The following is a 144,179-nucleotide window of genomic DNA, read 5'->3' as shown; positions in this document are numbered from 1 at the left end:
TCTTTGTACCCAGCACCTCGGCGGTCCTCCCCGACGTCCTGCAGCTCGCCCACACCGCTGGCCACGAGGGCGTCTAGAAAACGCTCCAACGTCTCCGTGCCGACTTCGCCATCGACCACGACCGCCGCATCGTCAGTGACTTCATCCGCTCCTGTGCCACATGTCAGCAGAACAAAACATCATCACTGCACCCAGCCGGCCTTCTCCAGCCATTGCCGGTGCCATCCCGCGTCTGGGCGGACATTGCGATGGACTTCATGGTGGCACTACCCAAGGTACACGGCAAGAGTGTCATTCTCACCATGGTTAACAAGTTCTCGAAGTATGCCCATTTCATCCCGCTCGGCCACCCTTACATGGCGTCGTCAGTTGCACACACATTCTTCCATGACATTGTGCGCCTGCACGGTTTCCCCGAGTCCATTGTCAGCGACCATGATCCGGTGTTCACCGGTCACGTTTGGCGCGATCTCTTCCGGAGGGTCGGTGTCCAGTTGCGGATGAGCACCGCCTTCCACCCGCAGACCGACGGCCAGTCCGAGGGCGTGAACAAAACAATCGCCATGTACCTTCGTTGCATCACCGGGGACCGACCGCGGGACTGGCTCGACTGGCTTCCATGGGCGGAGTACTGTTACAACACGGCTTTCCACTCGGTGCTCTGCACAACTCCGTTCACGGTGGTTTATGGCTGGTCTCCACCAGCGCTATTGCCCTATGAGCCAGGCTCTGCGCGCACGAACACCGTCGACGTCCTACTGTCCAGCCGCGACGAGTTTCTCCAAGAGGTACGTGCTCGCTTGCTCCAGGCACAAGAATACGCCCGTCGGCACTACGACGTTCATCATCGCGCACTGGAGTTCTCCGTCGTGACTGGGTGTGGCTTCGGATGCTGCATCGCCCTACCCAGTCACTTGTTCCTGGCAGCTACAGCAAGCTTGGACCCAAGTATGCTGGGCCCTATCAAGTGGTGGAGCGCATTGGCCCGGTGGCCTATCGGCTCCAGCTACCAGCGGGTGCACGTGTCCATGACGTGTTCCATGTGGGAGTTTTGAAGCCGTTCCGTGGGGATCCTCCGGCGTCGACCCCACCTCTGCCACCTCTTTAGCACAGTCGTCTTTTGCAGCAGCCAGAATGTGTCTTGCGCCCCAGCCTCCGCCGCGGAGCTTGGCACATTCTGGTCCAGTGGACGATCATGCCGGCCTCCGAAGTTACTTGGGAACCAGTGGACGCCTTCCGCGCCGCGCACCCCTCCTTCCAGCTCAAGGACGAGCTGTTTCCCGAGGGGGGGAGAGATGTTATGGAGGGCAACGTCTACACAAGGAAGAAGAAGGCCAGTGGCTGAGAAGTGGACCGGGCCAAGGCGCCAAGCAAGGCTAGGGCACGGTCACCATCGCCACGGCTCACCTAGAGCGCCGGTTGGGCATCAGTTGCTAGATCCTAGAGTTTAGGAGAGTATTCAGAGGATATGAGTCAGTTAGTTGTTATCCCTTTGCATTAGCTGAAAGTTGTTAGGATTGGAGTATAAGTATTGAACATGTGTGATTAATAATGTTAGCCAGAGGATCAAGATTACCTCTCTTGCACTCAGGCGATGCCCTGTGCGAGTTACTGTTCACGATCCGACAATCCAGGCGCCGAGCACGGCGCCACCAATCCGCCGCCGGGAACTCAAACCTCGGCCTTCCTCCTCACACCCCTATGCCCTGAGACCCCGAGGCCGTAACATATAGTTTCATGCTTATCATAAAGGCTCATCACTCTGATGACCCTAACAGAATGTGGAAAAACTGAGATGTCAGCTGATGCAATAGCTTTATTTATGGATAGATACCGAACATTTTGTGGAATTTCAGTCGAGGTATCTCCTTCAATTCTGTGGAACTCTTCCCCAGCAAAAAAGCAAGCAAGATCGTGGATAAGGTCATGCAAGAGGTATGAATCATCACACGAATCTAGCTGAAGTATTGACCGTTGAGCTAACTCCTTCAAATAAAATTTGGCAATTTCACACTCGTCATCACTTCCATCAGAATCAAGCAAGTCAAGTAATTTCCACAAACGAGACACTTCTGAAGCATAAATCTTATAATCTTTGGGAAATAGAGAAAGACAAAGGAAGCACCGTCTTAATTGTACAGGCATGTGCTTGTAGCTCAACTCTAGTGCTGCCAAAATCTCGTCCCTCGGTTCTTTTAAGTCCCACAGTTCACTCTCCAAGACATTCATCCATCTCCTTTGGTCATTTTCATAGCGCAACATGCTTCCTAGTGTCTTAATCGCTAGTGGCAAGCCCTTGCACTTTGTAACAATACTCTTTCCAATCTTTATTAGGTTTGTTGGGATGTCATCAGACTCTTGTTCAGCAGTCAAGACAGCTTTGCAGAACAACGACCAGCTCTCATCAAAGCTTAGACAATTTAGGGGATAAAAAGGCATAGTCTGTATCAGCCTTGCCACTGCCTCGCTCCGAGTGGTAGCTATGATCTGGCAAACCTTTGCAGCTGTCATAGGAGCACAAAACAACTCCCAGCAGTCTCTTCGCTCATTCCATACATCATCCAACACAAGGAAAACTCTCCCCATTCATTACTGTTGCTAATTTCATCTGAAGATCAGCAAGTTCTGAATGCATACACTGCTGACCCGGTTCTGTTATGGAAGTAATGATGTTCCTTGTCATTGTTTTGATATCAAAATTCTCGGACACAAACACCCAGGCACGGTTCTCAAAGGACTGTCTCACCCTTTGGCTGTTATACACAAGTTGTGCTAGTGTTGTCTTGCCTAGTCCTCCCATACCAACAATGGGCATCGCAGAAACAGGATTTACTGCATTTTCCCCTTTCCTAGACAGTAACTTGTCAATTATCTTGTCTCTGTCTTGCTCTCGCCCAATAATGCTCTTGTCGAATACGACAGAGCTTGTATGCCGCAAAGTACTAAGATCTGGAGCAAATCGTCTCTCTCCATCATTCTCAGATAAACTGAAATGTTCAGAGTAGTGTATGATCTCATTGAACCTCTCGGTTATTTTCCTTGCTCGAAGAAGCAGGTCAGTAGGAACAACCACTACACCAGCATCCACCGGATAGGCCTCCATTTCCTTTTTGAAGAAAGAATAAGAGGATATATAGGTCATTTTCCATATATGATTCCTTTTTTCACGGAGAAATATTGGAACAAGATAAGACATGATAAATACACAACATACTCCGCCCATCCGTGAATAAATCAATTTCTAAAGTTATTTTAAATCAAATTTTTTAAGTTTGACTGAATTTATATAGTGCCAAAATTTATGACACCAAATTAGTATATTAGATATACCATAAACTTTATTTTAATAATTTGTCCATTTGGTGTCAAAAGAATTTGTGCTTTTTTCTATTAATTCGAACAAACATAAAAAAATTAAATTATGACAATTCTAGAATTTAATTTATTCACGGGGAGAGTATATAAAAGAAACTTATCTAATATGGCCTATTTGGTAGAGTTCCACGAAAAACAGCTCCACGGTGGACATGATCTATGATGAATCTGGATCCATCTATGATGAATCTGGGATCCAGATTCACATTTTCAGTGGTATAGCTTGATCATGTCCATAGTTGTATGCACAAAAATGATGATGAGAGCTAATTAATTACCTCATGCTTGCGCTTGCCGGTTTTGTGGACGCCGGCTGATCGGTCAAGAGCCGCCAACCTGCAGCGGTCAACCTCGTAGTCATACTCGTCCACCACGTCCTCCATGTCGTACGCCACTTCCTTGAGTTCCTTGAGCCGTAGCTTGGTAGACTCCTCGCGGATGTTCCAGTGCTCCTCGGCGTCATGCAGGGTTGCCCGGTTCCGGCGCATGGTCCTCTCCAGCTTCCTCAGCTCCTCCAGATCTTCCTCCTGGCTCACTGAAGACGAGGAGGACGGCGCCATGGAGAAAACGCGTAGGAAGGAGGATAGCTTCTCCCATGCCCTCCCTACCGACAGAGACGCAAACAGTCCGGACATCGTCGTCAATGGTGACTCTGCTCAGCTTACTCTTGCAGTAGGGTGGAGAGTAGTGGAAGAAGAGGACACTACGCCAGATTCGCACAGCAGAAACGGAGGCATTTTTACTGTAGGGGCGGCTGGGGTTGGGAGCGCTCCTACAGTGGGCGTCCTCGGAGCCCAGCAGCCAAGCCGTCCCCTACAGATGGCACTGTAGGGGCGACTGATAACATGAGCCACCCCTACAGTTGGGACTGATTTGTAGGGGCGGCTCAATCACCAGCCGCCCCTGCAGTGCCTATTTGTATAGGCAGCTGAATCACCAGCCGCCCCTACTGATGACGCACGAATAAATAGCAACCACCCTTTCTTCCATCTCGGGACACACTCTTTAAAAAAAGGTTGGGAGGCCTTTAGCTCCTCCTAAAAATTGCTCTACTAAGGAGGAGTTTTTGATCTCAAATCCTTTGATGGAGAGGTTCTAAAAGGTAAGAAAATGCTTCTCTAACTCTTTATTTCAAGTTTAATTCGTTGGTTAGTGAGTAATTTAATTTTTGATTTTCTCTCTCTTCCATGGAGCTTGAGCTAGTTATGAGTGAAATTGGACCCTAATTTTCACTATACTAGGGTAAATTAGGTAGAGAAGTAAGATTGCACCCTTTGTTAGTACATCTTTGTTGATTTTAGTGTAGTATTAGTGAAGTTTGATGCATGTGTCATGAAACCCTATATCTAGATCTAGATTTAGGATTTTGTTTTTTTCTTTTTCAATTTTTTCTTTATGTAACTAGGGTTTACATGTAGGTGAATGTGTAAGATTTTAATTGTTTCTAATGTGTAAAATATCCTCTACCATGACTACTAATTATCATTTAATATTTATTTTGATTCCTTTCTATAATGTGTGTTTTTAATTAGTTATGGATAAATAGGCCATTAATTAATTATCCTCTACCATAAAATTGGAATGGAGTTTGCATGAAAGGTAGGGGATGAAATATTAAATTTTGCTAAATGTTTTCTTTGAAATTATTTATTTGAACCAATTAATTTATATTTTAAAATATTTATGCATTAATAGTCAATTAATTAACTATCCTCTACTACCATGGTGCGTGTCTCAGGTATATACAATTATTCTCGAGTAATATTCTTTCTTTGGTTGTTTTGTTTCTATAAGATGGACTACAGAAACTCCTGGATGTATGGTTCATTAAGACACGACGCTCTTTTCCGTGATGAGGTGGACAAATTCATCGAAGTCACAGAGAAGCATGCAACGACGTTGAAAGAGAATAGTGACACGATTATTTGTCCCTGCAAAGATTGCAAGAACCTTATTGCATTTCGAGATGTGAGTACCATCAAAGAACATCTGATTAGGAGAGGATTTGTTCTGGACTACACAGTGTGGATTCATCATGGTGAAACAGTGGTTGTTGATGACAGCGACGATGATCTAGCTAATGAAGCTGAAACCCAAGCATACTTGTCCCGATTCATAGATGATCTTGAGCAATAAATGGATCGTGACTATGGCAATCAACAAGGTGGTGGCTTTGGCAATGAACAAGGTGGTGATGATGCTGGTGGTGCCAGCAATGATGGCGAAGCACGTGAGGGGGATGCAGATGACGGTGACAACTTGGACGAAATGCTTGGGGCCTTTGGACCAGAAATATTAGAAAAGAGTAAAAGAGGTCTAGAAAATCTTGAGAGGGTGATAAAAGCATTGAAGAAGACTGTGTATGATGCTGAGAAGGGTTGTCTGACATACTTCACACTGCTACATTTTGTGCTTGAGCTACTCATCCTGAAGGCTAAGTACGGCTGGTCGGACTGCAGTTTCGATGATCTGTTGTGCCTCATATCACGGTTGCTCCCACGGCCGGACACAGTTCCCGCCAACACATACCAAGCGAAGAAGGTTATAAGTCGACTCACATTGGGGGTTGAAAAAATCAATGCATGTCCCAACCACTGTATCCTTTTTCAGCGTGGCACATCGTTCGAGACTTTAGATACATGTCCTAGGTGTGGGGCTAGTCGGTACAAGAACAATGACCTTCAATGTGGGGTGGAAGCCTCCACAGGAAAGAGGAAGAAGGGTGGGAAGAAGGTAGTGCAAGAATCTCAGCCCTCAGAGGAAACTCCATTAGGCAATGATGCAAATAAGAGAAGAATTCCTGCCCTGGTTATGTGGTACTTGCCAGTGACCGACCGCTTGAGGCGTATGTTCCTAAACCCTAAGGAAGCCGTACTAATGACATGGTGGGATGATGAGCGCAAGGTGGATGATGATACGATCGCACACCCAGCCGATTGTAGCCAGTGGCAAGCATTCGATGCCAAGTACAAAGTAGAATTCAGTGATGACCAATGGAATGTATGGTTTGGCTTGAGCACCGATGGAATGAATCTCTTCAATGAGAGGATGACCGACCACAGCATATGGCCAGTCATCTTGACCATGTACAACCTCCCAACGTATTTGTGTTAGAAGAGGAAGTACCTTCTCCTCACCATTCTTATCTCCGCCCCCAAACAACCAGGCATCGATATAGACGTGTTCTTGGAGCCTCTGATGCAAGAAATGGAGAGGCTATGAAGGTATAGGGAGCCGATGTATGATGCATTCTGGCGGGAGGACTTCATATGCAAAGCAATAATATTTGTTACTACCAATGATTACCCCACGCTGTTTGCCCTATCTGGACAGTTCAAAGGCAAGACTGGATGCTTAGTCTGTTTGGATGGTACTAAATGGGTGTTTCTAAATGGATCCAGGAAGATAGTTTACATAAGGAATCGACACTTCTTAAAGACAGGTCACAAGTACCACGGTAAATTATACCTAAGATACTATGGCAACATCCCGAAGGATGAACCCCCTCTAGAGAGACGTCGTAATGGAGAATATGTGTTCAGAATGGTCCAAAACATACACGTCGTCTATGGAAAGAAGAATTCGGATGGAACGATCAGAGATAGAAGCACACCTCCCATCAAAGGCGTACCATTCAAGAAGCAATCGATCTTCTTTCAGCACCTGCCTTATTAGCCAGACTTGGAGGTCCCCCATGCCATTGATGCGATGCACGTGTAGAAGAATGTCTTTGAGAGTCTCATGGCTACCTTGATGGACACGGGCAAGTCAAAGGATGGTCTTAGATCACGAAAAGACATGGTGTAGCTGAATGTGATGCGGGAGATTTGGCCGGTACAACAGGATAATGGCAAGTACAGTCTTCCCACGGCTAGCTTCAACCTAACCCTAGAGGAGAGGAGAGCTATTTGCAATTTCCTTAGGGGGATCAGAGTGCCGACTGTGTTTTCAGCAAACCCGAAGAAGCTAGTGTCGATGAAGGACCTATCGTTAACATACTACAAGGCTCACGATTGTCATATGATGCTGACAGTGTTCCTACCAATTGCAATCAGGGCTATAAAGCCAGAGTTCCTAAAGATGGCCATCACCTGCATGTGCTACTTCTTTTCGAAGATCTCACAGAAGACGATTCGTAGGCAAGAGCTGAGTGACCTACATGAATTCATGGTAGAGACCCAGAACCAGCTAGAGATGTGTTTACCTCTCGCTTTTTTTGATATAATGGTACATCTCATGATTCACTTGGTTCATCAGATCAAGGCGCTGGGCCCTAGCTTCTTGCATGAAATGTGGTTCTATGAGCGGTTCATGTCGGTTCTAAGCCGATACGTGCATAACCGAACACACCTAGAGGGCTCCATGATAGAGGGTTACAATTCCAAAGAAGTCGTCGAGTGCTGCCAAGAGTGGCTAAAAGTATAGAGAGGGATTGGTAATCCCGATTCTCATCACAAGGGAAGGCTAGCTGGGAAGGGCACAAGTGATAGGAAAGTGTTCCTCGACAATGATTACAGAGAGGTGAGTCGGGCGCATTACAGTGTCTTGCAAAGTATGGCAGTGATGCAACCATACATTGATGAACACATGGCTATCATTATGGCTGTGAGGAATAGCCGTTTAGATAATTGGGTCATGAAATAGCATAAGCAACGCCTGACATCATGGTTGAAGGACCATAACATACAACCTGGAGAAACCATAGATTTTATTACCATCAGTCGGTTGGCGGCCAGGCCATCGAAACAGGTGACGTCTTGGAATGCTTATGACATCAATGGGTACACAAACTATACCGACACAAAGGACAGGAAATCTATGAATCAGAACAGCGGCGTCCGAATAGAGGCTCTCGATGGAGTGGGGCGAAAGGTCCTGTACTTTGGCATAATTGAAGATATATGGGAACTTGACTATGGAAGGGATATAAAGGTGGCCCTGTTTCGATGCCGCTGGATCAAGCAACATCAATTCAATGAGATCAGACAGAGAGTCGTCGATCTCCAGAATGTAGGCTACCAGGATGACCCTTGGGTGCTCGCTAAACGTGTCGCGCAAGTCTTCTATATGCCCGACTCGCAAAGTAACCTCCCTCCAAAGAAGAAGACAAAGCACGTGGTGGCCTCCGGGAAACAACATATCATCGGAGTTGATGGCATGGACAATGTTGAAGCTTACAATAAGTGCGATGAGATGCCGCTATTCATAGACTTTTGTAAGAAGATCGAGGCTGTGGAAAAGAACCTGCCCAAAAATGTATTACCATGGGAACGAAAAGGTGTCAAGGGGAAAGTTGTTACGGTGGGCTAGCTAGTTTATGTAAGTGTGTTAGTGTTCATAAGACTACATTCATGTATGTGTATATGACTACATTTATGTATGTGTATGTGAGACTACATTCATATATGTGTGTGTGAGACTACATTTATGTATGTGTGTGTGAGATTACATTTATGTATGTGTGTGTGAGACTATATTCATGTATGTGTGTGTAAGACTACATTCATGTATGTGAGACTACATTTATGTATGTGTGTTTGAAACTACATTTATGTGTGTGTGTTTGATAGGGATGAAAACGGATCGGATATCGCTAATATTACATTTGTTTTCATATTTCTGTCCGAATACGGATAGTGTCAACTATGTCGTATATGATACGATTGGATATCGACATCATAAATATGCAATTTGAGTATTCGGATACGGATATGGTATCGAATGTTGGATATTCGGACTCGGATACGGACAGATCTTAACCCCTCTAAACGGATTCGGTTTTGAATACGGTCGGAAAATATTCGTACCGTTTTCATCCCTAGTGTTTGAGACTACATTCACGTATGTTTGTGTGAACAATGTGTACTAAGAATTTATCAAATTATAAAATTATCAAAATAAAAGTTGTAGATCTCCATGAGTTATTCAACTTTGGTATTCATTACTTTTTCAGTTGAAATGATTTGGGGGTCCAAATTATGGTTTCAACTTGTCTTTTTTCAAATTTCAAAATTTGAAAGGTGTAAAATATTGTCACATCCAAGTTTGATCAAACTTAAATGCTGAAGCATGATTTTAGAAATTTCCAGAAAAAATCATCACATTTGGAGTTAGTATGAGGGAGAACAACTAATTACAAAGTTTACCCACGGATTAAAAAGAGAAATCACACTGTTCTAGATGATCCTTACATGATCATAGTGAACCGTGTGATTTCTTTTTTTAATCTGTGGGTCAACTTTGTAACTAGTTTTTCTTCCTCATACTAACTCCAAATCTGATGATTTTTTTCCTAAAATTTTCTAAAATCATTCTCTATCAATTTATTTTGTTGGTTTTATCAATATATACATATGAAAAGTTTGAGCTATTTAAATTTTGAATTTCAAAAAAATGTAACTTCAGACAAGATTTTGGTATCCCAAATGATTTCAGCTAAAAAGTGATAAATACCAAAGTTGAATAACTCATCAAGATCAACAACTTTTGTATTGGTCATTTCTTCATATGACAAAGTGGTAATGACATTGTTCACAAATGTAACACATCTCTCATAAGGTTTTATAAACTATACACATGTGTAAGATTAGTGAACAATGTGTGCTAAGAATTTATCAAATGAAGAAATGACCAAAATAAAAGTTGTTCATATTCATGAATTAAACAACTTTGGTATTCATCACTTTTTATGTTGAAATCAATTTGGGTCTCAAATTTTGGTTCGAACTTGTTGTTTTTCAAAATTTCAAATTTGAAAGGTTCAAATTTTGTCAAATGACAAGATGACTAAAATAAAAGTTGTAGATATTAATGAGTTGAACAACTTTGGTATTCATCACTTTTTATGTTGAAATCATTTTGGGTCTCAAATTTTGGTTCGAACTTGTTATTTTTTTAAATTTCAAATTTGAAAGGTTCAAATTTTGTGAAATGACAAGATGACCAAAATAAAAGTTGTAGATCTTCATGACCTCTACAACTTTGATGTTTATCAAATTTTCATTTGAGATCATTTGGTGTCTCAAAATTATTTTAGTAGTTTTGATTTTAATTTTTTAAAATTTATTTTTTCCCATTTTTAAAGGTTCAATTTTGCAATTTTAAACTGTTGTAGTTGTTTTAGTTATTGTATATGTAAATATATCTATAAAAAAATAATTATCAAATTTTGTACTGTATTATTTATTATTTACATGTGAATAATTAATTTTGATTTAGAATTTTGAAAAAAATTCAACTATAGGGGCGGCTTATAACCTCAGCCGCCCCTACAGCGGCTCTGAGGTATTTTGAAAAAAAATCAACTGTAGGGGTGGCTTATAACCTCAGCCGCCCCTACAGCGGATCTAAGGTATTTATGAGACCGTCACTTTGGGCGAAATCATACACTTGGACCGTCAGGCTGCCCAATTTTGCCGCCGGCGCCGCCTGCACCACCGTCGCCTGCCCCTCCCTGACCCGTCCACCGTCTCCTCCACCGTCTCCCTGACCCCAACCGCCGCCCCCGCCCCATCCACCGCTGTTCCCCAGGCCGCGACGTCGCCTAGGGTTTGGGAGCGCTCCTCTCCCGTCGGACGGCACGGCAGTGGCCCGTCGCCCACCCTTCCCCATTCATTGCGTTCCTCGTCCCCGACCTCGAGCGGCCGCTGGAGGAGGCCGGAGGCCGGACGCGGAAAGGAGCCACTCGAATACTCGATCTAGCGGGGAGAGGCAGCCCCAGTGGTACGGCAGGCAGGACGGAGCGTCTCCTCAGATTCCCCGTCGGCAGCCGAGCGTTTGCGGTGGAGTCTCGGTTCGGCAGCCAGAGGTAGCCCTGTGAGTCCCTCTCTCGCTCTTGGCGGAGGAAATTATCTGCTATATTGGTTTTTAAGCCTACATTTTCCAAGGATTGGAATCGGAGGGAAAGGACAATTTCCTATCCGTGTGTAATTTCTAAGAGTCGGTGATGGTAAATCTAGCTTACGGAGTAAAGGCCGCAGCCCAATTCTCGCGTTTTCCCCTCCCTTTCCCGTTGGATTTGGTTCGGGATGCGACTCCGTTTAGCCGCAGATTATATGAGCTCGGCTGTGATTATCGACGAACAGTTTTATTTAGGATTCAGACGCGGGCTGTCGTGATCTGACTTAGGTGCTTTCATTTGATTGTGGTGCTTTCATTTGACTTAGGTGCTTTCATTTAGGGGGTGGGCCATGGGCGAGTTTGTTGGATTTGTGTTGCTGTTAAGATGGAACCGAGTGCTTACCTGGTTGTTGATTTCCTGCGGTGGTGCTGCAACTGTTACCTGTTTGAGATTTTGTGCTCCTACTCGTGATCTTGGAGCGTTTGTTTAGTAGCGGGTTTAATTGGATGATGTGATCTTGATATGAGAGGTCATGGTGAAACAGAGCTGAGAAAGACTAAAATTGATTGTCCCTCTTATTTTCTTCACCGGGATTAGAACTAAGATAGTGAAATGTGGATTGTGTATAATTGCATGCTGTCAGTGACATTGATTGCTTTCTAAAAAGCAGAATTAATCTCCTTTAGAAAAACATTGATATTGTAACCTTTTTTGTTTCGTGATCTTTTACTCGGACCATTTAGTTTTTGCAATAAATCACAGTAGGGGCTTTCACCCCCCCCCCCTCGTGTTTCCAGTCATGGTAGAGTAACGTTTGCATGAACTATCTATTCAGTTAATCAGTTGTGCAGCTGGTGTTGTGCTTATCAATATCACAACAATGTACACAAGTATACAACATGATGAGTATGGTTTATGATCAAAATTTTTGGGGTTTAACATATATGAAACACATATAATAAAAATACACTCAGCCTGCACTATATAGCACATTTCTTTTTACTCTTATTATTATTCTCGCATATTGTTTAAAGTGGTCAGCACAAAGGTGCTATATATGAATTATTTGGGTTTGTATATGCTCTCCCTACCCTTGCTTTGTCACTTCTGCAAGGTGTCTAGATACCTGTTCTCTTGCTTAGGCTTAAATAAATTTTTAATTCACTTTAAAGTGGCCGCCTGAATTGCTAGCCATAAGGACTCACAAGATTAAAAAATATCGTCCGATCCTCCAACTCCAACCCACAAGATTAAAGTGGCAGCCGACTGGAAGTTGAAGGATTCCAGGATCTAGTAGTAGCACTGTGATGACAATTGAGCTGGCCAGCCCAGGATATACATATACTTTGTGATGCGCATGGATTACCAGCCTAGTATACAATTCTTGTAGTCACTAACCTATACTTGTTCCTTGTTTCTATATATATGAACCACATTTTTTTTAAATGTGGATGTACCTTGATAGAAAAGACCAGGATATGGTTGGGTTCAGAGTGGGTATTGTGATATTGTTCTCTGTCTTCTTTTGGTTATAAGAAATAGCAGATTGCCTCTGTCAAAATGGCGATGGGCAGTACAATACTTTCTATGGTTTTGCATGGATTATCTATCATAAATAGGGTATTAGAACCACCACATGTTTTTTTATGTTAGTTTTAAATAGTTTGTTGTGGTGAATTGAGAGATAATAAACAACATTGAACAATCAAGGGATTCCATCAATATCTGACTATCTGTACTTGCTGGGGCTTATAGATTCAGCATTTGTGGGTTGTTCATTTCGTCATATTTCATCTTGCTAGATATGCTTCCTGCTAAAATTCTAATAGCCTTTTCCTAGGCATCCCAGCTGCTACCTACGAGCCATGATATGCTTGAATCATGTTGCCAGCAAAGGAAATCAGGACACTACATTTTGCACGCTAAAAGAAATAGCTGGGGCCTCTATGCAGGGATCCTGATTCAAGGTCTCATGTTACCGCACAACAGTTATGCATGCATTAACACCTCCAAATTTTCTCTAATCATGACTAAAGATGAGATTCCTAGCAATTCCAATTTTGTCGAATCCATAGCTAGAGTTTTATTTTCAACTAGATGCTTTCTACCTTTTTAGACCTCCTAAGTCATTTGTGGCTGGTTGAGTTTAAGGATATCCAGGCATGCTTCTACCTCGGACGAATGGAAATGAATCTAATTCGCATATGGTGCCTGTAAGTCTTTGCCCTCTCGATATGATATGAATGCAATCTTTTAATTTTGTTGCAACTAACCCGCGTCGTGATTTGTAGAATGCAAGCAGACTTTGTAAAAAATAGGTCAGCTCTAAAACATTGGTATATAGACCCTTCACCTATAGCATCAACAAATTTTAATTACCCTAAACAGTGGAAACTAGATTGCAAAGAACTAGGAGCTAGAAAGACACTTAAGAAAAAAGAGGACATCAGGAACAAGAAAATATTGGAAGAGTCCCTCAAGGTTGCAGCATACATTGCCCTATGTTTTAACAACACGATAATATATGGATACCATACCACTTCAAGTAAGTTCGACTGTATACTTAGCTTTGTTCAATATACTTTGTTCGATGCAAAAGAGCTTATGTGTTCCTTCTATGACTAAATTCATGCAGCGATCACTGGATTTGCATAGGCGTCTAGCTCTCACATAACATGGCATGGGTCTTTGATTCAGCGGATTTCCCAGTCGAGACATACAAAGACTTCATAGCGATTGTCAAGACGTATACATATTGACAATCCTTATTTTAGCTACTATATTTATATACATACTTGTAAGGTTCAATGTGGGATACTAACAAGTTGCATTTGCTAAAACCCTTGGAACATGGCATTCAGGCACTATGTCCAGGACCATAAGGGGAGGCATCATCCAAATAAAACGGAAAAGTTGTATGTCAAAACTCTATGTGCGGTAAGTGTCATTTACTTTGGTACTCCATATATTACGTGTCTGTCAATAGCATTACTTAACATCTCCATATGCAAAACACACAGTGCCCCAAGCAGAAGTCTGGGAGTCTACATTGTGGATACTACACATGTATTATGATGAGTACCATCGGTGCCTACAACTGAAACCCCAATCTGGTAAGTTTGAACATCTTCGCTCGTAGTATAAAAACTTCGCATATGTTGTGATATAGTAAACCTAAACTTGTTCTCTTGTAGTTGGAGAAAGATAAAGACACGAGAAGGAACCCATACAAGGATGACGAGCTCTTAGAGATGGTCGGCGATCTTTGCAACTTCATAATGGACCAGATTGTGTATCATAAAGGCACTTACCATCATCTTCTTTCCGACTTAGGTAGTAATCCTCTATACCAACACCTTCGGGAGACTGATAGGCTAACCCTAGGCCATTGATGACAATACTTGTGGTATGATTTGGATCAGACTTTGAAACGGTTTGGACTTTGTTTTGCATGTGGACTTGTGGATTTCTTAATGGACTATGTTATAATGATGGACTTCATAATGGACTATGTTGTAATGATGGACTTTTATGAATTATGATTTGTGATGATGTTCTAAATAATGGTCTTATGTTTGTGGATGTATATATGCATATTTGTGGCGGTCAGATTCGAATTTGAATTATATATATATAGTATATATATAGTCAGATTTGAATTTGAATTATTTTTTTTGCTGGAAAATCCACTGTAGGGACGGTTCTTGATTGAACCGCCCTTACAAATACATACAGCAGGCCGGGGCGGCTAGCGATACAGCCACCCTTACAGAAGTCCACTACAGAGGCGGCTGATATTACCAGCCGCCTTTACAGAGGGAACTGTAAGCGCGGCTGAAAACACCAGCCGCCCTTACAGAGGGCACTGTAGGGGCGGTCAAGAAACCGCCCCTATAGAGACACTCTCTGTATAAACACTCTGGGAAGGGCGGCTGGAGCAGCCGCCCCTACAGTTAACTTCTGTAGTAGTGGGAGGGATATAGGCACACGCTTCTCGCTAACAACTGATAGTGCTGCTGGGTCTGCTTCTAAAGGATTTGCACACTGCACTCGTCTATCTCTTTCCTTATTGTACAGAGTATTTTTTTTATTGTTATAGTCAAAGTTGGCTCAGATTGCGGATTTGATTTGCAGTACAGGGAATCTCGGACGGTTTTGACGCAAGAGGACGAAGGTAGAGGTTGGACTGTGAATGTGAGGTAATGGGTGCCAAAGTTCTAGAGTCAAGATAGTCAATACAAAACCTTTGTATACGTGCTAATATTTGCCATTTGTCTTTCAGTTCTTTACACCTCAGAGCCAGCAGTGGTGTTGTGTTGCTGCTTTAAAAGTTCCCACTTGCATCCTTCCTATGCTTTCCAAGGCTAGCCTAACGTCGGTCTAGAGTTTAAGAAGTCACATATAATGGTTAATGCTACACACGTCACAGTTGTGATGTCTCTTGAGCTATAAAGTTAAGTCACATGATATATGTTGTTACTGTGCAATCATACCTTGAAAGTTTTATCAGTTCCCTTTTCAGCAGTTGGAGGCTCACCCAGCATTCACTACGGGAGACGCGCTCTTTGCCGAGTGCTCGGCGCTTTGCCGAGTGCCGCACTCGGCAAAGGCCGTCTTTGCCGAGTGCCAAACACTCGGCAAAGAGGGACACTCGGCAAACGTCCTCGTTGCCGAGTGTCAGGCACTCGGCAAAGAATAACCCTCGGCAAAATACCTCAGGTGACGTCGGTGGCCCCTCCGTCATCCTTTGCCGAGTGCTGGCCGTTAGCACTCGGCAAACGTGATGTCTTTGCCGAGTGCTGCAAGCCTGGCACTCGGCAAAGAGGTTCCTTTGCCGAGTGTCAATTCCGACACTCGGCAAAGTATTATTATTTTTTATTATTTTTGTTTTTAAATTTTTTCTGTGGTATTTATACAGTACCTTGAAGCACATGTTCCAATTTGGAACTTTTCTATGACTTTTTGGTATATTTTTTAAATTTTTTATGTTTACTTGAATTTTTCTCAAAAAAGTAAATTTGAACTGCAGGTGCATGAAATATTGAAATTTAGCGATTAAAAAAATAGTATTCATGTTTTTTAGTGTATTTTGAGGCCGTGTGGAGGGACATTCGTGAAATTTCGAACATTTGTTTCACGAAACATGACCACCAACTTGTTAAAAAAGTGTTTTTTAATTATATAAAATGCAAACAAAGTTCGAAAATCACGAAACTTGTTGAGGTGTCGTGTCATCGCATGTAGAGGCTGTGGTCAAAAATTTAGAAGTTTCCGAGCAAGTTGTGACATACGATGCCTAAAACACAGACACCATGTGGAGATGTCTGGGTTTTAGGCATCGTACGTCATAACTTGCTCGGAAACTTCTAAATTTTTTACCACAACCTCTACATGTGATGACACGACACCTCGACAAGTTAAGTCACATGATATATGTTGTTACTGTGCAATCATACCTTGAAAGTTTTATCAGTTCGCTTTTCAGCAGTTGGAGGCTCACCCAGCATTTAGCTGGTTATGGCGTTCTATGTGCACACCGAGAGTTAATTTTTTTGGCTGCCTGATCATGGTGGGCAGATTAAATAAGAAAACCATGCTAAGACGCAGGAATCTGAACGTTGGGGACAATGACACCTTCTGTATATATACTTTGCACAGACAATTGTGAGGAGGATATTGATCATCTGTTCTTTGGCTGCGAATTTGCCAAGAGGTGTTGACCGGTGGTTGGCATACGGTGGGATGAATCCATTGGCTTGTTCTAGAGGCTTGCTCTCGCCAAGACGCAGTGCAATCTACCCTTCTTCAGAGAGCTTGTTCTCATCGCGAGTTGGGAACTTCGGATGATTAGGAATGACAAGGTCTTCAATAGGAGCAATGTTAGCTTTAGTCTTTGGTTCTATAACTTCAAAAATCAATGCTATTCAAGGAAGACATGAGGTCATCCTTTTGCTACTGGTTGGATGCAATCAGTTAGCTATCTTGTAATCAGCTCTTTTTGTCCCCTTAATTTAAAATAAAAAAGTGTTGTGGGGACCTTCCTCATATTTTTTTGCCCTAAAAAAATAGTTGAGGAAGGTCAGAGGACTTTTTCAAAAAAGAAAAGATAATTGTAACATGGGCCAAGACAACCTCGCCGACCACATCTTCCTCAATGGGCTTGCTAGCGCCGGGACGTCCGATCCGGGATCTAGCGTCCGGATGCTGCCAACACAGGGAGCGAACGAGCGTCTAGCGCATTGGGCTTGCGAGGGAGCGCACCAGTAGTGGTCCCACGCCGCCCTGGACGTCATCCGCGCCATCGGGCGTATCCCATGTGCAACACCGATCTACTTTTGAAACATCCTGATGCAACAGTTGCAACATACAAAAAAGACAGATGAAATACTTGAAACAAGTGTCTGAAACACTTACAAAAACACCTGAAAAACATTTAAAAATCATTGCAAATATATGCAACATCCAGATGAAACACTTGTAAACATACATATGAAACACAGGAAAACACTTGAAACATATGCTTGCAACATGTATGTATATGCAACATCTAGATCTATTTTTGCAACATCCCGACAAAACACTTGCAATATTTGTCTGGAACAGATGAAACATTTAGATCCTACACTTGAAACATACATGTATAGCCCTTACAACTAGGGATGAAAACGGTACGGAAATATCCCATACCGAACCGCATCGTTTTCTGCATTTAATGTGATCGATTTCGTATTTTCGGACAAATTCAAATTCAGTTCGAAATTCGGAACACCAAATTCGAAATCAGGACGAAAACAGTTTAGACATTTTTTGACCGTTTTCTACTTTTCTACTTTTAATTCGCAATATCCCGAATTCAAAATTCGGTTTAAACCAAATTTGGCTCACTAGAGTTCCATCCTTAGAAAATTTGTCTCTTTTTCATACCATCTTGGATGAAGATTATTTTTACATGAAAATTATAGCTATCGACGAGATCTACAATTTTCTAGTGTTTAGCTTTTTTCATTGAAGGTCTTTAAGATGTTCAAAAAAAAAAAAACAAAATTTCAGCGGTATATTAAATCGCGTACAAGCGCTTATTGTGTTAGAAAAATCGTATCTTCCTTACATGATGTTAAATGAAGATACATTTTAAGAAAGTTATTGGACTTGTTAATTATTTTTCACTTGTTAATTATTATGCACTTGGTCCTACGGGTCAATATATCATATACCGATCGTGTTCAACATAATTTCGCTCGAATTAGTTCGTATTCGAAATTCTCGATATTCCGTAAGTTCGTGTTCGTTTTCGTGTCCGGCTTTACCGCTTTTCCTTTCATTTTTGTATTCAAATGTAAAAGTAGAAAACGGTTGAGAGGTTTTCCGACCGTTTTCATCCCTAATTACAACATATGCAGCATCCTAATCTACCTTTGTAACATCGATATATAACACTTGCAACATGCCTCAGAAACATATGAAACACTTAAAATGTACCATTGCAACGTACACTTTCAGCGTAGCATCTGCTTGCTGCTTGGACGAATAGAGCCTCGTCGATGTGGAGCTCGCACCGGCACAGAGCTCGAAGCCGCGGAGTGACGTGGAGGTCACCGGTGTGGAGCTCGACGGTGGCACGGATGTTAGCAAGGACAAGGGTAGGCGTATGAAGCATGACCGCGATGAAAGGCGCGAGTCTAGGAGTGAGCGCCAAGCATGTCAGGCTCGCCGTGCGCGGTTCTGGTGGGTAGCGGGGGCGCGAGCGTGTGTGACACGGGCAAGGTTGGGTCCGTCCCTCGAGCTAAGCGAGCGGACGACGCAAGCGGAAGCGGCATGGGTGAGCGCGGGGTCTGTCCATCCGGACGGACGGACTTCCTTCCGGAGAGGCTAATTTCCCAAAAACCTAGTAATGTGGACAAGATATTGGGGCTACACATAATTGATTAACACACCTAATACAAGATTAATTAGCACTGACCTTATCATGAAGATGTCCCTTTAGAGCAGCTGAAATCCTCGTGCCTGCTCAGTGCATGCATGCAGCACGGGAGTTGATGGTCTTCAGGCCCTGCTTGACCCAAAACCTTGATCGTTAGGTAGTGATGTTTAGAAGGTAATTATCTAAGTGAATAAGTTAGTTAACACCCTACATTTTTGTGGCGATGGAAGACCTAGGCCAAGGAATCGGTCTTCGGCCACGCTTTCGATCATGTGCGTGTAGGTGGGGTTGTGACCCCTGTTTTCTTGGTCAAGGCTGTTAAGCTAAAATCAACTCTTAACATGCTAATCATGGATTGTGGTATACAGATACCGTCAGATTGTGCTAGAGAAGGTTTTTTAATATTGTTACACTCGTAACTTTTTCGATTATATTGCTATTGCAAGTATTTTAACAAGGACAGCCCATATGCAACTTCATATGTAGATCCACCTGGGACGTTCATCATCTAAAAAATTGGAGAGAGATGAAATCCTCAATAATGCATCTTGTGGTTTAATCACAACAGTTAGCCAAAGGATGCAAGAAAGCAGTAGCTATAATTCAGAAGGGCGAACATAAACACCAATTGCGTCAAGACTTATCCCAGACCGCCAAAAGAAGCCAACAATGTTGGCACTTTTGTCCTGGAAACCTCCTTCACATACTCTGAAGGAGCAAGATCAATCTGCAAATGAAGAGAAAAGAGAACAATCAAACTGCATATTCACTAGTACAGAGACGGGCTTTACTCCCGGTGGGGAACCCCCTCTAGTCCCGGTTCCCCACCCGGGAGCAAGCATCCGGGACTAAAGGACACGGTTCCCCACCCGGGAGCAAGCATCCGGGACTAAAGGGGGGTCCTTTAGTCCCGGGTCAGGAACCGGGACTAAAGGAGGACCTTTAGTCCCGGTGGGTAACACCAACCGGGACTAAAGGTGCCTCCTGACATGCCACGATGGCCGGCACCTTTAGTCCCGGTTGGTAATACGAACCGGGACTAAAGGTTTTTTTCTTTTTTCTTTTCTTTTCATTTTTTTGTTTTCTTTTCAAAATAGGTTTTCGAAGTCGTATTGTACGCTGCTAATTATACATTTATACGCGCATATAGTATGTTTCGGTTCAAGCACAATGAACGTATTAAATCACACAATTCAAGCATAGAAATATATATATATATATATATATGCATGCATGCATCATATATATATTTACATGCATGCATGCATATGTGTATTTTACATTATATTATTTCATGTGCATATATTATAAAAGATTGCATTATAGTTGTTGTGACATAACAAGTTTCTTCTCATCCTCTAGCTTGGCTTCAATGGCAGTGTTGGGTCGAAGTAGAACTCGCCCTTGGAATCGATGACCTGCTCATTAAAAAATCCGGCTATAGACTCTTAAATTGCTTTGATTTGGTCTTGCCGTATGACCTTTTCCTCCAACCATCGAGTCTACAGGTTTGAATTAAAGGAAAATAAATTAATATATGTACATATATATATATAAAGACATAGTAACACAATCAATAATAATAATTAAATGAATATATAGTGTATTTTTAACGTACTTTGAGTCTCTCTGTAGGAGTTCTTTGGGAGACCACCTTGATAAACTTGCAAACATAGTAACCACAGTAGTTGTTCCCCTGTTCCTGCCTCAGACACCACTTTACGAGAAAAAGATTTGTCATCCAATCTGGTGATCCGGTGAAAGCTATATGTTTAATTAATAAAGATGATGCGATTCTGGGGACTTACTTTCAATGGGATTACATTCAGTGGCGCTTTGCATTTTTCCATGTGTTGCTTCTCAATAAAGGTTTTCCAAACACTGCCCAATAAAAAATTTGCCACGTCATCAGATATAGTTAATCATTATGTTTGTGTGTATATATAGTTGCTAGAGATCCCGAAATTACCTCTGGATAATATCTATCATATCTTGGTAGTCTTGTTGTGGTTTTCTCATCGAGTCATAGATTATCAAGTGACTTTTCACCAGATCGATGTCCATCAATATCCAGTGATTGCTGCATGTGTTTATAGGATATAACGCATAACACTCATTAATTAACTAGAATCAACATATGAGCCATTAAGGCTATGATCGACATGATTAACACTCACTTGAAGTTATAGGGAAAGAGTATATCCTTCTTGTGGCGTTGGTTCACTAAGAAGTTCATGAGGTTACTCTCTGACTCAGACTTCCAATTAGTCATTGGAGTAATTGGGTCTTTGAATACTATATGGGGATCAACAAAACCAATTTCATTGCATCCTTCCTTTCTGAGCTCTGTCATTGTAAATCTGCATATATATAGTACTTGTTAGGATAATTTATATGCATATACACACATATGATGAGTTTAATAATAGATCGAAAGAATTATTACTTACAGGCAATAGCAGCTAATGATAACTTTGTCCAGAGAGGTCAGGTGGCATAGTTGATGAAATTCTGCAAAGTCAACATACATAACATCATCGCCACGGAACCAATGTTCGTCTCTAATTCTGACACCAACGCAGAAGTCTCCACTGGTAGACGCCTGCATGTACCACTTGTTTAGCAGGTACATTTGCGTCCCCAGATCAGATAAGGCTTGAGGGTTGTATAGACTCTGGCCTAGTACAAATTTTTTCTTCCAAATATCAACCTCCGCCGCACTCTCAATGTTTCCATCACCAAACATCTGGTAAAGGTCGAGACCAGTCTCATCAAGAAATTCACCAAGGTGATCCAAATCGACATCCGGAGGTATGTTTGCCTGATGCATTAATCCTAAATTCGAACCATATTCATTACCAACAACTAGCGGGGGGATTGATTGGTGCGCTTGTTGTCCGAGTTGGGCAACTCCTTTCCCTGCCCGCTTCTTTTTCTGTGCCGCCTCAATTGACTTGGTGAGAGTGCGGTCATAGTCTGATAACGTTGATTTGGACGGCTTACGAGATTCCCGCTGTTGATGCTGGTAAGAAGTCACTTTTTTTCTTAAAATATCCGGAGCTACGAAGAAGTACGGTTTCTCTGGGTTTCTCCTTGCTTCTTGATTCATTTTAAGTTTGTCATAGAATCTAGACATGTCTTTTTTATATGCATCAGTTCCTTCTTCCTTCTCTTCAGATATTATTTTGGGAATAGCCCTTGGTTTCACGGTGGCTTTCTTTGCAGGCGGGGACTGGTTCTTCGTTTGAGGGGCTGGCCTCTTGCTAGGCTTCTTGGTAGGCGGGGGCGGGGGAGGCGTTGGAGACCTCCTTGGAGGTGTTGGCAGCGGCGTTGGAGACCTCCTTGGAGGTGGCGGCTGCGGCGTTGGAGACCTCCTTGGAGAGGGTGTGGATGCAGCCTCGTCTTCCAACACAATGTCATCGTACAGAGCACTATGATGATCTGGCGATTGAACAATTGGATTTAGGTTGGGGGAGGATCTGCTACAAAAAAAGGAATGACATATTATTATGAGCAGATTGTTAATTATTTAAGCCAATACAAATTAATGATGTAGTGTTTTTATCCGCACGTACCTATGGTGAGGTAGTTCAGGAGGAGGTGGAGCCGACATCCCTGGAATGATGATGTAGCGCTTGCGCCATAGAATGAATGTCTTCTCCGCTTCTCCTAGAGTCTTCTCACCATCACCTCCAGGAATGTCAAGAGGCAAATCACTAAAACCTTTTTCAGCTTTATCTACCGAGATGGTGGCATATCCTTCTTGGATTATATTCCCATGAATCCTTGGTGTCTTGGTTCGGTCGATAGGATTAACAAGACCGATAGCCACCTTGATTGTGGAATTCTCCTTCGGAATGTATAGCTCACACGTTGTACAAGGTTCAGTGACGTCATCCACAGGGAAGCGCAGTCCTGTGTCCCCTTGATTTGGTATCTCCGTGGAAGCGCAGCTGCTTTTCAACTGAACAGATTGGCTAATGTTGATTCCTGGCTCTGATGCCTGCTTGCTTGCACTCACTGCTATTTGCACTTGCCTTTTGATTTCCTCCTGCATTCTCGCTTCAAGGTTTTTTTCCCGCTCCTGTGCTTCACGCACCGCTTCCTCCAACCTCTGGAGCCGTTGTGCCTCTTCTTCCTTCTTTCTCTGGCGACTTCTGTAGGAAGGTCTGTCCTGAGGGAATCCATGCTCCCACGAGACACTTCCTTTGCCTCTAGTTCGGCCACCATGTTCAATAGTCCCGATGGCGTATGTCAGCTCATCCTTATCTCTGTTGGGCCTGAACGCACCACTAGCAGTAGCTCTCTGAGCATAAAACAATCTTTCTGCTGCTTCTTGCAGTCTTGCGCCATAAACGCACTTCCCTGTCTCCTGGTCTAGTGTTCCCCCATGAGCGAAAAACCAATTCTTTGCACGTTCTCCCCACTCGAGTGATTCTGGTCTGATACCCTTAGCAAGAAGGTCTGCTTCCATTTTGTTCCACTTCTTAATGGCAGTCGGGTAGCCACCTGATCCCAAGGTATGGTGGTATGTCTTCTGTTGGGCATTACGTTGGTTCTTTATCACCCGACTCACACCCTCTTCCGAAGTCTTGTACTGTACAAACTCATCCCAATAGGGCCTCTACTTTGAGATCGGGCCTGGGACAGTAAAATCTGGTGCTATGTTCTTCTTGACATACGTCGTGTATAGGTGTTTCTTCCAAGTCTGAAACTGGGTGGCCATCTTCTTCATTGCCCAATCCCTAACTCGCTCCTTAAATTCATCACCATCTATTATATCATCATAATCATCTGTTTGGAGCGTGAAATGTACCAAGACATCATTCCAAATTAACGCCTTGTCACGATCGGAGACAAAACTGATATGAGGAGCATTGGTCTTCTTCTTCCATTCACGGGTACTAATCGGGAGCCGGTCCCGTACAAGGTAACCACAGTGGTGCATAAATTTCATTTTATTCGGCCCCCCTGGTTCTCCTGTATCCACATTGAACTCCGAGATGATGAAGCGACCCTCCAATGGCTTTTTGGGACCTCGAACATTTTTACTCTTCGTTGTAGTTGTTGATGTCGATCCAGAGGGCTACAAAACATAAACATTATTTTTAATGTCATGAGCACACATAAGACATATGATAATATATATATATAGCTAATAATAAAAAATATATACTTGGCCAATATGTTGTTGCTCATTTTGTTCAAGAGCTAAGTACTGACTCCCGTCATCTACATCCTCTTGCACGTTATTTTTAGCACCATCATCGCCGGCAACTTGAGTGCCAGTGTTGATCAAATTCATCATCAACTCCTCCTCATCCATATTTCTCAGGTCGGCCATCTAGCTTCAAAAAACAAAACCAATATATAGTACGTCAAATCTTTGCTTATTACATGCGTAAAATCTACAAACAATATGCATTATTAAATCTTGCCCCTCGATCACGGACGCAATTCGCCACACTAGGACGAACTACGTCGGTACTAGGGCGAATTAGGGCACGAGAAAGGGCGGTGTGACAAGAGTGGCGGTGCTCCACTCCGCCGTATATATGTCTGTACACATGGGTGAACGAGGGCGGCGGTGCTCCGCCGTATACATAGAAACGCATGGACGAAATGCATATGAATACAAATGACGTATATATACGTGTCGACGCGGTGGCCGGTGTGCTGACGACGATGACGTGAGGCGGGCCGGCGTGCTGACGACGACGACGACGTGAGGCGGGCCGGGGCGGTGTCGGTGCGTGATGTTGTGATCCTATGTACCATGTGATCAACCATGTAGTCATTCATCATATGAGAAAATTCTATGTTAATAATATAAGTATAAGTCATTATGAAATGTAAGTATATGTGTCTTATTGCTCATATAACCATTACTATTTCCGAAATGATAAGAATTTATTTTCTTCTTCTACAGGCGATCTCTGATGCTATGATATAAAGTTTGAAGATAGTCTTCCCGGAAAAAAATATGTAATGCTCATATTACTTTAGCAACATTAATATATTATATCTGTATATTCAAAGTTCACAAATGAAGAAACATGTGATATTTTTGATAAACTAAAAAACGCTTAGTTTACAAACTGGGTATCAAAATTGAGTTCCTATTTGACCATTATATATCCTACAACAAATCCTTCAAAAAAAAAGACCCTACATGAATATATTTGGATAAAATTTCGTTAACAAACATTGATCTATGAAGATAGAAAAAATTCTTCTATTGAAACTGCATCTTGAAATAATGGCATATCATATAGTGATGAATATATGGCGGTTGATGGGCTGGATCATTAGCGGATGGTTCGTAGCGTTGTTTCCAAATAATATATAGCGTGTTTATTATACAAGCCATGGATTTACATCGATCTAATTAATTTCTAAAGTAATTTCATTGGTGATCCTAAATTATACTTGTCATTTAGAGTTCCAAATATTCAAAACTTGCCTTAAGATATGTTTTTATTTGAAATCATTTAGAGTTCCAAATATTCATTTTTAGTTTCTAGATTTTGTGATTCAAAATTTGGAATTTTCAATCGACCTCGACCGTTGACATGGCTTACACCAAAGTTGTAGTTTTCGACGTGATCTATAACTCGGCAGTGGAGGGCTCGGACGAATGTACAAAGAGATCGACGAATATATCACCTCGAAGCTCGGCAGTGTACGTACTGGAGGGCCTCGGGCCGGCGCGGTGGGGCAACGCGCGGTGGAGGGCCTCGGGCGCGGTGGAGAGCCACGGGCAAGCGCGGAGGAGGGGCACGGGCGCGCGCGGTGGAGGCCGCACGAGGAAGAAGACGGCGGCGCCGGTGTCACGGAAGGCGAACGGACGCGGCGCGAGGAAGAAGAGGGCGGCGGTGTTCGACGAGGAAGAAGACGAGCGGATCGATCTGCCAGGCGCTGGAGGTTATATAGCAGAGGAGAATTACTCCCGGTGCCAGCCACCAACCGGGAGTAAAAACCCTTTACTCCCGGTGCGTATTACCAACCGGGAGTAAAGGTACCTTTACTCCCGGTGCGTGTTACCAACCGGGAGTAAAGGTATACCTTTACTCCCGGTTGGTAACACGCACCGGGAGTAAAGGCTTTTTTTTGGCGGGCCACGAAACTGCAGCCCACCTTTACTCCCGGGTGGGCTTCCCACCCGGGAGTAAAGGTGGCCTGCAGTTTCGTTTCCCGCCTGTTTTAAGCAATAGGCTTGTTAAATACAATAGAAATGCAATAGTTTTTATTAAATACATAGTAAATTAAATAAAAGGCATAAAATTATTTTGTTAAAAATATGAATTTTATTTTTGTTTATTGCACATAGGAAAAATCGATAACCTAACTTTTTTTATTTTTTGTTAGAATTATAAAACATAATGTAACTAATATTTATTATTTCGTTAATGCAAAAATGTAGTGTTTAATTAAAATTATTAAAATTATTGGTTTTGGACAGGAAATTTGTTTTCACATCATTTTAACGTTAATATTTTAAAATTTCATCACTCAGTATCCTAATTTACCTTTTTGAGAGAGAAATCCCACCAAATCAAACATTGATTTAATTTGAAACATGACATAATAAACATCTGAATTCATAATTATTACATAATATCTCAAACACACACTATATTAAATCACTATATCATCAAGTGGGCATAGCAGTGAACTTCTTCTTTACGTATGTCCCTTGGTTATGATCGCTTCGTAACCATGGAGTGTCCTCATCATTTACCAAGATGCTAGGGTCTTTGTTCACTTTGAAGGGCGGAATTCGGTCATCCTTTTCATATTCTTCTGACATGTCCGACTTGTTCTCAATTCCCACGATGACTCTTTTCCCTGAAAGAACTATGTGGCGCTTTGGCTCTTTGGTTGAGTCATTATCGTTTTTCCCTCTTTTTGGTTTGGTAGACATATCATTGACATAGAACACCTGATTCACATCCTTGGCAAGGACGAATGGTTCGTCTTTGTACCCAATATTACTAAGGTCTACTGCTGTCATTCCATACTCGTTGTCTACTGTTACCCCCGCCTCCGGTCACCTTGACCCATTGGCACTTGAACAATGGGATCTTCAAAGTAGGTGCATATTCTAGTTCCCATATTTCATCTATGCGTCCATAATATGTCTGCTTATTCCCATTCGGGTCTGTGGCATCTATGCGGACACCACTGTTTTGGTTGGTACTCCTTTTATCTTGGGCTACTGTGTAGAATATGTTCCCATTTATCTCGTACCCTTTGTATGTGACGATATGCCATGATGGTTGCATAGCCAATAAATACAGTTGCTCATGGATGCTCTCATCACCTTGACATTTTTTTCGCAACCAACCGCCGAAAGTTTCCATGTGCTTATGCGTAATCCAAGCTTCAGTCTTCCCTGGAAACTCGGATCGTAAGAGATCCTTGTGTGTCTCAATATACGGATCTACCAAAGAGGAGTTCTGTAGAACTGTGTAGTGCGCTTTATTGAAATAATCATCATCCGTACCAATATATGTTTTCCTCCCTAGTGTCCCCTTTCCGCTTAGTCTCCCCTCATGTCTCGATTCAGGAACACCAATCGAGTCAAGGTCAGGAATAAAGTCAACACAGAACTCAATGACCTCTTCTGTTCCATAGCCCTTGGCGATGCTTCCTTCTGGGCGAGCACGGTTGTGAACATATTTCTTCAGGACTCCCATGAATCTCTCTAAGGGGAACATGTTGTGTAGGAACACAGGACCGAGAGTGAAAATCTCCTTGACTAGGTGAACTAGGAGGTGTGTCATAATATCAAAGAAGGAAGGAGGGAACACTAACTCAAAGCTGACGAGACATTGAACCACATCATTCTGTAGTTTAGCTAGATCAGTTGGATCAATTGCCTTCTGAGAAATTGCATTGAGGAATGCACATAGCTTTACGGTGGCTAGACGTACATTTGGAGGTAGAATTCCTCTTAATGCAACTGGAAGTAATTGCGTCATGAGAACGTGACAGTCATGGGACTTTAAGTTACAGAATTTCTTCTCTGGCACATTTATAATACCCTTTATATTCGAGGAGAATCCAGATGGTACCTTGATGTTGTTTAAGCATTCAAACATGATTTCCTTCTCCTCTTTGCTTAGAGTGTAGCTAGCAGGACGTAAGTAATGGCGTCCATCATCTGTCTTCTCTGGATGCAGGTTGTCTCTTTCTCTCAAACAACGCAGGTCCTGTCGTGCTTCAAATGTGTCCTTAGGCTTTCCATACACACCCATAAAGCCTAGCAGGTTCACACAAAGATTCTTCGTCAGGTGCATCACGTCGATCGAGCTACGGACCTCCAGGACTTGCCAATAGGGTAGGTCCCAAAATATGGACTTTTTCTTCCACATGGGTGCATGACCGTTAGCGTCTTTCGGAATAGGTTGGCTTCCATGTCCTTTTCCAAAGACGACTTTCACATCATTGACCATATCGAGTACATCCTCACCGGTTCGGTTGCGAGGCTTGGTCAGGTGGTCTGCTTTCCCTTTAAAATGCTTACCTTTCTTTCTTACGGGGTGATTTGCAGGAAGAAATCGACGATGGCCAAGGTACACGACCTTTCGACATTTTTTCAAGAATACACCTCTAATATCACCGAAGCAGTGTGTGCATGCATTATATCCCTTGTTTGACTGTCCTGAAAGATTACTTAGAGCAGGCCAATCATTGATTGTTACGAACAACAATGCTCGCAGATCAAAGTGTTCCTGTTTGTACTCATCCCACACACGTACACCTTCTTTATTCCACAAAATGAGAAGTTCATCAATAAGTGGTCTCAGGTACACATCGATGTCATTGCCAGGTTGCTTCGGGCCTTGGATGAGCACAGGCATCATAATGAACTTCCGCTTCATGCATAACCAAGGAGGAATGTTGTAGATACTTAGAGTAACAGGCCAAGTGCTATGACTACTGTTCTGCTCTCCAAAAGGATTGATACCATCTGTACTTAAAGCAAACCTTAAGTTTCTTGCGTCATTTGCAAACTCCGGGAATTCTCTGTCGATTGCTCTCCACTGGGACCCATCAGCAGGGTGTCTCAACATATTGTCTACCTTACGGTCTTCTTTGTGCCATCGTAACAATTTTGCATGTTCTTTGTTTCTGAACAGACGTTTCAAGTGTGGTATTATAGGAGCATACCACATAACCTTGGCAGGGATTTTCTTACGTGGACGTTCGCCCTCAACATCACCAGGGTCATCTCGCCTGATCTTATACCGCGACGCATGGCATACCGGGCATGCATCCAATTTCTCGTACTCTTTGCCACGGTATAGGATGCAGTCATTAGGACATGCATGTATCTTCTCTATTTCTAGCCCCATAGGACAGACAACTTGTTTTGCTTCGTAGGTAGTGGCGGGCAATTCATTGTACTTCGGAAGCATCTTCTTTTGGATTTTTAGTAACTCTCCAAATCCCTTGTCAGATACACCATTCTTTGCCTTCCATTGCAGCAATTCTAGTGTGGTTCCCAACTTTTTCTGCCCTGCATCACAAGTTGGGTACAACAATTTCTTGTGATCTTCTAGCATCCGCTCGAACTTGATCTTCTCCTTTTCACTTTCACATTCTCTTTGTGCATCACGAATGACCTGACAAAGATCATCAGCCGGCTCATCTTCTGCGGCTACCTCTTCTTCAGCTTCTCCCATTGCAGTATCATTGAAGCACGCACCATCAGGAATAATATCATTGTCGTCCCATTGTTCTTCTTCATCTTCTTCCATTACAACACCGGTTTCTCCGTGCTTTGTCCAACAAATATAGTTTGGCATGAAACCCGACTTGAACAAGTGTGAATGAAGAGTCCTTGAGCAAGGATATTCCACCGTATTCTTACATATGGCACATGGGCAGCACATGAAACCGTCGCGTTTGTTTGTCTCGGCCGCACGTAATAAAGAATGCACGCCGTCAATGAACTCTTGTGAGCGGCGATCAGCATTATACATCCAATGACGGCTCATCTGCATTACATGACATAAATATCATATTAAAACCTAGATCATAATTAATTATTTATACAACATGCGTGCCACCACAAAAGATACAAATTTATGAAAGCATCGCTACAATGTAGACAATCCCAACTACCACTAAAAGAACTAAAGCTAAAATACATTTCAGGAGCACAAGGATTTCGCGACCAATCTCAACTAAAACAGACAGATCCCCCGATTGTGCAACATCTTTGGGCTTCTTCGGCTGGATCACTGCCTCATTAGCCGCCGTATCTGCCTGTTGTGCAAGATATTTTTGCACGAGTTCAACATACTCTTCCTCCCAGTAGAAGCCTGAACATCGTCCACTGCCATCCCACTGAAATTAAAACAAAAAATTAGAACTTTAATCACAACCATCATGAAAATAGGTATAAACTAACCATAATCATTAAATACGATAAAATAACTCACATTGCGATCCGGACACTTGTAGAAGATACGATCCTTGTTGGGACCCTCCTTCTTCACTCGGTACTCCATCACAATCTTCGTCTCATCACGACACTTGCCGCATGGAATGAGAGGAAGGCCCGGCCTAAGTCGCTTTGGAAACCCATGAGAGGCCGATGACCCGGAAGCAGTTGCCATCTACTCTCTATACTCATTTTTTAATACACTATAAATTTCTTCTTTTATAAACAAATAAAATTAACAAACTATAAAATTATCTAGATCTCTAAACAATGATATTTTTAATGGTCATTGTGTTCTCGTCTTTTACTGCGGCAGGTAAGTAATTCATATGATATTTCCGCAAATTAACAGAAGAATGGGAATGTACACACATAACAGACTACTACGACGATATCGGGACGTGTGAATAAATAACCATCCGTACTAGTTGACCTTGCTTACGTGATCATCTCGGCGAGCATTTCTCCACCAGACAGCACCGTACTTGGTCAAGGAAGAGCTCCGATTCTATGAGGAAGGGAACACGGTCTCCCACGACCGTTGTCGCTCTCCCTCGTAGAATCAAAGCTCCTCCTTGATGTCCGTTACCGCTCGACAGAGAACATGCTTGCCGAGCTGAACACGGTCCGCAAGTTCAACTAGTACGGATTTTCTATAATTTTCTAACTATTTTCTAAGTTTTTATTTATATATACTACGTTTAGGTACGGTGATTGACAGACTACTACGACGATATCGGGACATGTGAATAAATAACCATCCGTACTAGTTGACCTTGCTTACGTGATCAGCTCGGCGAGGATTTCTCCACCGGATGGCACCGTACTTGGTCAAGGAAGAGCTCCGATTCTACGAGGAAGGGAACACGGTCTTCCACGACCGTTATCGCTCTCCCTCGTAGAATCAAAGCTCCTCCTTGACGTCCGTTACCGCTCGGCAGAGAACATCCTCGCCGACCTGAACACGGTCCGCAAGTTCAACTAGTAAGGATTTGCTATAATTTTCTAACTATTTTCTAACTTTATATTTATATATACTTTAACCTTCTTTCATGTAAATATGCAAGCTTAAAGTGATTTTGAGCTCAAATTGCTTACAAATGAAAAAAAACCACAATAAAGAACCATAAATATATATAGTGAATAAAATGGCATAAGAAAATGGTAAAAAATGAGAGTATGAGATTGGTAACCTTTACAACTGAAGAATCGACGGAGGAATCGAAGAATGGATGGAGGAACAATGGAGGGAGGGAGGAAGCAAGAACACTACTGCAGTGAGCTTCAAAATGTGCTGAGCTCGGGCTCGGGGAGGAAGGAGGAGACGGCCGATTTATAAAGGAAGAACATTTAGTCCCGGTTGATAGATCCAACCGGGACTAAAGGTAACTTTCCAACCCCGGGCGCAGCCACGGCCCGGGAGTAGACCTTTACTCCCGGTTGGAGCCACCAACCAGGAGTAAAAGTATACCTTTAGTCCCGGTTGGTGGCTCCAACCGGGACTAAAGGTCCCTGCCACCTCTGTCTGGCGCAGTAGCCGTTGGGCAGGGACCTTCAGTCCCGGTTGGAGCCACCAACCGGGACTAAAGGTATTTCTAGTCCCGGGGGCAAAAAATTCCGGGACTAGAGCCCATTTTGGCCGAGGATCAAAGGTCTGTTCTCTACTAGTCCTCTCAAAGCACTATACAAATGGCTTTATGCTCCTAAGTTTGCCCCAGATGCCTGTTATTTGGCCAAAAGTCACACATGCATCAATCACATCATCCATCATCTTCGATCCTAGCCACACAAATTTGTTAGGGTTCATGGGAACTATTGTGTTCTAAACTGTAGGTTGTGTCGTGCCATCGAACTGTTAAGCTATTATAAGTATGATATATATGATTAAATCAATAAAGATGTTATCCAGTGCCAAAAAAAATCCTTTAAACGAAAGAAAAAACTCCGCCTAAGGTGGGGCGCCTATGGTGCCCCAGCATAGCAGGTCCCAATCCCTGGTAAAAGAGGAAGGTTGTGTTAGGCTTGGCGAGCTAATATAAAAACTTAGCTACTCTTATGGAGATGAAACCCAAAAGAATCCTGTTGGGGCGTAACCCTCTTAGCGACGTGCCATGTCGGAACCCAGGTATGGTGTTAAATAAGCAAGGGTCAGGTCATCACCCCCGTGACGCGCCGTGTCGTGATCTGGCCATGGTGTCAACTGAGCAAGGATCGGGTCGTCGCATCTTCAGTGGCGGGCCACATCGGTGCCCGGGTGTGGTGCAAAATGAGCAAGGGTCTTCACACCAGTCTCGACGGGTGCGAAGGGTAAGAAAGCTAGTCAAGCCAACTATGATTCGTTTAGGTAGCTAAAACGTAGGGTCCCTTACGAGTAAGTTAAGAGAGTTAGTTGATACAGCGGTTAGGAGGCGAGTAAATATCTTGTGCATCCAAGAGACCAAATGGAAGGGACAGAAGGCGATGGAGGTGGGCAACACCGGCTTCAAGCTCTGGTACACAGGGACAACTTCAAATATAAATGGAGTAGGAGTTTTGATTGATAATAGCCTCAAGGATGCAGTGGTGGAGGTGAGAAGGCAAGGGAATAAGATCATATTAGTCAAACTTGTCGTTAGTGATATGGTATTAAACGTAATTAGTGCGTATGCCCCCCAAGTAGGCCATGATGAGAGTGCTAAGAGGCAATTCTAGGAAGACTTGGATGGTTTGGTTAGAGCGGTACCTAGTAGCGAGAAGCTCTTCATAGGAGGTGACCTTAATGGCCATGTAGGTTCAACTAGTGCAGGTTTTGAGGTGGCTCATGGAGGTTTCGGTTATGGTAGTAGGAACTAGGAGGGAGAGGATGTCCGAGACTTTACTATGGCTTTTGATCTGATGATAGCCAACACTTTCTTTAGGAAGAGAGTGTCTCATTTGGTGACCTATAGGAGTAGACATTCCTCTAGTCAGATTGACTTTGTTCTTACAAGAAGGGGGGATAAACGTGCTTGTGTGGATTGTAAGGTGATACCTGGTGAATGCGTGGTTTCTGAACACAAGCTAGTGGTGGCTGACTTCCTCTTTCTTGTACGAGCTCATAGGGTTAAACAAACCAAGATTGCAAGAACAAAGTGGTGGAAATTAGAAGGGGAGGCATCAAAGGTCTTCAAGGAAAGAGTTATTGAAGAGGGCCCTTGGAAGGACGAAGACGATGCAAACAACATGGGGGAGAAGATGGCAACATGCATTCGGAAGGTTGCGGCAGAGGTACTTGGAGTGACCAAAGGAAGTGGATGCGACTTGAAAGATGCTTGGTGGTGGAATGAAGATGTGCAAAAGGTTATCAAGGAAAAGAAGGAATGCTACAAGCGCTTGTACCAGGACCGGTGTGCAGACAACATAGAGAAGTACAAGGTGGCAAAGAAGACTACAAAACGAGCGGTGGGAGAGGCGAAGGGGCGGGCTTACGAGGGTCTTTACCAATGTCTGAATATGAAGGAAGGAGAGAAGGACATCTATAGGATGGCTAGGGCTCGTGATAGGAAGACAAGGGACTTCAACCAAGTCAAGTGCATTAAGGATGAGAGGGAGCAACTCTTGGTGAAGGAGGATGAGATCTGACATAGATGACAAGAGTACTTTGATAAGTTGTCCAATGGGGAGAATGAGAACTCCATAGTTCGGTTGGACAACTCGTTTGATGACACCAGTAGACGCTTTATGCGTAAGATCCAAGTGCAAGAGGTTACAGAAGCTCTGAAGAGGTTGAAAGCGGGTAAAGCGATGGGCCCTGATGGTATTCCGATCAAGGTGTGGAGGTGTCTCGGTGATTTAGCTATAGTATGGCTAACAAAGATGTTCAACAATATCTATTGATCGCACAAGATGCCTAAGGAGTGGAGAAGAAGCATATTGGTACCAATTTACAAGAACAAGGGAGACGTCTAATGTTGCACTAATTATAGGGGAATTAAGCTGATGAGCCACACGATAAAGCTGTTTGAGAGAGTTATCGAGCATCGACTATGAGGAACGACATGGGTATCTACGAACCAATTCAGTTTCATGTCCTGAAGGTCAACCATAGAAGCAATTTTTTTAATAAGACAAGTTATGGAGAGGTTCAGGGAGCAGAAGAAGGACCTATACATGGTTTTTATTGACTTGGCGAAGGCTTATGACAAGATACCAATGAATTTTATGTGGCGGGCGTTGGACAAACATAAAGTCCCAACAAAGTATGTTACCCTCATCAAGGACATGTACAACAATGCCGTGACTAGTGTCCGAACTAATGATGGTAACATAGATTATTTCCCGATTAAAATAGGACTTCATCAAGGGTCAGCCTTGAGCCCGTATCTCTTTGCCTTGGTAATGGATGAAGTGACTAGGGACATTCAAGGGGATATCCCTTGGTGTATGTTGTTTGCAGACGATGTAGTGCTAGTTGATGAAAGCCAGGCAGGAGTAAATAGGAAACTGGAGTTGTGGCGGCAGACCCTCGAGTCCAAAGGTTTTAGAGTAAGTCAAACTAAAACAAAATACATGAGACGTGACTTTGGCAATGCTACACATGAGGAGGGAGAGGTGAGTTTGGAAGGTCAAGTGGTGCCTAAGAAAGATATCTTCCGTTATCTAGGATTGATGCTGCAGAAGGATGGAGATATTGATGCAGCCCTTTGTCATAGGATTAAAGCAGGGTGGACGAAGTGGTGCCAAGCATCTGGCATTCTCTATGACAAGAGGGTACCACAAAAGCTTAAAGGCAAGTTTTATAGAACGGCGATTAGACCTGCTATGTTGTATGGAGCTGAATATTGGCCTACAAAAAGATGGCATGTCCAACAACTAAGTGTCATGGAAATGCGGATGTTGCGTTGGATTTGTGATCATACAAGGATGGATCGAGTTTGGAATGATGATATACGTGACCGTCTAGGGGTAGCACTAATTGAAGAAAAAGCTTGTCCAACATCGGTTGAGGTGGTTTGACCATGTCTAAAGGAGACCTTTAGAGGCACTAGTGCATCGTGGAGTTCTAAGTCGAGATATCAATGTGAGGAGAGGTAGAGGAAGACCGAAGCTGACATGGAGGGAGGCAATAAAAAGAGATTTAAAGGGTTGGGATATACCTAGAGATCTTTGTTTGGATAGGAACGCTTGGAAAACAGCTATTGACGTTTCTAAACCATGACGAGGGGCTCATATTGGGTTTTAACTCTAGCCTACCCCAACTTGCTTGGGACTAAAAGGCTTTGTTGTTATTGTTGTTCAAGCGAAAGAAAAAAATTATTCAAGCCTACTCACCGTTTGGATCATCCCACCAACACCACCCCAAAATGGCATGCTGTGTTCCCTCCCATATCTGTCAAGGTAAGAAAAACCGAGTGCATCCACAACTACCACACTACAGATTTTCATACTTTTTAGACTTTGGGGTGCCACCATGATGTCGCGAGTGCTACCGCTCCACCCCATGGCCCTCTCCTTTAAAGGATGGCCTGGATTAAAGACAATGAGCAAACTTTAGTGGAACTAAAACAGAATTTTATTTCCCCATGTGTGGTTGTTAAACAAAAAGAAGAAAAGACTCTTTTGTGGGGCTCATCCACCTTGGCAATCCAGTGTTATAGAATCTTTTGTGGGACACCACTATAGGCGCTGTCCACGCAAGCCGTCGGACCCAAGCCGTGGCTAGGCCGGTTGGGTTAAGAATAGGAAGTCAATGAGGATTTTTAGGAGATTTGGTTTAGTTTGTTAGGAAAGTGCACCTGTACTATAAAGGTACCATAGGAGATTGTAATCTTTGTCGAAGAAGGAATAAACTCTCCCTGTATCAGGGTGGGAGTTTCCCTTCAACGGTCACGTCGAGCGCTTGAGCCGCGACCACCGATGAAGAGCCCACTGTCGTTCTTCCTCGCTATCCACTTCGCTCTAATTCCCAATCTCAGCTACTGCTTCGCTCATCTCTCCGATCCCCTAGACGTCCACATCGTATCAATTTGGTATCGGATTCCTTCCCGGGCGCATCGACCATCATGTCCGGCACTCCTCCCGATCCTGCGGCCTTGGATGCCTAGCTCGATCGTATCCTGGGTCAACTCACCGCCATCAACAACTGGTTGAATTCCCATGACACCCACCTGGCGCACATGGAGACAGGCAAGCCTGACGCCGGCAAGGGCGGCGAGGAGGATGCCCACCATGGCGGCGCGAAAGACGATCGCGATGACATAGGGGCCGCGACCAGGGCTTCGCACGGGATTGAGCCTAGGAGGAGGTCCACCGCCGCACCCTACGTGATCGCGACAGCTATTCGACTCGCGTGACCGCGTGGGCCATCGCGACTCGGGCCACTACGAGTGTGACTATTACAGTCACAGGGGTCACGACTACGACGGCCATGGACGCCGTGACTTCGAAGGCCGTGGTTGCCACGCCTACAATGACCGTAGGGACCGTGCCTACGGCCGGAGCGAGCGCGCCTTCAACCACGGCGACCGCGTCTTTGACGACCGTGGGACCGTGCCTACGGCAGGGCGAGCATGCCTTCGACCGTGGTGGCCGCTACGGTAGTGACATCGATGGCCACAGAGAGCCCCATTGGCCGCCCAAGATTCCGTTCCCTAGCTTCAACAGGGAGTCAGATCCGCTCACCTGGCTCAACAAGTGTGATAATTATTTCCACGGTCATTGGGTTCCGGAAGATGAGAAGGTGTGGATGGCATCCTTGCATCTGGATGGTAGTACTGCGGAGTGGTACTATCAGATGGAGCACGACTTCGGTATGGTCCCTTGGCCGCTCTTCGTCGACTTCGTCAACCTCCGCTTCGGGCCGCCCATTCGCTCCAATTCTATCGGCGAGATCAAGGCCCTGTTTCATATAGGAACTGTGGAGGAGTACTCGCGGTGCTATCTTGCGTTGCTCTCGCGTTGTGACAACCTCGACACGTGGACGAAGATTGATCTCTACACTAGTGGCTTGGGACAGCTGCTGGCTTTTGACGTGGAGTTGCAGCACCCCGTCGATTTGCGGCACGCCATGAGTTTGGCGCGGGCATACGAGCAGCGTCAGGTGGAGGCCTCCACTCTCAACAGCTCGGCGCCGCCCAAATCTTCCACTCGTCGTGGTTCTGCTACGGGTCTGCAGGACGGCAAGACGGAAGGGCCGCGCTCTAGCTTTCGTCGCCTTACCTAGGCCGAGATGCAGGAGAAGAGGCAGAACGGGCAGTGCTACTTCTGCCCGGAACCATACTCCAAGGATCACAAGTGCGCCGCGAAGGGCGTCTTCCACATGGAACTTGAGGCAGGTGAGGAGGACCCGCTCGGCACCGACATAACCAACTTGGAGATCTCCCTGTATGTACTGATTGGCCTCGGCCATGCTAATTCCATGATGTTATAGGTGACGATCGCGGGTGTTCCACTCAAAGCGCTAGTCGATACCGGCTCCATGCACACCTTCATCCATACTGAGGTGGTTGACTGCTTGGGCTTGCCGGTCTCGTCACGCGACAGGCTGTCAGTGCGGCTCGCTAATGGTGATTGTGTCCGCAGCCCCAGTGTGTGCCTGGCCGCGGATGTCCTCATCCACGGGGAACCCTTCTCCATCGACTGTGTAGCCCCTTCTGGGTACAAGAACAGCAGCAGCACCAGCATTGGTGTGGAGAAGTTGCAAGATCAGATGAACGAGATAACGATTAGAGATGATAAGGTGAAGATGCAATGACATCTTGTTTCGGGCTTACTGTAATTTCTTGAAGATTATGTGAGAAATGGACCGTGCTATAACATTTGACGTGAATGCCAATTGCAGGAAGTTGAAGCAACCATAATTAATGGGAAAGGGACTGAAACTGGGCACATAATTGTTACTACTATTGGTGGCAAGAATGGTGTTTGCGTATCTCAGAGTAATTAGTGCTTGACTTTGATGGATGTGATGTACAAGACAAATTGGATGTTATATGTATTGAGCTGCATGTGATATGTGTTTGTGTATCTTCATGTGACATGTGGACACCATATGAGCATTGCATATCGTTTTGATATGTGCTAAAATTGTATTTTTTTCTATATTAAATTATTCCGTTGAACAGTCTGTCGCTGTAAGTGTATGGAGTGTTGGATGATCTGACGGTGAATGTGTGGTAACAGATTATCTGTCGCTAAAGAGTGGCAGCAGGCTATCTGTCGCTGTAAATATTCACTGCAATGGACCATCTGACGCTAAAAGTATCATCTGACGCTAAAGATTTTTAGCGACAAGACTTACAGCATCTGCGCAAGTCTATCGCTGTAACTTTTTAGCGTCAATTCGTCTGTCGCTGTAGCCGCTTTTAGCGTCAGATTGTCCATCGCTGATCTTGGTGTTGTGGTGTCGTGGGGAGAGAGTTGAGTGGGGAGGGTTATGGATGACTTGTGTGTTCCGCTCGTAAGTGAGAGAGGCTGATGGCGTTTTTCAGAAGCCACAGCTGTTCAAACAAACGACTTTCAGTTTTCTCATAGCTCACAACTCAAAACTGCTTTTCCACACCCCACCGCTCACAACAACTTTTCTAGAAGCCACAACACAACCAAACATGCTCTGAGTCGTCGATATAGACTAATTATTATAGATATGATATCATCTACTCCGTCTGTCCCCGAAAGAATGCAATTCTAGAGAAGTAACATATTTTAATATATCAAGTTTGATAAATTATAGATAAAAAAGTATATATATTTATAATATAAAACAAATATCATTAGATTAATTACGAAATGTATTTTTATAATAAATTAATTTAGAGCCATAAATGTGAATACTATTTACTAGAAACTTAGTCAAACGTGAAGTACTTTAACTGGCACGCAACTCGTAGTTGCATCCTTTTAGGGACAGAGGTAGTACTTGAAAATAATAAGAAAAATGAGTCTATAGAAGACTCAAATAATTCAAATTTAGTAATCATAAGGCAGGGCATGATTTTAGAAAAACTTGAAACTAGTTCCATAATTTTCTGAGCTAAAATGAAATTGCTATGACTTTTTTTTAAATTATACTGATTTTAGGATTTTTAGTTGCATAATTTTCAGAGAGAAATATTTGAAAAAATAGTTGTTGTCCGGTTTACTTCCCTGAACTATCATAGAAATCCAATTTACTCCTTCATGTTTGATGTGGCGCCACGTGAGACAAAACTGCCTTCCAAATTTGCCCGGTGTGCAAAAACAAATAGTTTTGAAAGTTGAAGGGGTTAAAAATATAGTTTTGTCAATGAAGGGGAAAATTCGGACTATCGGATAAGTTGAAAGGGGTCAAAAAGGACTCACCCTTTTAAGTTTGAGTCAAGAAAATATGAATTACCTGGCGGTTTCGAGTATAGAACCCATGGAGATGAGAAAAATACTTTGACGGTTTGTAATAACACACTCAAGGGAACATGAGACTACCTTAGCGATTCGGACTAGCACTCAAGAAAATATGGAATTACTTTAACGGTTTGAGTTAGCACTCAATAATATGCATTTCTTGGAGGTTCCATGAAACCCCTATGATAATGAAATATATCCTTGGGGCTTCAATTTCGAGAAAATTGGATTTTTGTCATCTGATATAGTGGGTTTCGCAACTTTACCATCCCAATCGCTGGCTTCGCAAAAATACCAACCCAAACATGTGTTTCTTGTTTTAGTTGTCATTTTCTCTATTTCTCTCCTTTTTCCTTTTTTCTCCTATATTCAAAAAAAGAAAAAGAAAGAAAGGACAAAAGTGCCCCTAGGCCATTTTTCACGTACGGGGCCGGGGACTCCCTGTGTACTCTGTACTATGCCTTTTTCTCCTGATAACAGAACGACTAATTAGTGTATATAAGCTATTATTTGTTTGTTACCTCATGAATCAAAGAGCAAATTTCACCGCCGGTCTCTAAACTTGGTCGGCGATGTCATCCAGGTTTCTAAACTTTTTAAGTGACATCTGTGGGTCCCTAAACTTGGCAAAGGGTGTCATCCAGGTCCCTGAACTTTTCAGGTGATCACCACTGGTCTTAAACTTGGTCAACAGTCATCCTAGTTTCTGAACTTTCAAAATGATCGATGCAGGTCTCTAAACTTGGCAAGCGGTTTCATCCCTGTCCAAATATGATCTAACATACTTTATAAGTTGGTGTGGCACGCTGACTGTTTGTTAGACGTGGATCCAACATGTGTCAATTAATTAATCATTATTTATATAATATTTATCACGAAAACATAAATTATATAAAATAATTTACATCAGCAAAAAATAAATTAAAGTATTAAAATAATTTACAACAACAAATATATTAGGTTTAAACTAAAATAGAAAAATACTAAAATTAATTTAGTATTTATGTATCATTAATAGTATGAAGATAATATTAAAATTCCTATAGTATTAAAAGTTTTCTCTATTAACAGTTACTTCTAATTTTAATATTATTTTAAAAATTTTAATAGTAGTATTATAGAAGTAACTTTTCTCTTTTATTAATACTATAATACAATAATACTATTACTTTTAATAGTAGTATGATAGTATTTGAACTTTTGATAGTAGTATTATAGTATTACAAGTTTTAATAATAATGTTACCGTTTTAATAAAAAAGGAAATTACTTCTATAATACTACTATTAAAACTTTCAAAATAATACTAAAATTAGAAGTAACTTTTAATAGAGAAAACTTTTAATTCTAAAGGTAACTTTTAATATTATTATATTTTGATAGGGACAACACCGTTTGCTAAGTTTAGGGACCTGCGGTGATCACCTTGAAAGTTCCGACCGAGATGACACCGTCAGCCAAATTTAGGGACCTGCGCTTGAAAGTTTAGGGATCCGGATATAGTTTTTCAAATGGGCCAGGCCCGATGGGCCGACACGGGCACGGCCCTAAAAAGCATGGCACTAGCCCGGCCTGGCCCACTAGTGTCGCAGAACCGACCAATTTATAATAGTACAAGTACAATAGCAGCCCGCAAGCGGTCGCACTGTCATACTTGAACCCCTATAAACCCAGTAGTCCGTTGAGTACCACGACGGGTCTCGATAAACGATTTACAACAACCAAGATCGTACAGGATTCAACATACATGTCACATATTACACAAAGTTCACAGATACATTTCGTCATCAGAGTACGAATAAAAGTTATTACAAACCGAGTTTGATAAATAAAGCGAAAGCAATTAAGTTCGAAGATAAAGTTTCCAACATAGTTTGATACAGCGCCAAGTAAGATCACGGTCCACAAAAGCAAGGATAGGAATTAATAAAGAAGCCTGCCCAAGGCTTACTCCTCATCCACAGCGGGATAGAAGCAACTCTTGCAATAACCATGATACACAGTGCCATCTGCAACAATGGGAAATAAAACCCTGAGTACGAGAAGGTACTCAGCTAGACTTACCCGTCATGAACCAGAAATAAAATAACTCCAAGGATTATGCAAGGCTGTATAAGTGGACGTAACTTGACAACATTTTGCGTAAAAGGCAATGGACCCATTGTACAATTATGATTCCTTTATCAAGTTAATTATAACTATCCATTTCTAGATTCGCAAACTATCCTGTGCCAAACATGTGGTATATCATTTAGAAGCATACAATAGTAACCATAGTAGGTATTGTAATTCCATATTCATCCGAACCATCATGTTTCATAACACAGTTACTACGATGTTGGAGCCAGTCAAGTTTCTCACTATCCGGGAGAGACGGTGATTCGAATCTATTTCAACCAGCTGGGAATTTATTCCTAACACAATCCTAGGTCTACCAGCCACGATAGCCTTAGGTCACCTTTGATACAACTCAGGTACACATTTCGTGGGTCTGTACCGTGCCGCACAATCTGGAACACCAGATGCCAGGATGCTCAGGCCAAGCCTGCCCTTGGGCTCAGTCTGATCGTTCCCCGGAAGGAGCGCACAACAGAACGGGTCCCGGCCTAAGTTGAACTACTCAGCTTCACGGTCGGAACGAGTTATCCGGCCAGCTAAGTGAGAGGCATACGTTCAATATTGTCAGAAGTTCCAACAACGGTACGGTCCTTGATCGACACAGACGGGGATAGATCCACACCCAAGACCTCCGTGCCTTGTTGCTTCTCTATCGACCTCCCGTCCGGTCTTGATTTACTTTTACCTCATGGTTCTATTCCACGATGGCAAATATAGCCAACCATGCTCCGGTATCCACCTATATCTCGCAGGTGACAAGACATCACCCAACTTCTACTGGTCTAAGCATGGCTAAGCATATATTCGATCCTGGACCTATACTGGTTAAAGGTGTAATATCTGGACAAGGAATTTACATGCATCAAGTGGTTCCATTCAACTCTTATAACCTAATGCATCAATCATAAGAACGTAAGTAAACATTTGTAAATTACTGGGAGACTTATAATGCTCTGGGGCTTGCCTCGCAGAAAGGAAGTAGGGTGGTGCTCAGGACACTCTGGAAGCTCTTTAGGGTTCTGCTCCACGCCTTCAGGAGCGGCGGCTTGCGGATCCTCCTGCTGGTTCCCTTCCTCTGCTTCTTCAAATTCCAGCAACGTGATCTCTTCCTCCGATCCTAGATGCATGAATATGGCATAAGTATTACGAATGCATATATGTAAACAAGTGCATCATGTTTATGGAGTAGGTGCATATCTCTTCTCGATTATTAATTAACTACTTCTACAATGCATCGACGATGCCTCAAAACAGTAGCTACTTGTTCCACTCATAACTGGAGTTCTACGAATCCAAATACAGTGATCCTAGACTTTCTAGAAATCTTATTAAATTCTCTACAACTTTGTCATTAACCATTTTTACAGTACACATCATTTTCAACATGCAATTCATCAAACTCCAGAATCTGTCCGGAAACTATTCCATCATGCAATACAAAGTAACAACACTTCTACTTCTTGTAATCATTCAAAATTTGACAACATAGAATCTACCAACAGTTTAAGCATACCAAATACATTTAAGATGATATAATGGTGAAGCCCAAACTATTTATTTAATTGCCCTTATTATTTTATTTAGATATCTAGGTTAAATAATAAACATATATCAACTCTGCATCAAAAATTCTTAAAAATTTACAGTGCCTTACTAATGCTTCCAATAGAATACTATAAAAATTCCATGCCATTTTGCCAAGTAGAACATTCTATACAAAAATGGCAAGGTAGCAAGGCTTGAAATAGCATAAATAGAAAACCCTATTGAAAAGTGTCAAGCAACAGATTTCCTATTTTTCTCAGCATCCATATACTACTAGGATTACCTCCAACAAATTTCATGAATTTTGGACTCATAAATAATTTATAAAAATTCATGCAAGGATTAACTATTCATAAAAGAACAATCTATAACTATAAATCCACACGTGCACTGGTCCTCAAATTTTTACCAGAGTTCACATATGCCAATACTAGCCTACCACAAAAATTTAATAAATTTTGGAGCACAGGAACTCGAGATATAAAATAAACAAATTTGAATGCATTCAAAAGCACATTTCAAATCCCTATTTAAATCTCCAAAAATTTCTACTGTAGATGTTAAAAACATATTTTTTCTAAATACTACACTTCCTAAGGAACACCGACAAATTTATTTCACAATTTTTGGAGCTCCTAAACTGAAGATACAAAAATTACAAAACATATGAAATCTGCATTCAAAATGAACTGGATTTAAAATAGGAAGTCGCTGACCGGTGGGACCTATGCGTCAGTTGGACCCACATGTCATTGAGACGAAACAGGGCCGGCGGCGCCACTCTACGGACGTGGCTAGAGCTCACCGATGGCAAGGTTGCCGGCGGTGAGATCTTCACGACGTGATCTACGTGACCTAGCGCATCTATTGAGCCACTTGGCCAGCCCTATTGTCGACGGTAATGACGACGGCGGCGGCAATGGCGGAACGGCGAGGCGGGATGATGGCGATACGCCGGTGACGACCTCGGCGGCTCAACCTAATGTGCAGACAAGCATCAATGAACGCTGGAGGACCTAGCGCGCTAGCTAACGGAGCGGGAGGAGGACTGTGGCGGCGGCGCCACGATGACGGGGTTGGCGGCGGAGCTCCGGCGAGCACTTGCATGGCGTTGGAGCTTACCGAGCTCGGTTAGCAGACACTGGTGGACACGGTGGGTTGCTGGGGTGGTAGTGGAGCTACTGTGGTGATGGAGAAGCGGTGAAGGTGAGCTATTGTCGGCAAGGGCGACGACAGACTCTCTGCGCTGGGACGACTGCTGCTATGGGCGAGAAGGAAACCAAGGCGAAGCAAATGGGGTGCGCGGCTGAGTGCGGGCGGGTGCTGGCGTGTTGAAGGCGCGCGTCTGCTTGCCTTGGCCATGCTGGGCAGAGCGCCGGCGACGCGCGGCCACGCTCCACGCCACACGGCGACCACGGCCTGAACCGGTCAGCCACTGAAGGTTTGATTCAGTCGGTTCAGTCAAGAATTGCCAAGCCTGACAGCGTGTTTTCGAGTCGATTATACTCCTAATCCGTGGACTTCTAGCCAAAACTTCCTAAACCGAATTTGTAGACCTATGTACCAGCTACAATTCTTGTTCAAAGCACTTGTTCTAATTCACAACAGAAACGGAATAAAATCATGCCCAAGGTCGGCTTGTCAGGCTGTCAGTGATCCAGGACTTAGAAAATTTCGTTAAGTGTTGAAATCTGGATTTTGCTGATTTTTGTGGGACCTATTCAAGCATATTAGAAGCTAAATCAGTCCATGACCCAAAAGTAAAAGTTGTTCCTTATACCAAATACTACAACTTTGCTTTAGTGATCTCCTCCATGCAAGGTCCCTAACACCTAGTTCCAAATTGGTCAAACATGTCACATTTAAAAGATGAAACACATCAAAGCATGGCTTAATGACCTTTTTACCCCTAACCATGAATATCAAAGTTGTTCATACTGATACTCTAAACATGTTTAAGCAATTTGCAAGGTCATTTAATCATTTCATGTAGTAGTCACTCATAGAGCTATTTAAAGTAATCACATGAAATATGCCTTAAAGGCTTGATTATGAAAAGTGACTTTCATGAACAATGCTCTAACTGCTAACCCAAGTGTGGTTACATGTTTTTGTGACTCACATCTACCAAGTACATGTTTTCATTCATGATCATTTGCATAAGTACAAAGAAACATGCAAAAACAAGCAAACGTTGCATATGTTGCAAGAAACACGAGATAACAAGAAATGTTTCATATGTTTCCATCAAATGTTTTAATTGTAAATGATGATTTATGAATGCTTGATGCTCATGCTCATGTTATGCAAGGCTAACACCCGAGGTGTTACAGCCCCTCCCCCTTATAAAAATCTCGTCCCGAGATTTGCAGGACCTACCATTCTTGGAAAAAGGCGGGATAAACTTCTCGTTAATAATCTTCTCTCTCCCACGTAGCATCTTGTTCACTATGATTGTTCCACACCACCTTATAGAACTTGATAATCTTACTCCTTGTCACTCTCTCCATCTCCTCTAATACTTGAATTGGCTTTTCTTCATAGGTCAAATCCGATTGAAGCTGCACGTTGGTAGGTGCAATAGCTTCTTCCGGTACTCGAAGACATTTCTTTAGCTGAGAAACATGGAACACATCAAAGATTGCACTCATCTCTGGTGGAAGTTGTAACTTATACGCAACCTTCCCTTTTCGTTCCAAAATTTTGTATGGCCCTACATATCTTGGTGAAAGCTTCTTTTTCATCCCAAATCTTTTCACACCTTTCATGGGTGATACTCTCAAGTATACATAGTCACCCACTTCAAAAGTCAGTGGTCTTCTTCTTTTGTCGGCATAACTCTTTTGTCTTGATTGAGCTACCTTCATATGTTGTTGGATGATACGTACTTGCTCTTCGGCTTCATTGACAAAATCAATACCAAAGTATCTCCTTTTACTGGGCTCAATCCAATTCAATGGAGTTCTACACTTTCTGCCATACAAGGCTTCAAATGGAGCCATCTTGATACTCGCTTGATAACTGTTGTTATAGGAGAATTCACATAAAGGTAACCATTTCTCCCATGAACCTTTCGAAGATATAACACAAGCTCTAAGTAAATCTTCTAGGATTTGGTTCACTCGCTCTGTCTATCCTAAAGTTTGCGGATGGTAAGCTGAACTTCTGATTAGCTTGGTTCCCAAAGCCTGATGTAAGTGCTCCCAGAAACGAGCTATGAACTGTGGTCCTCGATCTAAGATTATAGTCCGGGGTACTCCATGCAGTCTCACGATCTGGGAAACATATAACTCAGAGTATTTTCCCACGTGATATGTTGTGTGAACTGGTACAAAATGTGCCGACTTGGTGAGACGATCAACAATTACCCATATTGAATCGTGACCTTGTGGCATCATTGGAAGGCCTATGATAAAGTCCATGCTGATTTCCTCCCATTTCCATCCTAGAATAGGCAATGGCTGAAGTAATCCAGCAGTTTTCATATGGACGGCTTTCACTCTACTGCAGTTATCACACCTAGCAACATAGGCTGCGATCTCTTTCTTTATCTTAGTCCACCAAAAATGGGTTTTCAAATCTTGATACATCTTACTACTACCCGGATGGATAGACAATTTGGATGAGTGGGCTTCATCTAAAATTTGATTCCTTAGCTCACGGTCTTTTGGTATCACTAACCGGTCCTCAAACCATAATACACCTCTTTCGTCCAATCTAAAATGTTTGGTTGCTTGCTCTTGCATTTTCCTCTTGATGTGACCTATTCCCACATCTGTCTGCTGCAACTCTATGATTTTACCCTCAAGTGAATAACTGATTGTGATATTGTGTAGTACAGCAGGATGTAATAAGTTGAATCCATCTTTCAATAATACTTCCATAGTGTTGCAATGGGACTTCCGACTAAGTGCATCGGCTACTACATTAGCTTTACCCGGATGGTAATGCACTTCTAAATTATAGTCCTTAATCAATTCTAACCATCTTCGTTGTCTCATGTTTAGCTCTGGCTGGGTAAAGATATACTTAAGACTTTTGTGGTCAGTATAGATATGACATACATTGCCCAACAAGTAATGTCTCCATATCTTTAATGCATGGACAACAGCTGCAAGTTCCAAATCATGTGTAGGGTAGTTGACTTCATGTTTCCTCAATTGCCGCGAAGCATATGCAATTACTCTTCCTTCTTGCATAAGCACACATCCTAAACCTATTCCTGATGCATCACAAAATACATCAAAAGGCTTTTCAATGTCTGGTTGTGCTAGCACAGGTGCTATAGTCAACAAAGTTCTAAGGGTGTGGAAAGTTGTTTCACATTCTGGTGTCCATTTGTACTTCTCATATTTCTGAAGTAGTCTAGTCATAGGCTTAGCTATCTTTGAGAAATCTAGAATGAAACGACGATAATATCCTGCTAACCCTAGAAATTTCTGAACTTCATGAACCGAAGTTGGGCTTTCCAATCCATGACCTCTTGTACTTTTGATGGGTCTACAGAGATTCCCTCTTTTGATAAAATGTGACCTAAGAAAGGTACTTTGCCCAACCAAAATTCACATCTGCTAAACTTGGCATATAGCTTATGCTCCCTCAATCTGGATAGGACAATCCTCAGATGCTCTTCATGAGCTGACTCATTTTCTGAATAAATCAATATGTCATCGATAAACATGACCACGAACTTGTCAAGTTCGGGCATGAATACCGAGTTCATCAGGTACATGAAGTAGGCTGGAGCATTTGTTAGTCCGAAAGACATAACCAAATACTCGTATAAGCCGTACCTAGTAGAGAAAGCAGTTTTAGGTATATCCTCTGGTCTGATCTTTATCTGATGGTAGCCTGATCTCAAGTCAATTTTGGAGAATACCTTTGCCTTCGCTAGCTGATCGAACAAGATGTCGATGCGGGGTAATGGATATTTGTTCTTGATGGTCACAGCATTGAGCGGTCTATAATCTACACACATTCTCAGTGACTTATCCTTCTTTTTCACAAACAATGCTGGACATCCCCACGGAGATGAGCTGGGTTGGATAAGACCCTTGTCCAATAGATCTTGCAATTGAACCTTAAGTTCCGCTAACTCATTGGGTGGCATTCTATAGGGCCTTCTGGATATGGGTGCGGTACTTGGCACTAACTCAATCTTAAATTCCACGTCCCTATCTGGGGGTAGACCTGGTAATTCTTCTGGGAATACATCCGGAAACTCACAAACCACGGGGATATCACATATTGTGGTGGTTTGGATAGCACAGGCTAAATGTTGGGGTTTGAAATCACGGGAGAGTGGGACTAGAAAAGCATTCCCTCCTGTGGGTTCTCTCAACATAATGGTGCGGGTGCTAGTGTCAATAAGAACACCATGATCCTTCATCCAATTCATGCCTAAGATTACACTTATTGACAACCCGGGCAATATTATCAAATCAGTGGTGTACTCCCTCCCTTGTATCAAGATGAGTATATTTTTGACTATCTTTTTGGTAGTAACAGTACCCCCTGCTGAACTTATGTTATAACCCCCTTTACTTACTTCAATTATTTCTTGATCATGTCTAGATGCTAATGCTTGACTCATAAATGAATGAGAAGCTCTCGAATCAAATAAAACAACAGCGGGATGATTGTTGACAAGAAACATACCAGCCGTGACAACTTCTCCGGCAGGCACTTCCTCCACAGCGGTATAATGCACTTGTCCCTGACGTGCCCTGGCATTCACCTGCCTCTGATTGTTCTGATTTGGGTTGCCATTCCTCTTGGGGTGGGGGCACTCCTTGGACCAATGACCTAGTTGGTTGCAGTTGAAACATGGTTGATTACTTCTAAATCCGGTGGAACTGTCCTGACTGCCATTTCCTTTTCGTAAGGCAATAGTAAACGCCTTACGGAATGGTTTCTGTGGCCTACTATTCTGAGCTTTAGGTGGTGGAGGCCTAAACTTGGGTGCGAGTGGATGGAATTATGGCCTAGCGGTGATAGGCGCTTTCGACTGGAAAGATCCAGATGCACCGGCCTCATATGCCCTTTTACGACCCTTGGCAACTGCATGCATGTTGTTGTGCTTTTCTTTGGTTAAGGCATCACTAATAAACTCATTGTACGTGGCACATCTAGAATTTGCCATAGTCTTCATCAGTTTAGTACCCAGACCCCGTTTGAAGCTCTCTATCTTTTTCTCCTCAGTATCCACGAAACTTGGAGCATATCTTGACAAGTTGTTGAATGCGTGCATATATTCTGTGAGTGACTTGGTTCCTTGAGTGAGCCTCATAAATTCGACTGCTTTCATGCGCATCAGGCCCAGGGGAATATGGTGTCCCCTAAAAGCCAGCTTGAACTATTCCTAGGTAACTCGCGCATTAGCAGGTAAAGACGACAGGAAATGCATCCACCAGATCCCTGCTGGTTCTTACAATTGATGAGAAGCATACTCCGCTTTCAGATGCTCCGTGACCCTCAGCAGATGAAATTTCTGCTCAATGGTATTTAGCCACTCGTCAGCCTATAGTGGTTCCTCAGCCACCTTGAAGATTGGAGGCTTCGTATCCAGAAACTCCTTGAATGTACTGTGCTGATTTGGTTCGGCCCCTGGTTGATGTGGGTGGCCCCGAGCAGTGTTTTGCGCGATGAGGCGCAAAGCTTCCTCCATTGTCCTTTGGCTCCCCAGGAACTGGGTAAAGAACTCCTGAGCAGACAGCGGCGGTGGCGGTGGTAAGTCCTTACCATTGCCATCCTGGCTGCTACTAGCTCCTGCACGGGTGCGTGTCATCTGCGAAGTTGCAACAATAAGCGATTATTGGTTGAGGTCAAGAGATTGCAGAGGAATTATGTACTCATGCCAAACTGAAATTACTGGAGAAAATTCTCAAAATCACAATAAAAACAGAGGCATAATAATTCATTCTCGCAACATGACATCCCCAATTTGACCACTTATCGTGCTCATAACGCATGCAAATTTAAATCGTGATCACCAACAAAGGACTGGAATAACATTGATGTTCAACCAAAAGTGCAATAGTCGTATGATTAACAACATTACATGATAGTCGGATTACTATTACCAAATTCGAACTACAGGTCCATTACATGAATAAAGGTGATACATTAGTCCTTCCATTAAGTGTTAAGCGATCTAATCCTCATCATGACAACTATCGAGGTCAGAGATAGGATCATCTCCTTCCCCAGGCTCCACTTCTTCTTCAGACTCTACTTCTTCTTCTTCCTCGTACCCTTCTAGATCCATCTCTGTGGCTCCAGGTGGGACATAAGGGTGGAGCTGATTGTTCAGCAGATGAACCTCTTCATATAGATTATCATTGTATTCTTCTGCATTGGCCAGCTACTGTCCTAGCTCAAACTGTCAAGCTCTCAGGACATCTTCCCTGGACTAGGCTGCATTCCGCTGGTGAGTTAACCGAGTCATTTCTTCAGTGAGCCTCCCAATCTCAGCGTCGTGCTCCCTCTGAAGCTGACGTTGGTCTTCATGGGCATGACCAAGAGCACCAGACACACGTCTGAGGCTACCTTCTACTCCATCTAACACTCTCATCACTGCGAACATGGCGCTCATGGGAGGGTTATCGTTGTTCTGCCCTTCTGCTGCACCAATCTCCAAAGATCTTCCTCCTGCCTACTGCCATGAGTCAGTGGAGGGGTTACCTCTTGGAAAGACTCCAGCCAAAGCGGCTGCCAGCTCCTGAGGAAAACGATCCATGATATCCCTCAGGATCACAAAGGCTGCCCTACCCACTGCTTCTTCAGTAGTCCTGCCAGTTGACTCATAACACCAGCCTGTCCACTCAGAATCATCACCTCGGGGACGAACAATGGCCTCCACAGTAACTAAGAGACCTTCTCCCAACTGCTCATTTGCCCAGAAGTAGCGGGGTTCCATTTCATCAGGATAGCCTACATAGCTGAGCACTCTCCACAAGAGTGTAGGCATCCCAAACTCTCTAAGGAACGTGTGACGTTGATGGGTACGTGGAGCAAGCTAACGGCTAGGAGCTCTACCTCCGGTGGACTTGCGAGCAGTCTGCTTGGTGCGTGCCACCTGCACCATTAACAGGTATCCTTTGGTGAGACAATGCCATAATGGATAAGAGTTACATAACCGAGTAAGAATTTTATAAGGGGAGGAACAATGTAGCTATGTGAATGGTAATTATCATGATGCATGCTTGTTCCGTACGTCCTCACAAACTTAGGAAAATTGGTTTCTAACGGTAGACACGGTGGCATACATACGTTCTCTCATAAATAGCGTAACTAGTCGAGCTACACGTTTCGTTGTTAGTGTACCTACATAAAATTTCATCTCAGCCCTAAACCCATAATGAAATATGCAGAATGTAATTGTAAATACTTCCATATATGTATACCCATCCATATACTTCCGTATCAATCTACCCGACAATAATTAAAACCCACAATTAAATATGTACCATATGCACATGCAAGCATGCATACATAGCCGTACCAAAGCTAACTTTTCCCGACCGCACTCTCACATCTTGCGGTCATACACTCATCATCTTACCTTGGTGTAGAGGCATTGGATCCATACATTACCACTCAAGTGAATGGTATCCATACAATAGCACGCCGTATGGACGACGAAGTAAAAACCCCCATGTTAGTACTTAAATAGCCACCTAATAGTCCTTAATTTGGGCATAAGGAAAGTGATCATTGGCACCCTTTAGATTTCAAATACCTATTATATAACTATTAGTTGCTAGAGAAGGGTTTTTGGAAAACAAAACTTTTTGTTTTAAATACACTTGTGACAATTAACATTGAATCTTGCTCTGATACCAGCTGTCGCAGAATCGACCAATTTATAAGAGTACAAGTACAATGGTAGCCCGCAAGCGGTCGCACTGTCATACTTGAACCCCTATCAACCCGGTAGTCCGTCGAGTACCACGACAGGTCTCGATAAATGATTTACAATAACCAAGATCATACAGGATTCAACATACATGTCACATATTACACAAAGTTCACAGATACATTTCGTCATCAGAGTACGAATAAAAGTTATTGCAAACCGAGTTTGATAAATAAAGCGAAAGCAATTAAGTTTGAAGATAAAGTTTCCAACATAGTTTGATACAGTGCCAAGTAAGATCACGGTCCACAAAAGCAAGGATAGGAATTAATAAAGAAGTCTGCCCAAGGCTTACTCCTCATCCATAGTGGGATAGAAGCAACTCTTGCAATAACCATGATACACAGTGCCATCTGCAACAATGGGAAATAAAACCCTGAGTACGAGAAGGCACTCAACTAGACTTAACCATCATGAACTAGAAATAAAATTACTCCAAGGATTATGCAAGGATGTATAAGTGGACGTAACTTGACAACATTTTGCGTAAAAGGCAATGGACCCATTGTACAATTATGATTCATTTATCAAGTTAATTATAACTATCCATTTCTAGATTCGCAAACTATCCTGTGCCAAACATGTGGTATATCATTTAGAAGCATACAATAGTAACCATAGCAGGTATTGTAATTCCATATTCATCCAAACCATCATGTTTCATAACACAGTTACTACGATGTTGGAGCTAGTCAAGTTTCTCACTATCCGGGAGAGACGGCGATTCGAATCGATTTCAACCAGCTGGGAATTTATTCCTAACACAAACCCAGGTCTACCAGCCACGATAGCCTTAGGTCACCTTTGATACAACTCAAGTACACATTTCATGGGTCCGTACCACGCCACACAATCTGGAACACGAGATGCCAGGATGCTCAGGCCAAGCCTACCCTTGGGCTCAGTCTGATCATTCCTCGGAAGGAGCGCACAACAGAACGGGTCCTGGCCTAAGTTGAATTACTTGGCTTCACGGTCGGAATGAGTTATCCGGCCAGCTAAGTGAGAGGCATGCGTTCAATCTTGTCAGAAGTTCCAACAACGGTACGGTCCTTGATCGACACAAATGGAGATAGATCCACACCCAAGACCTCCATGCCTTGTTGCTTCTCTATCGACCTCCCGTCCGGTCTTGATTTACTTTTACCTCATGGTTCTGTTCCACGATGGCAAATATAGCCAACCGTACTCTGGTATCCACCTATATCTCGCAGGTGACAGGACATCACCTGACTTCTACCGGTCTAAGCATGGCTAAGCATATATTCGATCCTGGACCTATACCGGTTAAAGGTGTAATATCTGGACAAGGAATTTACATGCATCAAGTGGTTCCATTCAACTCTTATAACCCAATGCATCAATCATAAGTATGTAAGTAAACATTTGTAAATTATTAGGAGACTTATAATGCTCCGGGGCTTGCCTCGTAGAAAGGAAGTAGGGCGGTGGTCAGGACACTCCGGAAGCTCTTCAGGGTTCTGCTCCACGCCTTCGGGAGCGGCGGCTTGCGGATCCTCCTGCTGGTTCCCTTCCTCTGCTTCTTCGAATTCCAGCAACATGATCTCTTCCTCCGATCCTAGATGCATGAATATGGCATAAGTATTACGAATGCATATATGTGAACAAGTGCATCATGTTTATGGAGTAGGTGCATATCTCTTCTCGATTATTAATTAACTACTTCTACAATGCATCGACGATGCCTCAAAACAGTAGCTACTTGTTCCACTCATAACTGGAGTTCTACTAATTCAAATACAGTGATCCTAGACTTTCTGGAAAGCTTATTAAATTCTCTACAACTTTGTTATTAACCATTTTTATAGTACACATCATTTTCAACATGCAATTCATCAATCTCTAGAATCTGTCCGGAAACTATTCCATCATGCAATACAAAGTAACAACACTTGTACTTCATGTAATCATTCAAAATTTGACAACATAGAATCTACCAACAGTTTAAGCATACCAAATACATTTAATATGATATAATGGTGAAGCCCAAACTATTTATTTAATTGCCCTTATTATTTTATTTAGATATCTAGGTTAAATAATAAACATATATCAAATGTGCATCAAAAATTCTTAAAAATTTACAGTGCCTTACTAATGTTACCAATAGACTACTATAAAAATTCCATGCCATTTTGCCAAGTAGAACATTCTATACAAAAATGGCAAGGCAGTAAGGCTTGAAATAGCATAAATAGAAAACCCTATTGAAAAGTGTCAAGCAACAGATTTCCTATTTTTCTTAGCATCCATATGCTACTAGGATTACCTCCAACAAATTTCATGAATTTTGGACTCATAAATAATTTATAAAAATTCATGTAAGGATTAACTATTCATAAAAGAACAATCTATAACTATAAATCCACACATGCACTAGTCCTCAAATTTTTACCAGAGTTCACATATGCTAATACTAGCCTACCACAAAAATTTCATAAATTTTGGAGCACAGGAACTCTAGATATAAAATAAACAAATTTTAATGCATTCAAAAGCACATTTCAAATCCCTATTTAAATCTCCAAAAATTTCTACTGTAGATGTTAAAAACATATTTTTCCTAAATACTACACTTCCTAAGGAACACCCACAAATTTATTTAACAATTTTTGGAGCTCCTAAACTAAAGATACAAAAATTACAAAATATATGAAATCTGCATTCAAAATGAACTGGATTTAAAACAGGGAGTCGCTGACCGATGGGACCTACGCGTCAGTTGGACCCACATGTCATCGAGACGAAACAGGGCCGGCGGCGCCACTCTATAGACGCGGCCAGAGCTCGCCGACGGCGAGGTTGCCGGCGGTGAGGTCTTCACGACGTGATCTACGTGACCTAGCGCATCTATTGAGCCACTTGGCCGGACCTATTGTTGACGGTAATGACGACGACGGCGGCAATGGCGGAGCGGTGAGGCAGGATGACGGCGATACGCCGGTGATGACCTCGGTGGCTCAACCTAACGTGCGGACAAGCATCAATGAATGCTGGAGGACCCAGCGCGCTAGCTAACAGAGCGGGAGGAGGACTGTGGCGGCGGGGCCACGACGACGGGGTTAGCGGCGGAGCTCCGGCGAGCACTTGCATGGCGTTGGAGCTTACCGAGCTCGGTTAGCGGACACTGGTGGACGTAGTGGGTTGCTGGGGTGGTGGTGGAGCTACTGTGGTGATGAAGAAGCGGCGAAGGCGAGCTATCGTCGGCAAGGGCGACGGTGGACTCTCTGCGCTGGGACGGCTGCTGCTACGGGCGAGAAGGAAACCGAGGCGAAGCAAATGGGGTGCACGGCTGAGTGCGGGTGGGTGCTGGCGTGTTGAAGGCGCGCGTCTGCCTGCCTTGGCCGTGCTGGGCAGAGCGCCGGCGACGCGCGGCCACGCTCCGCGCCACGCGGTGACCATGGCCTGAACCGGTCGGCCACTGAAGGTTTGATTCAATCGGTTCAGTCAAGAATTGCCGAGCCTGACAGCGTGTTTTCGAGTCGATTATACTCCTAATCCGTGGGCTTCTAGCCAAAACTTCCTAAACTGAATTTGTAGACCTATGTACCAGCTACAATTCTTGTTCAAAGCACTTGTTCTAATTTGCAACAAAAACGGAGTAAAATCATGCCCAAGGTCGGCTTGTCAGGCTGTCAGTGATCCAGGACTTAGAAAATTTCGTTAAGTGTTGAAATCTGGATTTTGCTGATTTTTGTGGGACCTATTCAAGCATATTAGAAGCTAAATCAGTCTATGACCCAAAAATAAAAGTTGTTCCTTATACCAAATACTACAACTTTGCTTTAGTGATCTCCTCCATGCAAGGTCCCTAACACCTAGTTCTAAATTAGTCAAACATGTCACATTTAAAAGATGAAACACATCAAAGCATGGCTTAATGACCTTTTTACCCCTAACCATGAATATCAAAGTTGTTCATACTGATACTCTAAACATGTTTAAGCAATTTGCAAGGTCATTTAATCATTTCATGTAGTAGTCACTCATAGAGCTATTTAAAGTAATCACATGAAATATGCCTTAAAGGCTTGATTATGAAAAGTGACTTTCATGAACAATGTTCTAACTGCTAACCCAAGTGTGGTTACATGTTTTTGTGACTCACATCTACCAAGTACATGTTTTCATTCATGATCATTTGCATAAGTACAAAGAAACATGCAAAAACAAGCAAACGTTGGATATATTGCAAGAAACACGAGATAACAAGAAATGTTTCATATGTTTCCATCAAATGTTTTAATTGTAAATGATGATTTATGAATGCTTGATGCTCATGCTCATGTTATGCAGGTCAAGTTATGCAAGGCTAACACACGAGGTGTTATAGCTAGGCATCATGCCCGTGCCTGGCATGGCCCGCAGCTGTGCCCGTGCCTGGGCCGCACATTCGGCCCATGGGCCAGCACGAGGCACGGCACGAAAAAAGGCCTGGCCCGGCATCGGCACGGCTTCGAGCCATCATGGCCATTGGATTCCCCGACCCTTGCGATTCTAGCCGTTGGATTCTGCCGTTGGGGTGGGGGTATATATAAGCAGCGTCGTCGGCCGGCTCCCCCTCGCACGACAAACCCTAAATCATTCTCGCCCTCCCTCGCCGTGCTCTCCTCTCGCTCTCTCTGGCTCTCCTCTCCAATTCCGACAGCGTAGGACGACTCCGACGGGCGACGGCGACCCGCCGCCGTCCCCACCTCTTCTTCTTGCCCTACGGCAGCTCCGGGGCTCTGAAGATGCAGGTAAGAGCACTCTTCTTCTTCTTCTTCTTGCCCTCTGGCAGCTCCAGCACGGAAGATGCTTTCTCTTCCTGATCTTTTTCTTCTTCTTTCCTTAGATCCGTTGATTCGCAGCTGCTCCGAGCTCCGTCTACGTCTCCGACATCGTTGAGGTAAGAATCCGTAGTAAACCCTAACCCTAACCGTTCTTGTTCTTTCTTTAGTTCTTGATCTTGACCATCTTCTTCTTCTTGTTCTTGAATCTTGATCTAATGATCTATTTCTTCTTGCTCATGTGCACTTGTGCAGCCGTTTGAGGCCAGTGGTGATGCCTCCCTAGCCCATCTCTGAAGAGACAGTCGAGGCTAATCTTTTCCAAATGGGCCACCCGGCACGGGCACGGCATCGGCACGGCACGGTGAGGCATGGCACTATGCGGCATGGCGGCCCGCTGTGCCGTGCCTGTTAGTGCCACCGTGCCTAAGTGGCAGCCCAGGCACGGCACTATGGAGGGGAAATCATGCCGTGCCAGCAGGCATGGTGGCATGCTAGTGCCCGTGCTGGCCCCGGCACTAACACATTTTTAACCCAAGTTCATCAGCACAAGTGCACAACTCAACTAGTCAGGAAAACACAACAAACACACAGAGTTAAGAAAATAGGAATATATTTGGAGCATGTGCAATGGCTGCCTCATTAAAAACCTTCTAGGTAAAACTCACCCTTGTGAGAAACCCTAGTCAGAAAAAGAGTACAGCCTAGCTCCATTAAAGTTCAATGTTCTTACATCATTGTCCAAGTCTAAGTTCTCATATTATAGAGCCAAGTTCAAGCTAAATGTAAAGACTAAACTAATAAAGATATGCTTCAAGCTTCAAGTTCAAGCTCCCAGCTGGCTAGCTATAAAAGAAGAACAGAGTTAGCATTAGGAGCACTGATCAGTTAGCGAAAGAAGAGGAAGTTAGAGTTGTGATTTACCTTGGCGGCTAGGGCACTAATCAAGATAAAGCTCTTCAAATGTTTCCTCCAGCTCTGGGTCCTCCACATTGTGCTATAGCCTTGCCTCTGCCAACTCCCAGTCCTTGACGCAGGTGATCCACTCCACCGTCTCCAGCTTCGGCCTCCTCCGCCGCTCCTCGATGATCCTACCAGTCATACTAAACGTAGATTCTGAAGATATGGTAGACACATGAACAGTTAAAACATCTTTAGCCATGATGGACAGCACTAGATATGTAAGTTTGTGCTCATGCCACCTTTTCAAGATGTCAAATGAATCATCCAACTGGCTAACAGTGCCACAATCCAAGTATGAGACAAGTTCAGAAGCATTAGAAGCTGTAGAAGTAGCAGCAAGCAGCAAAGCAGTAGCAGATGTATCTCTAGATAGATTAAGAGAGGAATGCAGCAGTGAAGTACCCCCACCAGAAGGACTAGGTGTATCATCATCATAAATTTCATCCCAAGCAGACCTTTTCTTACTAGACAGGTTTTGAGGGACAGTCCTCCTCAACCTAACAGCTCCATATTTCTCCTCATATATATTGAAAACATCAGTAAGCCTAGCTCTAGTGCCAACCTGGTAAGCACTATAATCTGTACTGGTAAGGTTCATCAACTTCCTCAGCACTTTTGCAAAACCCTTCATTTTAGCTCTAGGGTCCAAGATGAATGTAAAAGAATAGAGCAAATGTATGTCCCTCCAATATTTATTATATTTGTCTATCATAGGTTGAATCACATTTCTTAGGTGAATGTCATTACTATAAAAGTTCAGGTGTATAGCAATCTTAACCAGATAATGAAGCATAAGTGGAGATGTAGGATAGTAAACACCAGACAATGCAACAGTAGCATCATAGAATAGTTCAAGAAACACAAATACTTTTTCAGCAATAGCCCAATGTTCTTTAGTTAGAAGTAACTCACTATTCCCACCTCTAGGATAATTGACATGTATGAAAGTAGTGAAAGGATCTTTGTGAGGAAGCAAAGTCTTAAGCATTAGATATGTAGAGTTCCACCTTACATTCATGTCCAACTGAAACTTTCTAGGCCTAACACCCGCTGTAATGCAAAGTCTTTTGTATGCTGCAATCCTCTGATTAGATGAGTTTAAAAATGATATTGCAGTTCTAAAAACTTCAATCAAAGGTTTAAGATAATTAAGTGCCTCCTTGACAATCAGGTTGATTATATGGCATGCACAACGCTGATGCAAGAACATAGTACTAACAACAGATTCAGGTGCAGGATGTCTTGGATCCTCTACAGGTACCTCAAGACCAAGATATTTAGACAAAACAGGTCTAAGTTTTTGCATGGTAGAAACATTAGATGAAGCATTGTCCAAAGTAATAGCAAACACTTTTTCAGCAACACCATAATCACCAAGAACAGATGCAACTCTATCAGCAATGTTCTGTCCATTATGGGAACAATCAATAAGCACAAGACCAAGCACCCTCTTCTCTAGTTGCCAATCAGGGTTTATGTAATGAGCAACAACACTAAGGTAGTCCTCTTTGGCTTTGCCAGACCATATATCAGAGGTTAGGCACACACAATTAACAGAATTAGAAGCAAGTAGCTCAACAAGCTTAGCCTTTCTATCAGAAAACATTTTGGCTAAGTCTCTAGTGGTGGTTTGTGTAGAGACAGCCTGAAACTTAGGATTATGAGCATTACAGATGTATTCCTCAAATGCAGCAGATTCACCAAAGCTTATAGGAACATCTACCCTAGCAAGCAATCGACAAAGTTCAGTACGAGCACGCATAGGACAGTAATCCCAATTATGCATAGAACCATCAGGATTAAAAGAGATCTGAGACTGACTAAAGCTCCTAGTTTTCTCTCGCCTAACAGCACATTTATCCCTATGACTATGGAGGTGGCCAGTGCCAATTGCAGATCTACCAGAATACTGCTTTTTGCAATGGATGCAGACAGTGCCATACCTGACCTTCTTACCTTTGGGACCCATCTTGAACAACTTCTTGAAGTCAAGCCACACATCAAAGGTACAGGGACGTGATACCTAGTCATCGGCGTTCTCATCTTGTTCGCCGCCTTGGTCCTCTGCTCTATCCCCACCTTCAACATCGATCGGATCACCGGCTCCACCTCCAGATCCATGGCCGAAGAGCTCTTCTACCTCCTCGTCGCCCATGTCATCGTCTTCATCTTCTCCAAGGAGCTCGCGCAACCTCTCAGACTCCTCATGGTACGCAGACAAGGTAGCCTCGACCAATCTTTTCCAAATGGGCCGCCCACCACGGCACGGCACGGGCTTGGCACGGCACTATGCGGCACGGTGGCCCACCGTGCCGTGCCTGTTAGTGCCACCGTGCCTAAGTGGCAGCCCAGGCACGACACTATGGAGGGGAAACCGTGCCATGCCGTGCCAGCAGGCACGGTGGCACGCCAGTGCCCGTGCCGGCCCAGGCACTAACACATTTTTAACCCAAGTTCATCAGCACAAGTGCACAACTCAACTAGTCAGGAAAACACAACAAACACACAGAGTTAAGAAAATAGGAATATATTTGGAGCATGTGCAATGGCTACTTCATTAAAAAACCTTCTAGGTAAAACTCACCCTTGTGAGAAACCCTAGTCAGGAAAAGAGTATAGCCTAGCTCCATTAAAGTTCAATGTTCTTACATCATTGTCCAAGTCCAAGTTCTCATATTACAGAGCCAAGTTCAAGCTAAATGTAAACACTAAACTAATAAAGATATGCTTCAAGCTTCAAGTTCAAGCTCTCAGCTGGCCAGCTGCAAAACAAGAACAGAGTTAGCATTAGGAGCACTGATCAGTTAGCAAAAGAAGAAGAGGAAGTTAGGGTTGTGATTTACCTTGGCGGCCGGGGCACTAATCAAGATAAAGCTCTTCAAATGTTTCCTCCAGCTCCAGGTCCTCCACATTGTGCTGCAGCCTTGCCTCCGCCAACTCCCAGTCCTTGACGCAGGTGAGCCACTCCACCGTCTCCGGCTTCAGCCTCCTCCACCACTCCTCGATGATCCTACCAGTCATACTAAATGTAGATTCTGAAGATATGGTAGACACAGGAATAGTTAAAACATCTTTAGCCATGATGGACAACACTGGATATATCAGTTTGTGCCCATGCCACCATTTCAAGATGTCAAATGAATCATCTAACTGCAGTGTCATAATCCAAGTATGAGCAAGTTCAGAAGCATTAGAAGCTGTAGAAGTAGCAGCATGCAGCAAAGTAGTAGTAGATGGATCTCTAGACAGATTAAGAGAGGAATGCAGCAGTGAAGTACCCCCACCAGAAGGACTAGGTGTATCATCATCATAAATTTCATCCCAAGCAGACCTTTTTTTACCAGACAGGTTTTGAGGGATAGTCCTCCTCAACCTAACAGCACCATATTTCTCCTCATACTTATTGAAAACATCAGTAAGCCTAGCTCTAGTGCCAACCTGGTAAGCACTATAATCTGTATTGGTAAGGTTCATCAACTTCCTCAACACTTTTGCAAAACCCTTCATTTTAGCTCTAGGGTCCAAGATGAATGCAAAAGATTAGAGCAAAGGTATGTCCCTCTAATATTTATTATATTTGTCTATCATAGGTTGAATCACATTTCTCAGGTGAATGTCATTAATATAATTGTTCAGGTGTATAGCAATCTTAACCAGATAATGAAGCATAAGTGGAGATGTAGGATAGTAAACACGAGACAATGTAACAGTAGCATCATAGAACAGTTCAAGAAACACAAATACTTTTTCAGCAACAACCCAATGTTCTCCAGTTAGAAGCAACTCACTATTCTCACCTCTAGGATAATTGGCATGTATGAAAGTAGTGAAAAGATCTTTGTGAGGAAGCAAAGTCTTAAGCATGTAGAGTTCCACCTTACATCCATGTCCAACTGAAACTTTTTAGGCCTAACACCCGCTGCAATGCAAAGTCTTTTGTATGTTGCAATCCTCTGATTAGATGAGTTTAAAAATGATATTGCAGTTCTAAAAACTTCAATCAAAGGTTTAAGATAATTAAGTGCCTACTTGACAATCAGGTCGATTATATGGCATGCACAATGTTGATGCAAGAACATAGTACTAACAACAGATTCAGGTTCAGGATGTCTTGGATCCTCTACATGTACCTCAAGACCAAGATATTTAGACAAAATATGTCTAAGTTTTTGCATGGCAGAAACATTAGATGAAGCATTGTCCAAAGTAACAGCAAACACTTTTTCAGCAACACCATAATCACCAAGAACAGATGCAACTCTATCAGCAATGCTCTGTCCATTATGGGAACAATCAATAAGCACAAGACCAAGCACCCTCTTCTCTAGTTGCTAATCAGGGTTTATGTAATGAGCAACAACACTAAGGTAGTCCTCTTTGGCTTTGCCAGACCATATATCAGAGGTTAGGCACACACAATTAATAGAATCAGAAGCAAGTAGCTCAACAAGCTTAGCCTTTCTATCAGAAAACATTTTGGCTAAGTCTCTAGTGGTGGTTTGTGTAGAGACAGCCTGAAACTTAGGATTATGAGCATTACAGATGTATTCCTCAAATGCAGCAGATTCACCAAAGCTTATAGGAACATCTACCCTAGCAAGCAATCGACAAAGTTCAGTATGAGCATGCATAAGACAGTAATCCCAATTACACATAGAACCATCAAGATTAAAAGAGATCTGAGACTGACTAAAGCTCCTAGTTTTCTCTCACCTAACAGCACATTTATCCCTGTGACGACGGAGGTGGCCAGTGCCAATTGCAGATCTACCAGAATACTGCTTTTTGTAATGGATGCAGACAGCGCCATACCTGACCTTCTTACCTTTGGGACCCATCTTGAACAGCTTCTTGAAGTCAAGCCACACATCAGAGGTACATGGATGTGATACCTGGTCATCGGCGTTCTCATCTTGTTCGCCGCCTTGGTCCTCCACTCCATCACCACCTTCAACATCGATCGGATCACTGGCTCCACCTCCAGATCCATGGCCGAAGAGCTCTTCTACCTCCTCGTCGCCCATGTCGTCGTCTTTGTCTTCTCCAGGGAGCTCGCGCAACCTCTCGGACTCCTCATGGTACGCAGACAAGGCAGCCTCGACTGTCTCTTCAGAGGGGGGGCGGGGAGGCATCGCCACTGGCCTCAAACGGCTACGCAAGTGCACATGAGCAAGAAGAAGTAGATCATTAGATCAACATTCAAGAACAAGAAGAAGAAGACGGTCAAGATCAAGAACTAAAGAAAGAACAAGAACAGTTAGGGTTAGGGTTTACTGCGGATTCTTACCTCAACGACGCCGGCGACGTAGACGGAGCTCGGAGCAGCTGCGAATCAGCGGATCTGAAGAAAGAAGAAGAAAAAGATCAGGAAGAGAAAGCATCTTCCGTGCCGGAGCTGCCGGAGGGCGAGAAGAAGAAGAAGAAGATAAGTGCTCTTACCTGCATCTTCGGAGCCCTGGAGCTGTCGTAGGGCGAGAAGAAGAGGTGGGGACGGCGGCGGGTCGTCGTCGCCCGTCGGAGTCGTCCCGCGCCGTCGGAATCGGAGAGGAGAGCCAGAGAGAGCGAGAGGAGAGCGCGGCGGGGGAGGGCGAGAATGATTTAGGGTTTGGGGTGCGAGGGGGAGCCGGCCGACGACGCTGCTTATATACACCCCCACCCCAACGGCTAGAATCGCAGGGGTCGAGGGATCCAACGGCCATGATGGCTCGAAGCCGTGTCGATGTCGGGCCAGGCCTTTTTCGCGCCGTGCCTCGTGCTGGCCCATGGGCCGAATGTGCGGCCCAGGCACGCGCACGGCTGCGGGCCGTGCCAGGCACGGACACGATGCCTAGCGGGCCGGGCCGGGCTAGTGCCGTGCTTTTTAGGGCCGGGCCCGTGTCGGCCCATCGGGCCTGGCCCATTTGAAAAACTATATTCTCCACTACAGGTGGCATCAATCTACATTGGACAAGACGAAATATCATCCCACCCAGTCCGCCTGCAGAATAACATAGGCAACGAACAGAACGACGGCGCCGAGGAAGGAGCTGCTCCTCGGTTTCCCATGGAGAGGCCCGATGGGTGGATGGAGCTGGAGATAGGGGAGTGGGACAACCACGGAGGTGAAGACAAACAGGTTTGCGCAAGAGTGAGAGAGACCACGTATGGAGGCAACTGGAAGAAAGGCCTTATTTTGCAGGGTGTTGAGATAAGACCTAAGAACTAATTGAAGGCAGATTGCTTGTAAAATCAATAGCTTATTTGTAGTGTATATATGAATGTTTTAGTGTTGTGGCACTCGATAGTTGAACTGTTTGAGTCATGCAAAGTTTGAATTTTTTATGCTCCCAAGTCAAAACAAAGCAGTTGAGTCCGTTTGGTTGGGATACGAGATATAGGAAGTCATATTATGAATATTTAAGCACTGTGTGCAATGATAGGAAGTCATTCAATGGACTGTACAGTAATTCATCAAAAAAATTTGAAGTGAATTATATTCCACAGATCCCATATATCTGGTGGGTGGACGGATAATTATCTAAAGAGTTGGCTTGGAGCCATGTTATAAACAATACAACAGCAGAGGTGAGGAAGCACATGGTTGTAAGTTTGGGGAGCGAAGATACTAAGCTGACCACCATGTGCAGCAGCGAGAAGAAATAGAACCAATGGAAATGAGGCTTGGACACCCAGATATGTGCAGTTTCAGAAGTGATGGGAGAGTAGGAAGTGAGCTTAGACATGGACATCCTCGAACCTTAAGTTCCAAAAGGGATGGAAGAGTAGGAATTTCTCTTAGAGCAGAACAATCTTCAATCTCTATTTTACGAAGAGCCGGGGATGCAGGAAACGTAGCCAAGTGATAAGAGCACGTTAGCTTCAAAGTTATCAAACACCGGAATGGCCCCAATGGAAGGGAGCTCAGTTTAGGGCAAAGTGACAACCAAAGTGTGTTTAGGCATGGAAATTTCCCGGCATCTGCTCCAGACCATTCTGACCACTTGGGCATAATCACAAATTGCAATTCTGTCAATGATGGGAATTCTTTATCTCCTACAAGTAGCTGTGTGGAAGACCTCAGGGGTCAGGGCGATACATTCCATATAACGCATATGGTGGACAGTGAGGTACTTGAGGGAACGTAGGCGCCACCAAGCTTTGGGAGTTGTTTATGTTCACCACGGCTTAATGTTATTCTCGTCAACATGGACAAGGAATCATTTTCCAACCATCTAGGGTATTTTCCAAAGTTGTACCGGAATATGCCCAGTTCCCTTATGTTGTGATTGTGGTCGCAAGCTGTCTAGTAGTAATAGTTGATCGGGTGGTGTTGTCACATTCATATGCTCTGGACGCAGACCACAGAGACACTCATCTTCGTCTTCATCAAACCACAAACTTAATGATCGGAGGTGTTTTTTGCTCTGCAGCTAGGCTTCAGTTGCATCTTCAACATGGCAAATTTTATTCAGTCCAGAAATACTCAGCTCTCTAATCTGATTGATGTTCCTCAGCTCTCTTATGTTGAAACTACAATGATGTCCGATACGCATTTGGGGCAAAGTATGCAAGCGAGTGCGAGTAAGCTGCCCAACTCCACTCAGTACTAGATTCTGCACGTTCAAGGTCCAGATAGAGGATCCGTAATAACGATCCATAATTAAGTGGCGTAGTAGTTTCAGAGACCCCACGCAATCTTGCAATACTAAGGCAAGGCTGCAGTTTTGACACAAGTGGAGTGCCCGCGACTTGTTACTGGTTGAAAATAGTGATTCTGGAAGTATAGTTTCATGCTTATCATCAAGGCTCATCACTCTGATGACCCTAACAGAATGTGGAAAAACTGAGATGTCAGCTGATGCAATAGCTTTATTTATGGATAGATACCGAACATTTTGTGGAATTTCAGTCGAGGTATCTCCTTCAATTCTGTGGAACTCTTCCCCAGCAAAAAAGCAAGCAAGATCGTGGATAAGGTCATGCAAAAGGTATGAATCATCACACGAATCTAGCTGAAGTATTGACCGTTGGGCTAACTCCTTCAAATAAAATTTGGCAATTTCACACTCGTTATCACTTTCATCAGAATCAAGCAAGTCAAGTAATTTCCACAAACGAGACACTTCTGAAGCATAAATCTTATAATCTTTGGGAAATAGAGAAAGACAAAGGAAGCACCGTCTTAATTGTACAGGCATGTGCTTGTAGCTCAACTCTAGTGCTGCCAAAATCTCGTCCCTCGGTTCTTTTAAGTCCCACAGTTCACTCTCCAAGACATTCATCCATCTCCTTTGGTCATTTTCATAGCGCAACATGCTTCCTAGTGTCTTAATCGCTAGTGGCAAGCCCTTGCACTTTGTAACAATACTCTTTCCAATCTTTATTAGGTTTGTTGGGATGTCATCAGACTCTTGTTCAGCAGTCAAGACAGCTTTGCAGAACAACGACCAGCTCTCATCAAAGCTTAGACAATTTAGGGGATAAAAAGGCATAGTCTGTATCAGCCTTGCCACTGCCTCGCTCCGAGTGGTAGCTATGATCTGGCAAACCTTTGCAGCTGTCATAGGAGCACAAAACAACTCCCAGCAGTCTCTTCGCTCATTCCATACATCATCCAACACAAGGAAAACTCTCCCCATTCATTACTGTTGCTAATTTCCTCTGAAGATCAGCAAGTTCTGAATGCATACACTGCTGACCCGGTTCTGTTATGGAAGTAATGATGTTCCTTGTCATTGTTTTGATATCAAAATTCTCGGACACAAACACCCAGGCACGGTTCTCAAAGGACTGTCTCACCCTTTGGCTGTTATACACAAGCTGTGCTAGTGTTGTCTTGCCTAGTCCTCCCATACCAACAATGGGCATCACAGAAACAGGATTTACTGCATTTTCCCCTTTCCTAGACAGTAACTTGTCAATTATCTTGTCTCTTTCTTGCTCTCGCCCAATAATGCTCTTGTCGAATACGACAGAGCTTGTATGCCGCAAAGTACTAAGATCTGGAGCAAATCGTCTCTCTCCATCATTCTCAGATAAACTGAAATGTTCAGAGTAGTGTATGATCTCATTGAACCTCTCGGTTATTTTCCTTGCTCGAAGAAGCAGGTCAGTAGGAACAACCACTACACCAGCATCCACCGGATAGGCCTCCATTTCCTTTTTGAAGAAAGAATAAGAGGATATATAGGTCATTTTCCATATATGATTCCTTTTTTCACGGAGAAATATTGGAACAAGATAAGACATAATAAATACACAACATACTCCGCCCATCCGTGAATAAATCAATTTCTAAAGTTATTTTAAATCAAAATTTTTAAGTTTGACCGAATTTATAGAGTGCCAAAATTTATGACACCAAATTAGTATCATTAGATATACCATAAACTTTATTTTAATAATTTGTCCATTTGATGTCAAAAGAATTTGTGCTTTTTTCTATTAATTCGAACAAACATAAAAAAATTAAATTATGACAATTCTAGAATTTAATTTATTCACGGAGAGAGTATATAAAAGAAACTTATCTAATATGGCCTATTTGGTAGAGTTCCACAAAAAACAGCTCCAAAAACAGCTCCACGGTGGACCTGATCTATGATGAATCTGGGATCCAGATTCACATTTTCAGTGGTATAGCTTGATCAGGTCCATAGTTGTATGCACATAAATGATGACGAGAGCTAATTAATTACCTCATGCTTGCGCTTGCCGGTTTTGTGGACGCCGGCAGATCGGTCAAGAGCCGCCAACCTGCAGCGGTCAACCTCGTAGTCGTACTCGTCCACCACGTCCTCCATGTCGTACGCCACTTCCTTGAGTTCCTTGAGCTGTAGCTTGGTAGACTCCTCGCGGATGTTCCAGTGCTCCTCGGCGTCATGCAGGGTTGCCCGGTTCCGGCGCATGGTCCTCTCCAGCTTCCTCAGCTCCTCCAGATCTTCCTCCTGGCTCACTGAAGACGAGGAGGACGGCGCCATGGAGAAAACGCGTAGGAAGGAGGATAGCTTCTCCCATGCCCTCCCTACCGACAGAGACGCAAACAGTCCGGACATCGTCGTCAATGGTGACTCTGCTCAGCTTGCTCTTGCAGTAGGGTGGAGAGTAGTGGAAGAAGAGGAGGGGTATAGGCACACGCTTCTCGCTAACAACTGATAGTGCTGCTGCGTCTGCTGCTAAAGGATTTGCACCCAGCACTCGTCTCTCTCTTTCCTTATTGTACAGAGTATTTTTTTTATTGTTATAGCCAAAGTTGGCTCAGATTGCGGATTTGATTTGCAGTACAGGGAATCTCGGACGGTTTTGACGCAAGAGGATGAAGGTAGAGGTTGGACTGTGAATGTGAGGTAATGGGTGCCAAAGTTCTAGAGTCAAGATAGTCAATACAAAACCTTTGTATACGTGCTAATATTTGCCATTTGTCTTTCAGTTCTTTACACCTCAGAGCCAGCAGTGGTGTTGTGTTGCTGCTTTAAAAGTTCCCACTTGCATCCTTCCTATGCTTTCCAAGGCTAGCCTAACGTCGGTCTAGAGTTTAAGAAGTCACATATAATGGTTAATGCTACACACGTCACAGTTGTGATGTCTCTTGAGCTATAAAGTTAAGTCACATGATATATGTTGTTACTGTGCAATCATACCTTGAAAGTTTTATCAGTTCGCTTTTCAGCAGTTGGAGGCTCACCCAGCATTTAGCTGGTTATGGCGTTCTATGTGCACACCGAGAGTTAATTTTTTTGGCTGCCTGATCATGGTGGGCAGATTAAATAAGAAAACCATGCTAAGACGCAGGAATCTGAACGTTGGGGACAATGACACCTTCTGTATATATACTTTGCACAGACAATTGTGAGGAGGATATTGATCATCTGTTCTTTGGCTGCGAATTTGCCAAGAGGTGTTGACCGGCGGTTGGCATACGGTGGGATGAATCCATTGGCTTGTTCTAGAGGCTTGCTCTCGCCAAGACGCAGTGCAATCTACCCTTCTTCAGAGAGCATGTTCTCATCGCGAGTTGGGAACTTCGGATGATTAGGAATGACAAGGTCTTCAATAGGAGCAATGTTAGCTTTAGTCTTTGGTTCTGTAACTTCAAAAATCAATGCTATTCAAGGAAGACATGAGGTCATCCTTTTGCTACTGGTTGGATGCAATCAGTTAGCTATCTTGTAATCAGCTCTTTTTGTCCCCTTAATTTAAAATAAAAAAGTGTTGTGGGGACCTTCCTCACATTTTTTGCTCTAAAAAAATAGTTGAGGAAGGTCAGAGGACTTTTTCAAAAAAGAAAAGATAATTGTAACATGGGCTGAGACAACCTCATCGACCACATTTTCCTCAATGGACTTGCTAGCGCCCGGACGTCTGATCCGGGAGCCAGCATCCGGATGCTGCCAACATAGGGAGCGAATGAGCGTCTAGCGCATTGGGCTCGCGAGGGAGCTTACCAGTAGTGGTCCCACGCCGCCCTGGACGTCATCCGCGTCATCGGGCGTATCTCATGTGCAACACCGATCTATTTTTGAAACATCCTGATGTAACAGTTGCAACATACAAAAAAGGCAGATGAAATACTTGAAACAAGTGTCTGAAACACTTGCGAAAACACCTGAAATACATTTAAAAATCATTGCAAATATATGCAACATCCAGATGAAACACTTGCAAACATATGTATGAAACACAAGAAAACACTTGAAACATATGCTTGCAACATGTATGTATATGCAACATCTAGATCTATTTTTGCAACATCCCGACAAAACACTTGCAACATTCGTCTGGAACAGATGAAACATTTGGAACCTACACTTAAAACATATGTGTATAGCCCTTACAACTAGGGATGAAAATGGTACGGAAATATCTCATACCGAACCGCATCGTTTTCTGCATTTAATGCGATCGATTTCGTATTTTCGGACAAATTCAAATTTGGTTCGAAATTCGGAACACAAAATTCGAAATCAGGACGAAAACAGTTTAGACATTTTTTTGACAGTTTTCTACTTTTCTACTTTTAATTCGCAATATCCTGAATTCAAAATTCGGTTTAAACCAAATTTGGCTCACTAGAATTCCATCCTTAGAAAAATTGTATCTTTTTCATACCATCTGGGATGAAGATTATTTTTACATGAAAATTATAGCTATCGACGAGATAGACAACTTTCTAGTTTTCAGTTTTTTCATTTGAGGTCTTTAAGATGTTCAAAAAAATTAAACAAAATTTCAGCGGTATATTAAATCACGTACAAGCACTTATTGCCTTAGAAAAATCGTATCTTCCTTACATGATGTTAAATGGAGATACATTTTAAGAAAGTTGTAGGACTTATTAATTATTTTTCACTTGTTAATTATTATACACTTGGTTCTACGGGTCAATATATCATATACCGATCGTGTTCAACATAATTTCGCTTGAATTAGTTCGTTTTCGAAATTCTCGATATTCCGTAAGTTCGCGTTCGTTTTCGTGTCCGGCTTTACCGCTTTTCCTTTTGTTTTCGTATCCATTGGTTTGAGCTTAGATGCCAAATTGCTCATTCTCAGTATGCGCTCTCTAATGTCACTGTCGTCACCAGAGTACCTTTCTGTCACCCGCTACTTGATCAACTGGGTTGCATATGTCTTTGAAGAGCCAGTGAACTGCCTCTTTATTCTTTATCGGTACTCTGTAACCGTGTCACAGTCTAAAATTGAGCCCACTATTGCAGGCTCAATTGTATTATTTATCACAGCCAAACATTTCTTATTGGCTGTGACCCACTTTCTATGTTCGAGGTCAAAAGACATCTTTACGGGAGCAAAGTCCCGCTCTCTGTTCTGCCATGCAGCATCAGTCTCATCAGTCTCCCTCACCGGTGCCACAGGTTCTTTGGGACACGGTGTGGTGACTATCCAGTCAATCTCAGCCAAAATGAAGGCCAGGTCGATCTTTTTCTTTCATTCAATGTAGTTATCCCCTTTGAGAGTTAGGATATCTTTGATATAAGCCATCAAGGAGTATCCTGCTGAAAACACAATTTCTCTTTAAAATGAGAACATAATATAATAACAACAATTGCATGTTTTAGTTTCAACTATAGTCAAAATTAAAACTAACAATTTATCCTTTTACATTAATTCTACATCACCGTTGGGTAGAAATATAATTAATGTATAACAACAATAGCTTCTTCCGGTACTCGAAGACATTTCTTTAGCTGAGAAACATGGAACACATCAAAGATTGCACTCATCTCTGGTGGAAGTTGTAACTTATACGCAACCTTCCCTTTTCGTTCCAAAATTTTGTATGGCCCTACATATCTTGGTGAAAGCTTCTTTTTCATCCCAAATCTTTTCACACCTTTCATGGGTGATACTCTCAAGTATACATAGTCACCCACTTCAAAAGTCAGTGGTCTTCTTCTTTTGTCGGCATAACTCTTTTGTCTTGATTGAGCTACCTTCATATGTTGTTGGATGATACGTACTTGCTCTTCGGCTTCATTGACAAAATCAATACCAAAGTATCTCCTTTTACTGGGCTCAATCCAATTCAATGGAGTTCTACACTTTCTGCCATACAAGGCTTCAAATGGAGCCATCTTGATACTCGCTTGATAACTGTTGTTATAGGAGAATTCACATAAAGGTAACCATTTCTCCCATGAACCTTTCGAAGATATAACACAAGCTCTAAGTAAATCTTCTAGGATTTGGTTCACTCGCTCTGTCTATCCTAAAGTTTGCGGATGGTAAGCTGAACTTCTGATTAGCTTGGTTCCCAAAGCCTGATGTAAGTGCTCCCAGAAATGAGCTATGAACTGTGGTCCTCGATCTAAGATTATAGTCCGGGGTACTCCATGCAGTCTCACGATCTGGGAAACATATAACTCAGAGTAGCTGTGTGGAAGACCTCAGGGGTCAGGGCGATACATTCCATATAACGCATATGGTGGACAGTGAGGTACTTGAGGGAACGTAGGCGCCACCAAGCTTTGGGAGTTGTTTATGTTCACCACGGCTTAATGTTATTCTCGTCAACATGGACAAGGAATCATTTTCCAACCATCTAGGGTATTTTCCAAAGTTGTACCGGAATATGCCCAGTTCCCTTATGTTGTGATTGTGGTCGCAAGCTGTCTAGTAGTAATAGTTGATCGGGTGGTGTTGTCACATTCATATGCTCTGGACGCAGACCACAGAGACACTCATCTTCGTCTTCATCAAACCACAAACTTAATGATCGGAGGTGTTTTTTGCTCTGCAGCTAGGCTTCAGTTGCATCTTCAACATGGCAAATTTTATTCAGTCCAGAAATACTCAGCTCTCTAATCTGATTGATGTTCCTCAGCTCTCTTATGTTGAAACTACAATGATGTCCGATACGCATTTGGGGCAAAGTATGCAAGCGAGTGCGAGTAAGCTGCCCAACTCCACTCAGTACTAGATTCTGCACGTTCAAGGTCCAGATAGAGGATCCGTAATAACGATCCATAATTAAGTGGCGTAGTAGTTTCAGAGACCCCACGCAATCTTGCAATACTAAGGCAAGGCTGCAGTTTTGACACAAGTGGAGTGCCCGCGACTTGTTACTGGTTGAAAATAGTGATTCTGGAAGTATAGTTTCATGCTTATCATCAAGGCTCATCACTCTGATGACCCTAACAGAATGTGGAAAAACTGAGATGTCAGCTGATGCAATAGCTTTATTTATGGATAGATACCGAACATTTTGTGGAATTTCAGTCGAGGTATCTCCTTCAATTCTGTGGAACTCTTCCCCAGCAAAAAAGCAAGCAAGATCGTGGATAAGGTCATGCAAAAGGTATGAATCATCACACGAATCTAGCTGAAGTATTGACCGTTGGGCTAACTCCTTCAAATAAAATTTGGCAATTTCACACTCGTTATCACTTTCATCAGAATCAAGCAAGTCAAGTAATTTCCACAAACGAGACACTTCTGAAGCATAAATCTTATAATCTTTGGGAAATAGAGAAAGACAAAGGAAGCACCGTCTTAATTGTACAGGCATGTGCTTGTAGCTCAACTCTAGTGCTGCCAAAATCTCGTCCCTCGGTTCTTTTAAGTCCCACAGTTCACTCTCCAAGACATTCATCCATCTCCTTTGGTCATTTTCATAGCGCAACATGCTTCCTAGTGTCTTAATCGCTAGTGGCAAGCCCTTGCACTTTGTAACAATACTCTTTCCAATCTTTATTAGGTTTGTTGGGATGTCATCAGACTCTTGTTCAGCAGTCAAGACAGCTTTGCAGAACAACGACCAGCTCTCATCAAAGCTTAGACAATTTAGGGGATAAAAAGGCATAGTCTGTATCAGCCTTGCCACTGCCTCGCTCCGAGTGGTAGCTATGATCTGGCAAACCTTTGCAGCTGTCATAGGAGCACAAAACAACTCCCAGCAGTCTCTTCGCTCATTCCATACATCATCCAACACAAGGAAAACTCTCCCCATTCATTACTGTTGCTAATTTCCTCTGAAGATCAGCAAGTTCTGAATGCATACACTGCTGACCCGGTTCTGTTATGGAAGTAATGATGTTCCTTGTCATTGTTTTGATATCAAAATTCTCGGACACAAACACCCAGGCACGGTTCTCAAAGGACTGTCTCACCCTTTGGCTGTTACACACAAGCTGTGCTAGTGTTGTCTTGCCTAGTCCTCCCATACCAACAATGGGCATCACAGAAACAGGATTTACTGCATTTTCCCCTTTCCTAGACAGTAACTTGTCAATTATCTTGTCTCTTTCTTGCTCTCGCCCAATAATGCTCTTGTCGAATACGACAGAGCTTGTATGCCGCAAAGTACTAAGATCTGGAGCAAATCGTCTCTCTCCATCATTCTCAGATAAACTGAAATGTTCAGAGTAGTGTATGATCTCATTGAACCTCTCGGTTATTTTCCTTGCTCGAAGAAGCAGGTCAGTAGGAACAACCACTACACCAGCATCCACCGGATAGGCCTCCATTTCCTTTTTGAAGAAAGAATAAGAGGATATATAGGTCATTTTCCATATATGATTCCTTTTTTCACGGAGAAATATTGGAACAAGATAAGACATAATAAATACACAACATACTCCGCCCATCCGTGAATAAATCAATTTCTAAAGTTATTTTAAATCAAAATTTTTAAGTTTGACCGAATTTATAGAGTGCCAAAATTTATGACACCAAATTAGTATCATTAGATATACCATAAACTTTATTTTAATAATTTGTCCATTTGATGTCAAAAGAATTTGTGCTTTTTTCTATTAATTCGAACAAACATAAAAAAATTAAATTATGACAATTCTAGAATTTAATTTATTCACGGAGAGAGTATATAAAAGAAACTTATCTAATATGGCCTATTTGGTAGAGTTCCACAAAAAACAGCTCCAAAAACAGCTCCACGGTGGACCTGATCTATGATGAATCTGGGATCCAGATTCACATTTTCAGTGGTATAGCTTGATCAGGTCCATAGTTGTATGCACATAAATGATGACGAGAGCTAATTAATTACCTCATGCTTGCGCTTGCCGGTTTTGTGGACGCCGGCAGATCGGTCAAGAGCCGCCAACCTGCAGCGGTCAACCTCGTAGTCGTACTCGTCCACCACGTCCTCCATGTCGTACGCCACTTCCTTGAGTTCCTTGAGCTGTAGCTTGGTAGACTCCTCGCGGATGTTCCAGTGCTCCTCGGCGTCATGCAGGGTTGCCCGGTTCCGGCGCATGGTCCTCTCCAGCTTCCTCAGCTCCTCCAGATCTTCCTCCTGGCTCACTGAAGACGAGGAGGACGGCGCCATGGAGAAAACGCGTAGGAAGGAGGATAGCTTCTCCCATGCCCTCCCTACCGACAGAGACGCAAACAGTCCGGACATCGTCGTCAATGGTGACTCTGCTCAGCTTGCTCTTGCAGTAGGGTGGAGAGTAGTGGAAGAAGAGGAGGGGTATAGGCACACGCTTCTCGCTAACAACTGATAGTGCTGCTGCGTCTGCTGCTAAAGGATTTGCACCCAGCACTCGTCTCTCTCTTTCCTTATTGTACAGAGTATTTTTTTTATTGTTATAGCCAAAGTTGGCTCAGATTGCGGATTTGATTTGCAGTACAGGGAATCTCGGACGGTTTTGACGCAAGAGGATGAAGGTAGAGGTTGGACTGTGAATGTGAGGTAATGGGTGCCAAAGTTCTAGAGTCAAGATAGTCAATACAAAACCTTTGTATACGTGCTAATATTTGCCATTTGTCTTTCAGTTCTTTACACCTCAGAGCCAGCAGTGGTGTTGTGTTGCTGCTTTAAAAGTTCCCACTTGCATCCTTCCTATGCTTTCCAAGGCTAGCCTAACGTCGGTCTAGAGTTTAAGAAGTCACATATAATGGTTAATGCTACACACGTCACAGTTGTGATGTCTCTTGAGCTATAAAGTTAAGTCACATGATATATGTTGTTACTGTGCAATCATACCTTGAAAGTTTTATCAGTTCGCTTTTCAGCAGTTGGAGGCTCACCCAGCATTTAGCTGGTTATGGCGTTCTATGTGCACACCGAGAGTTAATTTTTTTGGCTGCCTGATCATGGTGGGCAGATTAAATAAGAAAACCATGCTAAGACGCAGGAATCTGAACGTTGGGGACAATGACACCTTCTGTATATATACTTTGCACAGACAATTGTGAGGAGGATATTGATCATCTGTTCTTTGGCTGCGAATTTGCCAAGAGGTGTTGACCGGCGGTTGGCATACGGTGGGATGAATCCATTGGCTTGTTCTAGAGGCTTGCTCTCGCCAAGACGCAGTGCAATCTACCCTTCTTCAGAGAGCATGTTCTCATCGCGAGTTGGGAACTTCGGATGATTAGGAATGACAAGGTCTTCAATAGGAGCAATGTTAGCTTTAGTCTTTGGTTCTGTAACTTCAAAAATCAATGCTATTCAAGGAAGACATGAGGTCATCCTTTTGCTACTGGTTGGATGCAATCAGTTAGCTATCTTGTAATCAGCTCTTTTTGTCCCCTTAATTTAAAATAAAAAAGTGTTGTGGGGACCTTCCTCACATTTTTTGCTCTAAAAAAATAGTTGAGGAAGGTCAGAGGACTTTTTCAAAAAAGAAAAGATAATTGTAACATGGGCTGAGACAACCTCATCGACCACATTTTCCTCAATGGACTTGCTAGCGCCCGGACGTCTGATCCGGGAGCCAGCATCCGGATGCTGCCAACATAGGGAGCGAATGAGCGTCTAGCGCATTGGGCTCGCGAGGGAGCTTACCAGTAGTGGTCCCACGCCGCCCTGGACGTCATCCGCGTCATCGGGCGTATCTCATGTGCAACACCGATCTATTTTTGAAACATCCTGATGTAACAGTTGCAACATACAAAAAAGGCAGATGAAATACTTGAAACAAGTGTCTGAAACACTTGCGAAAACACCTGAAATACATTTAAAAATCATTGCAAATATATGCAACATCCAGATGAAACACTTGCAAACATATGTATGAAACACAAGAAAACACTTGAAACATATGCTTGCAACATGTATGTATATGCAACATCTAGATCTATTTTTGCAACATCCCGACAAAACACTTGCAACATTCGTCTGGAACAGATGAAACATTTGGAACCTACACTTAAAACATATGTGTATAGCCCTTACAACTAGGGATGAAAATGGTACGGAAATATCTCATACCGAACCGCATCGTTTTCTGCATTTAATGCGATCGATTTCGTATTTTCGGACAAATTCAAATTTGGTTCGAAATTCGGAACACAAAATTCGAAATCAGGACGAAAACAGTTTAGACATTTTTTTGACAGTTTTCTACTTTTCTACTTTTAATTCGCAATATCCTGAATTCAAAATTCGGTTTAAACCAAATTTGGCTCACTAGAATTCCATCCTTAGAAAAATTGTATCTTTTTCATACCATCTGGAATGAAGATTATTTTTACATGAAAATTATAGCTATCGACGAGATAGACAACTTTCTAGTTTTCAGTTTTTTCATTTGAGGTCTTTAAGATGTTCAAAAAAATTAAACAAAATTTCAGCGGTATATTAAATCACGTACAAGCACTTATTGCCTTAGAAAAATCGTATCTTCCTTACATGATGTTAAATGGAGATACATTTTAAGAAAGTTGTAGGACTTATTAATTATTTTTCACTTGTTAATTATTATACACTTGGTTCTACGGGTCAATATATCATATACCGATCGTGTTCAACATAATTTCGCTTGAATTAGTTCGTTTTCGAAATTCTCGATATTCCGTAAGTTCGCGTTCGTTTTCGTGTCCGGCTTTACCGCTTTTCCTTTTGTTTTCGTATCCATTGGTTTGAGCTTAGATGCCAAATTGCTCATTCTCAGTATGCGCTCTCTAATGTCACTGTCGTCACCAGAGTACCTTTCTGTCACCCGCTACTTGATCAACTGGGTTGCATATGTCTTTGAAGAGCCAGTGAACTGCCTCTTTATTCTTTATCGGTACTCTGTAACCGTGTCACAGTCTAAAATTGAGCCCACTATTGCAGGCTCAATTGTATTATTTATCACAGCCAAACATTTTCTTATTGGCTGTGACCCACTTTCTATGTTCGAGGTCAAAAGACATCTTTACGGGAGCAAAGTCCCGCTCTCTGTTCTGCCATGCAGCATCAGTCTCATCAGTCTCCCTCACCGGTGCCACAGGTTCTTTGGGACACGGTGTGGTGACTATCCAGTCAATCTCAGCCAAAATGAAGGCCAGGTCGATCTTTTTCTTTCATTCAATGTAGTTATCCCATTTGAGAGTTAGGATATCTTTGATATAAGCCATCAAGGAGTATCCTGCTGAAAACACAATTTCTCTTTAAAATGAGAACATAATATAATAACAACAATTGCATGTTTTAGTTTCAACTATAGTCAAAATTAAAACTAACAATTTATCCTTTTACATTAATTCTACATCACCGTTGGGTAGAAATATAATTAATGTATGACAAAAAACCATAATAACATCATAATATTGCCATTAATCAACGTTGGTCAGAATAATAACAATATTATAATAATATGATAATATGTCTATTTTTCAAAATTAAATTCTCCCGTTAGTTTGAATTTAATAATGAAAACAACAACTTTAAATACACAGCGAAAACTTTGAATAAAATTTACATGATAATATTTTTTAGAAGCAACTTTACTTTTTTACTAAACAAAAAATATCGTTGGATAAATTTTGTACAGAAATTATCATCAAAATTCAATTCAAATTCATCGAATATGAATCAAACCAGTTTCTGGAAAAAAGGAAAAATTGAATAAACTTATATTGTGCATTTGGCCCAGTCCAGCAGCAGTGCGCGCGGCCCAGCGCCAAAAGCCGGTTCACGCAGACGCGCGCGGCGCCTCCCCCGCGCCCAGGCCGCAACCTAGGCCTAGGCCGGGAATTCCCTTTCCCGCCTGGGCTTAAAACGGCCCGATGCGTTGCTGGCCGTCGATCGTCGATTGACGGTCCTCCTTTCATTTCGGCCGGATGAAAACCCGCGACGGCCAGGCTCCCCTAAACCCTAGGTCATTCTCTCCCTCCCCTTCTCTCTCATCACGCACCGCCGCTTGGAGAAACAGCCGCCGCAGCAGCCGTCCTCGGTGGCCGAGGGAGAAGAAGAGGGGCTCCGCCCAGCGCCCTCTCGCCGGCGTGCGTGCTCGCCCAAGGCTGAGCACGCCGCCGTCGAGGGGCCGCATGGTGGTGCCCTGTTGCCGTGACCACTCGTGCGAGGTGCAGTGCGGCTCGTTGCTCTGTCCCGCGCGCCGTTCGGGAGCGACGCCGTGGTCTCCTTTCCGCGCGGTGGCGATGCCGCCGGCGGTGAGGAAAGCCCAAGTAGGCTCCCTATCTTTAGGGTTAGGGTTTGGTTCGATTGGATCCGAATCGAATTCGAACTCCACTTTTTTTTGTTTTTCTTTGCTTTTGATTCGGAAACCCTAGATCTACACCCTAGGCTGACGAACTACTGGGTTAGGGTTCTTTGTTGAAACCGTGTCCACTTTTCCCGTACCCGATCTAGGGTTAGGGTCCGATTTGCTTTTCTTTCCCCGATCCAGATCTACGAACTAGACAGGCGTCTGATACCATTGTTAGACTCCAGAGATCATCTAGAGTAGAATCTAGTCGGGTGGTTCTTTGTATTTGGGATGAACAAGTAGAAAACCTAATGAACCGTATTACAGAGTGATAGAGAGAGGAGAGTGGATGGGAGTGTACAGACCATCGGAGGGCGCCGTCGAGGAGGATCCGGCCATCTCGTTCGGTCGGTGACGTTCTGCGCACGGGCAGCGATGGTCGGAGAAGAGTTGGTGAAGTCCGGCGACGCGGTGGCGGTGCAGTGAGGCCGACGGTGATGACGGTGGCAACTTCCCACCGCTGGCTGCGCACCCTCTTCGAGATCGGACTTAGGGTTTGTTGGTGGGGCGGAGTGGTTCACGGTGAACCTTGTACTATGAGCCGCCGGCCCCCACCACTTTATATAGCGCAGTGCGACGGGGGCCCACCAACCATGTAGGGTTGGGCGCCCCCGATCAGGACACGTGACCAAAGCCCAATAGGCCATTGGGCTTATTGGCTGAGAGATCATTCTAACAATATGTTGTTACTGTGCAATCATACCTGACCAAGGCCCAATAGGCCGTTGGGCTTATTAGCTGGGAGATCATTCTAACAATATGTTGTTACTGTGCAATCATACCTTGAAAGTTTTATCAGTTCGCTTTTCAGCAGTTAGAGGCTCACCCAGAATTTAGCTGGTTATGGCGTTCTATGTGCACACCGAGAGTTAATTTTTTTGGCTGCCTGATCATGGTGGGCAGTTCTATGTGCACACCGAGAGTTAATTTTTTTGGCTGCCTGATCATGGTGGGCAGATTAAATAAGGAAACCATGCTAAGACGCAGGAATCTGAACGTTGGGGACAATGACACCTTCTGTATACTTTGCACAGACAATTGTGAGGAGGATATTGATCATCTGTTCTTTGGCTGCGAATTTGCCAAGAGGTGTTGACCGGCTGTTGGCGTACGGTGGGATGAATCCATTGGCTTGTTCTAGAGGCTTGCACTCGCCAAGACGCAGTGCAATCTACCCTTCTTCAGAGAGCTTGTTCTCATCGCGAGTTGGGGACTTTGGATGATTAGGAATGACAAGGTCTTTCAATAGGAGCAATGTTAGCTTTAGTCTTTGGTTCTGTAACTTCAAAAATCAATGCTATTCAAGGAAGACATTAGGTCATCCTTTTGCTACTGGTTGGATGCAATCAGTTAGCTATCTTGTAATCAGCTCTTTTTGCCCCCTTAATTTAAAATAAAAAAAGTGTTGTGGGGGACCTTCCTCATATTTTTTGCCCTAAAAAAATAGCTAAGGAAGGTCAGAGGACTTTTTCAAAAAAAAAGATAATTGTAACATGGGCCGAGACAATCTCATCGACCACATCTTCCTCAATGGACTTGCTAGCGCTCGGACGTCCGATTCGGGAGCCAGTGTCCGGATGCTGCCAACACAGGGAGCGAACGAGCGTCTAGCGCATTGGGCTCGCGAGGGAGCGCACCAGTAGTGGTCCCACGCCGCCCTGGACGTCATCCGCGCCACCGGGTGTATCCCATATGCAACACCCGATCTACTTTTAAAACATCCTGATGCAACAGTTGCAACATACAAAAAAGACAGATGAAATACTTGAAACAAGTGTTTGAAACATTTGCGAAAACACCTGAAAAACATTTAAAAATCATTGCAAATATATGCAACATCCAGATAAAACACTTGCAAACATACGTATAAAACACAGGAAAACACTTAAAACATATGCTTGCAACATGCATGTATATGCAACATCTAGATCTATTTTTGCAATATCCCGACAAAACACTTGCAACATTCGTCTGGAACAGATGAAACATTTAGAACCTACACTTGAAACATACGTGTGTAGCCCTTACAACTAGGGATGAAAACGGTACGGAAATATCCCATACCGAACCGCATCATTTTCTGCATTTAATCCGATCGATTTCGTATTTTCGGACAAATTCAAATTCGGTTTGAAATTCGAAACACCGAATTCGAAATCGGGACAAAAATAGTTTAGACATTTTTTTTGACCATTTTCTACTCTTCTACTTTTAATTCGCAATATCCTAAATTCGAAAATTGGTTTTGAAATTCGGTTTAAACCAAATTTGGCTCACTAGAATTCCATCCTTAGAAAAATTGTATCTTTTTCATACCATCTTGGATGAAGATTATTTTTACATGAAAATTATAGCTATCGACGAGATCTACAACTTTCTAGTTTTCAGTTTTTTCATTTGATATCTTTAAGATGTTCAAAAAAATTAAACAAAATTTCAGCGATATATTAAATCGCGTAAAGTGCTTGTTGTCTTAGAAAAATCGCATCTTCCTTACATGATGTTAAATGGAGATACATTTTAAGAAAGTCGTAGGACTTGTTAATTATTTTTCACTTGTTAATTATTATGCACTTGATCCTATGGGTCAATATATCGTATACCGATTGTGATCAACATAATTTCGCTCGAATTAGTTCGTTTTCGAAATTCTCGATATTTCGTAAGTTCGCGTTCGTTTTCGTGTCCGGCTTTACCGCTTTCCCTTTCATTTTCGTATTCAAATGTAAAAGTAGAAAACGGTTGAGAGGTTTTCCGACCGTTTTCATCCCTAATTACAACATATGCAGCATCCTAATCTACCTTTGTAACATCGATATATAACACTTGCAACATGCCTTGGAAACATATGAAAGACTTAAAAACGTACTATTACAACATACACTTTTAGCGTAGTATCTGCTTGCTGCTTGGACGAATGGAGCCTCGTCGATGTGGAGCTCGCACCGACACGGAGCTCGAAGCTGCGGAGTGACACGGAGGTCACCGGTGTGGAGCTCGACAGTGGCACGGATGTTAGCAAGGGCAAGAGCAGACGCATAGAGCATGGCCGCGACGAAAGACGCGAGTCTGGGAGCGAACATCTAGCACGTCGGGCTCGCCGTGCGCGGTGCGGGTGGGCGGCGGGGGCACGAGCGTGGGTCGGGCAAGGATGGGTCCGTCCCACGAGCTAAGCGAGCGGACGACGCAGGCGGAAGCGGCATGGGTCAGCGCGGGGTCTGTCCATCCGGACGGACGGACGGACGGACTTCCTTCCGGAGAGGCTAATTCACGTGAGGCCGCAAGCAACCTTTGGCCCAACTAATGTGTCGGTGTAATCTGGACCGCCCTTTTGTCATCCAACGGCTGCTGTCGTTCCCAAACAGACCAAACACCGACCGTCACTGCGCTCCTCTTTTCAAGCAGCAGAGAGAGTGATGGCGGCGGCGGCGGCGATGCATGCGCGCGGCGAACTGATGCCTTTCGGTGGTCCCGTGGAGCCGCGTCAGCACGTCGTGCTCGTGCCTCGCCATCTCCACGTTGCCGCGCGGCACTGTCGCATTGGAGGGCAGAGCGCATGGAGTCAATCTGCGACACGGCGCGGGCAGGCGCTCGGCGTCGTGAGATCCCAGTGAAGTGATCAGCAAAGCAGGTGTTGCCTGATGCTCGTGTGCGGTGGCGTGGTGCCATGAGCTACCCACAAACAGGGAAGTTGCCACGGCGGCGACGCGAATGCTTCAGCCCTTATATAAGGTACTGTATAATCCCTACATGGAATCGCATCAAATTGGCAATTTGCTTTCTCGGGTCTTGGAGGGAAAGTTGGGGAACGATTTTGGGTGTCAGATTTTGGCCCATTCCCCTTCAACAATCGTCACGGCTAACATGAAAATGTTACTAATTAACCCATAAACATGATGAACAGAGCCAAACTTTGATCCTCAATTAGTAATGTGGACATGATATTGGGGCTACACATAATTGATTAACACACCTAATACAAGATTAATTAGCACTGACCTTATCATGAAGATGTCCCTTTAGAGCAGCTGAAATCCTCGTGCCTGCTCAGTGCATGCATGCAGCACGGGAGTTGATGGTCTTCAGGCCCTGCTTGACCCAAAACCTTGATCGTTAGGTAGTGATGTTTAGAAGGTAATTATCTAAGTGAATAAGTTAGTTAACACCATACATTTTTGTGGCGATGGAAGACCTAGGGCAAGGAATCGGTCTTCGGCCACGCTTTCGATCATGTGCGTGTAGGTGGGGTTGTGACCCCTGTTTTCTTGGTCAAGGCTGTTAAGCTAAAATCAACTCTTAACATGCTAATCATGGATTGTGGTATACAGATACCGTCAGATTGTGCTAGAGAAGGTTTTTGAATATTGTTACACTTGTAACTTTTTCGATTATATTGCTATTGCAAGTATTTTAACAAGGACAGCCCATATGCAACTTCATATGTAGATCCACCTGGGACGTTCATCATCTAAAAAATTGGAGAGAGATGAAATCCTCAATAATGTATCTTGTGGTTTAATCACAACAGTTAGCCAAAGGATACAAGAAAGCAGTAGCTATAATTCAGAAGGGCGAACATAAACACCAATTGCGTCAAGACATATCCCAGACCGCCAAAAGAAGCCAACAATGCTGGCACTTTTGTCCTGGAAACCTCCTTCACATACTCTGAAGGAGCAAGATCAATCTGCAAATGAAGAGAAAAGAGAACAATCAAACTGCATATCCTCTCAAAGCACTATACAAATGGCTTTATGCTCCTAAGTTTGCCCCAGATGCCTGTTATTTGGCCAAAAGTCACACATGCATCAATCACAGCATCCATCATCTTCGATCCCAGCCACACAAATTTGTTAGGGTTCATGTGAACTATTGTGTTCTAAACTGTAGGTTGTGTCGTGCCATCGAACTGTTAAGCTATTATAAGTATGATATATATGATTAAATCAATAAAGATGTTATCCAGTGCCAAAAAAATCCTTTAAACGAAAGAAAAAACTCCGCCTAAGGTGGGGCGCCTATGGTGCCCCAGCATAGCAGGTCCCAATCCCTGGTAAAAGAGGAAGGTTGTGTTAGGCTTGGCGAGCTAATATAAAAACTTAGCTACTCTTATGGAGATGAAACCCAAAAGAATTCTGTTGGGGCGTAACCCTCTTAGCGACGTGCCATGTCGGAACCCAGGTATGGTGTTAAATAAGCAAGGGTCAGGTCATCACCCCCGTGACGCGCCGTGTCGTGATCTAGCCATGGTGTCAACTGAGCAAGGATCGGGTCGTCGCATCTTCAGTGGCGGGCCACATCGGTGCCCGGGTGTGGTGCAAAATGAGCAAGGGTCTTCACACCAGTCTCGACGGGTGCGAAGGGTAAGAAAGCTAGTCAAGCCAACTATGATTCGTTTAGGTAGCTAAAACGTAGGGTCCCTTACGAGTAAGTTAAGAGAGTTAGTTGATACAGCGGTTAGGAGGCGAGTAAATATCTTGTGCATCCAAGAGACCAAATGGAAGGGACAGAAGGCGATGGAGGTGGGCAACACCGGCTTCAAGCTCTGGTACACAGGGACAACTTCAAATATAAATGGAGTAGGAGTTTTGATTGATAATAGCCTCAAGGATGGAGTGGTGGAGGTGAGAAGGCAAGGGGATAAGATCATATTAGTCAAACTTGTCGTTAGTGATATGGTATTAAACGTAATTAGTGCTTATGCCCCCCCAAGTAGGCCATGATGAGAGTGCTAAGAGGCAATTCTGGGAAGACTTGGATGGTTTGGTTAGAGCGGTACCTAGTAGCGAGAAGCTCTTCATAGGAGGTGACCTTAATGGCCATGTAGGTTCAACTAGTGCAGGTTTTGAGGTGGCTCATGGAGGTTTCGGTTATGGTGGTAGGAACTAGGAGGGAGAGGATGTCCTAGACTTTGCTACGGCTTTTGATCTGATGATAGCCAACACTTTCTTTAGGAAGAAAGAGTCTCATTTGGTGACCTATAGGAGCAGACATTCCTCTAGTCAGATTGACTTTGTTCTTACAAGAAGGGGGGATAAACGTGCTTGTGTGGATTGTAAGGTGATACCTGGTGAATGCGTGGTTTCTCGGCACAAGCTAGTGGTGGCTGACTTCCGCTTTCTGGTACGAGCTCGTAGGGTTAAACAAACCAAGATTGCAAGAACAAAGTGGTGGAAATTAGAAGGGGAGGCATCAAAGGTCTTTAAGGAAAGAGTTATTGAAGAGGGCCCTTGGAAGGACGAAGACGATGTAAACAACATGTGGGAGAAGATGGCAACATGCATTCGGAAGGTTGCGGCAGAGGTACTTGGAGTGACCAAAGGAAGTGGATGCGACTTGAAAGATGCTTGGTGGTGGAATAAAGATGTGCAAAAGGCTATCAAGGAAAAGAAGGAATGCTACAAGCGCTTGTACTAGGACCGATGTGCAGACAACATAGAGAAGTACAAGGTGTCAAAGAAGACTACAAAACGAGCGGTGGGAGAGGCAAAGGGGCGGGCTTACGAGGGTCTTTACCAACGTCTGAATATGAAGGAAGGAGAGAATGACATCTATAGGATGGCTAGGGCTCGTGATAGGAAGACAAGGGACTTCAACCAAGTAAGTGCATTAAGGATGAGAGGGAACAGCTCTTGGTGAAGGAGGATGAGATTATACATAGATGACAAGAGTACTTTGATAAGTTGTTCAATGGGGAGAATGAGAACTCCATAGTTCGGTTAGACGACTCGTTTGATGACACCGGTAGACGCTTTGTGCGTAGGATCCAAGTGCAAGAGGTTAGAGAAGCTCTGAAGAGGTTGAAAGCGGGTAAAGCGATGGGCCCTGATGGTATTCCGATCAAGGTGTGGAGGTGTCTCGGCGATTTAGCTATAGTATGGCTTACGAAGATGTTCAACAATATCTATTGATCGCACAAGATGCCTGAGTAGTGGAGAAGAAGCATATTGATACCAATTTACAAGAACAAGGGAGACGTCCAAAGTTGCACTAATTATAGGGGAATTAAGCTGATGAGCCACACGATAAAGCTGTTTGAGAGAGTTATCGAGCATCGACTATGAGGAACGACACGGGTATCTACGAACCAATTCGGTTTCATGTCATGAAGGTCAACCATAGAAGCAATTTTCTTAATAAGACAAGTTATGGAGCGGTTCAGGGAGCAGAAGAAGGACCTACACATGGTTTTTATTGACTTGGAGAAGGCTTATGACAAGATACCAATGAATGTTATGTGGTGGGCATTGGACAAACATAAAGTCCCAACAAAGTATGTTACCCTCATCAAGGACATGTACAACAATGCCGTGACTAGTGTCCGAACTAATGATGGTAACACAGATTATTTCCCGATTAAAATAGGACTTTATCAAGGGTCAGCCTTGAGCCCGTATCTCTTTGCCTTGGTAATGGATGAAGTGACTAGGGACATTCAAGGGGATATCTCTTGGTGTATGTTGTTTGCAGACGATGTAGTGCTAGTGGATGAAAACCAGGCACGAATAAATAGGAAACTGGAGTTGTGGCGACAGACCCTCGAGTCCAAAGGTTATAGAGTAAGTCAAACTAAAACAAAATACATGAGACGCGACTTTGGCAACGCTACACATGAGGAGAGAGAGGTGAGTTTGAAAGGTCAAGTGGTGCCTAAGAAAGATATCTTCCGTTATCTAGGATTGATGCTGCAGAAGGATGGAGATATTGATGCAGACCTTTGCCATAGGATTAAAGCATGGTGGACGAAGTGGCGCCAAGCATCTAGCATTCTCTGTGACAAGAGGGTACCACAAAAGCTTAAAAGCAAGTTTTATAGAACGGCGATTAGACCCGCTATGTTGTATGGAGCTGAATGTTGGCCTACAAAAAGACGGCATGTCCAACAACTAAGTGTCACGGAAATGCGGATGTTGCGTTGGATTTGTGGTCATACAAGGATAGATCGAGTTCGGAATGATGATATACGTGACCGTCTAGGGGTAACACTAATTGAAGAAAAAGCTTGTCCAACATCGGTTGAGGTGGTTTGGCCATGTCCAAAGAAGACCTTCAGAAGCACCCGTGCATCGTGGAGTTCTAAGTCGAGATATCAATGTGAGGAGAGGTAGAGGAAGACCGAAGCTGACATGGAGGGAGGCAATAAAAAGAGATTTAAAGGGTTGGGATATACCTAGAGATCTTTGTTTGGATATGAGCACTTGGAAAACAGTTATTGACGTGCCTGAACCGTGACTAGGGGCTCATGTTGGGTTTCAATTCTAGCCTACCCCAACTTACTTGGGACTAAAAGGCTTTGTTGTTGTTGTTGTTGAAGCGAAAGAAAAAAAATTATTCGAGCCTACTCACCGTTCGGATCATCCCACCAACACCACCCCAAAATGGCATGCTGTGTTCCATCCCATATCTGTCAAGGTAAGAAAAACCGAGTGCATCCACAACTACCGCACTACAAATTTTCACACTTTTCAGACTTTGGGGTGCCACCATGATGTCGCGAGTGCTACCGCTCCACCCCATGGCCCTCTCCTTTGAAGGACGACCTGGATTAAAGACAATGAGCAAACTTTAGTGGAACTAAAACAGAATTTTATTTCCCCATGTGTGGCTGTTAAACAAAAAGAAGAAAAGACTCTTTTGTGGGGCTCATCCACCTTGGCAATCCAGTGTTATAGAATCTTTTGTGGGACACCACTATAGGCGCCGTCCACGCAAGCCGTCGGACCCAAGCCGTGGCTAGGCCGGCTGGGTTAAGAATAGGAAGTCAGTGAGGATTTTTAGGAGATTTGGTTTAGTTTGTTAGGAAAGTGCACCTATACCATAAAGGGTACCATAGGAGATTGTAATCTTTGTCGAAGAAGGAATAAACTCTCCCTGTATCAGGGTGGGAGTTTCCCTTCAACGGTCGCGTCGAGCGCTTGAGCCGCGACCACCGACAAAGAGCCCACTGTCGTTCTTCCTCGCTATCCACTTCGCTCTAATTCCCAATCTCAGCTACTTCTTCGCTCATCTCTCCGATCCCCTAGACGTCCACGCCGTATCAATTTGGTATTGGATTCCTTCCCGGGCGCATCGACCATCATGTCCGGCACTCCTCCCGATCCTGCGGCCTTGGATGCCAAACTCGATCGCATCCTGGGTCAACTCACCACCATCAACAACCGGCTGAATTCCCATGACACCCGCCTGGCGCGCATGGAGATAGGCAAGCCTGACGCCGGCAAGGGCGGCGGGGAGGATGCCCATCATGGCGGCGCAGAAGACGATCGCGACGACACAGGGACCGCGACCAGGGCTTCGCACGGGATCGAGCCTAGGAGGAGTTCCGCCGCCACGCCCTGCGTGATCGCGACCGCTATTCGACTCGCGTGACCGCGCGGGCCATCGCGACTCGGGCCACTACGACTGCGACTATTACAGTCGCAGGGGTCACACGACTACGACGGCCACGGACGCCGCGACTTTGAAGGCCGTGGTGGCCACGCCTACAACGACCGCAGGGACCGTGCCTACAGCCGGAGCGAGTGCGCCTTCGACCGCGGCGACCGCGTCTATGACGACCGCGGGACCGTGCCTACGGTAGGGCGAGCACGCCTTCGACCGTGGTGGCCGCTACGGCAGTGACATCGATGGCCACAGAGAGCCCCATCGGCCGCCCAAGATTTCGTTCCCCAGCTTCAACGGGGAGTCAGATCCGCTCGCCTGGCTCAACAAGTGCGATAATTATTTCCACGGTCATCGGGTTCCGGAAGATGAGAAGGTGTGGATGGCATCCTTGCATCTGGACGGCAGTACTGCGGAGTGGTACTATCAGATGGAGCACAACTTCGGTATGGTCCCTTGGCCGCTCTTCGTCGACTTCGTCAACCTCCGCTTCGGGCCGCCCATCCGCTCCAATTCTATCGGTGAGATCAAGGCCCTGTTTCATACAGGAACTATGGAGGAGTACTCGCGGTGCTATCTTGTGTTGCTCTCGCGTTGTGACAACCTCGACACATGGACCAAGATTGATCTCTACACTAGTGCCTGGCCGCGGATGTCCTCATCCACGGGGAACCCTTCTCCATCGACTGTGTCGCCCTTGACTTGGGCGGTTTTGACTTGGTTCTCGGTATCCAGTGGCCGCGTACTCTGGGGCCCATTGTTTGGGACTTCGACGCCCTTTCGATGGCCTTCTAGTACCGGGGCCGTGCTCACAGCTGGACCGGCCTAGGCAGCAAGGCTCTGGCTGCCCGTGCTATCCCCGATTCCCGCGCCATATTGGAGGGGCTGCTGCTGTCCTATGCGGACAACTTCGAGGAGCCGCGCGGGCTGCCTCCTAGCCGACGCCATGATCATTGCATCCACCTCGTCCCCGGCTCCCCGCCGGTTGCTGTGCGACCCTACCGATACCCACAGCTCCTCAAGGATGAGATTGAGCATCAGTGCGACGACATGCTACAACAAGGGATCATTCTGCAGTCGACTTTGCCATTTTCCTCCCCGGTGCTCCTTGTTCGTAAGCATGATGGCAGTTGGCGCTTCTACGTTGACTTTCGGGCTCTCAATGACAGCACCATCATGGACAAGTTTCCTATTCTGGTGGTTGATGAGCTCCTCGACGAGTTAAAAGGTGCCCGCTTCTTCCCCAAGATCGACCTCCGCAGCGGGTACCATCAGGTGCGCATGCATTCGGACGACATTGCCAAGACCGCATTCTGGACTCATCGCGGTCATTTCGAGTTCCTCGCCATGCCCTTCGGTCTCACCAACACGCCTGCTACTTTCCAAGTACTTATGAATGATATTTTGAAATCATATATCCATCGCTTCGTGCTTGTATTTTTTGATGACATTTTGATCTTCGGTGCGACCTGAACAGAGCATTTGCAGCATGTGTGCACCGTGCTGCAGTAGATGCGCATGCACCGCCTCTTCGCCAAGCGCTCCAAATGTTTCTTTGGCAAACCCTCGGTTGGCTACCTCGGTCACATCATTTCGGCCACATGGATCCAGCAAAGGTGGAAGTGGTGGAAGCTTGGTCGCGGCCGACTACAGCTCGCGCCCTTCGCGGGTTCCTCGACCTCACCGGGTATTATCGGAAGTTCATTGCCGGCTATGGTGGTGTGGCCGAGCCCCTCACAACGCTTCTCAAGCGTGAGGCGTTCTCTTGGACACCGGCAGCGGAAGAGGCCTTCTTAGGGCTCAAGAGGGCGTTGACGTCCGCCCCTCTCCTACAACTGCCGGACTTCGACAAGCGCTTCATCGTCGACTGTGATGCGTCAGGTGCCGGGTTCGGTGCTGTCCTGCATCAAGGGGACGGCGTCGTGGCCTTCTTCAGCCGGGCAGTCGCTCCTCATCACGCCAAGCTTACAACATATGAACGGGAGCTTATTGGGCTAAGGCTGTGCGCCACTGGCGGCCCTATTTTTGGGGTCGCGCCTTCACTGTGCGCACTGATCATTGGAGCCTCAAATTTTTGCTGGATCAGCGCTTGACGACTATTCCTCAGCATACGTGGGTGACCAAGCTGTTTGGATATGATCTCTCCGTTGAATACCGTTCCGGTAAGCTGAATACCGTTGCGGATGCCCTGTCTCGCCGGGATGAAGATGGGCCTGCTGTTCGAGCCCTCTCAGCACCCCTCTTCGATGTCTATGATACACTGTGGGCTGAGCTCAACACTGACCTTACAGCTCAGGCCATTCGGGCTCAGCTCGCTGCTGGCTCGACGCCGGAAGGATGGTCCTTGGTCGACGGTATGCTTCTCTTCAGGGGCCGTCAGTGTTATCCTAAACGCTAAACGGTAAACAGTCGGTCACCTATCGTTTAGCACATTATTCGGGCAAAACGGGTGTTTAAACGGGAAAACGAACGTTTAAACGGTCGATTAAACAGAAACGGTGCACCACCGTGTAGCGTTTAAAAGGTGTGTAAACGGACTAAACGGCCGTTTAGGCGAACAGTGGGGGCCGTCTCTTCATGCCGGCTACTTCGACGTTGTGGCCGCAGTTACTCAGTGAGGCTCACAATACCGGCCATGAAGGCGCCCAAAAGACTTTGCATCGGATTCGGGCGTCTTTCTTCAACACCCGTCTCCATCGTTTTGTTCGCGACTTCATTCGCAGCTGCTCGGTTTGCCAGAAGAATAAAACTGCACACCTGCACCCTGCGGGCCTTTTACAGCCACTGCCGGTGCCCGACAACGTGTGGACCGATATCGCCATGGATTTTGTGGAGGGGTTTCCACGTGTTGGTGGCAAATCTGTGGTGCTTACTATTGTTGATCGGTTCTCCAAGATGGCTCATTTCATCGCCCTCAGCCATCCTTATTCAGCACAGTATGTTGTCCGGGCCTTCTTTGAGAACATTTTGTGTCTTCATGTATTTCCATGCTCCATTGTTAGTGATCCAGCAGCTTTTGGGAGGAATTGTTCAGACTTGCTGGGGTGCGGCTGCTACGCAGATCAGCTTTTCACCCGCAGACGGATGGCCAATCTGAGGTGACTAATCGAATCATCGTCATGCATCTGCGGTGCCTAGCTGGTGATCATCCACGTTCATGGCTGCAATGGCTGCCGTGGGCGGAGTATTGCTTCAACACTTCTTATCAGTCTGCCCTCCGTGCCACCCCCTTTGAGGTTGTCTATGCCCGGCCTCCTCCAACCTTGCTGTCTTATATACTGGGGGCTGCTAAGGTTGTTGCTACATCAGCAACTTCGTGACAGAGATGCTTTCTTGGCGGATATTCGTGATCGTCTCCTGCTCGTGCAAGATGTGATGAAGGAGCATCAGGATCATAAGCGGTGACATGTGGAGTACTAGGTTGGGGATTGGGTTCTACTCAGGCTTCATCAGCGTTCAACCGTTGGCATTACTTCAGCTTCTCCTTCCAAGCTGGCACCTCGTTTAAAGTGTAAATTTGTTGATGATTTCCACTATATAATCCCTACAAGGAGTCGCATCAAATTGGCAATTTGCTTTCTCGGGTCTTTGGGGAAAAGTTGGGGAACGGTTTTGGGTTTCAGATTTTGGGTGTTTCCCCTCCAAGAAGCATCATGGCTAACATGAAAAGGGTACTAATTAAAGCTAAATTGGACAAACATAAGTTGAATTAACCCATAAACATGATGAACAGAACCAAACTTTGATCCTCGATTAGTAATGTGGACATGATATTGGGGCTACACATAATTGATTAACACACCTAATACAAGATTAATTAGCACTGACCTTAAGATGAAGATGTCCCTTTAGAGCAGCTGAAATCCTCGTGCCTGCTCAGTGCATGCATGCAGCACCAGCACAGGAGTTGATGGTCTTCAGGCCCTGCTTGGCTCAAAACCTTGATCGTTAGGTAGGGATGTTTAGAAGGTAATTATCTAAGTGAATAATTTAGTTAGCACCCTATATTTTGGTGGCTATGGAGGACCTAGGCCAAGGAATCGGTCTTTGGGCACGCTTCCGATCATGTGCGTGTAGGTGGGGTTGTGACCCCCAGGCCACTGGTAACCCCTGTTTTCTGGGTCAATGTTGTTAAGCTAAAATCAACTCTTAACATGCTAATCGTGGATTGTGGTATACAGATACCGTCAGATTGTGCTAGAGAAGGTTTTTGAATATTGTTACACTTGTAACTTTTTCGATTATATTGCTATTGCAAGTATTCTAACAAGGACAGCCCATATGCAACTTCATATGTAGATCCACCTGGGACGTTCATCATCTAAAAAATTGGAGAGAGATGAAATCCTCAATAATGCATCTTGTGGTTTAATCGCAACAGTTAGCCAAAGGATACAAGAAAGCAGTAGCTATTATTCAGAGGGGTGAACATAAACACCAATTGCATCAAGATATATCCCAGACCGCCCAAAGAAGCCAACAATGCTGGCAGTTTTGTCTACTCGAGTGTGAAATGGGGTTCCTGTCGGTTGCCCGAAAGGTTCATAGCTGCATAAATTAGTCACCAGGGTGAGTGATGTTATAACAACGTCCGGATGAGGAGAGCATAGCCCATAAGTCCCAGAAACCTCCTTCACATACTCTGAGGGGCCAAGATCAATCTGCAGATGAAGAGAAAAGAGAACAATCAAACTGCATATCCTCCCAAAGCACTATACAAATGGCTTTATGCTCCTAAGTTTGTCCCAGATGCCTGTTATTTGTCCAAAAGTCACACATGCATCAATCACAGCATCCATCAGTAGCCACAAGCTCCGATCCTGGCCACACAAATTTGTTAGTGTTCTTGGGAACTATTGTGTTCTAAACTGTGCCTAGGTTGTGTCGTGCCATTGAACTGTTTAAGCTATTATAAACATGCTATATATGATCAAGAAAGATGTCCATATGCTACCCAGTGCAAAAAAAAAACTCCTTTAAGCAAAACAACAAAAAAAATATTCAAGCGCACTCACCGTTCGGATCATCCCACCAACACCACCCCAAAATGGCATGCTGTGTTCTCTCCCTTATCTGTCAAGGTAACAAAAACTGAGTGCATCCACAACTGCCGCACTACAAATTTTCACACTTTTCAGACTTTGGGGTGCCACCATGATGTGACAAGTGCAACTCCACCCCATGGCCCTCTCCTTTGAAGGACGACCTGGATTAAAGACACTGAGCAAACTTTAGTGGAACTAAAACAAAATTTTATTTCCCCAAGTGTCGTTGTTAAACAAAAAGAAGAAAAGACCTCCCCCCCATCCCCGCCAGCCAAAATTTATATCTAATGGATGGAACTAGTATCTCCTCAATGTATACTGCAAAGTTCATATACTTTCCTCTTGCAATATCCAGCAGACCAAATAAATTATTTCGGGCTGGCAAACTATAATTTTGGGGTTTTTTTTATCTGAAAAGAAGTTTAATTATTCTCTTAATATGGCAATAACTTTTGTACATGGAAGCACTGTATAAGTAATTAGGGTTCATCTATTGTGGGATTTGGTAGCGGGACTTGATTCAATTTATTTTGGAACTGCTTTGAAATTAACAAAAGAATTGGCAAAAGCAAAGATTTATTTAGAACTAGCTTTAACTTAAAACTTGATATGGTATTGGCAATAAAATGCTTTCACCACAAAGAGTATCCGCCCCCTTATTTATCAATGGAAAAGAAGGTATGTAAACAAAATGTATGATAGAACTCTGAAACACATGGCAACTGTAAACAGGAAAGTGGGGTAATAGTACTTTCTCGTTGTCCTCCTCTACCAAAGTTTTTCCCCAGTGTTGTCCATCCTCCAACATTTCATCTTCGTAATATCTTATCACCTCAAGCTTTAGATGGTTGGGATTCAAATCGATTGCCTTCCTCAGGGCTAAATCAGCATCCTCCACCTCACAGACTGTGGAACCTGTACAGCGAATCCTAGCGATGATATGCTTCACTGAAGAGAGGTTCTCCAAGCCAAGATCAAAATCACCATATGCATCCTTTCTCTCCCTCACTCTAAATGTTAGCTCAAGGGTTTTAAGATTTTGCATAGACCCTGGTGCAAAAATAAGCCCCATTTTATCATTATGAAAGTGAAACTCAGATAGACAATGGAATTTTCCTTGATCAGTGCTAGTGATGATCCTTTCTTCAGCAGAATCAACAATAAGACAAAGGAACTGCAGAAACGGCAAGCCTCCAAGATTTTAGAGATCCTCCTGTCGTATCATGTTGAGTGTAATGACCAGAGTGGTCAGATCTGATAACAAGGGGCTCATCCACCTTGGCAATCTAGGCACCCTTCCTAAGAAACTTTTGAGATACTGGGGAAACCATGCTAAATCCACAGTGAACTCATTGGATATTCCTGTAGAATCAATGTGTAATTCTTGGATTTTCTTCAGGTTGCATAACGAATCAACCAATGGATTCTTGTGGCTCTCATGCAATGTGCCATCAAGTGAAATATGGAGGATTCTTAGTTCTGTTAGACTGCCTAATTCTTTTGTGAAGTTTGCACAGCTACTGGAGCCAACCGATGACAGCAATTGTAGAGACTCCATGTTACCAATCCCAGGTGGTAGCACCACTGCCTAATTCAATATATAGGTGCATCAGTCGTCTTAGTTGAACAACAGTTGAAGGTAAATGACTTATGCTTGTTTGCTTCAAGTCCAGGGTTTGTAAATAGTCTAGATTCTCAAGTCCCTTTGGGAGGTTGGTAATACCTGTATCCCTTAGTCCTAGATACCTTAAGTGAAGCAAACTCCCAACACTGCTGATCTGGTTCTGCAGGTCACGACAACCTTCTAAGTCCAATACTCGCAAAATATTGAAGCTTGAAAGAGGAGACATCAGCCTAACAGCACCAGGGAACACAATAAGTGATCTCGCGTGGGACAAATTAATGGTCACCTCTGTTCTAGTGAGCTCTTCGTTACTGTTATTATGGAGGGAAAATCGACGAATCCTCTTTGGAAGGTGTGCGAGCTTGTGACCATGTGACACAATGACAAAATTTTCTTTGGTTGACAATGATGTTATGAGATCAAGCACCATATCATGCACACGGCAAGCTTCTACCATTCCATGAGTATTAATATGTTCCGGTTGAATAAGGCTCGTGTTGATGAGCTCACTGAAATAATGGTGCCCAAGATTATGTAATGTTTCGACATCGTTACCATGGATAAAGCCTTCGGATATCCATCTTCGTCTCAATTGATCTGTCAAAATAGTGTAATCCTCTGGAAAAATACTTAGGTACAGCAAGCAAGGTTTTAGATGGGATGGTAAATCATAATAGCTGATAGATAATATTTGCCGCATGCTCTCTATGCTAGGAAAGTTTTCAGTTCCAGAACCAATGGAACTATGCACAATGTCCCACTGACTTATATTCCTTGGTTTATTAGCCAAGAGACTAGCTATGGTGATGATGGTTAATGGCACTCCATAACATTTTCTCAGATATTTCTTTCAGTTCTGGGTAGCAACTATCTTCATGACCAAATATTCTTTTGTAGAACAACTTCTTGGAGTAATCATGGGAAAGGGGTTTTAGTTTATAGACTGTACCACCATTAAGAGAGCAGCATGATGCAGCAACTCCAGCTACACGAGTTGTTGTGATCACTCTGCTACCACAGTTGTTATCAACCAGTGCATCATTGATCAAATTCCAAGCTGATTCGTCCCAAATATCATCAACTATAGTGAAGTACCTGTGGTTTTGTGTAAGAGCATGTTACCAATGTGACTACATCCAATTTTTCCTTGGAAACATTAACATGTAAATGGAATGAAATAATAATCCAACGTCTTCTGGAAAGGAACTAATGCAGTGATAATGCTCACAATCTCTTATCCATAGATTCTATGTTTAAAATTAAGAAACTTTGTGTGGGACATGATGTGATAGAATATACAGTGCGCATATATTGATTACTGCGTTACCTTTTATGCTCAAGAACTTGTCTGATTTTGTTGATGATTTCCACAACATCCCATGTTTAAATGTTAGTGTAAATTTGCTCACTAACTTGACGGAGTATACTGCTTATGATTCTCTTCAAATCAGGCTTGAGAGACACTGGCACAAAAGCATTGCATTCGAATTGCCCCCTCAACTGTCGGTACATCACATCAGCAAGAGTCGTCTTACCCAAACCACCGACTCCGACAATAGAGATCACTTTCAGTTTCTTGGATGCGCCCTCCCGCACCATTAGCAATTCAGCTAGCTTTTCTCTTGGCCCACTGATTGCAATGAGCTTTGCTGATTCTTCATAGATACCGTGCAAACGACGGTCAATTTCTGGAGCAGTAGAAGCAGTGGTGACAGAACTGTCAACCTTGTACCTATTGCGTCGCTCAGCCACCTCGACTAGCGTCCTCATATCTCTGATTTCTGTGGCAATCTGATGCCGAGTCTTCACTTCTGCCAACAATCTCAAGCTCCTAGAGATGAATCCTTTGAATCCCTCTGGTGTGGTTGATGGATGGACATTGACGCGCACCATGAACTGATCAATGCTGTCCTCAATGTCGTAGGACAGCTCTCTCACTTCACTTGCCCATATATTAACCTGATTGTCATTTACAGGTGCCTCCAACACCCTCTCCATTGCAGCTTGCATGCTCTCGAGCTCGGCTTTCAGGAACATGACCTCACCCCTTAGGCCTCTCTGCAAACTGCGATTCATTGGTAAGCAGCTCTGCCATCTTGAGGAGCAGGGAACTCATTACACCCGTAGTAATCACCATCTGCATGGTAACAACAAAAGATATCGTACTTTGACCCTTTTAGACATAAGAGTTGCTGAAAAATGTTGCCCGTGCCCAATTTTCATGGATAGGGTTGAAGTCTTTTATCTCACCTAGCACCTGCATTTACATGGCAGTCCAATTTTCAACCATAAAGGCATAAACTAGGAAACCAGGTACTGGACAATCTTCAACTATTGAAACCAGACCAAATTGGTCTTCTAGCTGGTTTCTCAGGCGGTTTTCTATTTTCTAAAAATAATAAAAGTTCAGTTTAATCTCTAAAATTCATAACAAACTTATTCCAAATAAAAAAATACGAATGAGTACCAATTTTTCTCTAAAAATGTTTTTCTATTGTTTAGTGATATATTTAGAGTGATTTCAAACCTATTTATTTATGTTCTTATTGTTTTATTGCTCGTAGTTATGCTCATTATTTATTTAAATTGTCGTTTTGCACTATCTGGTCATATGAGTTTGTAGAAATATGTGGAACATGACACCAACCTCACAGATGTCATGCTCCACCATATGCATATATCCTATTTAGACTTGCATGGTAAGAGCTTTTCTTTTATAATGATTGCGTGATGATTAGGTTATAGGTTTAAAACAAGGCAGTGCCTCAAACTTCATGCAATTGACTAGTCATGTGATCAACATAAACTAGATCATAAAACAATAATTTAAATAAATAATATGTGTGACTATAGGCAATAGAACACTATAAACACGAACAAGTAAGATTCAAATAACTTCAAATAGAGTACAAATAGATAGATAATATGTCAAGGACCTCAGGTCCTAGGGTAGCTGGCCCCTGGCTATGGAGTTCGTAGCCACGGTCCGTCTTCTCCGGCGAGGTTTACTCCTCCGCCGTAGGCTTAGGGTAGTTGAGAGAGAGATGGATTTAGGCGATAATAATCTTCCCCCTTCAATTGTTCACGGGATTACACTTAATAGGCCAACCGGCCAACAAACTTGGCAACAACCAATTCTAAAAATAGGGAAATAACCTCTCCTAAACTTAATGAAGTAAACAAAGGAAACTAATCAAATCTTCCTCTCAGCCACTCGTGGTGGCTTCCTCCTGCGCGGCTGCTGCTCTGGCCGCGCGCTCTGTGGCGCGCCGCACGTCGCGGGCCCGCCGGCGCCTGGTATACGTGCGGCCCCACATGACATCTCTCCCCCCCTCGAGATTCAGCTCGTCCTCGAGCTGAAATGCCGGAAACCGGGCGGTGAACGGCTCGACGTCTTCCCAAGTGGCTGACGCGGCGGACTGGCCCCTCCACTGGACCAGGACTTGACGAACGCCGCGAGCGAGGCGGTACCGAACTGCGCGTTCGGGTTCCGGAGCGACGGCACCGTAGTGGATCGGTGGCAGCGCTGGTATAGCTTGCGGGGGAGGGCCGTTGAACTTCTTGAGTACGCCGACGTGAAAGACATCATGCAGGCGGGCGCGGGCCGGTAGGTCGAGGCGCACCGCGACGGCGTTGATCACCTCCGTGACGCGGTAGGGGCCATAGAACTTGGGCTTCAGCTTGCCCGTGACTGGCTGCTGCAGGGACGCCGGGGTGCGATGGCGAAGGCGGAGAAGGGCCCAGTCGCCCACCTGGTAGGACACCTCCCGGTGGTTCTTGTCGTAGTGCCGCTTGTGAAGCGCCTGCGCCTGCTCGAGACGGTAGCGGACATCCTCGAGAAAAGCAGCCCGCTCCTCCATGCTCTTGGCGACGGCCGCCACGCGAGTGTCGCCCGGCTCATATGACCGGATGGAGGGAGGGTCCCGGCCGTAGACGACCCTGAACGGCGTGTCCTTGAGGGAACTTTGGTAGCCGGTGTTGAAGACGAACTCCGCCCATGGGAGCCAACGGAGCCACTGCCGCGGCCGATCTCCTGTGAGGCACCGGAGATACATGATGATGACCCTGTTTGCCGCCTCGGACTGCCCATCCGACTGAGGGTGAAAGGCAGTGGACATGTGCAGCTTCGTGCCCATCAAGCGCATCAGCTCACGCCAGAAGGTGGACGTGAAGATCGGGTCGCGGTCGGACACCAGCGACTGTGGAACTCCGTGCAGGCGGACGATGTCGGTGAAGAACGCCTGGGCGACGGACTCGGCGGAGTACGGGTGCGCCAGAGGGATGAAATGGCAGTACTTGCTAAACCTGTCCACCACGGTTAAGATGACAGACTTGCCCTTGACGCGCGGGAGAGCTTCGACGAAATCGAGGGCAATGTCCGTCCACATGCCTTGCGGCACGGGCAGGGGCAGCAGCAGCCCTGCGGGGTGCAAATGCTCTGACTTGTATCGCTGACAAGTGGCGCAAGCCCTCATAAAATCCTGCACAACCTGCTTCATGTTAGGGAAGTGAAAATCACGCCGCAGGCGGTGGAGCGTGCGATGGACGCCCTCGTGGCCCTCCTCGTGTACCGCGGCCACGATCTCGGGAACGAGGGAGGACGTCAGGGGGATGTAGAGGCGCCCGCTGAACTGAACCATGCCGTCGACCACGGTCCATGGGTCCTGGCGTGTCCCAGCGCGCACATCGTCCTGGAGCGTGACGAGGGCCGGGTCGGTGAGCTGGGCCTGGCGGAGGCGCGTGATGAAGTCGAAGCGGGGGCCCGAGAGCGCCAAGATGGTCCCGGTCTCCTCGGTGTCGCGGCGGGAGAGGGCATCGGCCACCGCGTTCGTATTCCCGGGCTTATATTCGACCGAGAAGTCGAAGCCCAAGAGCTTGCCAACCCAATGGTGCTGAGGGATCGTCGCCAGCCTCTGGTCGAGTAGGTATTTGAGGCTGTAGTGGTCTGTCTTGACAACGAAACGACGGCCCCACAAATACGGCCTCCAGTGCCGGACGGCGTGGACGAGGCCGATGAGCTCACGCTCGTAGGCCGCGAGCGAGCGATGGCGAGGCGCAACGGGCCTGCTAAAGAACGCGATCGGGTGCCCCTCCTGGATCAAGACCGCGCCGAAGCCGTACGTGGATGCGTCGCACTCGACGATGAATGACTTGGTGAAGTCGGGCATGGCGAGGACCGGCGCCGAGGTGACCGCGGACTTGAGGGCGTCGAAAGCCACGGCCGCCTCAAGGGACCAGGAGAATCCGTCCTTCTTGAGTAGAGCCGTTAGCGGTGCAGCGACGGTGCCGTAGTTGTGGACGAATTTGCGGTAGTACCCCGCCAAGCCAAGGAAACCCCGCACCGCCCTAGCCAACCGCGGTGTCGGCCAGTCGTGGATGGCCTGTACCTTGGCCGGGTCCATGGCGACGCCCGCCTCCGAGATGACGTGGCCAAGGTTGGCGACGGAGGTGGCGCCGAAGGCGCACTTAGCGCGCTTGACGAAGAGTTGGTGGCGGCGGAGCTCGGAGAGGACGACGCGGAGGTGGCGCAGGTGATCCGCCCAAGTCGAGCTGTAGATTAGAATGCCATCAAAGAAGACAAGAACGAACCGACGAAGAAACGGTTGCAGCACGTCGTTCATCAAGGCCTGGAATGTCGCCGGGGCGTTGTACAAGCCGAACGGCATCACCAGAAACTCGTAGAGGCCATCATGGGTGCGAAAGGCGGTCTTGTGGATGTCCTCCCGGCGCATCCGCACCTGGTGGTACCCGGACCGCAAGTCCAGCTTGGTGAAGAAGCGCGCCCCGTGAAGCTCGTCCAGGAGTTCGTCGACGACGGGGATGGGGAAGGCGTCCTTGACGGTGAGAGCATTGAGCGCTCTGTAGTCGACGCAAAACCGCCACGACCCATCCGCCTTCTTGACGAGGAGGACCGGCGATGAGAATGCCAAGTCGCTGCGGCGGACGATGCCCTGCGCGATCATGGCGGCGCACTGCCGCTCTAACTCGTCCTTGTGGGCCGCCGGGTAACGATAGGGCCGCACCGCGACGGGGGCCGCGTCGGGCTTGAGGACGATGGCGTGGTCGCGGCCGCGCGGTGGAGGCAGCCCGGTCGGTTCGGCGAAGACGTCCGCGAACGTGGCCAACAGATTGTCGAGGAGGGAGCCGCTCGCGTCGACCGAGTGGGCGCGCGCGCCGAACGGCGAGTCCACCCCACGCCAGCAGACGTCGCGCCCGTGGAGGTTGAAAGACATGGTCCGCGCAGGGACGTCCCAGGTGATGCGCTCCAGCGTGGTCATCCACTGCGTGCCGAGGACCATGTCATACCCGGCGAGCGGCATGACGTAGAGGTCGACGCTGAAGTCCAACCTGTCGATGGAGATGGGCGCGCGGCGGAGAACGCCCGGACAGGCGACCTTCTCGCCATTGGCGACCGTTGTGGGCGCCGTTCATCTTGTTCTGCTTGGTTCAGGCGCTTGATCGGGCGGCCCTCGGCAGACGCTGTGGGTGCCGCCGGCTTAGCCACGAGTTGTGGGGACGGGCGTGGTCTGGGCGTCGGCAGCATTCCCCGGCCAGGTGCCTTTGGCGCGGAGGCGTAGTACTGCTCCAAGAGCTCCATCTGGCGCGCGAGGCTCATGGCCGCCACCAAAGACTGCGGATTTTGGTTCTGCACCTGGAGGCTGAGCGGGGGGAGGAGACCGCCCGTGAACAACTGCACGCGCTGCGCTTCGTCGAGGTGTCCCGCGTGGGGCAGGAGGGCTTGGAAGCGATCTTGATATTCCTCCACCGTGCCCGTACGCCGGCAGGACGCGAGCTCGAAGAGAGGGGCCGAGCGTAGCGGCGGTCCGAAGCGGAGGTTGAGAAGCTCCTTGAAACGCGGCCACGACGGCGTCCCCTCGTCCTCCTGGAGTTGCATGTACCACAGCTGCGCCGCGTCCTGGAGGTTGTAGGATGCCATCCACACCCGTTCTTCCTGCATGATCCGCTGCTGCCTGAAGAAAGACTCGCACCGGTTGAGGAAGATCAGTGGATCACTCTTGCCGTCGTAGTGGGGAAACTCGGGCCGCCAGTGCTTGGGCGGTCGGTCTTGATGGTGCTCGCCCCCGGATCCCGGTCGCGCACCGAACGCGGACGAACCAGCGATGGAGAGGTTGGCGATCGCCTTGGCGTTAGCCTCGATCGATTTTTGCATCAGGGCGACGGACTTGGTGAGCGCCTCGAGGGAGGCTTTGAGGTCATCCCCCATGGTGCCTGGGCAGGATGCGACGGACGACGAGGGTGAAGAGGCAGCAATGGCGGCGGCGGCTGGTGGTGGGGTGCGGGTTGCGGCGGCTGGTGGTGTGGTTGAAGGCGCAGCGGTTGATGGTGAAGAGGATCGACGTGACCGTGATACCAGGTTGTCAAGGACCTCAGGTCCTAGGGTAGCTGGCCCCTGGCTACGGAGTTCGTAGCCACGGTCCGTCTTCTCCGGCGAGGTTTACTCCTCCGCCGTAGGCTTAGGGTAGTTGAGAGAGAGATGGATTTAGGCGATAATAATCTTCCCCCTTCAATTGTTCACGGGATTACACTTAATAGGCCAACCGGCCAACAAACTTGGCAACAACCAATTCTAAAAATAGGGAAATAACCTCTCCTAAACTTAAGGAAGTAAACAAAGGAAACTAATCAAATCTTCCTCTCAGCCACTCGTGGTGGCTTCCTCCTGTGCGGCTGCTGCTCTGGCCGCGCGCTCTGTGGCGCGCCGCACGTCGCGGGCTCGCCGGCGCCTGGTATACGTGCGGCCCCACATGACATAATATTTTTAGAAGAAAAATACACTAGTTTGGTATTTTTCTTATTATGAATATTTAGATGTTAAACCATATTGTTGATTTATTACCTGGTTTCAACAGTTGGAGAGCCTTTGTACCTGATTTCGTAGTTCAGAGATGAAAATCAGCCCACAGTGCAAATTGAAGGATGGAAATGGACTTTCTTGGGTTTCAGTGTTAGCCACCCGTAACAATCTCCTGTTTTGTTGTAGTCCTCTCATGGGTGGTTTCCGCTTATTGGGATGAATCTACAACAGATATCATGTTAATTATAAGTTCGAATAAGTAGTATTTGCCTGTTTTCAGATCAAAATCCAAAAGCCAAACAACAGTCATCAAAATACCAAGCAGAGCTCCTCAGAAGACGTAATGACGAAAATGGGCAGAGAAAAAAGAGAAAACTCAAGATTCGACACAAAGTTTCACAGGTAAAACCAATCGACAAACAATCTTTTGATATGATGTCACGCCCATATTAACAGTGAAAGGAAAGAACTCCATACCTTCTATGGTTGCCAGGGAGTATACGTACATACATGGATTAATTGTTATGATCTTGATTGCTGTCCAGTCCTCCGTGGCTGGCTCTGGCACCGGAAAATATATAGCAGCGGGCCAGAAGGGAGGTACGGTGTTGGTGGGCTTGGTTGATTGGGTTATTACAATGGAGAAGGAATAGTATGTGTTTGTGTCCTTTTTATATAATATACGTGATGCGTTTGATTTCTTGACGCTCAAGGATAGGTGGGGTTGGTATTGACCTTCCAAGGATTGGTAGATACGTAAGCAGAAGATTGTTTAAGATTGCTGTGCCGGCCTTCAAAATATAGTATGCGAGATGAATGACGCATGCGGCAGACATGATTGAATTTGATATAGAGCAAACTGCATCACAAGTCCATTAATTTTCATAGAGGTGTCATATAGGTCCATCAACATTCAACTCTCAAAGTGCATATTCAACTCTCAAAGTGCATTTTTGGATCCATAAACTTTTTATGTTGTGCATTTCATTTACTATATTGGTGAAAAATACTAGGAGCTTTAGAAAAATTTTCACCTAGGTTGTTTCAGACTTTAAAGAAATGCTTCGTATTAACATTTACACATTCAGCCATTGCAAGGTTGATAGAACTTTCAAAAATCCTGTCAGTCAGACATCTGCAGAAAAAAGATCTAGTATTTAGGAACTGCTCGTGCTAGGTTCAGTGAAAAAGATCAGTAGTTGAATGGTGACATCTCAGTTTTGAAATTGCAGGAGAGCCGAATGAAATTCCAGGAGAGGGCAACCAAGCTGGGCTGGGACTTTTCTGAATTATGGTGATCAAAGCTTCTGTTTTTGAACTTTGCAGATTTGAAGAAAGAAGAGGCTTCGTTTTTTTTATTTACTTAGTTGTATTGCTGTTGTCAAAGATTTATTATTCTAAACTTTTATGAAGATTATTTTCATGTTGTTGAGGATTCTCTATCAATATTCAAAAGCCCTGTGAGGTATTGAGTCAAGTCTCTGAAAGAAGCTAGTTCTTGTTCATCTCAGATGATATAATCTACTCCCTCAGTCCCTAAATAACTTGTCGGTTTTGTTTTCCGAGAAACAATTTTGACTAAATATATATAAAAATATTAATATTTATGGTGCAAAATTAATATCATTAGATAGGTCGTTGAATCTGTTTTCATAATAAATTTATTTGAAGATATAAATGTTGCACGTATTTTCTACAAATCTAGTCAAACTTACGGCACGGAAATAAAAAATGACAGTTATCTAAAGACGGAGGGAGTATATTTGATCATTTATACGGCAAGCTATGTGGATCGACTCTGTCGAGGTCATAACCCCGGGTGTCTCAAAGCATCGATTAGTTAACATGCCACGTGGCCCGCAACATATCAGCTAGCGAAGGCCTGAACGACCGAGGCCCAGCTAAGCCAAGCAGGCCGGACGCAATGGCCGGGGTCAGCTACGACCCCTTCCTCCTGCCTTAGTTGCACGACGCTTGAAAGGCGCACGACCTCTCCCCCGTCACAACCCCCGGAAGGAATGGGGAGAGGTCGAGCCCAGCCAAGCGTGTATGCTCTAACAGAAACAAGCACACCGCACTGACCCCGTAAGGATCGAGGGGACAGGGGTCACCTCGATCTAGTCAGACACCATCACTGTGCCACGCTGCACAGACAAGACAATACCGCACGGCAGTGACGACCGGTACAGAGCCCGCCGTCCAAATATGGTCTGACAGGACACATGTATGATTCCACCCACTACGGGATATGATCCACGATGAGTGCCTTGACTTAGAGGCCATCCAGAGCGGCGGGAGCCACGACCCCAACGATTGGGATCATGGCCCTCAGTTCCTCAAGCCAACAAGGCAATCGACGACCTTGGGACGGCTACCAACTCTGGCACGACGCCCCAGGAAACCAGGAGACGATGACGAAGACTACGGCGGAGACCACGTCGCACAGGACGGCTGACGAACCACCAACGTGCCTACAGTACTGCCATGGCCAGCACAGTAGCACCACGCCACACCATGCCGCGACGTGGCCACAAAACCATGACGACAACCACGCCCGAACGTGTACCTCAAGACGGCATAGCTTGCAAGCCAAGTTAGCTAGGCTCTCCCTCAGGCTCACGACCCTTCGGTTGGGAGAACCTACTGCTTTATATATGCCCTGGCCCCGAACTCTATATAAGGGTAGCCAGGGCACCCTCTCCAGACAAATTCACATCCTCTACCATTTCATTCATTCTCCATCGTAGTAGGGCTCCTGGAACTTCTCTTCAGGCAGTCCATCTCCTAGCTCCAGCTCTTCTTCCTCTTCCACCATTCTTGCACCCCCATTGTAAAAACTTTAGAGCATTGAAGCAAGGAACACACACTCGATCATCTCTGAGACTGGACATAGGGCTCTGGCCTGAACCAGTATAAATCCTCGTGTCTTTTGGATGCTACCATCGTCTTCCTAGAGCAGCGCAACAATCGTATAAATTTACTAGTCCAGTTTACAAAACATCAACAGTTGGCACGCCAGGTAGGGGAGAGTCATGCACTCTCGTTGCTGAGAAGGAAGTGATGGCTCGCTGCACCTACATCAGACTTGCTCTTGGCGTGTCCCCCAGCGACCGCATCCACTTTAGAAGCCTTGAGTTCGCCGACATCGATGGGCCAACGCCCGTCAACAGTCTTCCCCCTGACCAAGCCCTGCGCTTCGGGGACTTGGACTTCATGGCCGACCACCTAGGTCAGCCATGACTTAGTGAAGAGAATGTGGCTCAATTGCACATCTTGATGCCTGATCACGGACCATCCCTAGCCGATCCCATGATCGTCGACTCTAATGTGCTAGCATGCAGAATCGACGCATACCCCGAGGCGAATCCTGAGCCAGAGCTAAGCCGACATGTTTTCTACGTGTTGGCGAACGCTTTTGCCCAACTCTCTAAAAGCGGGCCCCTGGCGCCAGAGGCTGAATTCTAGAACCCCAGCACCACACTACCCTCTGGAATGAGGGACGCGATCACACTCTTCGAACGGGAGCTTGCCAGGTGCAATGGCCGTTCGACGACGCCAGAGTCTTCTAGGTTTGTGGGGATGATGGAGCAAGACCTGGAGTCCATCTATGACCTCCTACTGGCGACCCCTGATAACACAGACATGGAGTCTGATTCTGAGGGGAGCAGCCATCCGCTAAGAGAATGCAACATGTTGCATCTCTTGGAGGATGGGGTGGCATCTACGGAGGACGTAGAGGACGATGCCTATCTTATTCCACGCACCCCCAAAGAATAGGCCGAGTATGACCAAGAGCACCTAGAACGAGCTAGGGCCTGTGAAGACGATCGGGCCAATGAACGTCGCGACAACGGATGCCCTAGCCCGCAACACCTCAACGCTAAGGGCACGCGGGCGCAGGCACGCTAAGTATATGATCAAATCCAGCAGGGCAAAAGGGAGATGCCTATCTTCCCTCGCGCCAGCCAGAATGTCGCGGTGGCCGCTATGCCCATGTGAATGGTCCTCGAGCCCTCGACTGATGAAGGAAAGCGCATCCATTAGGAGCTGCAAGACCTACTAGAAACTATGGTGGTGCAGCAGGCTCAAAGCTCTATGGAGCGGCGGCATCCCGAGGCCAGCTTCATACACATCTCCTCAGCGTGTGGCGCCCCTGAGGGGCACCACGTGCCAAGCGAGCTCCGGCCAAATGACGGCGGCATGGCATGTAGGTGGGAACCCTCCCCGACGTGCAACCACTACATTGGAAACCTTAATGCCCGACTAGCCTAGAGCGCTAGGCGCCCTAGGTTGGACTGGGTAGGCAAAGATCAACTACACTACAGAGATAGTGACCCGAACAACCATGGTCGACATCCTAGGGTTTAGGAAGCTCAACGTAGCCCGAGCCCAGACGCCTGTGGACCATAGGTGTTCACAAAAAGGATCTGGCAAACACCATTCCCGACGTGCTTCCGCGCGCTACCAAATATCGTCAAATACTCTGGAGACACCAACCCCGCCCTATGGTTGGAAGACTTCCACCTCGCCTGCTGAGCAGGCGGGGCGAACGATGATCTCTTCATCATCTAATACTTGTTGCTCTACCTTACATAAAGTGCCCGAGCATGGCTCGAGCATCTCCCCACGGACAACATCCACTCATCGGCAGACTTCAAACGCATCTTCGTAGGGAACTTTCAGGGCACATATGTGCGCCCTGGAAATTCCTAGGATCTCAAAGCCTATAAGCAAAAAGCAGGAGAGACTCTATGCAAGTACATCCGCCGCTTTTCCAAGCAGTGCAATGAGCTTCCCGATATCGTGGATGCATACGTGATTGGAGCTTTCATCTCTGGCACGACCAACGAAGCACTCATCCACGAGCTTGGATGCTGCAAACTACGGATGATGCGAGAGTTGCTCGACCTCGCGACAAGCCATGCCTCCAATGAGGAGGCCGTCCATGCAATCTTCTACAAATATAAGGGTATGGCTCAAGCCAAACCCGCAGACAAGGCTAAAGACCGCAATCGATGGGTGAAGGGCAAGGAGGATAGCTAGAGGCGCCGCAACAACGAGTTCATTGCGGCGATCGATAGGGTCTATAAGCAGAAGACTGGCAAGCTTAACCACGTCAGCTTCGACAAGATAGTCAAGATGTCGTGCCACAATTATGGCTATCTAGTCAAGCACACCCTTGAGGAGTGCGACCTCATCAAGCGCTACTTCAATGGTGACTACAAGGCAACTAGCACGGATGTGCTGTCTGGGCCCGCCGATAATGAAGAGGAGGGGGGTGCGTATCCTGACTCGAAAGGGTGCCTCATGATCTTTGGCGGACCGATGGTGTACGAGTCCAAATGCCAGCATAAGCTCACAACTAGGGAGGTCAACGCGGCCGCCCTGGGCGAAGCCGTCCCGGCTTTCCTGAAATGGTCAGAAACCACGATCACTTTCGATAGAAAGGATCACCCCGACCACATTCCACAACTGGGATGCTTCCCCCTTGTTGTGGACCCAATCATCGGCAAGAACCACCTATCTCGTGCCCTCATGGACGATGGGAGTAGCCTCAACCTCCTCTATGTCGAGACGTACGACGCCATGGGGCTGTCACGAGCGGCGATACGACCATCCGGTGCTCCGTGTAACACCCTATTGTTAAGCATTGCATTTGGCACTTGCATTTCATGAGCACAAGCATCATCCATTCATTCATGAGCGCGAGCATATGAAATTTCATTTTCATTCACCTTATGTTATCACATGTGATGCTCAGTTATACATGTATATGCTTGTGATCATGTGTGACCATTGCAAGAGGTAGTTGTGAGGTCACAAAACACCTTAGACACATCTAGGAATGTAAATGGAACAATGTTTGTTTTCATGACCTAGCCCAAATTTGCTTCTAAGTGTTGGTTTACTTTGAAATGCCTTTTTCATGATACTACTTTGACTAAAGTTGAACAATAGCTTAGAGACCTTGCATGGCTGTGTGACCTAAATAAAAGTTGTATTTCATGTCATTGTGGCAAAACCTCCTAAATTATAGGACCCACATGCACCTGTCATTGTCCAACAACCTCTGACGACTATGCATATGTTCCTAGTAACTTAAGAAGACTGTCGGGTGTCCCCGCGGAACCCCGAATCATCCACGATTTCCGAGCAGGATCCCATTACAGAGTCATTGCAGTATTACAACAGTTTATTCAAATAGATACATCAGAGTAATATAGCGGAAGTCTTACAATAACTTAGTTTACAAAACAGTAGTTTCAAACCTTATAAACTAAGTTCGATTAATATTCCAAACCGTAGTAGTGGAGTGGCATTATAACATAATACAAAACACGCAATTAAACTGCCCTGCCTAAGGGCCACAAATTTACTTATCATCATCGGATCGAACAACCATCATGCAACACGGCCCAAAACAGACCTGCTCATGAGGCTCACCTGCAACAAGGGTCAACGAACCCTGAGTACAAAAGTACTCAACAAGACTTAACCGAAATAAAAATTGATAGAACTCAGGAATGCAGGCTCAGGGATTCAAGGTATGGCTTTAGCAATAATCAAAGTTCTTTTGCGTAAAAGCTCTTTAACGAAATTCTTTATGTCAACATTTAAAACTTCATAAGATCATATACAAAGCTGACACGATCCGTATTGAGATCATGAAACTTCATATCCAACACCTTCTCAAATTTTAGTTATTAAACTACGATGATGAATAGAGAAGTGAGTCTCCATAACCGAGGAGCAACGACGATTCGATCCGATTAAAACCCAGCTGGGGATCCTCTAAGACAAGAATGGGTCCGCGCCACCCGAGAATACAGTACTCCACCAATCCAGCCCATTGCCACGTGGGTACACGCTATTCCCGCCATCTCTCCACTCCCAGTGCGCGAGTAGCCATTCTCGTAATAGAATCGCCAAGTTAAGGCTTACCGGAGTATGTGGTTAGTACTACATAGTCTCACCGCACACAGTTCAACAACGGTACGGACCTTAACCGACTTAGGCGGAAAGAACCCGCTCACAAGACATTACCAGGTCTTGTGGCTCACACACACCGAGTCCGCCCGGTCTAGATTTATTACTCCACATTCCCATATCACATGATAACATAAGTAACCAAAGTTCCATTTAAAACTCGTAGGTGACAGGTAATCACCCGACCTTTATTTATCTAAGCATGACTAAGCATAACTAGCCATATATGAATTAAAACGGTTAACAAGGTAGATAAGGAAAACAAGGTTGGTCATGCATCAATTAGGTTTTCACTTAACTCCTAATCACTTAATGCAGTATATGAAAGCAAAAGCAAAATCAATTTGTAAAACACAAGGTAGGGTTGTATGCATCCGGGGCTTGCCTTCGTTGACGGAAAAGTCCGGCTCCTGCGACGTTTCACAAGTATTCGATCCAACCTCAACAGACGGATTAACTTCCTCAACCACTTGATTAACTACCACGTGTTCACCTTCGTTCACTACACGTAGTAATAATGCCATGTTTAACATGATGCGAGACATAAAACATGATGCTCGATGATGGATGCAAAAGTTAATAACTTGAATACAACTTTTCTTCACAGTACAGTTACAAATAATTATCATAAAGCATTTTTAGTCGTTCTTCTAATAAGTCAAAGGTTCACTTATTATACATGCTTACCAACTAAAGCCTCATCATGAAAGGACATGTATAAACAATATACAAGGAAATGTATAACTTTTACTTTTTACCCAAGAGGTTGCATCTAAGAAGCAATCAAGTTTATTAACATGCATTTACTAATGAAATTCTTAATTAAGTCATTTAGAATTATTAACTAAAGGGCGAACCTAAACATATCAAGAAGGTAATCACTTGGCCATGACACAGCAGGGGTGGGGTGTTTCATGATCTATAATCAACTCAAAAAATCAATCAGGACATCTTATGATCTATGTTTATCATTTTGACAATTATTAACTAATAATTAAGGCATATAAATAAGAGTATAATTAAACATCATCAAATTAATCCCAAACTTTTTGTGGAGGCAGGCTTTAACAATAAACAAATACACTAAAAGTTTCATGGTCACTGGATATTTATTTTGGCCTATAAAAATCACACAACAAGCATTTATTAATTAAAAGAGCAAATTTTTAAGCATCCAAAAATTGTTGATTTTCATGGTTTCATATTTTTCCTACATAGAGGACATCATGAAGAGGCTACACAAAAAGTTTCATGATTTTAGCGTGCACCAATAAATAGTAATCAAATTCACAAGTTTCAGCTGAAAATAGAAAAAGAAAAAGAAAAACCCTGTAGCGCACTATTTATCTGAGTCACAAGATTCACAATTAGGCCCTTGCCTTTGTTCTAATTGTTGCACGAAGCCCCTGTCGCGATTTCAGAACAGAGGACGTGGAGAAGCTCGATTTCTGGCCGGTGAAGACTCGTCAGCGGCAATTGGAGGGATGGTCGAGCTACGGGGTGGCGAGGCGAGCTAGAGGATGACCGCAGCATGGCCAGAGGTGGCCTGTGGCCTGCTGGCCGCGCGAGCAGGCGGGACGACGGCGGCTGCTCCGGCGGCGACGGTGATACGACGACCGTGGTGACTGAAAAATGGGCACGGGAGGGGCGGCGTGAGGCGTTGGACACGTAGCGACACTCAGTGCAGACGCAGGAGGGCTGTAGGAGAGCGAGCAGCGGCGGCACGGAAGCTGGGCGGCGGCGGCCATGGCAGCGAGAAAAACAGAGAAGGAGAAAGAGGAGAACGGCGACGTCGTAAGCTTTATAATGCAGCCAGGAAGGACGAGAAGCCACGCAGGAGCCTTTCCCACGCCAGCGCGACACCGAGGGCGGCCACAGTCGCGCCTGGAAGCTGATCCAAGCACGCCGTCGGTGAGGTGTCTTCCGCGGGCACTGTTCACCAGAATTACAGATTTGCCACTCGCTTAAAAATCCCAAATTACTCCCAAATTTGTATAACAACTCAAAAATCTCCAAAAATAAAAGTTGTTCAAAATTCAAAGTTCTACAACTTTGCTTTTATAACCAACCCCTAATTCGGTCTACATTTTGAAATGCAAATTTGAATTCAAAAATGGGACATTTAAAGAATCACGCCTTTTCAAATTACTTCAAATTTCATAAAACAACTTTGAAAACTCCAAAAACCAACTTTGTACAACTCGATAAGCTCTACACTTTTGCTTTTAGGCTCAACCCCAAAATGTGCTTAGATTTTGAATTAGGTTTTCCAGGGTAAACTTTAAATGCTGGAAATTCGGGTTTTCGGAAATCCAATTAAACACAAATGTTTTGAAATTGATTCATCCATACAAGTCAACACATATCATAAAACAATATTCACACCAAGCATTGCAACAAAAATTATTAAACTTTTATTAGGGAAGAATTTGAATTGTTTAATAGATTCCCACATTAAAATTCACAAAGTTTCTTAATCACTATTATTTCATGTAACATATAACACACTTCATAACAACATTTACATGCTATAAATTAAACCTAAAATGCATTCATGAGTTGATACATGATGATTATGCATAATGATGACATGATCACCTTTTAAGTACTTTATAACATCAGGGATGTTACAATCCTCCCCCCTTAAAAAATCTCGTCCCGAGATTTGAAGTGCGAAAAAGCGTTGGGTTGAATAGTGGAAAAGGAAATGTGTCAAACACATTAACTTGCAAATTGTTCACAAAACAACAAAGGTTGGTTTTGAGATTACAAATGAGATCAAAAGACAGTTGGAAGGGACAAAGGATTTAGTAACTTCAATGGAATGATGGAACATGAATTCCAAATGAAAGTGCCAAGATGAATGAATCACATTAATTGTGAAGCTATAGTGGATCATGACCGCAGACCTCGATACCAGCGAGCGCCCAGCAGTATTTCCTTATGGCTGTAATCCACAGGAGACCCCAGGTTTCGACGCGGCACCGTAAATCATGGATCATGGCACCACCATAGGACACAACTAAAGTAACTCACAAGTAGCACTTGTCAACTAGCAAGTTCAAGGAACTAGCATGTGTTGCATTAGGAGAGACCAAGACATGACACATGCATAGGTTTGAGAATTCAAGGATTAGTCCCAAGTTTCAACATTTATTAGGTGGGGGAAAATTAAAGTGCATCAAGAAATTCCCAAAGATGTGGAACTTATGAGCAAAAATAAGCAAAGAGTGGTTTACTGGCAAAGCCTGGAGCATGACCAATTTCATTGGGACAAAAATAGCTATAACAAACAATAGCCATTCTCTAAATGGAAGGAGGAAGTTTTAAACATCATTATATTTCAACTTCATATGAATGATTATAAATGGAATATGTGCAGTGTTTCATTAATGACATGATGCATGAACGATTCTCACGTTACTAAACATAAAAGCTCCTATGGTACATAAACAATAGTTGTTATTATATAGGGCATAATAAGATTACTACTCCACCACACAAAGCCTTTTTAATCAAATAAGGAATGGAGAGAATGAAATAAGATAAGTCGAAAGCAATTTGGACCAAATTAACAAGTTAAATTTAGTCATCCCAAATCATTTTGAAGTTTTTATAAACCAATACGACAAAGACTTTGCAACGACCGCTCTGATACCATTCTGTGGTAGAACCTCCTAAATTATAGGACCCACATGCACCTGTCACTGTCCAACGACCTCTGACAACTATGCATATGTTCCTAGTAACTTAAGAAGACTGTCGGGTGTCCCCGTGGAACCCCGAATCATCCACGATTTCCGAGCAGGATCCCATTACAGAGTCATTGCAGTATTACAACAGTTTATTCAAATAGATACATCAGAGTAATATAGCGGATGTCTTACAATAACTTAGTTTACAAAACAGTAGTTTCAAACCTTATAAACTAAGTTCAATTAATATTCCAAACCGTAGTAGTGGAGTGGCATTATAACATAATACAAAACACGCAATTAAACTGCCCTACCCAAGGGCCACAAATTTACTTATCATCATCGGATCGAACAACCGTCATGCAACACGGCCCAAAACAGACCTACTCATGAGGCTCACCTGCAACAAGGGTCAACGAACCCTGAGTACAAAAGTACACAACAAGACTTAACCGAAATAAAAATTGATAGAACTCAGGAATGCAGGCTCAGGGATTCAAGATATGGCTTTAGCAATAATCAAAGTTCTTTTGCGTAAAAGCTCTTTAACGAAATTCTTTATGTCAACATTTAAAACTTCATAAGATCATATACAAAGCTGACACGATCCGTATTGAGATCATGAAACTTCATATCCAACACCTTCTCAAATTTTAGTTATTAAACTACGATGATGAACAGAGAAGTGAGTCTCCATAACCGAGGAGCAACGACGATTCGAACCGATTAAAACCCAGCTGGGGATTCCAGACCACACGACATATGTAGGTCCCCGACCTACATATATCAACCTACTCTCGGATCCTCTAAGGCAAGAACGGGTCCGCGCCACCCGAGAATATAGTACTCCACCAATCTAGCCCATTGCCATGTGGGTACACGCTATTCCCGCCATCTCTCCACTCCCAGTGCGTGAGTAGCCATTCTCGTAATAGAATCGCCAAGTTAAGGCTTACCGGAGTATGTGGTTAGTACTACAAAGTCTCACCGCACACAGTTCAATAACGGTATGGACCTTAACCGACTTAGGCGGAAAGAACCCGCTCACAAGACATTACCAGGTCTTGTGGCTCACACACACCGAGTCCGCCCGGTCTAGATTTATTACTCCACATTCCCATATCACATGATAATATAAGTAACCAAAGTTCCATTTAAAACTCGTAGGTGACTGGTAATCACCCGACCTTTATTTATCTAAGCATGACTAAGCATAACTAGCCATATACGAATTAAAACGGTTAACAAGGTAGATAAGGAAAACAAGGTTGGTCATGCATCAATTAGGTTTTCACTTAACTCCTAATCACTTAATGCAGTATATGAAAGCAAAAGCGAAATCAATTTGTAAAACACAAGGTAGGGTTGTATGCATCCGGGGCTTGCCTTCGTTGACGAAAAAGTACGGCTCCTGCGACGTTTCACAAGTATTCGATCCAACCTCAACAGATGGATTAACTTCCTCAACCACTTGATTAACTACCACGTGTTCACCTTCGTTCACTACATGTAGTAACAATGCCATGTTTAACATGATGCGAGACATAAAACATGATGCTCGATGATGGATGCAAAAGTTAATAACTTGAATACAACTTTTCTTCACGGTACAGTTACAAATAATTAACATAAAGCATTTTTAGTCGTTCTTCTAATAAGTCAAAGGTTCACTTATTATACATGCTTACCAACTAAAGCCTCATCATGAAAGGACATGTATAAACAATATACAAGGAAATGTATAACTTTTACTTTTTACCCAAGAGGTTGCATCTAAGAAGCAATCAAGTTTATTAACATGCATTACTAATGAAATTCTTAATTAAGTCATTTAGAATTATTAACTAAAGGGCGAACCTAAACATATCAAGAAGGTAATCACTTGGCCATGACACAGCAGGGGTGGGGTGTTTCATGATCTATAATCAACTCAAAAAATCAATCAGGACATCTTATGATCTATGTTTATCATTTTGACAATTATTAACTAATAATTAAGGCATATAAATAAGAGTATAATTAAACATCATCAAATTAATCCCAAACTTTTTGTGGAGGCAGGCTTTAACAATAAACAAATACACTAAAAGTTTCATGGTCACTGGATATTTATTTTGGCCTATAAAAATCACACAACAAGCATTTATTAATTAAAAGAGCAAATTTTTAAGCATCCAAAAATTGTTGATTTTCATGGTTTCATATTTTTCCTACATAGAGGACATCATGAAGAGGCTACACAAAAAGTTTCATGATTTTAGCGTGCACCAATAAATAGTAATCAAATTCACAAGTTTCAGCTGAAAATAGAAAAAGAAAAAGAAAAATCATGTAGCGCACTATTTATCTGAGTCACAAGATTCACAATTAGCCCCTTGCCTTTGTTCTAATTGTTGCACGAAGCCCCTGTCGCGATTTCAGAACAGAGGACGTGGAGAAGCTCGATTTCCGGCCGGTGAAGACTCGTCAGCGGCAATTGGAGGGATGGTCGAGCTATGGGGTGGCGAGGCGAGCTAGAGGATGACCGCAGCATGGCCAGAGGTGGCCTGTGGCCTGCTGGCCGTGCGAGCAGGCGGGACGACGGCGGCTGCTCCGGCGGCGACGGCGATACGACGGCCGTGGTGACTGGAAAATGGGCGCGGGAGGGGCGGCGTGAGGCGTTAGACACGTAGCGACACTCAGTGCAGACGCAGGAGGGCTGTAGGAGAGGGAGCAGCGGCGGCACGGAAGCTGGGCGGCGGTGGCCATGGCGGCGAGAAAAACAGAGAAGGAGAAAGAGGAGAACGGCGATGTCGTAAGCTTTATAATGCGGCCAGGAAGGACGAAGAAGCCACGCAGGAGCCTTTCCCACGCCAGCGCGACGCCGAGGGCGGCCACGGTCGCGCCTAGAAGCTGATCGAAGCACGCCGTCGGTGAGGTGTCTTCCGCGGGCACTGTTCACCAGAATTACAGATTTGCCACTCGCTTAAAAATCCCAAATTACTCCCAAATTTGTATAACAACTCAAAAATCTCCAAAAATAAAAGTTGTTCAAAATTCAAAGTTCTACAACTTTGCTTTTATAACCAACCCCTAATTCGGTCTACATTTTGAAATGCAAATTTGAATTCAAAAATGGGACATTTAAAGAATCACGCCTTTTCAAATTACTTCAAATTTCATAAAACAACTTTGAAAACTCCAAAAACCAACTTTGTACAACTCGACAAGCTCTACACTTTTGCTTTTAGGCTCAACCCCAAAATGTGCTTAGATTTTGAATTAAGTTTTCCAGGGTAAACTTTAAATGCTGGAAATTCGGGTTTTCGGAAATCCAATTAAACACAAATGTTTTGAATTGATTCATCCATACAAGTCAACACATATCATAAAACAATATTCACACCAAGCATTGCAACAAAAATTATTAAACTTTATTAAGGAAGAATTTGAATTGTTTAATAGATTCCCACATTAAAATTCACAAAGTTTCTTAATCACTATTATTTCATGTAACATATAACACACTTCATAACAACATTTACATGCTATAAATTAAACCTAAAATGCATTCATGAGTTGATACATGATGATTATGCATAATGATGACATGATCACCTTTTAAGTACTTTATAACATCAGGGATGTTACAGTCATGTAGAACAAACTTTGTTTAAGGGTCATGAGCTGAATCAGCGCCTAGCTTGGTCAAATAGGGCTCACAAGAATCAATGAAATGCTGTTTTCAAACATAGAAAATTTTGCTAAGTCAAAAAGCTGTTTACAATTTCAAGTGACCAACTTTGGAGCATTGTAACTTGAAAACAATGGCAAATTAGAGGAAACTTTCTAAAGCAAAGTTGGAGATTACATGTAGCTCTACATTTCGTATCAAGGGACTTTTCACCAACTCGAGCTCGTTTGGGAGTTACATGTGCTTGAAGTTGCTCCGTCAGTCGGCCATCGCCAGCCTAAAACCGAGCAGTAGTAGCGTAGCTGTGGCTGACCAGCGCTAGGAGCCCCGCGCTGCGTGGCTGGCATGAGCCATTGCTACTCCCACCACCATCGCACTAGCACGCCCAAGGGCATGGACAAGGCGTTGCTGCCTCCCCCTCGCTCATTTGCGCCCTTCGTCCCTCAACTCTCCCTCCCACAACAGCAACAGTAGCCGCGCCGTCGTTGCCATCGCCGCACGCCTCCATCGTGCTCGCCCGCCACCACCACTGCACTTTCGACCAATCCATCTCGCCCACAGCTCCGCCACCATCACCTCTACCTCCTCGACCCACCATTGTAGCCGATTGAACCTAGGTATAGCCACATTGTGTGTCGCCGTCGTCGCCATGGCCACGGAGCGTTGCTGAGCTCCAAGGTCACCCTGGCCAGCCCTCTCTACTGCTCCTCCTAGCTCCTTCTCCCATGGTTCGTCATTGCCTTAGGTCACAGAAGCTCACGCCATAGCCAGTTTAATTGCTACCGCCACCACCGAGCGGGTACGCGCAACCACGCCGAGCACGCCCACCATGGCCTCGAGCTCAAGGTCGCCACGGCCGACCCTAGCTAGATCCTGTCATCCTCCTCTAGCGTGTGTTTCTACAATGCCATGAACCCTAGTAACATCCCTAAAGATGGGGACCCATCACCGACCGCCATCTCATTGGAACTATGACCTTGCCATCGCTGCGCTCATGCTGTCTTGCCGCTATGCACGTGGCTGGAGCTTAGCGCTGCTTTGCCGTGGCCGTAACCTTGCCCTAGAGCTCCACTAGGACATCCTGATGTTGTAGCCATGCTAACCTAGCTATGTCATCGCTAGAGATGGCTAGTCTGCCATTGTGTGTCACCACCGAGCCACCATGCTCGTCGGTGAGGTCGCTCCGGTGACGCGCTGAGTCGATCACGGGTAACAGTCGACGCGGGGTGTCGAGTGGAGCACGTCGGTAGCGTTCTCACCGCCGATGAGATATGGCCGATCAAATGCCGCACCCTGCTCCTGTGTCGCTGTCGTGTGGGTCTCGTTGACCCATGGGTCCCAGTTGTTAGTCAGTCTTTGAAATGTTTTTCTTGATTTATTTTCACAGATTTGAATGCAAACTTCAAAAATTTATATCTTGAGCTAGGAGTGTCCAAATGAGGTGATACAAATTTTGTTGGATTCATCATGAAGTTTAATATTTGATAAAAATATGAAACCTACTATTTGGGGTATTTTTCTTAAGGAATTACATTAAGCTAGTAAAGTGCTTTTAAATTAGTTTCTATGTTGTAAAATGCATAACTTGAGCTAGGGAAGTGCTAAAATTGTGATTCTAATTTTGCCGGTCTTATGTTGCCATGCTCTAGCTAGGAAAAATACTAAACCTACGGTAGGCATACTTGAAGTATGACCTTCCTATTTAACATTATTAATTGCTAGTTTCTAGTGAAAATAAATGGGGTAAAAATACATAACTTATGATCTTGCAAATTTTTACACAGTGTTATGGTGCTAGGATGAAAGTAAGAAAAATATGAAATATGTTGTTTGGCACTTTTCACTAGGCTAAACTATTTTTTGCTAAAATAAGCCTATGCAACTTGTCATGTTTGTAGAGGTGGCTATACTTATCTAAATGGCATGAAATTTGTACAGTAGACTATTGGGGTCATATGTAAGCTACTGTAATTTTCTTTGAATTTATTGGTCATTGGAAATAATTATCCTCTAAATCACCCTATTATATAAGGAAATTAATAAATGCACATAAGTAAATTATTTGGGCTTAACCATGATATTTTCTATGGTGCTTGTGATGCATATGAGCTGTTGATGTTATTAGTTAGGCTTAGAAGTAATTGGTTATAGGCAACTAGTTAATTATTGATTCATAATTCAACTAAATAGCTACATGAGTAGTTTTTATTATGTTGACAAATTCATGATGGTAGTGACCTTTCCTGTGAAACTTGTTAATAACAAAGTTGTAGATAACTTACTCATCTTGCTTGTCCTAAAATTTCATGGTCATAGGCCTAATGGTTTAAGACTTATAGCTGTTAAAAGTCTACTGTCAAATTTGCTTATCCTCTAGACAGATTTGAAAGATTGAATTGTTTGCCCTAGATAGCTACTGAATCACCTTATGGTGATTAAAATAAAGTTGTAGGAAATTTCATAAAATTTCCATAAAGTCCACAACCATATTGTTTGGATGTGAAAACTCCAATTATGGTTAAGACAAGTAGCTGTTGTCTTGTAATCCAGAAAATGCTTTAAATGGATGTTGGTTTAATTACTAGAGAGGAGATATGCACCAACTCAGTAAAAGAGAGTTAACCTTGTTATCACCCTAATACCTTATTGTTAAGGACAATTATATTTATGCATCATATCATATCATATCATATCATATCATATCATATCATATCATATCATATCATATCATATCATATCATATCATATCATATCATATCATATCATATCATATCATATCATATCATATCATATCATATCATCCATATCATTACCTGTGCATTCTTGTATCTTATTTTGCGCTCATGCATATAGGATTGCCAGAAGGAATCACACTCTTGGAATTTGAGGCTGTGGAGGAAGAGGACTAGGAGGCACCACAACAAGTAGCTCCCAAAAGCAAAAAGTAGGCCCTAGAGGAATTACTAGAGTGCCCCAATCATAAGCCTACATCCTTTCTAAAAGGCAAGCCCCGAAGCATTCTAAGTCTCTTATGTTTTATAAATGCCAACTTGAGTTCTTTATGTTTGATGCATTAGGTTGTAGGAATTGATTGGAAACACTTGATGCATATGATCTCCTTGTCTAGAATTATATCTTGAACCCTATGTAGGTCCAGGTTAGAATAAATGATTAGCCATGCTTAATTCAGTAGAAGTCGGGTGATTTCCTGTCACCTACGAGCTATAGGTGGATACCTGGTCACGGTTGGCTATATTTGCTATCGTGGAAAAGAACCATGTGTTGATGTTATTGTAGGTCGGACGAAGTCTATGTTGTAGGTTGACTCATGTGATTCTATCTGTGCCACTTAAGGACCACAACGTTGTTGGTCCTCGGTCATTTTGAACATAGCCTCTCACTTAACTGGCCGGATAACTCGTTCCGACCATGAAGCTGAGTAGCTCAACTCAGGCCAGGCCTCGTTCTATAAGAGTGCACACACTAGAGGTAGTAAGGATGTGTGGGGAACTGGATGTGAGCCCAGGGGCAAGGTAGTCCTAATCGTCCTGGCAACCGGTGAAATCCCTGATTGTGCGATGCTGATCGAACCCGCGAAATGTGTACCTAAGTTGTACCAAAGGTGACCTAAGACTACCTTGGCGTAGGTGTGTCTGAGTTTGTGTTAGGAATACTACCCAGCTGGTTGTAATAGATTCAAATCGCTGTCTCTCCCGGATAGTGAGAAACTTGACTGAGCTTCCTTCTATCATAGTAAGTTGATGAAAGTGAATGGTTACGATTATGATACAATAAATGGCTATGGTTACTAATGTGATGCTACATAATTGTATACAACATGTTTGGCATAGGTTAGTTGCTAATTTAGAGGTGAATAGCTATAATTAACTTGATGATCGAATGATAAATGTGTAGCTCAACTAGTGGCTTTTTATGCAAAATGATGTCAAGCTAGCTCCAACTATAAAGCCTTGCATAATCCTTGGTGTCACTTTGTTTTTGGTTTATGATGGATAAGTCTAGCTGAGTACCTTCTTGTACTCAGGATTTATTTCCCACTTGTTGCAGATGGTACTGTGTATCATGGCTATTGCAAGAATTGTTTCTCTCCAGCGGTGGACAAGGAGTGAGGCCATGGGCATGGCCCTTTCGTGTTGTCTTACCTATGATGCTTTTGTCGGACTTGATCATGAACTGGCATGCATTTGAATTGTGTGTGCGATGATGGTTTCAAAACTATATTGCTTCCACTACTATTGTTGAACTTGGTATTGTAATAATTACATTTGAACTCTGATGTATGTAGAAGGATTTGTGAACTTTATGTAATATGTGGCATGTATGTTGAATCCTGTATGATCTTGGTTGTATGTTGGAGATGAATTGAGATCCTTCATGGTACTCGATGGACTACCAGGTTTATATGGTTCAAGTATGAAAGTGTGACCACTCCGGTGGTTACCATTGTACTTGTGCTCTTATAAATTGGACAGTTCTGTCACACTTCGTTCCACGGAGTCATCCTGGGCTTTAGGCCATTCCCCTTGAGCAGGTCAACTTACCCATGATGTTTAGAGGATGAGCCCATTTCTGCATGGAAACACTCACCTTCGAAATAGCGGATTTCCCCGACGCCTATCATGCTATCCTAGGCCGACCATGCTATGTCAAGTTCATGGATGTCCCCAACTATACCTACCTGAACCTCAAGATGCCGAGCCCTCGTGGGATCATCACTATAGGAGGCAACCTTCAGCAGGCCCACCTATGTGAATGGGAGAATTATGACATCACGATAGCTGCATGCCAACCCTCGGGGGCTGAACCCGAACACGACTTCCCTACGCGGTAGGGGAGCACATGGAGGTCACACTCTGTGACCTCAGCCACAGCACGCTATGAGGCATGCGAAGACATGACACAAGAATGACGCGGTCGATGAGCGTCAGAGGGCTCGTGGCACAACACATTCCTTGACTCGATGAGCCGAGCGCTCTAGGCCTCACCGTGTTGAGCACCGTGAATGATGAAAGCCACGACCAGTGGCGTGGACACTTAGCTTTTGCATCAAAGCTATTCTCAGCCAACTGAGGATTTGTATATAATGACCAATGAATCCTTCCTACACCCAGAGATCGCAACACGCCTCAATGAGTGCACGACGAAGCAACACTCTAACGACACGTGTGACCCCAAGTGACCCATGTTGAACGGCGTGTGCCAGTCAACATGGTTCACTTGCAGGGGCTACATCATGGCACACCGCATGCCGACACTCACCAGAAGAAAGGTCATCATGACCTAAAGGAAAGAAGATGACAAAAGGCACGCTACCGCCTAATCTATCATACAACGCTTTGGTCACAAAAACAGAGTCGCCCTAAGCTATGCTTCGCGGGTCGATCCTTGGGCAAGGTCACGTGACTATGACATTCAAACGACTTGGCCATCGATGAGCGCACGAAAGCAAAAGAAGCACGAGATACAAACTAAGAAAATTTATTCACTAAAAGACCCTAGGTACAACCTAAGGTCCCTAGCCACTGCCATGGAGGATGTCCTCCACATTTATGGCGGCCCCGACGGTGGCTGCGGCAGTGGTAAAGCCACAAACCAGTTCCACCCACTCTACCTACCTGGCATGGTCTGAGAACCCGGGCGCCACCTAACGGAAGTCCTAGCCGGTGTGGAGCTGTAGGGCGGCAAGGGCGACGCCGGCTCCCTGCCGTATCCCGACCACCACGCGCGTTCATGGTCCTCTGTTAGGAGAACCTCCCAGAGGTGAGCCTCCTCTATCTCGTGGTAGGAGTCTGCCAACTGCTCCTCCAATGCTAATAATAAGAAGATAGGAAGATCAGGAATGGCAAGCAACAAATAGGACAACAAGACGAAGAAGCACCCTTACCCATAATGCGGGCCTAGGTGTCGATAGCCGCCACCTGTGCGGTGATGGTCTCCCTCTCTGAGGCCTCAAGGGCCACCCTAACGACGTCAAGGCAGCGCTCTAGCCGGCTCACCTCACGGGTGGCATCGGAGTAGCATTGGTGGGCCTTGCCCGCCCCACAGACAAGCTCACAGAACTCATGCCGATCATCTGAGGAGGATGACGATGAGCTTGACCCCCCTGTGGGTGGGGTCACGGTGCGAGCGGCGCTAGCAGCCCCTCTGGACGGGCGTGGGAGGCGGCCCTGCGAACACTCACAATCAATATAGGTTGAACCCTCAAACTTGAACATCATCCGAATGCACTTACCCCTGATCATGCAGGCAAGGACGAAGAGGCGGTGGTGCTCCGCCGATACTCGGTGACTCTTCTAATGACCGTTTACCGTGGTCTATTGAAAGGATCTAAACAATGCCTAGAGGGGGTGACTAGGGGTTTCTAAAAATTTCTGAGTAATCTCAAAGTCAAATATCAGTAATAGTCGGAAGTCCTGACAGTTTGAGCCGGAACTTCCGGCAGCAGGAAGTTCTGACACAAGCAGGGAGTTCCGGCACCTATGAGAATTTCACTACAAGTGCTAAAATGAACTTTGAGTGCGACATATCTTACACAGTGTTCGCCTAAATGGGTTAAACGACCACTAAACGGTAAATGGTGGTAAACTGTTTTGTTTAGGGGGTAAACGGAAATTAAACGGTTGACCGTTTAAACGATCAAAAAACAGAAAAAACGGTCTAAACGACCTAAACGGAACGGAGATAAACAATATTAAATGGGCTAAATAGCTGTTTAAACGGCTGTTTAGGCGAACACGAGGTAAATCTAGTTTAGTTTTATATGGATAAATTTGTATACTTAAGTTTATTAGATTTATAAATGTGTACACTTGATATGTTACATGCATAAATATCTATATTTGGTTCTTTTCGCATGCATAAATATATATACATATCAAAATAATTGATTTTACTCCGATAAATATGTATAAATGCTAGAATACTTTATTTTTTACATGCACATATATAATTATATGTATTTTTTTAAAAGTACAAAACCGTTTAGATCGTTTAACTTCATTTAAACCCTGTGTAAACAGCCTAAACGCTAAACGAAGGGCGACCGTGTAAAGACCATTTACCGTTTAGAAAAACATTGATCTTACAACCCCACTTCCAAGTGGTTAGATAGACATGTAGGATCACTCCCTTGACGCCGAAACACCACAACTCGGTAGATCAAGACCAAACCCTAAGAAGAGATTTGGGGAGGAAGCGAAACCAACAAGAACAAATATGATAGCACAAATCTCAACAACAACAAGCACGCGGGACACAAGGATTTATCCCAAGGTTCGGCGACCCTAGAAAGGTGCTCCTATGTCCTCGTTGTTGAGGTGACCACAAAGGTCGAAGTCTCTTCCACCTCCTTACATCTCTCAAAGCAACCACAAAGGTAACTCGAGCTTTCCACAAAGAAATCGAGGGTAATAGAAACTTCCTAAGGCTCTTCCATAAGATGGAAGCTCTTGGGCAATGCTTAGCTAGCTAGGAGCAAAGCTCCAAGAGTAATAGATGCAAATCCAACAAGCTTGACGAAGAAATCAAGTCCTCAAGCTTGCCAAAGTGATTCTCTCACTCAATCCACTCTCCTTTCACTCAAAACCCTAGGGGAACAGAAGATTGGAGCAAAGGGGAGAGAAGAGGGATGCCTTGAATGGTTGGGAGCTGTTTTGGATGATGGTTGGTGAGCAATGAATGAGTGGGTAATGCTTAGAAGAGATTAGAGAGCTATTTATACTCGAAGGAAAAATCTAACCATTCAGATCTGCATCAGAAGTTCCGACACAGATCACTGAAACTTTCGGCTCTACTGCAAAACATTGTTCATGGTGCAGTCAATAGGGCTAACTCGGTTATCGTCGAAACTCCCGATGACTGCCAGGACTTCTGGTAGCCTGGACTTCTGGCTTCCATTGGGACTTCTGACAGACAAGCGAGTCGGGCAGCTAAGTCCTAAGGCGCCGGGACTTTCGATAGCCGAGAGTTCTAGCTAACGCCAGGACTTTTGACTACAAAAAGTCCACAAATTATATCTAAGTATTCATGTGGTGATTTTGTCTCTCTTTTAATTTTATTTTTATGCTTGAGCAATCTATCTTTCTCAGACCACCTAAACTTGCATCCCTCTTTATAGTACGATGGAACCTAAACTCAAAACAAAAGATAAAAATTTTGGAGAGCGCTTTGAGTTAGTCCGCCTTTTCAACTTCAAGAATTGAGGGAAACCATTTCATCTTAGATCAACTCTTTAAAACTTTCATGGGACTAAAGCTGCAAAATATCTCATTGAGATCTTATTAGTCCCTAATTTGGATGTCATCAATACACCAAAACCCACATAGGGGGCAAATGTAGTTTCAATCTCCTGCTTTTTGGTAATTGATGACAACCAACTTAGGCTTTTATAAGAATGAAAGAATTTAAAGCTTTTGAACCCCAAAATTTATGGAGAGCTCCCCCTTAATGTATGCAATGAATTTGAATTTCAATGATGATCATAACCACATCACTTGCATATATTAAGATAGAAACTCCCCCTAAATTTTGCAATCCGTGGGGTGCAACAAGTGTATGTGAACATGTATGTATCCATGAGAAAGATATGCAATATGACATTTTATATTCACACAACAAGTAGAAGAGAATGTGATGGCCAAGATCTCAAAGTAAAAACTTGAAGCAACACATGACCATCCAAAATAACATCCACCATTCACATGTAGAGACAAGCAAGATAACTAATAGATAGGTAGATAAACATTACTTGTCCTACAATCATCCATCACACATACAAATATAGATGTCCATCACATAGTGCCATGACACGACATAGTTCATACAAGCTAAAAGTTTTAAAGTCTCACACGCCAACTAACTTATTACATAAATAGATCAAAGCCTAACACTCCCCCTTTGTCAACAAGTGCCAAAAGGGGTAGGCCACATGATCGAAACGACTACTCGTCCTCGTAGTTTGCATCATCATCATGATCACCACTACCATCATCATCGTCATCATCATCATCATCATCCTCAATGTACTCCTCGTCCTCAGCGCCGGCTTGTTGCTTGCCATGGCGACGGGGCTGATCAGACGACTCACCATAGTACTCCTTGCAAGCCTCATCATAAAGCTTGAAGGGATCATGAAGAGGCTCCAAGTCGCGAGGTGGTGTGGATTGAATATCAAGCTTTTGCTCAATCTGATGCATCCTCACAAGCATCTCTTGCTCATGCTCTGCACTAGCATAACAAGCTCCAAACATATACTTCATGAAGAACTTGAACTTGCTGGGGGCTTACCACTAGAGGAAGAGGAGGACTGAGGCTCCTCACTATGAGCATGATGAGCATGAGAGCCACGCGGTGGAGAAGCATGCGAGGAGGAACCCAAAGCACCTTTGCCTTTGCCCTTGGCAGCCTTCTCCAACTCTCTCTTCGCTTGAAGTGACAGCTTGTTTGAAAGTCTGAGCACTTTATGAGGAGCATATATAGGGAAGTGAATGCCTGACACTTGCTCAATGATATGCATGATGTAAGGAGCATAAGGGTAGTGCTTCACCACATCCTCACTAGCATTGAAAATCTTGATCCAAATGTACCGACTAATGGAGAATTTGGTGAACTCATCGCCAAAGTAATCAAGGACAACCTATGAATCATCACAGAGATGAGTAGAGTCACCACTCTTAGTAATGGAGATGGGGATCCCGATCTTCCATCAGGTGATGGTAACTATCATTGTGGCGGAGAATGACACACCGATCCGGCTTCAGATCGAAAGATCGAACCCTGCAATCTTAGCACCACAGCTCCTCTAGTTATCAACCGAGTCATGGACCAGGTTGACCTCGCAAAGAAGGCTAATCCCTGCCTGCGCAATGAAGAACACAAGCAAGAACAAGAAAGAACGCAACCAAATTGCAGATGAATGATTAAACTCACGAAGTTGGGGTCTCACAAACCGATGAACGGCGAAACTGTTCTTGACAGATTAATCTAAGCAAAACCCGAAACCTAATGGAGGGGCGGTGGCTGTTTATGAAGACTCTAGGGTCATGCAAGACCCCTGGACGTGCCCCTAACGGGCCCAAACTCGATACATGGCCCAACGGACCAAAAGACGGTGTCGCAGCACCCTGGTAGATTCTGGACGCTGACTTGTTTCGATGATTCCTATTGATTCTAAATAGCTTTTGACGTGGAACCACTTGGATTGGATTCCTTATCAAATTAGCTTTCCATCCATATGTGCATCATTGAAAACAGAGTCCGGACGCGTCCTAGGTGACCAGTTTAAGGCAGACTAGTCCTAGAGGCCAAGGCAGACTCAAATTCTTGTTGGACTGGGCCTCCGGCTTGTGTTGGACGTCCTTGCTGGTCATCATCACCTCCACCACTTCCTCTAAGTCTTTCATGACCCTATCCAATGTTCCTAAGCAAGATAACATCATTAGGTAGTAGTCTATTCTCAAAAGTATGAAAAGTATCGCTTAAGAACGAGCTCACCTCTAAATTGAGTTGTCGCTTTCGAGCCTAGGTCGTTGGACCTTGCATGACGGTTGGAGGATTAGCGGGTACCTCTGAAGAAGTGATGTCCTCATCATCCTCCCCCTCTTAAATTAGAGTCATCCTCGACTCAAGCTCATCTTCTTCTCCCAAATAAGGTTTCAAATCTGCAATGTTAAAGGTGGGACTAACCCCGAACTCGGGTGGCAATTCAAGTTTGTAGGCATTATCATTTATTTTCTCAATGATCTTATAAGGACCAGCTGCTCTTGGCATTAATTTAGACTTATGCTGTCTTTTCTCAAATTTAACCAAACCAAATCACCCGGTTCAAGTTTAATCTCTTTTCTACCTTTACTACCAGCAATTCTATACTTTTCATTCATTCTTTCAATATTTGCTTTAGTTGTTTCATGCAACTTAAGAATAAAATCAGCACGCTCTCTAGCATCACTATGTATTCTCTCAGTGGTAGGTAAAGGCAAAAGATCAATAGGAGCATGGGGGTTAAAACCATACACTACCTGAAAAGGACTTACCTTGGTGGTGGAATGTTCCGCCCTGTTATATGCAAACTCCACATGCGGCAAACACTCTTCCCACATCTTCAAATTGCGCTTCAAAATGGCTCTCAACATGGTGGACAATGTTCGATTCACAACCTCAGTTTGCCCATCAGTTTGGGGATGACATGTTGTAGAAAACAGCAGCTTGGTCCCCAATTTATTCCACAACATGCGCAAAAAATGACTCAAGAATTTTGCATCGTGATCTGAAACAATAGTAGAAGGCATACCATGCAAGCGAACAATTTCTTGAAAGAAAAGGTCAGCAATATGAACAGCATCGTCGCTCTTATGACAAGGAATAAAATGTGCCATCTTAGAAAAACGATCAACCACCACAAAAATACTATCCCTCCCCCTCTTAGTCCTTGGCAATCCCAACACAAAATCCATAGATATATCTGCCCAAGGAGTAGAAGGAATAAGAAGAGGCATATACAAACCATGTGGGTTCAACCGCGACTTAGCTTTTTGACATGTGGCCCACCGAGCCACGTATCGCTCTACATCTCGCCTCATCCTTGGCCAAAAAAAGTGTGTGGACAACACCTCCTCCGTCTTCTTGGCACCAAAATGTCCCATCAATCTGCCTCCATGTGCCTACTGCAACAACAAAAGACGAATGGAACCAACTGGAATGCATAGGCAGTTAGCTCTAAACAAAAACCCATCACTGATCATAAACTTATTCCATGTGCGTCCCTCTCTACAATTAAGCAACATATCCTTAAAATCAGGATCAAGCGCATATTGTTCTTTAATGGATTGAAGACCAAAAATCCAGCAATCAAGTTGGGACAACAATGTATATCTTCTAGACAAAGCATTAGCAATCACATTATCCTTCCTTTTCTTGTGTTTGATAATATAAGGAAAAGATTCAATAAATTCAACCCATTTAGCATGCCTACGATTCAGATTATTTTGAGAACGAAGGTACTTAAGCGATTCATGATCAGAATGAATAACAAATTCTTTAGGCCACAAATAATGACGCCATGTCTCTAAAGAACGAACAAGTGCATACAATTCCTTATCATACGTGGAATAATTAAGAACAGGGCTATGCAATTTTTCACTAAAGTAAGCAATGGGTTTACCATCTTGCATCAAAACACCTCCAATGCCAACTCTACCAGCATCACATTCTAGCTCAAAAGTCTTACCAAAGTTTGGAAGTTGCAGCAATGGTGCGTGTGTAAGCTTGTCCTTCAAAGTGTCAAAGGACTCCTCATGTGCCTTTCCCCAATGGAACACCACTCCTTTCTTCATCAACTCATGCAACGGGGCTACAATGGTGCTGAAATCTTTGACGAAGCGGCGGTAGAATCCTGCAAGACCAAGAAAACTCCTCACCTGTGTGACAGTTTGGGGAACCGGCCAGCTCTTTATGCTTCAATTTTCATCTTGTCCACCTCAATTCCCTATGGAGTTACAACATAGCCAAGAAAAGAAACTCGATCTATGCAAAAGATGCACTTCTAAAGGTTACCAAATAAACGTGCATCATGTAAAGCATTAAAAACAGCACGTAAGTGATCCATATGTTCATCAAAAGACTTGCTGTAAATCAATATATCATCAAAGTAAACTACCACAAAATGACCAATAAAAGCTCTTAAAACCTCATTCATTAAGCGCATGAAAGTGCTAGGTGCATTTGTCAAACCAAAAGGCATAACTAACCACTCATACAACCCGAATTTGGTTTTAAACACAGTTTTCCATTCATCTCCAAGTTTCATTCTAATCTGGTGGTAGCCACTTCGCAAGTCAATCTTAGTGAAAATTATAGAACCACACAACTCATCAAGCATGTCATCTAGCCTAGGAATAGGATGACGATACCAAATAGTAATGTTATTGATGGCTCTACAATCAACACACATACGCCAAGTTCCATCTTTCTTAGGAACTAAAAGTACAGGAACAACACAAGGACTAAGGCTTTCACGTACATACCCGCGGTCCAAAAGATCTTGGACTTGCCGCTGAATTTCCTTAGTCTCCTCAGGATTGGTTCGATAGGTAGCTCGGTTGGGCAAGGTCGCTCCCAGAATCAAATCGATTTGATGCTCTATCCCTCTCATAGGTGGCAGTCCTGGGGGTATCTCAGCTGGAAAAATGTCCTCATACTCCTGCAAAAGGTTAGTGACAACAGGAGGTACCGAGCTAACAATATCATCAAGCGAAAACATAGCTTGTTTGCATACCAAAGCATAGCAAATATCATCATCAGAAATTTCAGCAAAGTCACATTTTGTTGCAAGCATGACACCACCCTTCAATTTAATCCCCTAAACCTTAGAAATAGATGTAGACTTATCCTTTTTATGTGGGAAAATAGAATTAGCAACTTGCTGATTTTCAGATTGAACATCATTCAAACTAGCAACGCGTTCTCTATCAGCTTGTACAATTTGAGTAGGGGTCAAAGGTACCAAAGTAATTTTCTTTCCTTTATGCACAAAAGTGTATTTATTACTTCTACCATGGTGTGTAGCATCATTATCATGTTCCCAAGGATGACCCAATAAGAGCGAACAAGCTTGCATAGGTACCACATCACAATCAACAGAATTAGCATAAGAACCAATGGAAAATAAAACTATACAAGTTTGTGTTACCTTTGCTTTACCAGAATCATTTAGCCACTGAATATGGTATGGACGTGGATGTGGGCATGTGGTCAAGCCAAGCTTCTTGACCAAATCAGAACTCACCAAATTGTTGCAGCTACCTCCATCAATAATGACATGTGCTCGATGATCGCTGATGACGAAGAAAATTTGGAACAAGTTGTGGCGTTGTAGCTTCTCAGGTTTCTAGACTTGTGAGCTGAGCACCCGCTATACAATGATGCTCCTATAGGACGCCGTGGCCTCATCACCAAGGACTTCGCCATCGTCCTCATCTGCATCTTGGTCTTCTTCATCCTCAATGTCAGAGGTGCTGATGTAACCATCTTCTGTAGCAATATATGCCCGCTGACTTGGGCAGTCCTTCTGCACATGGCCAATGCCATGGTAGCGGTGGCACTGAATACCCGAAGTGCGTCCCGTCGATGCAACGGATGAGGAACTCTTGGTAGGCACCTGCAAAGAATTTTTACCTAAATCTGAAGGTCTTGCGGGAGGTGCCTTAGGTGTAGCGGAAACTCTAGTGGTTGCTGGTCGCTTGCTCGTTGGTGGAGGCGCCCGAAAAGTGGTTGGCTTGGTCAGCCCCGAAGATGGTGCCGAGCGTGGCGTGTATGTGCTAGTGCTGACCTTGCTCTTGCCCTGCTGTTCATGCCCCTGCAATTCCTTTTCTGCAAGCATAGCAAACTGAAACAACTGGTTGATAGTGTTAAATTCTTTATAATCAACAATGTCCTGAATCTCACGCCTCAAACCCGAATAAAAACGACAAATTGCATCTTTGTTTCCCTCCACAACACTACAGCGCATCAATCCCTTTTGGAGCTCACCATAGTAATCCTGTACAGATTTATCTCCTTGTTCTAAACGCATCAATTTCTTACGCAAGTCTCTATGATAAGGAGGAACAAAATGATCATGCATAGCTACCTTAAGTTCTTCCCACGTACCAGGTAAAACATTCTGTGCAGCTAGCCCATTCCACCAAATAATGGCAAAATCCTTAAACTCACTAGTAGCTTGTCTAACTCTATGCTGCTCAGGTACAAGGTGGGCACTAAACTTTTGTTCTACCGTTATCTCCCAATCAAGATATCCCTCAGCATCATAATGACCCAAAAAAGATGGTATTGTGAACTTAATTTTAGCATAAGGATCATCGAGCACACGGTGATTATTACCTTGATGGTGGTGGTGGTGGACACCACCCATACCTGTCGTGTTGTGGCGAAGACGTTGTCGTAATCTGTCTTGTCGAAAAGTTGCTTGACCTATGTTCTCGTTGGCATCATACACCGTGTCTTGACCATCGGTGTTGCTGCCGGAGACGTCGTTGTTGCCCGCCTCAAAGGTTTCCAACTCAGTAACCTTGTCAGGTAGCGTGGAAATTCGCTTGTCCAATCTCTCCATGCTATTGCCAATGTTGAGCTCAATGAGTGCGTCAGTGATGGCCTTCCTGATGGCCTCATTCATCCTTTTTTGGGCATCCTCTACAATAGTTTGTAGTTGCTCTTGACTGACACACTCGTTGAAACCTTTAGGATTGTTATCTCTAGTCTGTTCACCTCCTGCCATTGAAAACACAAAACATGAACAAACAGGTGAAAGTTATCCCTACCAAATGACTATGTGGTTGCAGTGGTGTCACTTTTCATAGCAAGTGGAAGCATCTTACCAAGCTCTTACAAAGTTCTTACCAACATAAGCAGTGGGCGGTACAACCGATAGCTGGTTCATGATACCTATGAGGCAGTGGTACCGAGATTGCAAGGCCCTTTGTCTTACTGATCTGAAAAGTTTGTGGAACTTGGAAGGCACACAAAGAGTAATATGTATATCTGGCACACAAGTCAGTAACAGAAAGTAATGCTGAATTATAGTCCAAAGTACTTGTTCTCGTTGCTGGTCTAAAATGTTCCAAGTACCAGGTGTGTAACAAAAGTATGGTGGATAGCAAGGTGACAGGTGTATGAAAAACAAGTATGGTGGATGGAAACAACAACACAAACAAGGAACCAAATAGCACACACAAACACAGCTCACTTTGGTCTTCTCTATGTGCTCCTCTAAATATTGTTCCTCTTTTGCCCCTCTCTTTTTTTCTATTTTTTGGGTTGTTGTTGTTTTTTGGGAAATTTTGACTTTTTTATTTTATTTTTTTGATATTTTTCCTTTACTTAGGAGAACAAAAGAAGTAACCATAGAAAATATGAGCTGAAACAAGTGTAAGACATGGCCTGTGGAATTTTTAGAAAACTTGCTCAAAATCGACAAAAACCTTGTGACCACGAAAAGAGGATCTTGTGACCAGTTTTTGACCAATCTAAAATTTCTAAACCCTCCCAAAGTAAGGGATGGATCGATCCAAAATTTTTTTCTGATCGATTTTGATATATGGAACGTCAAAATCGGAGTTCGTTTGTGAAAACTAGACCGGTTTTAAGAATTGGCTCCGAATTAGAGGACAAAACAGGAACAATGTGCGCAAAACTGGTCACAACAGCAAAGATTTGATGGAAACGATGGGGGAAAACACACGAACTGGACTCTAACACGACCTAACCAGCAACAGACCTCGACCAGGACACACACTCAACACGACGGACTCTAAAACTGAAATATGCAAAGGCTATGACGCGGAAGGTTCTAGGACAGGAAAAACGAGTATGGCACTGGACTATGGGACGAATGCGAAACACTCAAACTAGGGAATAAATGTGAACCTGACGGTATACCTTAGCTCTGATTACCACTTAATGGAGACGGGGATCCCGATCTTCCATCAGGTCATGGTAACTATCGTTGTGGCGGAGAATGACACACCGATCTGGCTTCAGATCGAAAGATCGAACCCTGCAATCTTAGCACCACAACTCCTCTGGTTATCAACCGAGTCATGGACCAGGTTGACCTCGCCAAGAAGGCTAATCCCTACTTGTGCAACGAAGAACACAAGCAAGAACAAGAAAGAACGCAACCAAATTGCAGATGAATGATTAAACTCACGAAGTTGGGGTCTCACAAACCGATGAACGGCGAAGCTGTTCTTGATAGATTAATCTAAACAAAACCCAAAACCTAATGGAGGGGCAGCGGCTGTTTATGAAGACTCTAGGGTCGTGCAAGACCCCTGGACATGCCCCTAATGGGCCCAAACTCGATACATGGTCCAGCAGAACAAAAGACGGTGTCGCAGCACCCTGGCAGATTCTAGATGCTGACTTGTTTCGATGATTGCCATTGATTCCGAATAGCTTTTGATGTGGAACCACTTGTATTGGCTTCCTTATCAAATTAGCTTTCCATCCATATATGGATCATCGAAAACGGAGTCCGGATGCGTCCTAGACGACCAGTTTAAGGCAGACTAGTCCTGGAGGCCGAGGCAGACTCAAATTCTTATTGGACTGGGCCTCTGGCTTGTGTTGGACGTCCTTGCTGGTCATCATCACCTCCACCACTTCCTCTAAGTCCTTTATGACCCTCTCCAATGTTCCTAAGCAAGATAACATCATTAGGTAGCAGTATATTCTCAAAAGTATGAAAAGTATCGCTTAAGAACGAGCTCACCTCTAAATTGAGTTGTCGCTTTTGAGCCCGGGTCATTGGACCTTGCATGACGGTTGGAGGATCAGCGGGTACCTCTGAAGAAGTGATGTCCTCATCACTTAGGGTACAAGATCTAGCGAAGAATGTTGTTGAGCACATAGTAGTATGGCTTCAGCCAACCTGTCTGTCCACCAGCACGATAACCATCCAAGTACATGTACTGGTACTCATCCATAGCAAGGGCAGAAATGTCAGAAATGGCGGTGGAGCAGTGGTCCTTGGGATCCAAACCAAGAAGGCAAGCAAAGGTAGGAAAGTCAACCTTGTAGTGCTTCCCTTCAGTGGTCCAATGAATGACATGAGTAGCCTCGCGAGTGTCCAAATGATAGGAGGCATAGAACTGACAAATAATCTTGTTGTTCTACGGCTTGCAGAACTCCATCAGCTGCTCAAGCCCCATCCTCCTTAGGTTAATGGCAAGCTGCTTGATCTCAGGTTTAGGCATCTTACCAAGTTTGTAAGTATCAATGGACTTCATCTGAATCACTAGAGGCTCACGCTATCTGATGTAGCGGAGGTAGATCAAGTGGTGATAGAAATCAAAATGAAAAGGGTGCTGGAACCGATAGTCAATCCTCAAATCCTTGCCCTCTTCCTCATAGAGATTTCTAGCACGTCGATGACAAATCTAAGACACCTTGTGACGATAGTCAACCATCAAGTGTGGGGTGTAACCACCAGTGGGATTGGGGGTGCACTGAGGCTTACGGATGGTGAGAAGAGGACCGGGGAACGGAACCAATCGGCTGACCCCAAAGTAGCCTGGACCAGAAGGCGAGGTCATGGTGCACACATCATTAGCAATAGTCCTACCTTCTTAATAGAGGGCTTCCTCAACCGGATCAACAATGGGCACGTCTCAATGCCGGGAATGAACTCCTGGGCAGTGGCACCAAACAATGGGGGTGGACCTTGGGCCAGAGTGCCGCGAGCATGAGCGGAACGGCCACGTCCATGAGCACCAGTAGCATCACGAGGGCATGACGCCTTGGTGCGTCCAGTCAGTCGAGAGGATTCAGTGGGGTCTTGGTTGTGCTTTGAGTGCTTCTCGTGGCGGCGAGGAGGGGTCGCATCACTACCAGAGGCCATGGCTGTGAGAAAACATAAAAAGAGACTAAGAATCAAGACAAAGGAGAGTGAATGAACATCTAGAAATGAAGAAACATGAATGGATTGGTAACCATGGGGTCGGGAGTTATAACTGGAGTCGGGAGTTCCGGACAAAGCTAGGACTTCTGGCTGTTGGGACCTTCGACGTTCGCCGAGATTTTTGACACACATGGTGACTAGTCCATTCATGGGGCTTCAAATCGAGACACACATCCACACAAGGAAACCAGAGGAGGAGAGATGGAAGAAGAATAGAAGCAAATCAAAAGGTACATTTGAGATTAGGTTCAGGGATATCCATGGAGGTTGTACCTTGAGAAAGAGAAGAAGGGGATCGACGTGATTTATGGCAAGCATGACCATGACAAATGATACCATGGCCACCATGAATGGATCCACGAGCAGCAACACCACCACCGGACAAACACCACCACTGGACCTTCAGCCGTCGATAGGAAGAGGATGAGGGAGACTCCGGCAAGATGGAGGAAGGGAGGGAGTGGGGGGGGGGGCAGAGCCAGGGCTTTTGGCGGTGTTGCAGGCAGGCTGGGGATCCTGGGGAGACTAGAACCCCCGACAGGCATGAGGGCGGCACGGGGAACAGCGCGGGTGCGGCTGTGGCGGGGCGAGGGAGGAGCGGGTGCGAGGGAGGGGCGGGTGGGTTAATGAGGGTGAAAGGCTGGGCTAGGCTACAATAAAGACAAAGTAACCCTAGGTCAAACAGACATGGTCAAAAGCAGTCAAAGAGCGCCGACTTAGATCTACGTCGGGACTTCTGGTGCTAAGTCGGGAGTTCCGGTGGGAGTCGGGACTTCTGGCTCGAGCTGGGACTTTTGACATAGGAAGACTGAAAAACTCCCTAGCTTGAACTCACAATGCCATGTGGTGCAAAAATTATGATGGACACTAACATTTTCTCATGTGACTAGATTTCAAACAATCAACACAAAGCAATAGTCACACATGAAAAATTTTAAAATAGATTTTGAAAGTGTCACACAATGTTTGAGCAAATCTTTTCTCCTTTCTAGATCAAACAATTTATGTGTAAGACATCAAGCCACGTTATGAGAATCAATGGTATTTAGCTCACTCCTCAAAGCGCAAAATCTTGACTCATCTAGGGGCTTTGTGAAGATATTGGCTAGTTGCTTTTCGGTGCTCACATGTTGAATTGAGATATCTCCTTTAGCTTCATGGTCTCTCAAAAAGTGATGCCGGATGTCTATGTGCTTTGTTCAAGAGTGGTTTATAGGGTTGTTTGCCAACTTAATGGCACTCTCGTTGTCACACAAACGGGGAAACTTGGTTAGCTCACAACCAAAGTCTTTGAGAGTTTGCTTCATCCAAAGTAGTTGGGCACATCATGCACCAGCCACCACATACTCAGCTTTAGTGGTGGACAAAACAATGGAATTATGCTTCTTAGAGCTCCAAGATACCAAAGACTGACCAATAAATTGGTAAGTCCTGGTAGTACTCTTTCGGTTTACTTTGCAATAGGCATAATCTGAATCGGAATATCCAAGTAACTCAAAAGTGGAGCCCTTAGAATACCACAAGCCAAGATTAGGAGTGTGCACTAAATACCGAAAAATTCTCTTAATGGCCATCAAATGATATTCTTTTGGATTAGCTTAAAATCTTGCACACATGCTCACACTAAGCATAATATCTGGCCTAGATGCACAAAGGTAAAGGAGGGATCCCATCATGTAGCGATATACCTTTTGATCGATGGCCTTTCTACCTTCATCAAGGTCATGATGTCCATTGGTTGGCATGGGTGTCTTGATGGGCTTGGCTTTGTGCATGTCAAACTTCTTCAACATGTCATTGGTGTACTTGGTTTGACTTATGAACGTGCCATCCTTGAGTTGCTTGATTTGAAATCTAAGGAAGAACTTCAACTCTCCCATCATAGACATCTCGAACCTATTCATCATAATCCTACTAAATTCCTCACAAAAAGCCACATTAGTACTACCAAATATTATGTCATCGACATATATTTGGCAAACAAAGATATCATTATTGACTTTGTGAGTGAATAAAGTAGCATCGGCCTTTCCTATCTCAAACCCTTGTTTGAGTAGGAAATCCTTCAAGCAATCATACCATGCTCTAGGGGCTTGTTTGAGCCGATAGAGTGCCTTGTCAAGCTTGTAGATGTGGTTGGGATACTTGGGGTCTTCAAAGCCCGGTGGTTGCTCTACATACACCAACTCGGATAGGGGCCATTGAGAAATGCACTCTTCACATCCATTTGATATAGCTTGAAATCATGATGCACGACATAGGCAAGTAGAATGCGAATTGATTCTAGCCTTGACACCGGTGCATAGGTCTCCCCAAAATCCAAGCCTTCCATTTGAGTGAATCCTAGAGCCACCAACCTTGCCTTGTTCCTTGTAACCACACCATGCTCATCTTGCTTGTTCCGGAAGACCCACTTCATTCCAATCACATTTTGCTTGGGCCTTTCCACCAAGGACCAGACTTCATTCCAAGTGAAGTTGTTCAACTCCTCTTGCATGGCTATCATCCAATCTGGATCATCAAGTGCATCCTGCACCCTATGAGGTTCTAAGGGAGAAAGAAACAAGTAATGTTCACAAAAACTTGATAAACAGGAACATGTAGTTACCCCTCGTCGAATGCTCCCCAATATGTTATCAACGGGATCATCCCGTTGAATGGATTGATGCACTCTAGGATGTGGCACTTGAGTTGATCTTTGGATGGGGCTGTAGGGGACCGTGATGCCTAAGAGGGGGGGTGGTGAATTAGACAACTTAAAATTCTAACTCTAAACTATGGCCTCTTTTTCTAACCCTAGCAAAACCTACGCAAAAGATAAAATATCTAAATATGCAACTACGGTTTTGCTACTGTATTGCTATCTCAACTGCAAAAGGAGTAATACAATCAATGTAAATGCGGAAGTTAAAGAGCAAGGTAGAGATATGCAAACTCCCGTCGATGACTCTGGTATTTTTACCGAGGTATCGAGAAGCACACAAGCTTCTCCCTAGTCCTCGTTGGAGCCCCTCGCAAGGAATCCCTCACAAGGGCCAAGCTCTTAGTCGGGTAACTCCGTGGATAGCCTCGAGCTTTCCCCATGCATAAGTGGGTCTTCGACGCGCCTTCCAGCAAGCCTCTCCCGGATGCTCCCTACTGTCTTCACTATCAAGCTTCTGGCTGAAATGCCGTAGGCCTTGTTCCCTCTGGTACACGGTGGCGGCCACACCACAACCACGGGCGTTGTGATCTCGCAAGACTACAAGCCCCTCCGATGTACAACAATGGTGCGCGCAAGCACCAGATAGTAAGAGGTACGCAAACCTCACTAAACACTAGGCCTAAACCTAGAGCAAGCACATAAGTGGTGGTCTAATCAACATAAGCACTTCGCAAAGCACCTACGCTAATCACCTAATGAATCACTAAGCACTATGCAAGTGGAGATGACTAAAATGGTGTACTATTACCCTTGATATGTTTCCTCAGCTCCACCCCTTTCATTTGGCCGGTTGGGGGTTGTATTTATATGCCCCACCGAGAAAGTAGCCGTTGGGGACGAAATCTCACTTTTCTGCTACTGACTGGACGCTGATCATGTCCTAACCGGATGTGTCTGGTCGTCCCACCCGTTAGAGCCGCGATCAACTGATCGGACGCTGCTAGCGTCCGGTCACATGCCATCGGACGCGTCCAGTCACAATTCGCTGCTCTGGAACCTTTCTGTACTCGATCGGACGCTGTAGTTCTACGTCCGGTCGATTTGCCACTGGCATCCGGTCCAGCATTCGGTCGCTACTGCTGACGCCTGTTTGCCGAGCCTCTTGATCAGAGCGTCCGGTCACTTTCTGCCAGCGTCCGGTCTAGCGTCCGGTGACCTCTGTGAGCTCGTTTCTTCATGATCTTACGTACGGCTTGGTTCCTATCTTTATGCTTGGACTTTGCTTGATATCTTGCATCTTCTCTTGTGCTTCTAGGGTCTTGCTTATGGTGTTGATCATCGGATCATCACGTTGCCTTCGTCCAAGTCACGTCCTGCACCCTAATGGACTATAAAACAATCACTTGCAAATTCATTAGTCCAATTTGGTTGTGTTGGTCATCAAACACCAAAATCCAAAGTAAATGGGCCTAGGGTCCATTTTTCTAACAATCTCCCCCTTTTTGGTGATTGATGACAACACGACCAAAGTAAGCAAATAATAAAAATTTGCAATTTAAAAGCTATCTACTTGCTAGGATGCAATGCAAGGGGCAAGGTTATATGATGCTAAAAGATACTACTTGTAAGACTAAAAGATACTACATAAAAAACTTATCTTGCCCTTGCAAATGTCCCCACGTGGTATTATGGATTTAAGCCTTCCTTCCTACAAATTCTCCCCATTACATAGGCAATCCATAATCCACTATCCTCCTTTTCTTGGACCATTACCACTTGTAGACCATTACCACTTGTAAATTATTATGATCTAGCCCTTGGTCCTACAAATTAATGCTTGCTTTTGGTCCTCTAAATTCTCTCCTTTGGAATCAAACACCGAAAAGGAAGACATTAGTAGCACAAGGGAGGGTCAAACTTTGTGATCCTTTATGTGTAGAGTGGAATAGGTCACAAAATTTGACTCTCACATTATATAGATTAAGCTCCCCCTAAATATATGCGAACATATGGTAGAAGGCAAAGCATATGCATAATTGGCAAATTATTGCTCAAGGGAATTTAATCTATATAATGCATGGAGAAAGCATATAAATATCAAAATAAAATCAACATGATGATATCGGTTTAGAAATATCACATGTGGAAACCAATTTGATTTCTATCACTTGCAATAGGTGGTGGATATTTGAAGTATGATGCTTAATTCCGGGGACTCCATTTTCCTTGCAATGAGACTACTACACATATGATAATCTTGAAAAGGTGTCAGTCTCTAAGCATCCAACTTGTAGAGTAACCTCCCCCTAAATTTGTGCACACAAGTGTGGAATACTTGTAGAAGACATGCACATTGATTTTAGAATCAATAATACCACTTGAAAGATGACATCACCTGAATGTGAGAATCATTTTTGAAGATGATATTTGGGAGAAATTATCTACAATTTGGACTTTGGCACATATTAAATGAACAATAGTAAGACAAGCTATATGCCGTGCTCCTAAATAATTTTAAACCATGTAGATTTGCTCCAAGGGTTAAGAATGATACCGAGCAAGCCTACCATAAGATATACCTAGTGTATGCATGACAAAAGATATAAGCATGCAAATGTAAACCTAGGCATGAAGAGTAACTAGATGCTTAAAGGTGTTGTAGGAAATTAAATCTAGTGCCACTTGAAACAAATTGAATATAGTTACCTAACATGGGATGGGGAATTTGGGTCCATAGTATTCACTAACCCACTTGGCAATGATTTTGTCCATCATAATGCATCCCATGGAATGCATCCATACTTTGCCAACTCTCCAAATTTCCTGAAGTCCATCGGACTTCTCACTTCCCTTTTGGGATCCAAACCTTCTTGGTGCTCTTCATGGTGGAAATGATTTCCTTTGGCACCCAAAAGCGTTTGACCCCATTGTTGGCTTGCTTGTTCACCTTGATGGCCACCACCTTGTCATTTTTCTTCTTCTTTAACAAGTATGGTGTGGAGGCCTTCTTGTCCACCTTGTTGGTGTAGGTGTTGGAGAGCTTGCTTGTTTGCTTCTTCTCTTTCTTCTTTGCTCCTCCCCCATTCTTCACCTTGCACTCATATGACTTGTGACCTTCCTTGTGGCACACGTAGCAAACCATGAGTTGTCCTTCATCAAGCTTCTTCACTCCCTTGATGGTGTTATCTTGATGAAGTTGGGCTTGCTTCGCCTTGCCTTTCACTTGAGTCAAATCCTTGGTGAGGCGAGCTACTTCTTGATTGAGTTGCTCATTCTCCTTTGCAACCTCTTGTGTGTATGTATCTACAACAACTTTCTCAACTCAAACTTGGTTGCACAAAGATGAGTCTAAACATAAATCATTACAAGAAGTAGAGACATCCTTTTTAAATATGTTAAAGATAGAACTTTTCTTTTTAGATGCCTTGATGGGGGTTGTACTAATGACTTCAAGATTAGCAACTTTATTAGTTAGCTCATCATAATGTTTGCACATGGTTTCCATTTTAGCAAGCAAACTTTTATAAGCATCTTGTGAGCTAGCTAACTTTTCTTTTAATTTTTCATTTTTCTTTACAAGTTGCTTATCATTGATTGTGCATGCATTTGTTGTTGCACTAGCCTAAAGTTGCTCAATTTTAGTAGATAGTTCAACATTGAGATTAGCAAAGTTCTCATATTGTTCAAGCAAGGTTTTGTATGCTTCTTGTGAACTATCTAGTTTTTCTTTTAATTTTTTGAGCTTCTTTTGTTGACTAGTGCAAACTTTAGCATAATTAAGATTTTGTTGCACAATTTCATCATAAGAAGGCATTTCATCATCACTATCACTCTCACTAGAGGATGAGCTTTCGTTACCTCATGCCATAAGGCACATACGAGAGGAACTTGATGATGAGTGCTTACGGCCTCGCCTCTTGTGATGGTGTTCTTCTTCACTTGAAGAATCATCCCATGACCTTATTGATGTGAGGGCTTGGTTCTTGCATGTCTTCTTCTTTTTCTTAGGTGTGGGCTCGTTTGGACAAACTTCCATAAAGTGCCCCAACTCGCCGCATCCATAGCATCCTCTCTTTCTTTGCTTATTTCTTTGATTGGTGAAAATGAGATCTTGAATTTGGATGGGCACACCCTTGACATTGAGCCTTTAGATCATCTTCTCCACCTTGTTGATTAGTTAGATTGATTGTTCATCAAGGTCGGAGGTGGAGGAGGAAGATTGATCATCTTCACTTGAATCTTCTTCATCATCATCATCGTCCTCATCTTCTTCTTCATCTTCACTTGAGGAGCTTGGGCTTGAGCTTGTCTCAACTTGCTTGCCCTTCATCTTCTTTTTCTCTTTACATGCGAGAGCTTTGCCTTTGCTTGATGAAGAGGCTTTGTATTGACCCATCTTTTGTGGCATTTCAAATGCCACTATCTTGCCAATGACTATGCCTAGGGTCATGGTGCTCAAGTTCTCCATGTTGTGAAGGATAGTGAAGATGCTTTCATATTTCTTTTGTCGAAGCACGGAGATGATCTTCCTCATGATGTCCGCATCATCTAGCTTTGTTAATCCAATTGAATGGAGCTCATTGACAATTAGATACAAACGAGAATACATATCATGAACAAGCTCATCATCATTCATTGTAAAGGAATCATAATTTTGTTTAGCTAGACAATGTTTTTCCTCACGAACATTAGATGTGCCATCATGGAGCTCTTGAAGTTTTAACCAAATTTCATGTGCCATATTTAAAGTGAACACTTGGTTAAACACATCCATGCTAAATGATTCAAGCAAGCAATTCTTAGCTCTAGCATTGAAATGCATTTCCTTTTCTTCACTCTTTGTGGGTTTATCAGGATTCTTAATAGGTTTCATCCCGTCATGAGTGACTCTCCAAACACCCAAATCATCCACCTCAAGGTGGCAAGCCATTCTAGCTTTATAGTAGGGGAAGTTAGTGCCGTTAAAGTGTGGAGGCCTAGAGGTATCCATCCCAACCACTCTAAATAGCATCGGCTCAACGGCGGTTAAGCCAAAGGTCCAAATTGAGCCAACCGGCTCTGATACCACTTGTAGGGGACCGTGATGCCTAAGAGGGGGGGGGGGGGGGTGAATTAGGCAACTTAAAATTCTAACTCTAAACTATGGCCCCTTTTTCTAACCCTAGCAAAACCTATGCAAAAGATAAACTATCTAAATGTGCAACTACGGTTTTGCTAGTGTATTGCTATCTCTATCGTAAAAGGAGTAATACAATCAATGTAAATGCAGAAGTTAAAGAGCAAGGTAGAGATATGCAAACTCCCATCGACGACTCTGGTATTTTTACCAAGGTATCGAGAAGCGCGCAAGCTTCCCCCTAGTCCTCGTTGGAGCCCCTCGCATGAAATCCCTCGCAAGGGTCAAGCTCCTAGTCAGGTAACTCTAGGGATAGCCTCAGGCTTTCCCCACTCGCAAGTGGGTCCTGACGTGCCTTCCTGCAAGCCTCTCTCGGATGCTCCCTGTCGTCTTCACTATCATGCTTCTAGCCGAAACGCCACGGGCCTTGTTTCCTCCGGTACACGGTGGCGGCCACACCACAACCGTGGTCGGTGTGATCTCGCAAGACTATAAGCCCCTCCGATGTACAACAATGGTGCGCGCAAGCAC

The 144,179-nt window shown here is 44.3% G+C and overlaps 3 protein-coding genes, 2 long non-coding RNA genes and 2 pseudogenes across 5 annotated transcripts; 2 read left to right on the top strand and 5 right to left on the bottom strand.

Moving 5' to 3' along the window:
* Positions 1 to 1,671: 1,671 nt before the first annotated feature.
* Positions 1,672 to 3,935, bottom strand: LOC136489002 (putative disease resistance protein RGA3; annotated as a pseudogene).
* A 26,245-nt stretch (positions 3,936 to 30,180) lies between these two features.
* On the bottom strand, positions 30,181 to 31,025 carry LOC136486855 (uncharacterized). The gene is made up of 2 exons (XR_010767024.1): positions 30,590 to 31,025; positions 30,181 to 30,494 (listed from the first exon to the last, which is right to left on the bottom strand). It is a non-coding gene; the product is annotated as an uncharacterized lncRNA (long non-coding RNA).
* Positions 31,026 to 33,051: 2,026 nt separating this feature from the next.
* On the top strand, positions 33,052 to 34,191 carry LOC136489001 (uncharacterized). The gene is made up of 2 exons (XM_066485758.1): positions 33,052 to 33,159; positions 33,595 to 34,191. The coding sequence occupies exons 1-2, from the start codon at positions 33,052 to 33,054 to the stop codon at positions 34,189 to 34,191; spliced, it is 705 nt and encodes a 234-aa protein (XP_066341855.1).
* Positions 34,192 to 66,748: 32,557 nt separating this feature from the next.
* LOC136486852 (putative disease resistance protein RGA3) lies at positions 66,749 to 68,362 on the bottom strand. The gene is made up of 2 exons (XM_066483891.1): positions 67,937 to 68,362; positions 66,749 to 67,397 (listed from the first exon to the last, which is right to left on the bottom strand). Exons 1-2 carry the CDS (start codon positions 68,291 to 68,293, stop codon positions 66,849 to 66,851), a joined length of 906 nt encoding a protein of 301 aa, XP_066339988.1. The 5' UTR covers positions 68,294 to 68,362; the 3' UTR covers positions 66,749 to 66,848.
* Positions 68,363 to 73,575: 5,213 nt separating this feature from the next.
* LOC136485035 (putative disease resistance protein RGA3) lies at positions 73,576 to 75,189 on the bottom strand. Its single transcript, XM_066481981.1, has 2 exons — positions 74,764 to 75,189; positions 73,576 to 74,224 (listed from the first exon to the last, which is right to left on the bottom strand). Exons 1-2 carry the CDS (start codon positions 75,118 to 75,120, stop codon positions 73,676 to 73,678), a joined length of 906 nt encoding a protein of 301 aa, XP_066338078.1. The 5' UTR covers positions 75,121 to 75,189; the 3' UTR covers positions 73,576 to 73,675.
* A 7,433-nt stretch (positions 75,190 to 82,622) lies between these two features.
* LOC136485033 (uncharacterized) lies at positions 82,623 to 104,496 on the top strand. Its single transcript, XR_010766302.1, has 3 exons — positions 82,623 to 82,927; positions 103,342 to 103,463; positions 104,294 to 104,496. It is a non-coding gene; the product is annotated as an uncharacterized lncRNA (long non-coding RNA).
* On the bottom strand, positions 92,989 to 103,601 carry LOC136487227 (disease resistance protein RGA5-like; annotated as a pseudogene).
* Positions 104,497 to 144,179: the final 39,683 nt, after the last annotated feature.

Source organism: Miscanthus floridulus, chromosome 10, assembly GCF_019320115.1.
Source record: "Miscanthus floridulus cultivar M001 chromosome 10, ASM1932011v1, whole genome shotgun sequence".
Taxonomy (NCBI): domain Eukaryota; kingdom Viridiplantae; phylum Streptophyta; class Magnoliopsida; order Poales; family Poaceae; genus Miscanthus; species Miscanthus floridulus.
The sequence above is the reverse complement of the archived record's forward strand: the minus strand, read 5'-3'. Positions and strand labels throughout refer to the sequence as shown.

What these genes read in the sequence shown, in the direction of transcription:
- LOC136486852 (XM_066483891.1), bottom strand. Translation starts at nt 68,293, where the DNA reads ATGTCCGGACTGTTTGCGTCTCTGTCGGTAGGGAGGGCATGGGAGAAG. An exon ending in CCGGCAAGCGCAAGCATGAG is followed by an intron (nt 67,398 to 67,936) that starts GTAATTAATTAG and finishes TTCTTCAAAAAG; the next exon opens with GAAATGGAGGCCTATCCGGT.
- LOC136489001 (XM_066485758.1), top strand. Translation starts at nt 33,052, where the DNA reads ATGGAGGTGGGCAACACCGGCTTCAAGCTCTGGTACACAGGGACAACT. An exon ending in TCAAGGATGCAGTGGTGGAG is followed by an intron (nt 33,160 to 33,594) that starts GTGAGAAGGCAA and finishes GTGGATTGTAAG; the next exon opens with GTGATACCTGGTGAATGCGT.
- LOC136485035 (XM_066481981.1), bottom strand. Translation starts at nt 75,120, where the DNA reads ATGTCCGGACTGTTTGCGTCTCTGTCGGTAGGGAGGGCATGGGAGAAG. An exon ending in CCGGCAAGCGCAAGCATGAG is followed by an intron (nt 74,225 to 74,763) that starts GTAATTAATTAG and finishes TTCTTCAAAAAG; the next exon opens with GAAATGGAGGCCTATCCGGT.